Source organism: Carya illinoinensis, chromosome 6, assembly GCF_018687715.1.
Source record: "Carya illinoinensis cultivar Pawnee chromosome 6, C.illinoinensisPawnee_v1, whole genome shotgun sequence".
In the NCBI taxonomy this organism is placed as follows: Eukaryota; Viridiplantae; Streptophyta; class Magnoliopsida; order Fagales; family Juglandaceae; genus Carya; species Carya illinoinensis.
In genome coordinates, this window is record NC_056757.1 from 29,392,899 (window position 1) to 29,532,053 (window position 139,155).

Sequence of the window (139,155 nt, forward strand, 5' to 3'; positions counted from 1 at the left end):
ATAGATAGGGAAGATGTTTTCATAATGAAATACCCTTATAGTCTTGTATTGATGTGAGATTAATCTTTAGAGTACCTTGTGAAAAGACTATATTATGAAAATATAATATTCTTAAAAATTTAGACTAGGTAAAATATACAAAACTCAAAATAGTTCTCAAGGCTTGGCTCATCAAAGGGCAATCACTAGAAAATAAAGGAAAAGAGAATGTGTCAGATGTTAGGAGGAAAAGAGATGAGTGGATATAAAGGAAAGGTAATGTGATATAAAAAAAGAGTAATGCTACATACAGTCATTTTTGCGCACTCCCTGCGCACTCCACTGATATGATTGGTTAGATTAATTTTTTTTTAATACACAACCAATCATATCACTGGAGTGCGCAAAGGAGTCCGCGAAAATGACTGCACATAGAATTTTCCATAAAAAAAAAGATGAAGTAACCTAAAGCAAGAAGGGACAGAGGATAAAAGAAATGAGCTAAATTACTTAAACATGGGCTCTTTCCAGACTTCAACTTCTAGAGCTTCTTCAACCTCACTATAGGGGCTCGAGCAATAGGATCTCCACCAAAAGATAAAGCTCAAATCTCCATTGTACAGTAAAGATGAGATCATGAAAGATTGTAAACAAGTATATTATAGTGGAATATCCCCTCCCAACTCCTGTGGATGTACGCTTTATGCTTAATCAAGTAAAACCATGTTTCTGTCTCTTTATTTCTTCAGCATTTATTTATTATTCAATCATGTATATACACACTGACACCGAATAGCCGCACTGGACCACCACCAAGGGCTCCACACAACATCAATGGGTGGGAATGAATTCTTCTCCCCTTCCAGATTGTTGCCCTATTTTTAGACATTAACAAAAATATTTATACATTGACGTATTATATTAAGTTCCATCAATTTATATATTTTTATTTTATAATTTTCGAAACAATAATGATAAATCAAAGTGACATGGTAGAGATAAGAAGCACCCAGACTAATATAAGGAATAACATAACTGGAGGAGAAGGAGAATAGTAGTATGAAGTCTTTAAGAGTCAATATCAGTTAATAATTTATATATAAATAAAAGGATAAATAACATTTTTGTTTACAACATACAACCAACAAGGGAAAAAGATGGGAATAAAAGATTTTTGGGGTGGGGCTATTATTTGTGTATGAGTTCCATCCCAAAATTAAAGAATTTAAAAAGCAAATATATTCTTGTGAGAAAATGATATATGATGCTTTCATGCTATTATTTTTCGAGGGGCGAGGAATCCTTTAGAAGAGCTAATTAGGCCCACAGTTACAAATAATTTTTTGCATTCTTCCATTCAAATAGGGGTGGGCAGCGGGCCTGTACCCTGCTAACCCGTCCCGCCTCCACATGGGCGAGATGGACTCCTATCTACCACCCGCCCCGCATCTAGCTCCCTAGTGGTGGTGGGCAAGGCCCAACCCCGCTCCGCCCCCACAAATATTTTTAAGATGGAGATAAAACAGATTTTGCAGGGCCGGGTGCGGAGAATAGGTGACCCTGCCCCCGCATATGCAGGTATATCCCTAATTTCGAAAAACAAAAACAAAATAGAAAGAAAGAAGATAAATAGGGTATGATTATCAATAGGGTAGACTGAAAGAAGGCCGCAAAAAGAGAAGTTCCATAGCTTTTGGCATTGCAATATTATAAAATCATAAGACCGATAAATGTACCAGACAATTCGGACCTATATTCTCCAATCTGCAGCAGCCTGGCCTCAATTGGTGATCAATCGAGTTATTATTCTATTTTCTTAGTATCAAAACAGACGGCCCCTTTCCCATAAAACTAAATAGAGGAAAGGTGAAAGTTTCAAGTAACGAGTTGTATAACCAACAGCTTGAGATGCTCTGCTTAACCTGTGTTCCTCATCCCGGCTGCAATTCCATTGATAGTGATAAGCAATGCGTCTCTGAGTTTGTGGTTATCATCATCACATCGCAACCTCTTTAGTACCTCCACTTGCAACATGTGCATAGGATTCAGATAGGGGAGCCTGCTCTCTATCAGCCTCCTCAAGCTCCGATTGTTCTCAGAAAGTTTTTCATGACCGCTAACCACCAGTACGTACTTCTCAGCTGTCAAGAGCTCCCCCCTTAATTCGGAACCAAGCCCTCGTCTACTCTCTGAGACAAGGACTTCATCATAGTGCTTGGCTATGGGTATGTCCGCCTTCCCTAAAACCATCTCGATAAGGTCTATGGTGGATTGAAAGAAAGGCCACTCTTTGTACATTGCCTTTAGGTCATCAGTATGTCCCTTCTCACAAACACCCTGCAGACCTGCCCCAACTCCAAGCCAAGCTGGTAGAACGAATCTGGTTTGGGTCCAAGCAAAGACCCATGGTATGGCACGAAGGTGTCCAATTCCTGTTGAGTTCTTTCTTCTGGTAGGACGGCTTCCTATGTTGAGGAAGCCAAGCTCAGCTTGAGGTGTAGCCTCGTTGAAGTAAGCAAGGAATTCTGGATTTTCATAGACAATACTTCGATAATTCTGACAACTGATTTTTGAGATCTCCTCCATGAGATTTCTCCATTGTTCTTCTCGGGGAGGGTGTGGAGGACGTAGGGTTGCAAGCAGAACAGCTGTTGTGTATATTTCCAACTGTCTGACCGCTGTCTGTGGTAGCCCAAACTTTGCCTGTACCATTTCTCCTTGCTCAGTTGACCGAAGGGTACCCTGCAAATTCAATATGCCATTAGAAAGGCCAGGTCATATTCAATATAAATCCATGGATGAGATAAGTTCAATTTCAGAAAATTTTTCTATGATATTGATAACCATTGGGCACAAGGTTATAAACATTGAGTCAGATTAAGCACTCCATTTGAAGCAAAACTTACAAATGAAACTTAATGCAAAAAATCACCAAAAAAGAAAAGACAAATTCAAAGTGGTAGAAGTTCTCATTCAAGTACAACAAAAGTTTTAGGAGCTTTACAATTACATTTAGGCCCCGTTTGGATGCCCGTTTGGATGGTAAAATGTTTCATCTCATCTCATCATTATAACTTTATCAAATTTCCACACAAAATATAATAAACAATTCAACTTTTTCAAATTTCAAAACAATAATAATATTAAAAAATAATATTCTAACAATATTTTATTCAACTTTTAACTTTCATATAAAATCATCTCATCATATCTCATTATTCAAACTGCAACTTAGTTGCTGTTAGTTAATAATAGTTTATAGGAATTAAAATCTAAATGGCATTGACATTTATTCAAGTTCCAATTTATACAATTGAATGACGTACAACACTTCCGGGAATAAACAATTTTTGAGTTGGAAATAAAAGAATATGAAGAAACCAAGTGAACTGGACTATCATGGTTTTGTATTTCACAATGACTCATATATTTTAATTTGATTGGAGCATGTAAAGCCAAGATATACACCACTTTTCATTGGAGAAAATGGGATGCAAAAAACTATTGTGAGTGCCAAGATCTAAATTTAATAGATCACTCACCATTACAGAGCCGGGTGGTTGGGATTGGATGGCGAGATATGTTGGGCCACCACCACGACCAATACTCCCTCCACGCCCATGAAATAGAGTAACTTTAATACCATACTCATTGGAAGCTGCGACAACATCTTCTTGGGCTTTGTAAAGTTCCCAAGCAGCCGTGAAACGCCCAGCATCTTTACCAGAATCAGAGTATCCAACCATAACCTGTACGTAATAACATCCTATGCTCCTCAAATATTCATTGGAAGTTTACCCAAATTAATCCTAAAATTAGCAATGTGGAAAGAATACCTCTTGGTGGCCATTATGGTTTTTTATTATGTGCTCTCGATACCAATCAATTGATAATAGTCTCCTGATAACGGATCCAGCTTCTCTCAAGTCTTTCACAGTTTCAAACAAAGGAACCACCCGCAGCCTATTCCAAATTATATGCCGATCTTATGAGAAAAATTGTTGCAAATACAATATAAGCAGCACACGTGGTGACCTAGACACACAAATTCAGCTATTTTTCATAATGGAATGCAAAACAAAAAGATACATTTTGTTTCAATGTGCGTCCAACATTCCAATAAAAGATTTGACCAAAAAAAAATTAAAACTACAAATAAACTAAATTCTTTCAACTTTGAGGGGAGTGAACTTACGTTCCCCCAGGACATGGTCTTCCCAATTCCCCACTAACAGCAAGTCTTGCATCTTTCTGCAAAAGTTCTACCGCAAGGACGTCGCTTGCCTAGCAATTACCAAAAAGCACCAGGCCTTAACTTAAGTAAAGGAAGACCGCGTACTTATTGTTTGACTTTGTACATATGTAATAGTGGAAGGAGTCTTTTAATATTTTAAACAGCTCAGATATCAAATTATAAAATCAGAAATAATTAATCATACATTTGAAGCCATAGAAATCACATAAGCTCCAAGTGAATCACTCCCAAGCTCAGCAGCCACACGGAATGTATCAAGGACTTCTTTAACATCAGGAGCAACCTGAAAGACTCAAGTGAGAACAGGTACATAAATTCACCAAATGAAAGAGAAAAGTGCTTTGCATCAATCCTAAAAACTGCAAAACATTGGAGAAAATCGCATTAAATATTGCAAAAATTAGAGAGGGAAGCCAATGCACCAAAATGCTTTATTTATCGAGAGAGTTAATTTTGTACGAGTACATACAATCATTTAGGCCAAAGTAAGCGCATAAACAACACGAAAAGCTTTTCAACATTGTATGCCCCTAAAACATTACTTATGGCCCTGGTCATCTTTTGCAAATGACTCTGAAGTTCATAAAGATATTCAGGTTATCTTTTTTTTTTTTATATTCAGGTTATCCTCCAACTTACATCTCATTCTCTGTTTCTTTGAGGTTAAGTGGGTCACGCCAAGAATGGGAACAATTGGCATTTGGGGAAGGATAAGTGGTAGATCCTGCAAATTAAAATTTGTAATTGTATATGATGGGGTGTTTGATCAGATAAAGGGCTGCCTGCAGTTTAGAGAAGAGTGAGTCACCAGTAGTAATGGTGAAATTCTTGTAGATAAAGTCACTCTAAGATTGGATGGCAGCTACTAGTTCATTCTCTTTTTCGAGATTCTGGGAGTTCTTAGAGCTTTTCAACTTTATATGTTAAATATTTATTTTGGGTGATCTTTTTAGCATACACCATGTGTACCCGGGCAACGCACCTTATTGTGCTATTTTAATAAAATTTATAACCTACTAAAAAATTGGCTTCAAGGTCACTGGTTATGAGTTGCTCATTGAAGTTTTTTTATAGGTAATCAAGAAGTTTTATTCATACGGTAGCTCATATATCAACTAAAGTATCGTGCATGTAAATTCAACATTAAAACACACTGAACATAAAATGAAATATTTTACTCATCAAAAAGAGAAGAAACATACATTATGAACATCTAGTCACACATATTGGCCTCAGTGTTTTTCTTGAGCATCACCGGCGAGGTATATAAATTATAACCATGATTCTCAAGAAATTAACGTGTGGTTACAGATTCTAGGGACCACAGATAGAGATAATGGCAGCCTGTGTATGGATCAATTACATAGTAGTAAATTCACATAAACCAGCGAGATACTTTTCCTCTGTGATTTTTTGCCCTTGCATACCGGGTCAATTGAAGTTAACCAACTTTGATAAAAGAATAGTTTCAGTTGCTCGTAACCAGAACCTTACAGCTGGCTCATAGGATGTTAGAGCAAAAGGTTAGAAAGTTCAGAAGCTCTATTTGGCTGGAAGTTTCACGAATTACATAAACCATTGGATATCTTAGTTGAGGATTTCAATTAAAAAAAAAAAAAAGATTGGTATAAGATTTTCAAAATCTAATCACTAGGGGATCAAGACAAACCTTCCATACTATTCCTTTCTTTTTTCTCAAAATACAAGATGTTGAACATGATGCTTCTCACACAATGACAGACTAAGCATAAAACTTATGGAACAGAGGAAAGAAATCAGCTTTTAAACCATAATTCTGCTACAAATTATCCATTTTTCTTTTCTTTTTTATCAAAAGAGGAGCATTATTAGTTGTTTTTTTTTCCAATCCCATTCAATTTTATTCGTAGGTTTCATCCGTGAATACTGTCTAAACATCATACCTCAATACTTGGGGGAACTAGTGGCCTCTTCCCCTTCAGCTCTCTGGTTAAAAATTCTAGTTTCTTTCCTTCATCCCACTCACTGTATGTACCCATATCCAAATATTTGGTTATTGCATCTAGTGTATCAGCATGTCTACCAGATTCCTGGAAAATAACAAATTTCAGTTTGAACTTTTAACAAATTCCAGAGCTGATAGCAGCTAAAATAAAAAACACAAAAACACACCTGACGCAAGTCAAGCTTCATCAATACCATCCCAAAAGTAGCAACTCTTCGGATGAGGTCAGCAAGCCGACCATCAGCAAGCACCCCAGATCCACATGATTGCTGGACAATGGATTGTTTATTATCAATATTAAAGAACTAATAAGGCTACCATAAAAAGTATGTTCTTTGTTTAGAGAGAGAGATTACCAAAGATTCATAACACAGGACCAGTGGTTCCAGTAATTGATCTGACGATTCATAGTAGTCCCAAGGATCATATTCACAAGGAAGATCCTCAAGAAGAAGCTCCAGACGTTTTTGTGTCTTCATAAGCTGAAATACAGTGCATTATAATATACTTACATTTACTTTCTCGCTTGACAGTTAGCTAGGAGTTTCATCCACATGAATAAACAATACCTTATCTTTTACATTGCCGAGAACAATTCTGTAAGGAGCAATTCCAGGACTTTGAGAGACCCTTGGTTCTAGAAGCTTCTGGAAGGTGGACCTTCCTATCTGGCCTCTGAAGGAAATGAAAAGGTTAAGGAGGGTGTCTTTCACTTTTCAAAGGATGTGAAAATAAAATCACAGCCATTTTCCCTGATGACATGTGATGGACTTTTCGTGTGAGGTGATAACAAAATCAGTCTTGCACTCCAAAAAAAACTTCTTTTACTTAACAAAGAAAAAAAAAAAGACTAGTTTAGAGAAGCAGACCTTGGTGTCACAGGTGACTGTGCAGTGTTAGAATTAGCTGAACTTCCATTTTGTAAAGAGATGTGAAGTGAATGCTGAAATGAAGAATCTGAAGTAGAATCCTGACCATCCTAGAAATAGAGAGATAAACAATAGAGAGAATTTTGAGTAACTGCCGGCTATGATGCAGAGATTAGGGTAAAAAATCTGAGTAGCTAGGCGAATGCTGCACAAATGTGAGCATTCTTAAAACTTGCTTCACCTGACGATGCAGTGGCTTGTAATCAGCTCCGGGAAACTCTAGTCTGGGATACTGAGATTCGCCATCATGACATTCTATATGTGTAAGTTCAAGAAGGAAAATTAATAATGGAACTATATGAGTAACTCAAACGAACACTCAAGTAAAACATAGATTTAACATTTATCGATAGAGGAAAGCATCATAATTATGAAGAGTGAGTAAAGAGAAGACTTAGAGAATGGTACCAAATTAATCAAAATTATAACTGTTCAGGATTGAGGTGGCATTACTTGTATAGACTTGGCAACTTGTCATTAACCGGACCAGGGGAATTGAGCAAACGACAGAGGAATAACTCAAAAACAGACAACCTTGAGGATGGCCATTGAATTATAGACAAAAATAACCATATGATTAGTTTAAGTACATAATCAGTTATTTACCAGTGCAAGAGGGCAGATCTGCTCGAGCTGGAAGATGTGTTGGAATGGCTGGAGCTTGTTGGCCATGAAGCTTAATTTGACTTCTGCTCAAAGATTGATTCCAACTCTCATGTCGAACATCAGATGAAGTTTCTGAAGTAGAAATTTGAATTACAGTCAAGTCACTGATGTGATTCACAAGTGCCACGCATGGATCCTAAAGAAGAGCAAGAGAAGACGATCTGTATATACCCTAATTTAAAATACTGGATGTTTTAGGCCATGAAACATGGTATGAGAAAGAAAACCCTTTTTTCTCAGCCATAATATGAATATACTCTTTCATTATCCATGTGGTCAACCCCATTCTTGCTATACATTAAAATAGGCATCAGAAGTGCCAGTCATTGTGGGTACTTTAGGCATTTTCATCTCCATATGGTCATAAATTATCCAGATAAAAGTTAGAATTAGTTGATGAAGGAATAATACAACAAAACCTTTATTGACTCATAGACTGGTAGAACAATATTTTTTCTTTATTTTTAATTTTCCCTTCTTGGGCCAAACTCGTAATCATTAACATCAGACAAGGTCCAAAACTATAGATTGAAATTGGATTCCAAATGCACCATATTACAATCAAATAGAAAGTTCTTTTATAGTTTAAAATTTATCACTCCACAGAAATTCAGCAAGGTAAAAAGGCCACAACCAAGAGCTTAAATTCCCATAACTTTGAATACAGTTGAACCAAAAAGAAAACACCTTTAAGACAAGCAAAAAACACATAAATAAATACATAAATAACTAACTTACATAAAAATTTGCTAGTATAAAATTCTCAATATAATATTATTATCTTGATTTTTTTAATTAGTATATATGGTTATTATCTTGATGAACCTTCATAGTTACGCAGTAGATCTAACAAGTTATGTTTTTGACCCATTGTAACTCAAGAAATGATCTTCTGTTGACAGCTAGTCCCTTTGATTCTAATTTAAATTTATTTTCTGAAATATCCTTCACAAAATTTAAATGATTGCATCACTATCTTAGTCATTGAACTGAATGATTAAGGAAATTATTTTTTATATGAAAAGAAAATTGTTAGTGCCCAACTTATTTGGAACTGAATTTGATAGTTCTTCAGGTCCCAGAACATGACACATTTCCAAAGTTTGAACTGTATCTAGTGCACAATTTTTACATATAGATAAGGATGAAAGGACAAGTCACTATATCCATTACTTATCAAAAAAAACAAGTCACTATATCCATAAGTATAAAATCAGAAGTTTTAGAGAACTTAGACAGGCAAAACCTTCTTCTATAATCTCGTGTGCCAATTTTGACAATTTATCACTGCATCGATTCATGGATAGCTCAAATCTGATGCTATCAACTTCACGAATGTAGAGATCAATAGCCATCCACCTAGATAAGAGGGAGACATCCTTTGTGACCTGAAGCAACAGAAAGAAAAGCACTTGATGCCATCATATACTTCAGTGGCGAAAGCACAGTGAAATTGAAGCATAGGTTTGTAACGTAATCGGTACAAGCACATTTTAATAGGAGCAATTCTTTAGCAGAACACCACCAAAATAATACTCTTAAAAATAGAGTAATAAAGACAACTTCTGCTACCTTTTGTATTTTTCAAGATATCACAGACATTACATTAATGTAGAGAAATTGTTCTAACAGTGATGTCCACTTTAAGCAAATCAATATTCATAATAAAATTGATTTATTATGAGGAACAAAGCAAAAGGATATTTACACCACCTACATATTTTAAAGTGTGAAAAAAATATACAGGCTCTTCAATTTTAATAGAGGAAATGACTTGCAAGACCAGTTTGATATGAGAAAAAAACTAATGACAATAATCAGAACTGGAGTGAATCCCTCATGAAGAAGAAAATAAGAGCTAAAAAGTTCAGAGTTATACAAAATGATGACACAAAGTTATATGCCCAATGTTGATGAAAAGATTCTTTTCATTCTGACCCTCACAAAATTTGCTTGATATGTTACCAACTATTCCAAAAACTGCTCAGACCATTACTAATCAAAATAAGGAAGCAGAAAATACAATTTACTCAAACCTCTTCATTAATTTTGTGATAAGCAATAAGATTTTCCTTGTAAGCGCAAAAGGAAAATCCAGGTATCATGAGATGTGTAAAAGACAGTTGCCAAGCTAGAAATAGAAAAAGAAAAAGATACAAGAAAATCGTGGAAACTAAGCCCATTAAAATCTGCAGAAGCTGTCCAAAGGAGGAGAGTGTTGTGAAAGAAAGTATTCAACTCCTCCATCGTCCATTCACACTTCACAGTCCTCAAAATCTTTATCTTTCTTTTCTCAACAATTACACCAACTAGCATGTAGGAATCACTTTCCACAACTGAAATTTTTTGGCTATCACCTAATCCTCTTCAGGTGTGAAAAAGATCCACTGTGCCTCTTCAATAATGTCTGTGGAACAGTTCAGAAATTAATTGTGTGCCAACAGCTTTCTTTTTTAATATAATCTCGTTCAAAGGAAATGACACAGGCCTTCCCCAAAATGTTTCTCGTGTGTTTGCAAACCATGATCCTTCAAGACCATACACTACATCTACATTCAGACCGTAAATAATATACACTATAAAAGCTTAATCAACGAAAAAATATCATCTCATAGAAAGGAAATCATTTGAAAGATGAACAATTGTAAACATGTTGACGATACCATCACATACAAGCAGGAGAAATTAATTTCACAGATAAATAATTGTAGACACCTCACCTTTGCTGTTACATTCGGATTTCCATCTCTATCACCTCCCATCCAAGACCCGAACTTAATTGGTGTGCAAGTTAATGGAAGAGGCTTTCCAGTATGCTGTGGGGGGGAAAGTAGAGTAAGAAAGAAAATCTATTAGAAAGAAGGTACAAAGAAACCAATAGCTACCAAAAACGCAAACACGGTTTGTCTTCAAACCTTCTTTAAGGCATTGCTGACACGGCGTAAGTAATGAGGTACAGCTTTCCAAAGGGACTGCTCAACAATATTCAAGCCTGAGATAATACAATGAACAGGTGCAGCTATGTTTACACGATTTTACAGAGAAACAGAACATGCGGTATGTAACAATTCTTAGCTTCCCGTAGCTTACCAGCCCTGGCTTCTTCAACAGGCGTGGGTTTGTAGCGCCTAAGCTCGTCTGTCTGCCAGATTGAAGTTATCTCTCTCACCTAAAAAGGCAAGACTAAATCTATTATTCACATGTCGTATCAAAGTTTTGTCTCTTACCTACACAAGTCGTATAGAATCTGAGGATAAAATAAATGCAAGAATTCCACAAAATTTTTCCACATTATCTTATAGATACAAGCAGTACATCACCCACCACACACACACACACACACACAACAAGGAACTTTAGGAGGGATGTTATGCCATTAGGAAAACAATACCAGATCTTCGATCAGCATTTCTCGATCTTCAAGACCAAGGTCAGATCGGTCATTGTAGTCTAAGAGATGCTGAAAGGAAAGGCATTGTCAGAATAAGAGAGAACCTGAAACGATATTTCCAACATATTAAAATTGTGAAGGCCATTAAAACTTACGGCAATTCTAATGTGCTTGTATTGTAATGTGCGACGATTAATTTGTGTGGGATGTGCAGTAAGAACAATTTCAACCTCCTGCAGAAACAATCATTCCAACATTGAGAACAATAAACGGACAATAAAAGGATAAAAATCTATTCTAATCTTGCCACAATTTTTCTTAGCTGAGGTTAGTGGAGTAATGCAGTTTCCAGACTCCCAAATAACATTTTTTTTCTTGCCAAAAGAAAAGAAAATAAACATGTTGTAATTTTTTAAGAGTTCTTTCTTCTTTAGCGTTGCTTATCAAGAAAAATGAATCAAGAAAAAACAGAAGTAGCAGAACCAAAAAAGAGACCTGCTTGCAAACTGTTTCATAAAGCTCATCTGGGGAAACTCCACCGTGCACCAGCTGATTAAAAATGTCGTCACAAGATTTTGATAGAGGCGCCACACTCCGTACCTTACGAACCCTGCAGAAAGCAATATTCTCTCCAAGAATTAATTTTAAAAGTCTTTCAAATCCGAAGATCCAAAGTAGATCCTGCCACTCTTTCAGAATTAACTTGAGAAATTCAAGTTCTCAGTAAAATGAAAATGACGCATTAACCACCTCGTAAATACCTGTGATGTGTTTCGGCAATACCCATCAAATTGAGATAATGGCTGAATGCGCGAGCGAGGATCAAGGCTTCCTCCAACGTCATCTTCGATATCTCCGAAGCTAGCTGCTTCTCTAGCAGCTCCGCCATGTCCACTATCCCCGCCAACCTTAGGTTACAAGCACTCTAAACAAACACACCCGCAATCAAAGACAGTTTTCAATATCACTTCTTATTCCTCTATACGGTTGCTGAGAAAATGTATGGAAAGTATGGGGTACAAAAAAAAAAAAGATTTAAAGACCAGAATTATTTCAAAAATACTAACTTAACCCGGCTCACTACTGAGCTTAATGTAACAATTTCACTTGATTACTTTTATTGGAAGCTAAACGATCATAAAAACGCAAAAGCCATTTCCGGCAATTTTTTCTTTTCTTTTCCTCTGTTTTCTCAACAACCAAACAGAAAGTCGAGAAAAAAAAACGTCACAAGCAAGAAGATCAAAGATCCAGAGAAGAGACCAGAAGTTAGAGGCAAACACGATGAAATGGGCAAGGAAGGGAACCTGAGCGAGGGTACGGTTCCTCTCGACTTTCTCCATGAAGCTGCCTCCCACCTCACGCTGCAACACGTCGTTGAGAAGACTCCCGAGCAATTTGCAGTCGTCATCGAAGTTCTGGAACGAGATTTCCTCCGCTATGTCGTCCGTGGTGTCCGTCATTGTCTCGGTAAGAATCACAGAGAGCGAAGAGTGGTGGAAGAAGAAGAAGGTGAAGATGAAGTATGTACGTACGAAATTGGTGGTTTGGGGGTTGGGCCCACTAAATAGTTACTGACAAGTGGCGAGAGTTTAGTAGCAGTAAAAGTAGTGGTGACCGGGTGATTCCGGAAAGGAGATATTTTCATCTTAAGAACAAATAATATATATATATATAATATTTTAAATTTATTATCTCTAATTTAGTAGGTCCACGTTAGATAATTAGCGGGTACACATGAGAAAGTGTAATTTTATCATAAAATATATAAATATCGTATAATTGTTTTAAAAAATAAAATAAAATGTATTATTAAAAAATTATTTTTTTATATAAATATTATATTTTATTTATTTTTTTAAAATAATTTCATAATAATTACACAAGTCATAATTATAAATATCTCTTATATTAAATTATACATCTTTTATATATTGATTTTATTATTTAAGAAAAATTCATATATTAAATTATGCATCTTAGACTCAAAATAATAAAAAAATTTTATTTTTTATTAGTATTAATTTTTTCTTAAAATTAATTTTTTATATATATTTTGCAATTAATATCCATTTAGCATTAATAATACAAATAATAAAATAATAAAATATAATTTGTTTAATATATTATATTAAAAATATAATAAAATGATAAAAAAAATATTCTATATTATAATAATAAAATGAAGGTGAATGTGAAGGTTTGTTATGTTGTTCAGGGGAAGAAGAGGAAATGATTGTGAGAAAGTGGAAAGAAAGAGAAATAATTAGTAAAATAATATTTGATGAGTGAATAGTAGATATCTAAACTTGTATAAGTACTCTCCATAGCTATACAAAAATATGAAGATCCATAATTTAGTGTAGTAAAATATAGAATCATACTATACAAATATGTATTTGCATATACAGATGCATAAGCCAATGTCACTGCTTTTATTTGTTGTGAATGACAATGAAATGTGATGAAATATTTTTGAATAGTAATAAAATATTTTGTGAATAGTATTAAAATTATTTGAGTTATGATATTTTATAGAGTTTTGAAAAAAAATAGAGAAAAAGTTAAATTAAAATATTATTAAAAAAATATTTTTTAATGCTATATTTGTTTTAATATTTGAAAAAGTTGAATTATTTTTTGTATTTTATTTAAAAGTTTGAAAATTTTATAGGGTATAACTGGTTTGTTTCGGTTTAATTTTGTATAATTTTTTTAACTGAACCGGTTATACCAATTTTATATTTTTAAGAACTGAAAATATGTTGAGAATTTATTAGTTCTAAAATGTAATTAATATATATTTTATATTAATAACATATGATTAAACAAATATTCATGTTTAATATTATAATTTTATATTATAAATTATAATATAAGATTACTTCATATATAATTATATTTTATATATATAAATTATTCATATAAATACAAACCAATCTAATTCGGTCTCGAAAATTCTAGAACTTGAACTAGACCAATTTTATTCGATTTGTGGAATCATGAAACCAGTCCCAGACTGGGCGAGGCCTCTTTTTTGATTTTTCGGTTTAAACTTTTACCCTTTATAATGATTAATTTAAAAATATATATAATAATTAATTTAAAAGTATTTATATTTAATTGATGTTTGGAAAGAAAATAGAATAAGATGAGATAAAATAAAAAAAATTACCAAACATACCGTAAGTTTCCATATCGTATCAATGAGAAATTATTTAATTTATCTAAATATATGATATAAAATTAAAAGAATTAAAATAAAAATAAATTTTTTTCAAAATTTTTTAATTATTTCTTCTACTCCATAAATATACTTTTGTTGCCCGGATGACTAACACAAGAGGGTGGTGAATTGAGTTGTATTAAAAAAAAATAATTACAAATTAAATATATAATATAAAATATAAAGAAAATATGAAATAGCAATAAATATAAAGAGTAAGGGTAAGAGAGAAGCAAACTCAGTATGTTAACGAGGTTCAATTCCACTGTCTACGTCCTCGCCTCAAGCTATCCCTTGAGGATTCTCAAATTCACTATTCAACCTCCTTCAGGTGGAGATAGAAACCTATTACACCTTTGAACAACACCACTACAAAGGATCCGTGTAGAACACCCTCTACACTTGCAATCACCTTACACGTGGTGATTCAACTATTTCCCGTGTAGAACACTTTCTACACGTACAAGGGTTATACACACCCTTTTTCTGATACAGGAGCTGATGGTGGGTAGGTTATCAGAAAACACTCATCAATGAATGAAATAAGAACAATATAGCGCAAACTATATCTTTCAAAATGAACAAGGATTAAGGCTTAATGCTTAGAGAAGAGAGAATGAAAGTTTTGAATGAATGTTGTATGCTCTGGATGTTATTAATGTGAAGCTCTTAAATGATCTATTTATAGGCATATGAGACTTCATATTCAAATTTAAAAAGATTCACATGTCAAAGACAACATCATTCATTTTTTCAAAAAATTCAAATAAAATGTTCTTCTTTTTCAATTGTCAAAGACAACATCATTCATTTTTCAAAAATTTCAAACCTAATATTTTACTTTTGGCATATGACAAAATGAGCACATTTTACTTTTAAAAAAAAAAATCAAACCTAATATTTTACTTTTTGGATATGACAAAATGAGCATACTTTACTTTTCAAAAAATTCAAACTTAATCTTTTACTTTTTGCATATGACAAAAGGAGCAAATTTTACTTTTCAAATATTTCAAACAAAATTATCTACCTTTTGCATAAGTCAAAAAAAGCATCAATTACTTTTGAAATATTCAAATAAAGCATGCACATGTGAAAGATGACAATCAATCATCTTTAATATTTTCAAAGTCCAACCCTTTAATCAAGGTATGCACATGTGAAAGATGACAATCAATCATCTTTCAAAATTTTCAAATTTAATTTTCAAAATATTCATGCACATGTGGAAAATATATTTTAATGTTTTATGATAAAAAAATAATTTTGAACCTTAATCCTAATTTTGAATTTTTAAGAGATTTATAATATTACTATATGACTTTAATGTGAATTTGTTCCCTTCTTGCTCATACTTGTTTTCTTGATGTGCTTGACTCCATTGTGTAGACAACTTGAGGTTGAGACTTCTTTAATATTTAAATTCATTTATTATCATCAAAATCCATGTATATATATATATATATATATATATATAATTACACAAAATTTAAAACTTTAAGTTCAACAACTTTGCACCGTTAAATATTAGATACTACTACTATGTCGCTCAGGTTTCACTCTGGATGTGCTTTTAGTGTAAATTATACCTCTTTTTTCTTTCTAAGTATTTTTTAAATATCTTTAAACATTTAAAAAATATTAATAAAATAGGTAATACTTATTTTATTTTCCTTTGTTTTATTTTATTTTTATCATGCAAGTGCACAAAATAAAGAGGAATATACGTTATGAAAGGCAAAATTCAAGCATTTGTGTGGTCCAAACTTGTAATTGTGCCGTGCATTTATTAGTTATTTATGGTAATATAGGAGATAAATAGGTAATACATGGCAGATTGTTTCAATTTTAGAGTCTACATTTACGAAGGGACAGACACAATATGCATACCTTATAATATTTATTAAGCATTTATTTAAATTAATTTTTGGTAAACTATCAAATGTAAGATCTACACTTTGTATATATTTTTCAAATACATTTATTTTAAAAAAAAAAATACGTGACACTTACATATTCTATAATTACAAATATCATCTTTAATTTATAAGTACGTATAATTGTTAGAAAGAGTTAATAAAGAAAAAAAAAGTAGCTCTAGATGTGCCATCCAAACTTCTTCTGTCTCTTTGCCAAAACATATAATATCCATCTGGCAAAACGTTTTTTTTTTTTTTTTTTTTAGACCTTTTTGGTCTCAACCAAGACGGAAGAAAAAAGAAAGAAAGAAAGAGAGGATGTTGCCATCTTCCACTCAATTTGTTTTCTTATGTATTGAAAATATATGGTGACGGGTAATTGGACAGACAACATGAGGTATCCGTTGCCATCACATCAGCCAGCACTTATCCTTGACACTGAGCACATGTGTCCACATGACCTGCTTTATCATGCATCAAATCTATTCCTACTTAGCTTTCAATGAGGCATTGAAGCTTTTCAGGGTGCCTTTGGGACGAGCTTGACCATGTGAATCCAATAAATAAATATTGGGCAAATTGTCTTTTTGTTAATTGTCATTATTTGGACCATAAGATTCTTTTGCACAGAGGTCCATTGATTTTCATAATTAAATAGGGTTAAGATGTTTAACGTTATCTCACTTCTCTTCTATATCGGCTTAAATAGGTAGCAAACAAGCAAATGAGGAAATGGGTTGGATAATTGTTCCTGTTGAAATTAGTTTGGTCTGTAATCTCGTTCAACTTCATGATACTAATAGTGTGTTTACAAACCCAACCTAAGTTACAATATTAGGGGTATAAGTTTCTCGTATTCTCTTTGAAAAAATATGATCTACTACTAAAAATAATTTTTTTTATATAAGCTCAAGATTTATCCACTTTTCTCAAATGAAATATGCTAGAGTTGGATGCCCTAAGCTTTCAAATATCGTTTCTCATATGTCAATAACATGGGAGAGTGGAATCGGATTACTTAAGAGGCCATCTCTAATGTAAGTAGCATGCCCTGCAGATTTAAGGTATGATCTTATAGATTCAAGCTCTTCATATCCAAATATTGCAGAATCCAGGAGACTATTCTTCCATATTTGAATAAAAAAGAGTTCTAATATATTTTTGCAGCCAAAAATGGAGTAGAGATCTTCTTTGAGGGTGCTCTTGGAACTGCACAAATGACCTTGTCTTCAAAAGCAATCTTATTCTTGACAAGTAGGGCAACCTTTAGACCATGAAGTCATTGTTATACTCATATCAGCATATACATACCACGCATAGCTACAATAGGATGAGGTGGATCATGACTGTGAGCTGGTGAAGATGCTAACTTTTCTTCTTCATAGCAAAACTATGTCGATGGCTTACTAATTAGAGAGAAACAAAAATAAGTTCGAGCATGATGTGTTATGAACGCACTAAGCATAACTCATCCTTGAAAACCGGCTTTCAAGGGAAGGATGTCTAGGGGCTTATAAACCACCAACCAACCCCATACTTAGTTGATGTGGAATCGTAACATGATGCAAGTTTATTTTTCCTTTCCTAACATTTTCTTAATTTTTCTCTTGTTATCTGGCTGGCTTCTGATGCGATTGGATGAACAAGAAATACGAGAACCAAGCACACACACCCAATCAAAAATGAGAGAACTAGCAATAAAGATAAGGTTGAATTTCCAAGAAAATTGACAGTATTATTCAATCGTCAAGATCATGAATCAATGACCTGGCAACGTATAGTACAAGTAATTGTCTCATGTTCATTTAGAAAACAAGTCCTATGTCCATTCCAAATCAATCAATTAAGCAGACAAAAGTCATTTTCAAAAGTCCAATTTCTAGCAAGGTGGAAAGATCTCAGTATTTGATTCAGTTTGGATTTGAGAAGAACTTGTTGACGGACGGCATGATCTCAGGGGATTTGTTGCGGACAAACTTCCTGAGGCCATGTTCTTTATATTTCTCACCCTCTTCAAAGTTCTCGAGCACTCCTGCAGCTCTCCTCTCCTTGATAATCCTGATAGCATATCAAAATCTTGATTTGTTAAACCATTATAAGCTTCTTCTTTTTCTCTCTTAAAACTAAGGAAGAATATTTGGTGTAGTCTTCCATTAAATTACACAAATGCACATGGCAGCATTGTATCAATATTATAGAACCATAAGATGCTTATACATAGTTCTCTAATCAAATACTACCAATTCACGAAGACATGAGCACTAAGATTGAAGTGTATTGTGAGCCAAATATCAGAGAAGATCTTATTGCATGTTAGTCTGATTCCCTGGAACAGACATATAAGGATTGTATAATCAAAGCACTATAAGATGCTGAGCCTGAAGGGAGGGCTTGCAATCAGTTACAAATAATTCTCAAAAGCACTTGTATATTTAGATTGGCAGTTCGAGCTTAAATATCCGCAAAAATCAAATTAGACTGGTAATGTAGGAGTGCGTAAAACAGATATACCTCACTTCAGGGTTGGTGCAGATATTTCTTACAAGTTGCATGCCGCAAATACCAACAGCAACACCAACCGCTGCAAAGAGTGGATATACCTATATACCAATAGAAAAAGGAAATAGGAAGACATTAGCATTTAGTGAACCAGATTTAATTGAATACCAGGTTTGCATGCTATTGAAAATCTTAGCATATGGTGGTTAATCTTCCAGAATAAGCACGGACAGAAGAAAAATGGCCTAGTTAAGCCTTATGTTCTTCGATCTGAAGACCTTGGCAGGACAAGACTAAAATTTCTTTAAATAACTATCTCACACGGATGACAATAGAAGAAGTTGTGAGGCAGGGCCAGCTCAATGATAAGCCCATTGCCTAAGGCCCCTACCCTATATAAGGCTCCAAAAATTAAAAGTGAGGTGCTTTTTTTTTTTTTAAATTTTTTTTTGAAAAAAAATAAAAACCATTTCATTAAATAAAATTTTAATTTTTATATTTTTCAATGTATGCAAGGCCTCATAATACTAAATTTAATATTTAATACAATAATTTATTTATATTTTAAATAATTTTTTAAGATCTTGCTAAATTGATATATAAAATTTGCAATGACGCCACATTTTAAATTATAGCGTTCAATATAAATCTAAAAAAAAAATCAATTTAAAGATTTTAAATAAAATTTCATTTTATTGAAAATTTTGAAAATATTTCTTATAATAATTTATGTTTTATTATATTATAATTACAAATGGTTAACTTAAATTTTATTTTAGATATCAATTTGTATTGAGCCGCACTGTGAGGATAATGAAAAGGATACTGCTTTCAGGGTCTCAATCGTTCTGCAAATTGAATACATATGTTTGAGTCTAGCAAATGAATGATATCACTCAATAGTCATCGCAACAAAAACAGGGGATGAGTACAAAAAACAAAAACAGTTCCAAGCAGAAAAAGCAAGATGATTTCTTCACGCATGTCCTTTATGCCAAATGCACAGAATCAATGATCACCAAAGGATTTTTAGTAATTAAACAAACTAATTGTCCGCTCCATCATATCATTCTATTGCAAATGTCGGTCAAATTTCAGTTTGTGTAAAATATCGTGATATGAGCAATCAAGACACCAGCTGTCTGGTCCAATAGCCAATAGGCATCCATCAACAATATGACGACCAGTTTTGGGTAATGATGCTACTTTTAATTGTAATTTCACAGAATTAGGCCGAACCAGACATATCAAACAATAGGTAGCTTTCATCAAAATCTGTTACCATTGTACAATTGTTTCAACATCTAAAGGCTGACCAGAAATAAAGGTTTGTTAACCATAAGCCGTTTCTAGTCACCCCAATGGACCAAAAATCAGAGAGAAGATAACGAATCCTGTTTTTATCACAGTACATGCATCAAAGAAATCAAAAATTAAACAATCAGCCCAGATATCTGAAAAATTGAAAATATAGTGGCTAACCCAAAGATATATGTATGTATGTATGTATAACATGAGTTATGTTTCGTATGTAGCAACCAATGGTCCAAAATAACAGAAAATGCCTAGAAGCAAACGAAAATAACATAAAATGTAAATGAAAAAAACCTCTCCTTTTTTGCACCAATCAGACACAGAAGTCACGTACCTCAGGCCTCAACCATCTATTGACGGCGGAGGAAGCCATAGCGGAGAGACGCAGGAGAGAGCAGAGAAGAGACCAACCAAGAAAGAAGGACCCCTTCCCCAAGAAACTTTGAGACGAAACCTTCGAGAAACTTAACAAACAAAAGAAAATCAAAGCACTCAGAACAAAAGGAAAAGATATCGAAAACTATCTCTGGTCTATATAGGGAAAGCAACGGGTTTTTTGGGTGGTGGGTTTTAATGCAGACTCCGAAAATGCAGGAGGGTCGTGTGTGTACGGTAAGGAAAGGGTCAGCAATGACAGGAGCCGAAGTGGTTGGCAATCGAGCGGGTTGCCATTCCTATATTTTACGTGTTCAAACTCAAAGTCAAAGGTCCTCGTTTCAACTTTCGACAGAGATTTCCTCCCATTTTGTGCAATTTTCTGACTAAAAAACTTTCTAAAACTTGAAAAAAGATAAATAAATTATAGATCTTATTCTAATTCAGTGATCAGTTTTTTTGTTGGTGTTTATCTAAAAATTTACATAGAACACTGTCATTCTAAGCGCAATTTGTGCTTTCCTAAACAAATAGTTATCTTTATTCAGTTTGATGGTAACAATAGAATGGAGATTGAGATGAAAAAATTGGAAATTGTGGAAGAGATATCATGGGAAAAGGCATGAGAAGAGGTGTTACTGAAAGAAGAAGTGGTGAGGATAGACATAGGTCTTTATGATAGCCCAGGACACCAAGATAAGAGATAAGTTTTACACAAATTTGAATATATCTCCCATGGCAGATTTTTGTGGGACACTGTTGTATTTATAAACTGAATAAATACAATGAGATTAAGATACTTACAAAAGATAAATATAAATAACAGATTTTTCACAAATTATAATTTATCTTATCTTGATTTGCTTTAGCTTGATAAAATGGTATAGTTCATTAATTTTAAGTTTTTTTTTATTAAAAATAATTCAAGAATGATAAAAGTGTCATTTAGTATAATATAAATAGATACTTAGTATTAATAAATATTTTTGTTATAAAATAATTTTATAAAAATAAGTTTATTAAGCGTAATTTGATATAAAATATAATATATAAAGTTGATATGAATTTATGTTAATTTATAATTTTATTTATTTATTTGTAAGCTTTTAGCATTACAAGCATTGAGAATGATGAGTGTTTGGATTATAAAATTATAAAAAATCATAATGTCATATGAACCTAGAACATTCTGCCTTTGAATTTTTCCACGGCAATTATAGAGTTGCGTGCTGACATAGAATATGATGTTTGGAATCAAAAGCATCTCGAACAATATTATTCCTTCCAATGTGCTAAGGGCCGACGATGTGGAGTAATATGAGAATATTTTATTATTATTTATTTATATTTTATTATTTTATATTATTATTTAATATAATTTTTATTATTTTTTTATTACTATTAACAAAATATCTAAAATTATTTTATTACTCAAACGCAAACTTGAATTTTGGTGAGAGAGAATGTAAAAAAAATGGAAATAGGAAATCTACAAGACCACATATTTTAGAGGCTTTAACTCGATGATGATTTGTTATAGAGACGGAAGGAATGCAAGAACACAATGAACGTGTTTCTTTTGGCTGTGCAGTCCCTGATTCTTTGGATGGAATTTCGTTAGAAATGATATTTTAGACCATAAAAAAGTAGATGTATTCAACTTTCTTAGTTTTTCTTGTTGAATCAAATTGGTGTCGTGGTGTAGTTGGTTATCACGTCAGTCTAACACACTGAAGGTCTCCGGTTCGAACCCGGGCGACGCCATTGGTTGAGTTCCAGTTTATTTTTGCAACCCAAAGCGTAAGGATTAAAGAGTAAACCAATCCGATTTTGAACAAAATTTGAAATTAGATTGGTATATATTGATTTTATATTTTTAAAAACTGATTATCGTTTTAATAGTATTAGTATATATATTAATATTAGTTATAGTGATTTGAATAACTATATATTAGTATTTATTATAGTGATTTTAATTTATTATAGCTATATCATTGATAATGATAGTATTAGTATTACTATATCATTATTTTATATATAATTATTAATATAGTAATTTATATATAAACTTAAAATATATTACTAATAATAATATAATATTAGACTATTAGAGTATTGTAAATGACTTATGCATATGTAAATGATATTTTTTATGAATATAAGATAAATTTAAATTTTGATTATTTTACTTATATAAGTCTCAATATTAAAATAATTATTTTTTTATTATATAACAATAAAATAATATAAAATAGATTTGATTTGAATTATTCACATCAAATCTCCACAATAAAATAATACGAATAGATTGCTATAGTGATTTGAATTATAGATTTGAATTATAGTGATTGTGGGTTTAACGGCCTCCCTCTTTGCTTCTGCAGGTCAGAAATTTCACCAAAATAATAATAGCCTTAACACACTGTATTGCATCTCACAAAAGCAGAATATGCCCCTTCAGCAATTTCACTGAAGCTTTCCGTCGCCAATAGCCGCTTCAGCAGCATAAGAAATTTCCATCTCTTTCCACCACTGCACCACAACAGCGGAATTTCCAGAGATGAAATCGATTGTGCTGTAAATGTTGCATTCTTGGTAGAATTGTTGATTGACGTGTGCATAGAAGGTGTCGTGGACTGCATAAATGTGACATTGGTAGAAGATTGATAGGTTCGAGTTTGACATTAGAGTCATTGCCTGATGCTTGATTGTACCCGCATTGTTACGAAACCCCATATCTCGTGCAATGAAGCCCTTCTCTAGGGGTGGTAATATATTACATGATCCGTTAACTCAACACAAACACGACCCGATAATAGCGGGTTAGGATTTAGTCTTAATGGATTTGGGTCAAAACGGGTTGACCGGTTAAGACACGATTGCTTAACGGGTTGATAACGGGTTGATAACGGGTTAACCCGTTATGACACGACAATAAAGTTAAAATTACAATTATACCCTTATATCTAAAAGTAAAATTGTTAGAATTTCAATTTCGATATTTTTATTGTTGGATTGTAATTTTAAACTTGTAATTAGTTTTATAATTTTTATAAATATTGTGATTTTAAAATTTATATAAAATTATATTAAATTTAATAAGGTCAAACTGATTAATTTCATGTATATTCCACCCATTTACATAAATAGTTTAAAATGGGTCGTATTGTATCGTGTTAACCTATTTCATAATATTTATTAATGGGTCAAAACGGGTTGACACGACACGACCCGTTATGTTAATGGGTCGTGTTAGGGTTTGAGATTTTGACACGATAAACTTAACGGGTCGGGTTAGGGTTGAGCTATATAGTATAATATACATGCTTTGACACGACACGAATACGACCCGTTAACACGATTTGACACCCCTACCCTTGTCCTTGCCAAGCACAGCTCGTGCACGGAAAAAGAAAATATAATTCCTAATAAGTTTGTATTATATATCTCACATTTTAGCATGCATATATATATAAAGAATCACTCTAATTATTGTTTGAAAAAATCTAAATTTAAAAAGAGAAACACCGGGAAGTAAGCTCAACAAAAACTCGAAAATAAGCTTTGCTCCCATGTTCACATATCAGGCTAAATTTTCTGCATAAGATAATGATTGCTATGATCACAAGAAGTCTTACCAAATATTGTGGTTGAAAAAGTTGGCATCCTATCCACAAAGTTGAGATCCCCCTATACAATTGTTGCAGTCATTCCATCGCCAACCATCACCACATTCCACTTTTTTTCAGATAAATTTTGTTATTTTGTTGATTTCATCTTTAGAAATTTTGTTGTTGTCCATGGCTTCAAGAGAGACTGAAGTAGGTCTTGGGTTCAGGGGACTTTGAGAGAGATAGAGATGTCTATGTCGTAAGGTTTTAGATCTCGTCTAAAGAGAGGGTGGGCAGAGATGTCTGTGTCGCAAGTGGGTGCAAAGGGGGAACGAATGGGTAGTCGTAAATTCAGATTCGTGCATCTCTGTGAGAGGGAGGAAGATGAGTAAGTTTCAAAATCTCATGTTGTGCATCCACATGATAGTAAAGATGTGAAGCCTGCATGTTGCTTAAATATTGGCGGGCTGTTATTTGAGAGTGGTTGGACGGATCGGTTCTAAAATTTTCTCTTACAATATTAATCGGCTGAGAGAATAAGGCACCATTTGACAGTGAAGGAATATGTTTATGTTTAAGTAAGCATTTTAAAAATCTGTAATTAGAAGCTTTTGCTTTTGTTTAGATTCGGCTTGCAAAAGGTCATTGGTAGCTATACCATTTATCCATTTTCTAAAGATAAATTACCTTTTTCAAAGGTAATATATAGCATCACACGGTGTGACACGTTATTTATTAAAAAAAATTAAAAATACAAACATAAAAGGAATAGAGAAAAATTATTAGAGTTTCAATATTTCTCTTTTTGTGTTTTTTATTTTTTATGTTTTCAGACATTTTTTTTAATAATGGTACCATATCAACAGGATAACGTGAACAGTATAACTGGAGCGTCACAATAGCAATAATCTTTTTTATAAATGTAGGCAGACTATTTATTCAATTTAAACCAAATTGAGTTGTACAATTAATTAATTCAGCCTAAATGCTAAAACAATTGCATGAGACTGATCACATATGTAATGTTCCAACACTTGTTAGAATAAATCTATGTACAAGCTTGATTAATAACAAAAGGTTGAGGTGGAAGTGTAAACTTTTAATATATATATTGGGAGAGAAAATATTAATCTTTATAAAATTTATATATAAAAATAATTTTTAAAAAAAAATTATTATTTTTTTAAATTTTAAGGGCCATTTGATTTTGATTGTGCCTCCTACCAACCAAACTTTACCAAAACAAGCTTTATTATTAACTAGTTTGATTCCATGAAATTCAAATTAATCCTATTAATAAGGACCAAGTACTTCCAAGTTTGGTATTAGTGATATTGTCTCTCACTTTTAACCGATCAATCCAATTCAAAAGCTGATAACTTCCCGGCTAGGAAAACCAGCGAAGGAGGGATGGCTCAAAGCATCCTAGCTTCTCTACCCGCAGAGTGGAAGCCCAGCTTGCCTTTGGTGCCGCTTATTTTGCTTAAGTTTTATTCAACTATAAAAAGAAAAAGAGGGGGCCTAGCCTGTTGGTAAGTAACCCATGGCACCGACAGAGACATCTCTTACCCAACGCTCCCACCCCCGAGTGTGCAAAATATATATACAAAGTGCAAACAAAAAAGAGCAAAGTGAACCAGCTTAAAAATAGGCCGCCAAGGAGAGGCAAGTACTGTGTTCCCAGCTAGGGTTGAAAGTCGAACGGTCCGGACCGGAAAAACCGACCGGACCGGTCATTTTTGGACCGGACCAGACCGGACCAAATGAGTCCGGTCCGGTCCCAGTCCAATTTTTAAGGGACCGAAGGTATTCGGTCCGGTCCCAGTCCGGGAGTTTTTCACCCCGGACCGGACCGAATAGATTAAAAAAAAAAATTATTATTTATATAATAGTTGAATTACTAATAGTCTAATACTAATACAATTATATAGTTATACTAATTATAAATTCATAATAACTAAATCATTGTAAGTCTATAACTATATTATATATATTTAGTATCAATGTATTACTATATTCTTTAATATATAACTATTAACTATAATATATAGTACTAGTATAACCGATCAAAAAAAAATATAGTACTAGTATATATATTAATGTATTAACATATTATAAAAGTTATAGTATAAATTATAATATATCATATATTTATAAATTTATAATAGTATTAGTATAGTTAACTTAATATATAATATGTTAGCATTAAATCACTATAACTACATAGAATATTAGTAATAAGAGTATTACTATTATTTAATATAATATTATATTATCACTATCATTACATATATTTATTAGTTATAGTATTAGTACTAATAGACTAATAGTATTAGTTATTAATATTACATATAGTTACATATATTACTATTATTACTATTATTATTACATGATATAGTTACATATATAATTATCACTATTACTAATATATATAATAGTATAGTATATGTATATATATTAAATATGTCACAATATAATTACATAAGTATTAAACAAAATGTCATTGAAAAAAAAAAAAAAAAACTCATAGGGTGGACCGAACGGACCGGACCAGACCGAATTCACCCCTATTCCCAGCAGACTTGCCTTGACCCTTGTCCTCGCAAGCTAAGCAAACAAGGGGTCTGGGCCCCACTGACTCTTCAGATTGGCCAGCAAGAAACAAAGAGAGGACTATAAAGTAAAACACACAATAGAGTAGTGAAGAAAAATATTTGTTTATTGATGATTAAAGGCTTTACAAAGTGAACGAAGATTGCTGCTTTTTACAAGGAAAAAAAAGGGCAGACACAAACAACTAAAAAAGGAAAAACATATCGGCAGGGTCATCTAGAAGCGTGCGATCCCTCATCTATGCACGCTCCCTCATCTACTCTGAAGCACCTTCACAAACCAAACTAACAAGAGGTAGTGTCCCGTTGAGCACTGTAATTTCAACCCTTCAACACTAGCCAATCCACCTCCACCTACGCCTCCAAAAGCGGCTGATTATCCTATTAAGCATTCTCCGCCAATCCTTATTACCTCGACTTCTTCTCATTTGTCAAGCACGGCCCCACCACCAGACCCAATTGCGATCTTAGTGATTGCTCTGAGCAATAGAGTGAATGGGCGGCTGACATTGCTGGTTCAAACGTCATCCATTTCATCGAGGACGACATGTTGTCTGAAAAGGCTGGGGTACAGTACCATTAGCAGAAAAACCGTCATTCAAGCAAATCATTTTCTGGTAAAAGTGGCAGATAGGGGCCCCTACTATCACAACGTATCGATAACACCCAAGGAACTCATTGTCTACCTGACTAAAAGTGATGGCTGAGCTACCCCCGCCCGAACTAATGAGGAAAGAACGACAATTCAAGGTGACAATCAAGTTTTCTTCTAAAGCCTAGTCTTCACCATTTGCCATTTGCAGGAGTTTTTGAGGTATAAGTGCTGAGTCGGCCTTGACAGGAGCTCTCCCCCTTTGTCTATTCTCTTTCTCCTCCACGTGAGGACCTTCATCCAAGCCTGAATATTCTTAGCGCAGTTAGCCCCTTTAGGAGTCACCAGGGACCTGACTCCTCAGTCATCCTTCACAATGCCCTGAATAGCTTGAGCGGAGTATTCCAGCCTGTTGGCCTCCCCAGCAGGCAACTTTCACCCCTTGTCAAGCACAGTGGAGAAATGCCAACCCCATCCTTTCGCCCTATTGGATTGCGGCTCAAGGTGAGCCAATGTCTGGATAAAACATGAATTGCACATAAGAATGTGAGTAAGGAGAAACTTGTGAGTGATAAGGGCAAGGAGCCCGAACCTAACCTTCTCCTAAGCACGCCGCTGAATGACACGGTAGCACACCAAGACCTTGAGTGCATTTGGGTAGAATAAATCTATGTACAAGCTTGATTAATAACAAAAGGTTGAGGTGGAAGTGTAAACTTTTAAATTTATATACAAGGGGAGTAAATATTAATCTTTATAAAATATATATAACTAATTTTTTTAAATAATATTTTTTATCTTTTTTTTTTTTAATTTTAGGTGGCCATTTGATTCTAGCCGTCTCCTACCAACCAAACTTTACCAAAACAAACTTTATTATTAAGCAATTTGATTCCATGAAATTCAAATTAATCCTATTAACACGGACCACTTACTTCCAAGTTTGGTATTAGTGATGACGTCTCTCACTTTTAACCGATCAATCAAATTCAAAAGTTAACAGATGACATGATTTGATCAGTAAGATAAATTTTAAATTTAAATATTTTATAAATAAAATAATATTTTTTTGTGAAAAAATAATAATATTTTAATAGTTTAAAGAGTGTATATTTCATATCAACTTATAAATAGTATAGCTTTATTTATCTTTTGGAGACTGAATTTCAATTTGAATGGTTGCTAAAAATAGTCTAAATATTGAAACTCTAATTAAAACAAATAATAAAAAAAGGAAAATTCTTTTTGCAAGTAGATTTGGGTACTAAATCGTGCACCAATACTAATATGTAAAGCATCCATTTAATGAAATGGTAAGAATTGAAGATGCAAGTGATTTTTATGAGATAGATGATCTTTTATTTTCTCAATTTTATTTTTAAATTTTTTTAATAAAAGAATTGGTGATACGCGATTTAGTGTACCAAATTGCTGGTACCGAGTAAGGCTATAAAAAACCAGAAAATCTGCACAGCAGGCTTACATTTTTTCACACTATTGAAAAATGTGAATTTACTATTTTACCTTCTGTTATTTTACACTGGTATGTTAGGTATGAGGCTGCTGTGTAGCAGTGCTTATAAAAAAACTTACTTTTGCGCATGTACATTGGCAAGTGTGCAAAATTAGGGAGTTAGAATAAATTAATCTAACTTTAAAATGATAATGCTAAATATAATTATGACTTATGCAAACTCTATATAATCTTTTTTGAAAGATGATAATTTTATTTGAAATATTTGTATCACATTATTTATGTGTTATAATTTAATTTTTAAAATTTTAAATCTTAGTAAATTTTATGTATTATTTGTGGCTCACTCTAATACCTAAAGTAAATGATTAAAATAACACTCTAAACAAAGACACAAATATACAAATTAGATAAATGATTTATATAAATTTTAAATAGACAAATTTTATACAAGTTTTTATAAAAAAGTGAGCCAAACATAAAAAAAAAAAATTAAAAATTATTATTTATTAACAATATCAATTCTTTTATAAAGAGCTTATACGAAATTTATCTATCTGCAACTTCATCTAACGTTAGAGCATTAGTAGTGGCCTAGCCAAAGTCAAATTTTATCTGGCCAAACTATAGCTAAGTTACTTAAAAATCTCTTACACTAGCTCAACAATTTTACTTTAATTTTAGTCATCCTATTTCTAGCCTAATTGTTGGCCAAATAATATTTTGATCATAAAATAATTTTCCTATTTCTATTTTCATCACGCGTCACACTTAGAGAAACAAAATATCGATCACTGTTGTTGTAGTTTCCAAAAAATTTTTCGTTTTTTTTTTAATAAGCTTATGCTATTTGATGTTTATTACCACAACAAATTTCTCTAATTATATTATTTTTTTAAAAAATTTTAATAACTTAATGAACATTTTCTAATCTTTTTAAATCATGAAATTAGATCAAAAAGGTTTTATAGTTGTTATTTTCCTATTCTGTCTTCCATTTTTCAAGTTGATTTTGTATTGAAATTTTCTTAATTGAAATTTTAAAGTTCAGAGAATCATATTTGGTAGAAATAGATTAGATAATTAATATTTTAATAGAATATTGATAAATTTTAAAATTTATTATTTGATATTATTAAAAAATGATTAGTTAAATTTATAAAAAAATAAATTTTTAATTAAATTTGAGCTAAATTTTGATTAAGCCACTAATAATGCTGTTGCCCTGAAAAATTTCAGCGTCATTCCGAAGTAACCCCGTTGAGAATCCCGATTCCCCGTCTCAGCGCGTGACCCACCGTTTCTAATATCAGCGGCTACATACAACGCTGGAATTTTCAAAACCTTCAATGTGGGCGCGTGACAAGTTTACTGTTTCACTCTCTCTCTCCAACCTCTATTAAGGATATTATTATTTTTTTAAATAGAAATAATATTTATAATTATGATTGTATAAATAATATATAATTATTTTAAAAAAATAAATTAATATAAGATTCAGATAAAAATTTTTTAATTATAAATCTTATTTTTTTTAAAATAATTACGATGCTTTTGTAATTTTACGACCGTAGGTAACATTTCTATAAATAACCACACCAATCGCACACTCACCGTATCTGTGTTAAATCTCACTCTCTTCTCTCAGTTTCTACTTTTTCCCCATCTCAGCTCTCAATTCTGCGCCGTCTTCCCCCGATCGCCATGGGTAACTAGATCAAATACCGTTTTCTGTTCGTTCATTTATACGTGATTCGTTTCGTTTGCTGATTTGCTTTTCGTTTCCATCCTTTTATATTGCTTATTTTTTATTTTTTGGTATATTTACAGCCTCGGACAAGAAGATCAAGATCGGAATCAACGGTAAATTTTTCCGATCTCTCAAGTGATTGTGTAATTTTATTTTGTTACCCGTTCTGGTAGATGATTTTCCGATGAGTTCTGTTTGTTTGTTCGTATACTGTTCTGATCTGTAGGGTTCGGAAGGATTGGTCGATTGGTCGCGAGGGTTGTTCTTCAGAGAAACGATGTCGAACTTGTCGCCGTTAACGATCCCTTCATTAACACTGACTACATGGTAAAATTGGAAAAAAAAGAAAAAAACCAGTTTACAGACGTATTATTAGCGAGGAAACTTGGATCTGTGTGAGACGAGAGTCATACTAATAACTGAGTATTTGACAGACATATATGTTCAAGTACGACACCGTTCACGGTCACTGGAAGCACCACGACATCAAGGTGAAGGACTCTAACACCCTTCTCTTCGGCGAGAAGGCCGTCACTGTTTTCGGCGTCAGGTAACGGTTTCCATTTTCCATATTTCATCGCATAATCGGTGCATGTTTCTTTCTAGTGTGTGGTACTGTGAAGCATGGTCATCAGACTCAAAAGACGCTGTATTTTTGTGTGTGGATGGATTTCAGGAACCCAGAAGAGATCCCATGGGGACAGACTGGAGCCGAGTATATCGTTGAGTCTACTGGTGTTTTCACCGATAAGGAGAAGGCCGCTGCCCACTTGAAGGTTAGATCTTTTCGAATAAGTTAAGGTTTATTATGCGTCTTGTGGACGAAACTTTTTTTGATGAAAGGAAAAAAATCATCTCGCTCTCTCTCATTGAATTTTCTTGTATGATTCGATTGTTATACTTATATAGAATGAGAATTAAGAATGGGGTTTATCTGTTGGGTTTTTCATAGTGGGGGCTTTTTGTTTGATAATCAGGGTGGTGCCAAGAAGGTCATCATTTCTGCTCCAAGCAAAGATGCACCCATGTTTGTTGTCGGTGTGAACGAGAAAGAATACAAACCCGAGCTTGATATTATTTCCAACGCTAGTTGCACCACCAACTGCCTTGCTCCCCTTGCCAAGGTTTGTTTTGAAATTGATTTATATGGTTATGACTACTCTTCTTTTTTTTTTTTTTTTTTTCTTTTTTTGCGAATTATTGTGCTTAATTCTGTGGTGGTATGAAATTTGTGTACAGGTTATCAATGACAATTTTGGAATTGTTGAGGGTCTCATGACCACCGTCCACTCTATCACCGGTAAGTTGTTGGTAATATAACAATCCTTCTGTGAAGTAGTTTTGGCTGTATGAATTGATGGCTTTAGTGAATATTGGTCGCTGTGTTTTGTGATTCAGCCACACAGAAGACTGTTGATGGGCCTTCAAGCAAGGACTGGAGGGGTGGAAGAGCTGCATCCTTCAACATTATCCCCAGCAGCACCGGAGCTGCCAAGGTAGTTAACTACTTTTTATTGACATTGTTGTTTGCTGTTGAGCATGGGGCTTGCTTGATTGTATAAATGTTTGTAATTGGTGACTTACGACATGCTAGTTAGAAATCTTTGCCAAATGTGTGGATGCTTAATTTGGCATGTAAAAAGCATATGCGATTGCTTTTCTCTGTCCTTGAATATCTATTGCAATTGGATTCACTTTTAGGAGTTTACGGGGTTATTATCAGATAGGTATTTTATATTGCTGTATTTAGCAGCTTGACTAATTTGCTGTATATTTTGTGGTCAAATAGGCTGTGGGGAAAGTTCTTCCAGCACTTAATGGTAAATTGACTGGAATGGCATTCCGTGTACCCACCGTGAATGTTTCAGTCGTTGACCTCACTGTCAGGCTTGAGAAGAAGGCAACCTATGAGGAGATAAAAAATGCCATCAAGTAAGTGTTGGAATATTCATCTTGTATCCTTAGACTGTGCAGGTGTCATTGTCTATAGTGAATCCTTTCTAATCTTACTTGGCAAGACTAGTAGGATATCGTTTACTACCTTAGCAAATGTATATCTTTTCTAACTTTCTAACTTTTGTACTCGCTGTGGCAATGCTCAGGGAGGCATCTGAGGGCAAGCTTAAGGGGATTTTGGGTTACACTGAAGATGATGTGGTGTCTTCAGACTTTGTTGGTGACAACAGGTAGATTAATGCGAGGGGATCGTCTTCATATGCTACAATTGATCATATTCCTTGTATCTTTTCTTGAATTTAAATCCATTATTATACTCTTAAGCATGTGAAATGGTTATGTTATAAGAAAATAAGTTAAAGTTTTTGTTTTATTTTACTGTTAGTGAAGGTCTGATATACCATGGTTATTCTAAATTCTAATCATGGTTTATATACTTTTTGCAGATCTAGCATATTTGATGCCAAGGCTGGAATTGCATTGAATGACAATTTTGTGAAACTTGTCTCTTGGTATGACAACGAGTGGGGCTACAGGTAATTTATTTGCCCATTGCTTTTTAATGTAGTCCGAACTGTTGTTTTTAAATCTGTGGAACTTGTCTCTTCTTTTAACTTAAACAGTCTTTTGGCTTCCTCTCCTACTACCTAGACTTCCGAAACCAAAATAGGGTCTATAAAACATGTTATTAGATCCCTTCTCACTTGTTGATTGAGGATGAATTGTCAATATATGAATTGTTTTAGTAATCATTATTTCCTGGTATTTTTGTTGCATGCACTTTCAACACCGGCTTTTTAGCATGTTCTTCTTTCTTGGTCTTTTGTTTTGAAGCTATGTGACGGTTCTAATGCCCTTTTTCCTCTCTTGTATTGGCAGCACTCGTGTGGTTGACTTGATTGTCCACATCGCATCTGTACATGCTTGAAGCAAAACTTGAATATTCGAGTGATATTTTGGTTTATGGAGTTGAGGGTTTAGTTACTAGTGTGTCACTCCGTTTGGAGTTTGGAATAAAACCCTCCGAGTCTTATTGCTGTATTCTGTCAAACTTTTGCTCGTGGTAGGTCTCTGTTGGATGTTTTGACTACTAGTGTATCGGAAGCAGTAGACCTGTACAAGCTAATGTAAGGCATTTCATGGTTTTCATATGAATGTGTTTGCACTTTCCTTTGATGCTTGCTCCTACACTTTGCCAACATTCTTTTTGTGATACCAACTCTGTAATTCCCATTAGTAGCCAGCACCAAACATAACTGCTAGATTGGTAATTTCCAAATGATGCGTGAGAATGTTTGAATATGGAATTGAAGCAGAGCTTAGTTTATGGAACCATTAAAGGCTTGAACTGTGTTTCATGCATGTACTTAACTTGAAGAAAAAAGAAGTCGCTAATAATGCACTAGCTTGTGTTCTCGAGAGTATACTTTGCGGTGTGTTTGCAGCAGTCCATGTCTCTTGATTGAGCCAAGAAACATAGGCCTGAAAATATGGTCTATTGCCTCTTTTTTTTTTTTTGGTTTTATCCACCCGCTTTACACATAAGTGTGTTAATGCGTCATTTATAATGAGATAATTAAAATATTAATTACTTTTTAGTATAGCTAACGTGGAAATGACGTTCTCATTGGATTTAGAGAGTTTTATTTCATCGTTACAATTTTTTTTAAGTACTTACACAATATGGTAATCAATTCAATTTTTTTAAATTTTAATTTAATTTTTTTAAATCTTAAAATAATAATAATACTAAAAAATAATATCGGACAATATTCTATATAATTTTTAACTTCCATCTAAACCAATTCATCTCTTCTCTAAATCCATTTTAATTTATAAATAGATTTTTACATCTATTCCTATGTTAATGTGTTGTAATGTCAGAAATTTATTGAGGCCAAAAGAACAATTTGGTTTTGAATTCCCTCAAGAAATATTGCTATCTATATTGTGTTGTTAGAATTGAAGGATGTTAAATTAAAGGTTATTGAGAAGCTATAAATGTTTTTGAGTTGAGAGTGTTGGGAATATAGCTTACAAAGAAGAGAAGTTTTTAGTTTGGAGGAAAGAATATGGATGAATTGAATGTGGTAAGCAATGAGTTGCCGGTTCCACTCAATGAAAATTCCCTAGAAGCTGATCAAACTACCCACAAAAGAACAAAATCCACTACATTTCCCACGAACTGAAGTTTCTTATCGAGTCCGTCACCTTCGTTACATTATCCTTGTATGCTTTCTATCCGACTTTTTCACTTCCATACAAAAACGCACCCCAAAAATCTGCGATCAGGGTGGTCGTTCTTGTTTTGTTATCTTGTGCAGATACTTTGGCCTCCATGTGTACTGTTCACACATTCCTAAAGCTCGTTGTTTTTGTCTTTGTTTTCTTGGCTTCGTTTGGTTGGTAATGGCTATCTTTGCTTCCTCGTTATAACTCCCGATTCTCGTATCCATATTCTCGTTGCAAATATCTAGTGGGTTTTCTTTTTGTTCTCTCAATCAATATCAAACGGGTTTGTTATTCTGTGTTTCAGATAACCATCTTCTTCAAACTCTTTAATCTCTTTCTCTCTAATCTTGCTTTCTTTTTCTTTCTTTTCTAAAAGACTTCTTGTTCAGTTTTGTAAGTGTTCTCTATTCACTTTAGAGGTTCTGTTTGTTATAGTTTGATTCTTTTTCGGGATTCCTCAAGATTTTCGCTTTTCCAAGACTTTCCCATCTTAAAGACTTTGCCTCTCTGATCATTCTTTGGTCAATTCCAGTCTGTTATGCCGCCTTCTTACTTCCCTCTTAGGTGGGAGAGCACCGGAGACAAGTGGTGGTATGCTTCTCCCATTGATTGGGCAGCGGCCAATGGCCTCTATGAACTGGTCAGGGAGCTTCTCCACCTTGACTCCAATCTCCTCATTAAGCTCACATCCCTTCGTCGAATCCGCCGCCTCGAGACAGTCTGGGACGATGAAGCTCAGTTCGAAGATGTTGCCAAATGTCGCTCTCATGTTGCTAGAAAACTTCTCCTCGATTGTGAAACAAAGAGGGGTCATAACTCTCTCATTAGAGCTGGCTATGGCGGTTGGCTTCTGTACTCTGCTGCCTCGGCTGGGGATGTGGATTTTCTGAAGGAATTGCTAGAGAGAAACCCTCTGCTTGTCTTTGGAGAGGGAGAATATGGGGTTACTGAGATATTCTATGCTGCAGCGAAGAGCAAGAATTCTGAGGTTGTCAGACTGTTGCTTGATTTTGCATTTTCACCAAGGTGTTTACTTAACAGTGGAGGTGAATTTGAGGCGCAGTTGGGTAATATTGGCGCAGAATGTTGGGGGGAGATGATGAACCGGGCTGTTCATGCTGCGGCTAGAGGAGGGAATTTGGAGATGTTAAGGCTGCTTCTTGCTGATTGTTCTGATGTTTTAATGTACAGGGATGCTCAGGGATCTACAATCTTGAATACAGCCTCTGGCGGAGGGCAGGTTGAGGTAGGGCTTCCTATCTTTATATACTTGTCAGATGCTTTAGCCATTAATTCATGCATCCCAATGGTTTAGTACTTGTAATACAGCATCTACCCTACTTATTGACAAAAACACACCGGTCGTATGGAAACCTTGCATTGGCTACATAAAAAACTGTCGAGTGTTTTAACTTGAACCCATGAAACCTGTTACTCCTTTTGCTATACTGAAGATCAAAGTTCTAATGCAGGTAGTAAAGGATCTAGTAGCATCCTATGATATTATCACCTCTACAGATAATCAAGGGAATACAGCACTACACGTGGCTGCTTACAGGGGTTACTTACCCGTGGTAGAGGCCCTGATTCTTGCATCTCCATCACTAGCCTCCTTAAAAAACAACTATGGCGATACTTTTCTACACATGGCAGTGGATGGTTTTAGGACCCCGAGTTTCCGAAGACTGGACCGGCATATTGACCTCATGAAGCAGTTGTTATGTGGTAAGATCGTGAACATGGAGGACATCATCAATGTCAGAAACAATGGCGGAAGAACTGTGCTTCACATGGCAGTAACTGAAAACATTCACTCTAATCTGGTTAAGCTACTCATGAACGTCCCATCTATCGGGTTGAACATCCAGGATGCCAATGGGATGACCCCTCTGGATATTCTCAAGCAAAGGCCAAGATCAGCATCTTCTGATATTGTAATAAAGCAGTTGATTTCTGCTGGGGGAATCTCCAACTGTGAGGATCGTAGGGCAAGAAGCGCCCTTGTTTCCCAACTAAAAATGCAGAGTGTTGGGAACAGAACTCCTGGAACTTGTTTCAGAGTCCCTGATGCAGAGATATTATTGTGCGTTGATCAGTCGAGCAATAAGAAGGCAGGTTCTGTAAATTATGGTGCAGGGCGCCTGAAGCTCCTGCTCCAGTGGCCCAGCAGGAAAGAGAAGAATGCTGCAGGGAGCAGAGAGTTTAGAGATGATTATGATTCTCTGGAATCATCGTTCAGTATATCTAGAAACATGGAAGATAGTCTAATCCCACTTCGACAGAAGTACTCACAATCATCATCCTTTCCAAACAATCATACAAGGACATTTTCTCTTGGGGGTGATCATCCAAGCCCATCCTCCAAAAAAAACTACAGACTGAGTTCCTTCGATAAGGGGTTGATGAACCAGTACTTCTGTTTTGGTGCTCAAGGCCTTGCTGTGGAAGATTCAGTTCGCTGTGTGCAGCCGGATAAGTATCACAAGCGTCCAAGCTCTCTAGTAGCTTGATTTGACTGTACTAAAAGAGAACTTCGACAGATATAAAGAGATTATATAAAAGTAAATTTACAAACTAACGTAGTTTCATAAGATCCGTTAGTTCTACTTTACAATAAAAATAACTTTACAATTTGATGTATTACATCAAATCACATCAGTTTATGATTTACTTTTATATAATTCTTTTATGACTTAAGTATTTCTCGTACTAAAATAGTTGAAACTTCTTGCAAAGAGCTAGAGACTGAGTAATGTTGAATAACAAAGACGAAACTTATAAATTAATGGGTTTTGACATACAACAATAAGTTACAAGCATGTGTAAACATTGTTAGTAAACATTGGTGTATAACATTGTTGTACCTACCAGCCTGTCAGAAGTTTGTAACTGATTACAAGAAAAGAAAACAACTGTGATTTTATTGACAATATAGGCAGCATTCTCCTCAAATGACATCTATGTTGGGTCAATGAATGGAAAATACATGAGATTTTGTGGATCTGATAAATAACCTAATGACCACCAACAGATAACAATGGAAGAGAAACTAAAATGAGAGGAAAAGATGTAAAAATGTTTTCTGCTTAATTGAGTTCAAAGGAATTATTCCTTTCACAAATTTATAAATTAATTTGAATTTCTTGAAGCAACAATAAGAAAAAAGAGTCGAGACAAAGATAGAATAATAATACACGCATAATCCTTTTATAATTATATTTTAAAATGTATTTATTTATATAAAATGATGTTATTTTTATAAATTATTTTCTAAAAATATATTTATTTAAAATATACTTATATAATAAATTAGATGTATATCATTTTAGAGAAAAATATTTTAATAATAAAGAGATTCTGTTATTAAAAAAAATCTATAAAAATAAATTTATAAATTGATGTGATTTAATATTAAATATTTAAATTATAAATTTATCTAAAATATAAAACTATATCAATTTATAAATAACATCTCCCCAAGAACTTGTAAGCCATTTTTAAGACGAGTTTTGCTATATATAAACAAAATCTCGTACTAATCTGCGTACCAATACTGATTACTTTATATTTAAAATTTAAATTAGTATTATTTTTAATAAAATTTACTTTTTAACCAATCATATTAATTAATGCACGATTGTACTTGCAAGTAAATTTTTCCTAATTAAGACTTAACAGGCATTTTCATTACAAATTGTACATCTGTCAATACGACTTAAGAGTAGGGTTATAGTGGGAATGTAAAACAAAAATACCCGCCCTATCTTAATGGATTAATGGCGATGGCATCGAGATCAATATTCCCGCCATTTTCCTGCTACTCTTAAAAAGTGGGCAGCTTAAGAAAACCCTAGCGAGGGAGAGAAAGGAAAAGGCCATGGAAGAGGAAATCGTGGAGGAATTCAAGAAGGCTAACTTCTCTCTTGACGAAGAAGAAGAGATTGCCAAGAAATGTAAGTTTTTATTGCCCTTTCTTTCTTGCCCCCCTCCCTCCTCCCCCAATGAAATCCCCTTCCATTTGCTGGATCTTAAAGCAACTTCTCGATCAGGTCTTACATTCTGCATAAACTACAATCTCAAGCCCTCAGAACTTGTTTCAAGCTGGGAGGTTTACTATCTCAACAGGTAACTTTATTATTGTCATTGTTTTTCTTTTGTTAAAAACTGCTTATTAGATTGGCTTTCTCAGTTTGAATACACCCCAATGGTTGAAAAACTGAGGAAAATGGGAATTAAAAAAGAAAATGAAAGAAGATCCATTTTAATTATGCCGGGAAATTATGGAATTTCTAATGTAAGTAAGAACTATTAGACATTTTTAGCTGCTCTATAGTATAATTGGGATGTGAAATTTTCCAGGCTACTGAACGAGGCAATTGTGCAAGATGCAGAGATGGATGGGTTTTTACAGCACTTGCAAAATGCGCAGAAAGAGGCGGTTATTAAGGAGGAAACCGCTTTGCATTTTTACTCTAGTAAAGATGTGGACATGTATCAATCTAACATTTTTTTGTTCTCTTCTTTTAATTACGCATCTATATTTATGATTGCTTATCCGTTTGATGCTTCTTTGTATGTTGGGTCTCAAACGTGGGGCTGCATAATTAAGGTGGGTTTTAGTCATAAGTTAATAATCATTTGATGTATTGCAAAACGGTACTAAGGAACTCATTTTTGTCGGTCACACTGGCTATAATCTGTAAGGGAGGACCGATGGCCCACCTAAGAAGTATCTCTTACTCTCATGTCATGTCTCTATGTGTGTTTCTAGTTGTTACTTGATCGCTAGGATTGAAACATTGTAGTCAGTAGTTGTTTTATGTGATTTTATATATTGGTACTTTGTATTGTAGTGGGAATTATGAAAGGAAAAGGATGGAACTTGATGAGATATAATTAAGTCTCTTCTGTAATTATAATGGCACGACCAGTTTCAACTGTATTATTGATGATTAACGTACTAAATATGTAGATTTGATTGGCAATATCCTTTTCATTCTTACAATGTGAATTATTGGGGAGGTCTGTTGTGCAGGATTTTGAATGATGAAGTTGGAGATACAAAAGAAGATATTCTGGGATCTCCAACAGACAGATCCCAGGGACTTTATCCAGAGCCATTGGATGCAACACCTCAAACAAATGGGAATATCTTTTCTTCAGGAAAATCATCAAAACATTTGACTCCCTTTGGGCAACGAACAAATAAGTTCATGACAAAATTTAGCATGAATAATATGCCATGTACAGATGACAGAGAAAAGGCACGTGATCAGGAGAATAATGAGGATGATATTATCAAAAAGGTTCAGCCTCAAAAGAGGTGCTCTCTGATAGTTCATGAATCAAGGCCTGAACCAGGTTGTCGATTCATGTATGACCGGATTGAAGATAGGGTATGTGGTAGTTATGTACTGTGGGGTTATTCTTATTCTTCACCTCCATATAGGTACTCCCTAATATGCATTTTGGTGATTCAGTTTAATGCACTGGAAAACCGAATTAAGAGGTGTACGACTGCACTTGTTGCCTCAGGGCTCTATGAGGAGCCAGTGGACCCTACAGTGGCTTCCCAGGTAATTTAACTGCTCTCTCTCTCTCTCTCTCTCTCTCTCTCTCACACACACACACACACACACACAGAGGGAGACACGAATTTTGAGAATTGATGAAGAGGTGTTCTTCTATTGCTATTTTCTTACAGCAACTCTAACTGCTGGCTTCTGTCTCCAAATATTACCTGTTTACTTCACATTTTATTAGATTTAGGAGTCCGTATGGAAAAAATCTCTAAATCTAAGCGTCTGAAGGAATATTTTGTTTCAGAAAAGCATATTTACTGTTGGTATGATCTGTTGTGATGGAGAAGGCCATTTAAATGAGAAGTCCACCTTGCTGCAAAGCAGGTGAATATTACTGCTCTTTTCTGTTTAGTATTCCTATATATGAGTCCCTCCTCCCTGCTGCATCAATGACACGTTGAAATTATCAGCCACATTTTTTGACTTGTCATCCAAATCCTTAAATCTCTCGATAATTTGAATATGATCAATCTCATGATCCGTAGGACTTCTTGTTGCAAAGGATCTATCTTTGAATAGCTAGAGATAATGGTCTGGCATAAGAGGTTCTAGGACCTTTTTTTTATACAAGTAAACGAGAGTTTTGTTAATGAAACGAAAATCATAGCCCTTGTACACGGACGTATACAAGAAGAAGCTTTTATATTAAAAAGGTAACCTAACCAAGGTGGGTCCACAATGCTTGTTCCTGAGGCAAAGAGAGCTTAGATACATTGATCAGTGAAAACATCACATGTACAGGATTATCTTTTTTGTATCCACCATAAGAAAACCACTTCAAGGTAACCTGTCAAATGCAAGGCTGAACTAACTTTATTTGTCTGTACATTCCCAAGGGAGCACTACCATGCTGCAACCATGTCTTTAGTTTTTTTCCTCAGATATATGTTTTTTTTTTTTTTTTTTTTTTTCTTATAGTGTTGAGCATTCCGGAGGGCAACGTGTTCGTCTGGAACTGCAAAAATTGAGCCAGTTTTCAGTTTTCCCTGGCCAGGTATGAAATAGAACAAATATATTTTTTTCTCTGTTAAAATGGAACAAACCAAGTGTAGCTCTACACCATTCCAGTATAAAAAAATTAACCAGGAAGGCATTCTTACAGGTTGTTGGTATTGAAGGGCATAATCCTAGTGGACACTGCTTAATTGCATCGAAACTGGTGGATTCTATTCCTGTATCTGTTACTGCTGATGTGAATTTCCGTCCTACAAAGAAACAAGCTTTAGATCAGGAGATTCAATTTACTGATCTCTCCTGTATAAAGGCAGAGCTATCAGTGGTATGTAAGCTTTTATTTTACAATTCATGGATGAACTACAAATAAGTATCTTAAAGGGACATTGTGTCTTATTCTTTGGCTTCTATGTAAATGCTGTCTCTGTTTATCGACATTGTTTCTGTATGTGATATAGTTGATTTTCCATATAATATACCTTTTTTCATTCTTAAATATTCTTATCAGGAATTTTTTGGGGAACAACTAATATGAATGTGAACAATTGAAGGTAGTTGGTAGGCCCAAAAATAACGAATTTAGATTATTTAATAGGAAGGTTAATTAGAGAGATCCATTTTCAACTGAAGAGCATCATTTTTGCTGTCTGAAAAGACAGGAGAATTGGAATCCCAGCCAAAGTGGTTGAACGTTGAAACAAGGCACTTTTATTGTCAAGTTTTAATGATATAAAACTCTAATATTGACTTCATGTTCGGTCTATCATGTTAGACTTACACTCCTGTAAATATCTTATTATGTAACTCATTACTGACCTGATATCAATATATGGAATGACGATGCCTTTTAAAATTTCATGTTTTCTTTTAATCCCTCCTGATAATTTGAACATATCTGTGGTATTTAAATAGATTATTGCTTCGGGCCCTTTTACCACCTCGGACAACTTATTGTTTGAGCCTCTGACGGAACTGCTAACATATGCAACCAGAAAGCCACCTCAGGTGCTTATATTGGTAAGGTTCTATTGTTCTTTAATTCATTTATTCTTTGAACAATTTTTGTATCAAACGAGTCGGTACGTTTCTGTTATTCAATTATTCTTGAACTTTTTTAATTGTTTGGAATTAGCAGGCAAGTTTCTGGGGTTTGACATTATTGAAAAATTTCGCAGCTGGGGCCATTTCTAGATTGTGAACATATTGAGATTAAGAAAGGGACTACTGACAGGAGCTTTGATGAAATATTCCATCTGGAAATCCTCAGAAGGGTATCTTTCTTCCCCCTCCCCCCTCCCTGGGGCTAGGTCTCTAAAGGCGGCTGATTTATAATATAATTGTTTTAGAGAGAAGCAATTTCTGATTCTTTAACCTTTATCCTTTCTTCTCTTTTTCAGTTGCAAGATTATGCAGAATACATGGGTTCTGATGTACGTGTGATTCTCATGCCATCGACACGTGACGCAAACCATGACTTTGTTTTCCCCCAGGTCATGTCGTTGAAAGAAATGAAATAAATATGAGATAATATAAGATTACTAAGAGCCTAATGATGCTAATACTCCACTTTAACTTATTTGTTTGGTTTTGGCTTGCATGCTGATATTCCACTGAGATAGTGTATAATCACTGAGTATTGTATTGGTTTGGTTTTGTGCAGCCTCCTTTTGAGATCCATCCACCTGATCTCAAGCATCAGGTATACCATCTTCAGAAGTTTGTCTTTCAACTTATGATCCTTCTAAATATTTTCCATTACTTTCGGCCATGTTTACCGAATGTTTCCTTTTATACTCAGGTTATCAGTATCCCAAATCCGGGGGCTTTTGAGGCAAATCAGGTAAAACACGGGTGACATTTTGTCCTAAAGTCATGGTTGCCTCTTTCTGAATTTTCAAATACTATCTCACTTATGCCTTAAAAAAAGTATCACTTCTCTTAACTCATTTGTTTTCGGGTCAGAGAAACAGTAATGTGACCAAAGTAAAAAAAGGAATAACTTGAGAACTCCAAAAAGCTTAACTGAAACCAAGAGATCTATCAGAGTACTCTAAAAGTAGGAAATTGTTTAGTAGGCGGGGGTTTAATCCTTGACTATGTGTAGAGAGCCAATTTTTCTGGAGAAAAACTTTCCCGAGTGCAGCCAAAACTCAGTGAGCTACTCTATTGGCTGATCTTGCAGTGCTCATGAAGGAACTCACAGTTGACGAATTCTGTTGAGTTAACACACATTAGCCAAGCAAATTTAAAAGAAGTGTCTGTCTTGCAATTAAGATTTGTCATTCTGGCTGTTGTGAACTTTCAACCTGTCCTTTGGACTGTTTTGTTTCTTATGGGATGTAGACGTAATTTATAGGCCTTATGGAAGTCGGATCCTTTGACCATTAATAAAGCACATATGGAAAAGTTATTATTGCAATTTTAGAGCATGTGATGCAAATCACAACTTGATGTTTCAGGTCAAGATAGGTTGCTGCACTGTGGATATTCTGAAACACCTTAGCGGAGAGGAGATGTCTCGAAATCCATCAGATGGAACATCCAATGATCGCATGAGTAGACTTGCAAACCATATTCTTAGACAGCAGAGGCACGTTTTAGTAATTTGACTTAACAATAGCTTGCTTGCTTAATGCTATAGGTCCTAATGAGCATAGGTATATAACCACATGTTGTTTACTTTTTGCATTTTGAAACAGCTTTTATCCTCTATACCCACCAGCAGAAGGCATTCCATTGGACTTCTCACTTGCTCCAGAAGCTCTTCACATCTCTTCCATTCCAGATATTCTCATCCTACCTTCAGACATGAAGTATTTTGTAAAGGTAAACGAACATGCTAAGTACCTCTGACTAGACTTGTCAAAATGCTTGTATTACACTGATGAATGACTGAGTCTTAACTACTCACAACATAACATATTGAGTCTAATGGAAATGTATGTCAAAACTCACCAAAGGAAGTATGATTGAATCTGACATTTGGCACAGGTGCTGTCTCTTGGGGAAGGAGGTGAAGGAGACGAGCAAGTGAAGTGCATTTGTGTGAATCCCGGAAGGCTATCAAAGGGAGAAGGAGGGGGCACTTTTGCAGAGCTCAACTACTATGGAGGTCCTGACACGACCAATGCTTCCATTATCGGCATATAAATAAATCCAGGAGTGAATTATTCAAGGTACTTTATCCAGGAAAAGAAATATTTAAGACAGGAGATCCAAGATCTGGCCATCATCACTTTCAAGCCTCTCTCTGTCTGATTTGGAGTGGACTTGAGCTAGTGGAGTTGTCTACAGGAGGGCATTGAATTTGTTGGAATCGTGTTGATCAGAAGATTTGCACTTCCTACTCTTAGTGCTAGAGCCAATGAAACCGCCTTGATCAGTCATGTTTCTGTAAAAATTCGATTTTATTGTATCTTGTATCAATGCAATAACTTCGGAGAGAGTTGAACCGAAACTGATGGCAAAAATCAACTAGATTAGCCAATTCCTTATGATTTATCAGCCTATTTTTCACTAAATAGCGACATGAATGCTTGCAGATTATATTCTTTGTTACTCTGCAAACAGGCCCACGCATCAACCCATTTTTATTTTAATGTTATGCAGCTTATTGGGATTCATAAAAAATTAAAAAACACATTAATTATTCAACGAGTTATCAATTTCTAACCGTTCGAAACGCGTGGAGGCAGATTATTTCCTGCACATCGGATTGTTCTCCTATGATATAAATGCAGTACATACTCCCCAAAATCTACAATTTTCTATTTTAAAAATTAACATTTCTTGTGTTTTTGGGCTGGCAGGGAAATATCATTAAATTATAATAAATTCGTAAAAATAAATGCCAATCTGTTGTCACCAGAAGGCATAACTCAAAAGAAAATACAATTATCCCATATATCTGTGATCGATATTTATATATCATTTATCTAGTTTCATTAACAAGCTTAATTGAAATTCTATCAAAATAGCCGGAGGATTATTTTAAAACCTAACCATCTCAAGAAAAAAGCGCAAGTACATAAGCTTCCACATAGATTGTCACGCGAAGATGAACCTTGTGGCCAGTGCCATATGTCCGAACTGTGAAGCTGAAAAGCCCTGCTAGCGCATAATCAGACGGATGGGCAACTAACCTACATCACCATTCCTCCATCAATGGTGAACACCTGAAAGACAGCAATTTTAGCCATATCGAGCACCAAACGGGTGAAAAATAGACAGCAAGAAAACAAAAGGTGTAATGCAAACTTGTCTCATTAAATTGAGCCTTGATTCCCAAAGTTCACCAGGAAATTGGTTAAGAAGATAGCATCAGGTCCTTTCCGAGCCATGTCTCTTAACCAAAATGGCAGGCATAAGTGGGACTAACAGCTCGAGCAAGTATGTGAAACAGTATCAAAATAAACTGCAAAAATTAATCTCTGAACCTGTCCAGTGATGTAACTGGCCGCAGGGTTAAGGGCCAAGAATTCCACCAGTCCTGCAACTTCTTCTGGTTGGCCATACCTTCCTGAATATACAGTAAAAGTCAAAACAATCAGTTTGTAAGTAGACAATTTCTATCATTCTTGACAATCTCCTCAAAGATATTGCTCTTAGGTCCAATGAAATTGAGCTTTCTTACAGTCTCACCTAATGGGATGGTCTCCAAGATTTTCTTCTCAATATCTTCCCCTAGCTTGGCTGTCATGTCGGATGCAATAAACCCTGGGGCAACAGCATTAACCTGAAAGGAAATTTTTTAGTCATAACTGTTTTCTATCAACTCGGAATAGCTGAATCTTTTGATGTGTGATATATAACTAACACAAAAGAAACAAATTTCTAAGGACTCACATTGATGTTTCTGCTTGCATATTCCTTTGCAACAGTCTTTGTCAGGCCAATTACCCCTGCTTTTGCGGCACTGTAGTTGGCTTGACCAGCATTCCCAACCAGGCCAACAACTGATGCAATATTGATTATCCTTCCCTGCAAAAGACCACTTGACTGGGATGAGGAGGTAGCAACAAAAACATTGCAAGTTCTACAGAAGCCCACATCCATATAAAGTGTTGATTTGGAAATCTTATTAAATTTTATTTGTTGTAAGAGGCATTGTTAACTTTCAGACGGTTGAGAACCTCAGAAACTAACATTTACATTTCCTGTATCATCGGGAAATATGGCAATAATGCACAGGAAGTTTTCAATAATTCAAAAGTAAGTTTCTTTTCAATTTTAGTTCTTTGGTAATACACTCCACATTTAGATGGTAGAGATTATGGTAGTCAGTAGATCATAACAGTGTAATTGTTTTACAGAAAATTCCATTATGTCAATATTCAACATGCCATAATAATCAGAAAAAAGATGTTCCAGTTATGAAAGAGGAATGGATTACAAGAAAAGTTAACTTTGTAGTGACAGATTTGTCCAGCCCAAATGGCAGGGAAGCAAAAGTACAGGACCCGAGAGAGAGCAATGCCATGTTACCTTTTTCTTCTTCATCATAATTTTTGCTGCTGCCTACAAACAGTAAATTATCTCAGCCTCGAATATATAATTCAGCCAATGCACTTCAGTGTGTTTTGGGGGGGGAGGATATTTAACATACCTGTGTACAGAGATATACACCCGTAAGATTTAAATCAATAACCTCTTGCCACTGAGATTTCTTCATTCTCATCAATAAAGTATCCCGAGTAATTCCTGCAAGAATGGTGGATAAGTTTGGGGAGTGCTAATAATAAACAATGAAAGAGGAAGTGGACATCAATTGACCTGCATTGTTTATCAATATATCAACAGTTCCCCATGCATCAACTGCCTGCAGTAATGAAAAATTCATCAAGCATGCCACTAGTAGAAAATAGAATCAAATTAACTTCTTAGCTGAATTCACATTTGCATACAGTTTTAATCATTGATTCGACATCAGCTTCTTTTGAAACATCTCCTCCAAAAGTCAGGGCTTGTCCACCACTTGCCTCAATCTGCATGAAATAGACCAATAAACTATCACACGTGATTTCTGTAACACGATATCAACTTCACATGTGCTCAGACAAGATAGCACATCAAATTGGTGGAGAAATCATCTACCTCTTTAGTGACTTCCTCAGCTTCCTTGGATGACCTAGCATAATTAACCAGGACCTATATATCACGACAAAAGCCACAATCATCACCATCACCAGGGGATCAAAAAGCAAACTGGGAAAGATCCCAGGTCAATAATGCATCTTGTAATTGAAACTATGAATGCAGTCCTGCTCATTTTACATAAAATGAGTTCGATATAATATGCAAATCAAAACAATAAAGAGAAACCACTTGAGCTTCAGTGGTCCATTTTCACGGATCAATAACCATACAATTATCTGGCAGAAAAGAATCAAATCTTCCACAGAGCCAGATCAACCACTCAGATTAAGACCGCGTTATTTACCGAAAACAAATTGGTACAATTCTACTCTTAGGCAAATTACTTTGCGTTCTCTGAATCACAATCAAGTAAGACACTCGGGGGGGTCCCAATATCACTAACCTTGCAACCGGCTTGTCCCAATGACAACGCAATTGCTTTGCCAATACCCCTAGAACCTCCTGTAACAATCACCACAGGGGCTACCACGTCTTTGGCTGTTTTAGCGCTTGCTTGCTCGAGAGTGGTTACCTGGGCCCTCACCCCTGCGTGTACCATTCATTACAGCCGAATTATTAATAATATTAATATTAAATTCCTCATTAGACTTTTTTTGAAAATCCCTGATTAGTCGTAAAAAATTACAACATCTTGAAAATTCAAATGCAACGTATACTTTTCGTGCGCTCAAAAGCTTAAAATATATGCGATTTCAAACATACCGCATATAGGAGAAAAACAACCACGTGAAAAAGAACATTTTCGTTACCCGAAGAAGTAAACGAGCCCTTCGACCTGCACCGGAGGCCAACGCAAGGCCGGGCATGCGCCGATTTGATTCCACCCAGAGTCGGAGACCATTGGCGAAACTGACCAAATTTGCGGTCTCCGGGACATCCGAATCTCGCGGCGGATCTGAAGGCAACGACATCTGATACGGCAATGGAAGAAGCCATGGCAGCTCCGAAGAGTCTCCGAACAGTTAGGATTGAAGAAGAAGAAGAAGAAGAAAAATGGGAAGCGAGAAGTTTAGCCAGAAATGAAAGCCAAAAGTAACTCTACGATTTGGTCTTTATTAGTTTCGAGGCGAAAACCAATTTCCAGCTTTGGAAGCTCCGGAGGTTGTCGGAGTAGGCGAAGTCATGTCACCTTGCGCGTGACTTTTATAGTACCTGAGCCACGTGTCAGTCGTCGGGCCCTGTTGATGCTTTAATTACTATACAGGCCAATGAAATTTGCGCGTTATACTTAAGAATGTAGCGATTAAATAGGGGTAAGAGAGTAATAATGTTGGCATAGACACCTAGGTTCATCCGCCCAACTAAATCCAACCTACTTTCCTTTCGACGACGACGGAGTTACAATAAATTCTTTGACCTATACTTTTAAAGAAAAATGATAGAGTTATAACTATTCTATTATTTATTTACTATTTTTTATTTAATTTTTTATTTTACTTAATGATAAGATAGTAACCTTATCACTACTTTACTTTAAAATATATAATTAAAATCTATTTTTTTTTTATATAATAACTTTTACAATATATCATATATTATTTATCTATTTTTTCTTTATGTTATTTAAATATTATACTTTTTAATCTTTTTTATTCATTTTAAATATTTTCTCTAACTACTAATGATATTCTCATATCTTTTTATATTTGTAATATGTCTTCATATACAATGTCATATAATTATTTTATATTTTAAATTAATCCAAATTTATAAGCTAAACCAAAATATAAATTAATTCAAAAAATAAAAAGAATATAATAAAAATATTCTCAAAATATATTATGAGAATATCTATTTTCGATAATTGTAAAAGAATATTCTTAAAATATTCTTCGATATGTGAGATTAAATTTTATTAAAATATCATCACTCACCAAATAATTGATACACACAAAAAATGCCAAGATACTGTTAATAATCAAAGGTAAACAACTACATTTACTTATTAAATACATGTCTAGTTGTTCATAAGTCTTTTTTCTCAATTACTCCTATCCTTTTACTTTGCTTTCTCTTTGTCAATATTCTCCCCCTCATCTTTAATTGTTTCAACCTGTGAACTCTTTGCAGGAAGCATTTAAGAACATTATGGAAAGAAATTTTTTTACAGATCTTAAACTCCCATACCAGAAAATGATAGACATTGCTGTCCCTGCAGGAACAATAACTAATAACAATTTTTTACAGGTGTTTATCACCTAATGACAATGAGCAACAGGGTAGTCAGTGAGCAGGAAAAGAAGAAACATAGCCCTTAAAATAATGGAAAACTCTTGAGCAACTGTCCCTTTAAAGAAGGGTTCAAACTTGCAACTTTATTGAATTTTCAGCTTAGGAGATAACTAATACTATACATTCACAAGATTCAAAACAGGAAATTTTATATTCATTCCATGACATTTGCCTAGACGAGTAGAAACAGAAAAATGCTATACATTCATCAAGAAATCCGGGAAAGGAGAAGCCTGCATTTTACACCAAAATGCTATACATTATGACATTTCTATGCAGTAGAAATAGAACATATACTCCAACACTTGAGTATATGAAGAATTAAGTAAACTAAGACAAAGAATAAGCATGCAAGTTGACCCCATAGAGCCTCTCCATTTTCTACCAAGAAACTCACCAAGCAAATCATTCATCCAAACAGCATGGGAAATTACTTGCAGGACACCATCATTGCAGAGTGTGAAATGATCAACTCTTTGATTCCATCAATATATTATAATTGATCAGCTATCTATACCATCGAGAAGAAATTAGAATCTCCCAGCATCTATACCATCGAAAAGGATGAACATTCAGCCCAGTACCATCAAAGTCAACTATACATATATATATATTTATATATATATATATATATATATATGAAATGAAGTTGGGAGACAACAAGTAGAATCTCCTAGCTTTTCTTCCATTCTCAGATGGTAAATAATACAACAGACTAAACTGAAATGAAGTCAAATAAAACCCCTATATACTCAGAAATTAAATCAAGCCAAACAAAACACCAAATTTTAGAAAATAAATGAAGCCAAACAAAACACCAAGTTTAAGAAATACACATCCAAAAGAATAAGAATATGCAGAGACCCTTCAATGGATCACACTTTTAGAGCTTTTACAACATGTAAAAGGTCATCATTTGCAGCATACAAATAAGCATCAGTACAAAGTGGAAGAAAGAGAGAAAAATTCATATTTTGGACCTTGTGGACAAGGCTCTAGTGGATGGGGAAAGAACGATGGGTCTCGGACATCACAACAGTCAGGAGTATGCAAAAGAGGGGAGGTACAATGCCACACATTGAAATTGCATTTTGGAACACAAATACAACAGATAGACGTGGGTTTAACTGAATACAATAAGACCCAACAGTTCCTGCGAGATTAAAGAGGTAGAAGTTGTTGTCCCTCCTAGAATCTAACAATAAATATGTTAACATCCCCAAATTTGAAGAAGAAAAAACTTCAAAAAATGCCAACATGCTAGGAAATCCAAGATTTCATCTACTAAAAATTATCACATTACTTATTCAAAGGAGAATATAGAGATTGAGAGAGAAGAGGTTGAAACATACCGAAAACTAACTCGAAATAGGAGTTGTGACGAGGATAGATGGAAGACAAGTAGAAGGCATCTGTGAGGAAGGATGCTCGAACTGGGAATGTAGGGATTTGAAGCAGTTCTCTAGTTATCGATGGAAGACAAGCAAAAGGCATCTGTGAGGAAGGGAAGATGCGCGAAATAAACGGATGTGGCTGAAGTGAAAGAAACTAAATCATGGTGGGGGAGGGGAAAGTACACAAATAAGAGAGAAATGAGTAAAATATTATTTACTTGTGAACATTTAGCGCTAGATGTAGCGGTAACATTGTAGCGAAATGGAAATTACAGATGAAATAAAACACCCGTTGGACGCTACTTTTAGACGATTTTCTTTAAATTATACAGCTTTGAGGGTTTTACTTAACTCGTTGGAAGTGCTCTTAGATTATTTTCATTGAATTGACTAAATGTATATTCAAATTTTAGTTAATATCACATAAAATTATATTTATCCATTTCATTTAAATTCAATCTCTACATTAGATTATCCATTTATTCTCTATATAATAATAAAATATTATTAATTTAATAATTTTTTTTATTATATTTTGTAATTCTACCAATTAGATATTAATAAATACTATATTCTAATTAAATTAATATTAAAAAAGTGTTATTAAATGTTAATAATAATTATATTCTAAATGTTAAATGTTAATTATATTCTAATTAATATAATTTATTTTCTTGGAGTGACAAACTAGTATTTTAATGTTTGATAAAGCAACTGTAGTTATCTATATTTCATGAAGCACTGTAGCTGAAATCCAAATTATTTTAGAGATACCCAATTCAATGTGGGGTCTTTTTGGCACAGATTATCTCAATTTTGACTATTTTTTAACTTTGACCAAGCAAATAAGGATGCTCTTAAGTTTTGAAAGTCAGATGAAATAAATGAAATGAGAAATATGTCAATAATTATAAAATGATTTGTGAATAGTAATATAATAGTTTGAGTTAAGATTTTTATTAAATTTTGAGAAAAAAATGAGAGAAAAAGTTAAATGAAAATATTATAAAGTTCAAATATTGTTAGAATATAAATTTTTTTAATATTATTTTTATTTTAAGATTAAAAAAATTTGAATTATCTATTATATTTTATATGAAAATATGAGAAAGTTGTAATTGTTAAATGAAAAAGTATGAAAGATAAATTGAAATCTGCTTATGTTTAAGTAGTGTTTGAATATTAAAATGAGATAAGATAAAATGATACAAGACCAACTGCATATCCAAATGGGGCAAGCTTTTGCTCAAAATTATTATTTAGATAATTTATTTATTTTTTAATGATTAAAAAAGTGACTATTAGTAAAATTATATATATTTTTTAAATTAAAAAAACATTTGAAAGAATATTAAAAAGTAATTCAAATACATTAGGGGCACGATCAGCAGTACTGTACCCTACCATTGTCCTAAAAAATAAATTAATGACTCTTTTATCATGTAAATTAATGGGTTTTAATATTGTAGTACATAAATATATTCATCTTATTCGTTATTTCTAATACGAATCAATTAATTTTTATTTAAATCAACTATTTGTAAGCTTTTTCTTTAACATACAAGGACAATGGTTAAATGCTAAAATATATAGTCTGGTGGTTTGTCCTAATTAAACAGATTAGTCCATAAATTTTAATTTTGAACTTTTTGCTCTTTACCCTTTCAACTTTGATCAACTAATCATTTAATTATTATTCCGTACGTTAGACAACTGCTAAAAATTATCATAGGTCACACCAATAAATATTTTTTTAAAAAAAAGTCATTTAAAAACTATAAAAACATTCTTAAAAACAAGATCATTTAATCCAAAATGGATGTCATGATTTTTAGGTTTTTATTTCTATTTAAACTTCTACAAGTATTTAATCGGATTTTTAGGATTTAACTTGAATTTAAAAATTATTTTTCTTATATTATTTATGTGGACATCTTAATTTTTTAAAATTCTTTTTTCAGTAATAATTACACGACAGTTTTACTCCTTATACCTTCAATTAGTTTGAAGGTATAAGGAGTAAAAAGTTCAAAAATAAAATTTAGGGACTAATTAATTATCTATCTTAAAAGCAAATCACATGAACTATTTTAATATTTAACCAAAATAAAAATATTGGTATTATAACCTTTTATAGCTACCAAGGGTATCGCAATAAGTGGTACAATGATACACTAATGGTTTGTTTGGATATCAAGAATATTTTAGAATATTTGTGAATAATAGTGAATAGTTTGAAAATAATAATAAAACGGAAAAATTTAGTTGCAAGCACAACCACATACTAATATGTGAATCAATCTAATGTGATTGGTCAAAAAGTAGATTTTATTAAAAACAATTCTAATTTAAATTTTAAATATGAAGGAATTAGTATTGATATGTAAATTAGTACGCGACTTTGCTTGTACGTATCAAAACTCTACTGAATTTATGTCTAACTCATGTTTTGGTTGATAAAAAGGATATTGTTTTATCATGATAACCATCAATTAATATAACCAAAGATTAGCACAAAACGCATATATATACTACAACGTCTCAAGAAAAATACATAAGATTGAGATCTCCAATTATATTATTGAAGTGATGAAAGAAAATAACTGCACATAAAGTTATCATAACATTAATCTCCAATTCCATGCTGCATATAATAGAACCAAGTCACTTCACGATTGGATCTGCAAGTTTCACACAGAATATCGTCGTATTCATCCACTAACTCGTCAATGGATAACCATTCGTTCCTCTTGATCTGCAGTTTGCATGGTTCTTTACGTGAACACGACAGCTGCTGTTTCCCAAAACTGTTGTTCTTAAACCACCACATATATCGCCACAACATCGTCCTCACTTTGTCTCGACACTCTTTCATTCTCGAACGTCCCGATTTAGCTTTCAGAGAAGATAAAATCTTTATGCCTTGCTGCTGCTGTTTTGATTCATGATCTCCCGAGCAAAGTAGTATAATCCCATAGACATACGTTGCTTCCACGTGTTCTTTCTCTGCAGCTTTTTTCAAGGACTCGAACCCTACCTCTGTCATTCTGTAACTGAAGTAAGAAACCATTCCTTGTCTGTATAGGGACTCGGGATTGCCGCAGTCTTTGCAGCGTTCCAAGAATGACGATGCTTCACTGCTTGTATTCCATGGAATGACTGAGAATTTCTCTAGCGATACGTGTTGGAATATAGAATCCTCCTCTGCCAACTCTAGAAAATCTTTACAGCTTATTTTGGCGTTGAACAGATCGGTGAAAGAAGCAGAGGCGACCCGTACTAGGATTTCCATCAGCATGTCTCGGGGAAGAGATGCAAGTGTCGGGGAATTATAACATTGATCTTGATCAAGTCGTCGCGATCTCTTGTATTTCATTGTCTTCTTCGCCTCCAAAGTACCCATTATTGCTGCCGCTGGTATAGATACAAATGTGTTTATATATATATATATATAAACGATAGCTTGGCTCGGTGTAGATATATAATTAAGTCCGAGTCGAATACGGATTTGTATCCGAATCAAGAAACCAAAGCCTAGTCATGCAAGGATTCGATAAATCAAGGAAAAAGGTCATTAATTTCCGGTAGTATTAATGATGAAATCCGCGTTGATCGATTACGCACTCTCTTTTCTCCACCTCATGAGTGTGATCACCGCCTTTGTTTCATATAATAATAAGGGTTTTGCTACATATAATACTTTCTAAATTTGTTTCATATAATAATAAGGGTTTTGCTATATATAATACTTGCGTAATGTGATTGGATAAAATAGTTATTTTATATTAAAAAAAATGATTTAATCAATCATATTAATAGAATGCACAAAAAATATATAAAAATGACTGTACATAATATTTATTATTATAAAAATGAGAAATGATAATTATATTAATTATCCTCACACTACACACTAATACATGATTTGCTATTTTTGTTATTTTATTTAAATATACATATTTACACATCAATATGTGTATTTAAAACTTTAAATAGAAGAAAAAAAATGATAAATTATATATTGATATATGTGGTATAAAGAATAATAAGTAGGAATTTATAAGAATATCATCCTGCCTTAAAAAAAAACAGAGAGAACAAAGAAAAAGAAAAAAGAAGTCAACCAACCGTTGAATATTTTGGAGTTAATGAATTTATTTAGAGGCTTTAAATTTTTATATTTATCCTTCCATTTAATTAAAAGAGTTTGTAATTACGGGCCGGTTAAACTATTTCATTTCATCTCATATAATTATTATAATTTTTTTAAATTTTTACATAAAATATAATAAATAATTTAATTTTTTTTAAAATTAAAAACAAATATAATATTAAAAAATTATATTATAATAATATTTTATTTAATTTTCAGCAAAACATCAACTCATTTCATCTTATATGAACTGTATAATTAAATGAGAATAAAAAGCTTATAATATATTGAGCATATATATAAATAACCTAGTAATTATTATTATTATTATTTTTTTTTTTTGAGAATAAAAAATTCTCAAGTGTCAAGAACCGCCAAAGAAAGTGTCTATATCATTGTTCAAAGAAAAATGATAAATATACAATATTTTTTATAATATATTTTATAGTTATATTTTAAAATGAAGAGTATTATTATAAAATATCATATAAAAATAATATCAATTTATAAAAATATCCTCATTTAATTTATATCATATACTATAAAAAATATTGTTAAGAGTATGGTGTGTATTAACGGGATTGGCTAACGTCCCAATTGGATAAAATATTTTGTCATTCATTTATAATGATTAGATGAGCTTTGGTTGGCAATTCTTGTGCCTATCTGCAGTGCACGTAACGACGACGTAATTGTCTCTTTTGCAAGCAGGTGAATTTTTGTCTCGCGCGCTTAGCTACTACAAAACATTTAAAAGGAATCCAATCCAGAATATTATTAAAATTAATAATTAAACTTTTGTCACCTTTTCCAAAATCTAATTTATAAAATATTTTCAAAATTATCGAATAATATTAGATCGATACAGTTCCGGACTGTGCAAGCCAATCTTAAAAAAAAAAGAGACTAGAATCCACAATTAACAAATTAGTTTTTATCCCATATTTACTCATCGTTTTAAAAAAAAGTATACGGCACTTGCATATTTTATGATTGTAAATATCATTTCTCTTTATTCATTGAGATGCTTTATAATATAAAGAATCAAAACTAGCTACTAAGTACTGTATAGTTCCCTTAATTTAAAAATAAAAATAAATCTAATTAATTAATACTAAATATAAAGAATTCGTTGAAACCCAATGTCGAATAATTGTACTAAAATCAGCTCTCATCGTATCATTAATGATTATATATATAATATTCCCGAGCACAAAAAAGACAACTATAAATGTGTAAATTAATGAAGGGTATATTTTGGTATTGAAGAAGTCACATGAACTTATTATATTTGCTTATTGATGGGTTACAATGGGCAGAGATAACATTCAAAACTTTCCTCCATTTCCTTACGTACATAAGATATTGGTTTCATAAATCGAGCCAAAAAACATCAATCGCTTTCCTCGTATATATAAACTATGGTTTCAAGGTCTTATATGATCTTTTGAGAGATCATATCAAAACTTATAGATAAGATAAATACACGTATGATATCCTCCTTTCTTGTTCTATTCCGCCTAAACCAATCAATGGTAATGTCATTCATATTGGCATTATCAACTGTGATACAAACACCTTTTTGATCTCCTAATTCTTTATACAGTCATCCGTTTTCTTGCCAATGGATGAATCCTTGTAATCAATAATTTATTTGAAATCAATAATCTGCTTGTGCAACGTCCACTCACTGTTAATAAAGTGGACTGTAATATACATGTAGCCCATATTCTGTATGGAGGTCCATGTATCGGTTGTAAACGACACTTTCTGGCCAGTGGAAACAGATATTTCCTTTATTGCTAAATTCTCCTTAGCATGCATTTTCAAACAATCGCGCATTACCATATATTGTGAATGCATGGAAAATCGTGGCTCTAAAATGTGCACAGATTTAGAGAAGCCTGCATTGTCAACCATGGTAAAATGCATCTCATAAGTGATGATCATCTCCACAACAATATCGCTCAACATCTTCTCACTGTATTGAAGGATTGAAAGCTTTTTAATTTGCATGCCATCAGTGGCCATAGAAGTCTCGTAACTCATATTTGTCTGATCAATTGCCACCAACCCTTTGTGTATCTTATACCACTAGTAGTCCATAAGATATGTTATTAATACTGACGTGCCTTGATTTTTCTAATGACAATTGCATAATTGCTCACAATAGTGACATCGCTTCGGGTTCTTACGATCACTGGAAATTTTGATGAAATGTTCCCATATCCACAATCTTTTTTTTTACTAGGTCATGCTGGTCGATTGGCCTCAACATTCATCAACTCCTCCTTCTCATTAAGCATATCAACATCTTCTAGATCTATTGGAGTTTGACTACTTGCACAAGAAGTAACTGCTCTAGATGGGGGTCTACGACCCAACATACTTGTCGGTGACGCCAACGGTTGTACGTCATCCTCTTGTGAAGAATCGCAGTGAGATGGTGTAGCATCCACAATTTATTACGAAAATAATCTGAATCAATTAAAAAATAACCGTCATTTAACATGTTATGAAAATTATCTATACATTGAAAATGCATTGAAAAGGAAAAACATGTGTTTAGTCATGTTTGTGGTTTTACAAATAAATAAAATACAAAAATTGAATGTTCGCTCGAGTGAACAATTTGTGTGAAGATCGCTCAAGCCACACTTAAGCGAATGTTGTCTAAAGGGCACCATTCGATTTTTTCCAAACAAAATACCACAAATCTCATGACTAAAACCCTAAAAATAGAAATCCCCACATTCAAACAATAAATCAACAACTAAAACAACAAACTTTCCGAACAACTTCAACAATTTTTGAACCTTAAATAATTTAATTAACAAACAATTAAAACTTTTATAACAAAATATAAGATGAAAGGCTAACAAGAAAGAATGAGGATGGAGTTCCCTCTATGATGTCTTGCAATGGTGCAGGCGACGGGATAGAAGAGAGATGGGGAGAGAAAAGTTGCAGAAGGAGAACCAGAGAGGAGAGAGAGAGTTCCTGTGCAAGAAGAAGTGAGAACGAAACAAAGGGGGTCTTGCATTTTGGACCCCCTTGTGAATAGAATGACGTCAATGGAACAACGTCATTTTAGTTAGACCAATTTTTTTTTAAAATAATGTCAAAATTTGGTGTCTATATAGGATTTGAAATTTGACTCCAACTCTGACCAAAGGAGTCAGAGATTTTCGAAGTGGTCAGAGCTTTTGCCCACCCCTACTTTTGAGATGTGATCCGAAAAAAAAATTATTAAGATGTGTTTTGTTTAAATTTTTATGAAAAGAGTGGGCGGAAAGAAAATTTGTTTAGAATATTTTTTTTAGATGTATTTTGTATTGAAATTAACGATAGATTTTTTTGATAAAGAAAAATCTTGGTTTTTTTAAAATATATTTCACAAATATTCAAATAAATAGTCAGAGAAAGTATTTTCAAAATTTTTTTAAAATATTTAATATTAAAAAGATATTAAAAAAATTATCAAAATTTTAAACCAAGTATTATTCAATGAGTTGCGAGAAGGATTTTGAAAGAGGGAAGAAGTACAAAAAAAATGAAAAGAAAAGAAAAGAAATATCTAATAGCAGAGAGAGTGAGAAAGGAAATGAAGGGAAAAAAAAAAGGAAAAAGAAAAAAAAAATTCAAAACTTGCTGCGGAGGAAAGAAGCAAACCTAAACAACACCAAAAAGGGTTTTACTCTGAATCCTCATTTTCTCATAAGAGAGTGAAGTTGTTGGAAAATTTAGTCAGCATTTGTTGGCACCGATTAGTCCCTCTCTCTAAAGTTTTCTAATCCATACTTATAGACAAAATCAATAGATACTTCTAGATTTGAGTGTCCGATGCAACATTCTTCACATTTAAAACTAGCATTTCAGCCCTTCTTTCTTTTTTGATTTTGAGATCATAGTATCACTAAATGATTTCTTGCTCTTTCTTTGAAGAAATTTGACTCGGGGGAGTTTGGTAATTCTAGTTACGGTTAGTAGTTTTTAGTAGTGAATTTTGCTCTGCAATTTGAACTTTGAACTCCAAGGGGAGTTCAATCGTATATGGAAGTTGAATTAGGTTTTAGTGGAGTTATCACTGCAACGTTGGGTTTTTCAGCTGGATGGAAATCTAGGGTTTCGAACTCTCAAATTGGTTGTTTTTTTAATTTACTTATGGACGTTGAGCCTCTACTATCTTATTGGTACTGTTGTTGCAGTCTCAATGTTATTATATGCAATTATGTATTCAAGTAATAAGATTCTACGTTGAGTCAACATGATCAACAATGTATGGTTCTTGGTTGGTAATATGTTGTTGGAATCGGAATTATTTTAACTTGGTGAATTACATGAAGCTGGCTATTGAAAGCCGCACATGGATTTTTATGATTTGATTGTGGGTAGAACATGGGGAAGGACATCTCGTTTCTTAGTAAACTCTGTCGTTAGCTGAATGGATATCATGGGGTTTTTGTTTTGGTTCAACCATTGTATGATTTCGGGGGGTACAGAGAGGTTGGGGTGACACTTCCAAAAAGTTTAGTTTTAGGTGTCGAGATGCCTCCTTCTTCGATATTGAGATACTCTTTAGGGAGAGAGAGCCTAGAGGAACCAATCACAAGCGAGGACAGAGTTTTGAGAGTGGATTGTTGTTTAGTGAGAAAGATGACCATCTTGCTTTGTTCAACAAAATGCAGACCAAGGAAAGAGAGAATTCCTTTTGTCTGTTGATTGATGACATTGAAGACACGCTTTGTAATCTTCTATACCAATCTCGGTTCTGTAATTTGGAATTTGGATATATGTCATGTGAATTTTTTTGTTTGTTCTCTCTTGCTAATAGTGAATTTGCATGTTGAATTGTTGTTTGAAGCGATAAAATTGAGGCACTTTTCATATTATTAGTTTGGAATCTCCAATCTTGTTTGTGGAGAGAGTAGTGACTGGTGACCTACTTAATGCTGACGAGGAGAAGAATGACTATGACTAGTTGGTTATCTTTTTTCCTATTATGATGCTTTAAACTTTCCATCTTTGACTCACTATTTAAATTCTATGGTTTCACATATATCCAAATGATCCAACTTAACAGGGTCATAATTTATGTCTCTTTCCACAAAGACGGAAATATAATTGTCAAGGAAAAAGAAAAAGATTAACTTATGGCTTACAAGTAGGCAGAAATAAATTTAAATTACAACAAGTGTCTTCATTCCTAGTACATATTCATATTGAAATTTATCTTCTTGATGATCTAGTTTTTAATCATGAAGTTGAAAATTCTACTATAAAATTTTGTCAATTTTTTTCCCTAGTGTTCCCTTTGTGATAAACTTATTCTTGCATTTTTTTTACTATATGATAGTTTGTAGTTGGTATAAATGCATTTTACTTTTTTTGGTTTTAATGGGATTCTGGTATTACTAATTTCACGGGTTATTACCTCCTCCAAACACTCCTCTATTTCCTTCATTGGATAATGAGCTGCTGCCAGTTAATGATGCTCCCAGGGGCAGACCTTGGAGTCAACCTATTTCTATCTCAAGATCCTCCACGGTAACTGTTTTCATTTTAATGATCATAATCAGATTGTTTATTTATTTATTTATTATTGATTAACAAAACGTTATTGATCTTAATAATAGGCAAGAGCCCAAGTGTACAGGAATGTTCTGTAAATGTTTCCTTGGAAATGTACTCAAATATTTATGCTCTCTCAGTTTTGATAATAGGTACATACTTTTGCAGATGGAGAAGAGTTGCAAAAGTAGTAGGGGTAGTTCTAGTCCAAATCGCTTAAGCCCATCTCCTCAGTCTGGGAGTAGCACATTCCAATCAGGGGGAAGGCCTTTATTAGCGACTCATTCCAATCCACCTTTAGGATTACGACATGCTTCTCCATCACAGAGATCATCTACTATACTTATTAAACCTTTGATACCTACTCCAAGGTCTTCTACCCCAACTCTTTGGAGGATGAGCATTGGTCCAGTGGTACCATAGCCTTACCAAGGACAAGTGGAACTTCCCCTATAAAGACAAATTGAGAAAACTCTGTATCGCCAAAAATAAGGGCATGGCAAGTTAATATTCCTGGATTCTTCTCTGATGCACCTCCCAATCTCCGTACTTCTCTGGCTGATCGACCAACATCATATGTGAGGGGTTCCTCACTAGCATCTAGAAATGGTAGGGATTCTGCTTCCAAAGTCAGCAGGCAGTCAATGTCCCTGACAACTTCTAGAAGCATCAGTTCATCTCATGGTCATGATCGTGACAGTTTCAGCTATCACAACAAAGGCTTTGTAGGTGATGATGATATAGATTATCTGGTGATGATGATATAGATTCTCTACTGTCCATTCATGTCGGTAGTTTAGACTGAGCAACTTCAAGGAGAGTTGGGCCATTATCAAATAATCGAGCTCTGCTTTTTTCAAAGAAATCTGCTAGAATAGTATCATCAACATTTGCTCCAAAAGGATCATTTGACCTTGCCCTTCAATAGATGGTATTTTATCCTTTCACCTAAAATTTTATCCATCCTCAAACTTTTACAAGTGAAATCAATTGAGTTGCGAATAACAATACATCTCATATATCTTGTTGGAATTAAGTGACAATAATAGAGGTTTAATGACACCTCAGAATAGTTGGTCTGTATGCATATATTCTCATAGTCTACCTTTAAATTCTAAAGATTTTAGTATTAGTTTTTTGAAGTAATAAATTTCACCATTGATTGCGAGTATGATAGCTTTTCTAAGGACTCACACCTCCCCTTAGTTTTTGCAGTAATCTAACTTATGAAGATTTGTAGTTCATAGAAATTGTAATGACGTGTTATTCAATATTTGTGCAGGATAATCGGAAGAGTCCTCAGAATATGTTCAGGTCACTTTTATCTATTGTACCCAGCACCATCTTTTATGTCGGAAAAGCAAGTTCTGCACATCGTTCTCTGATATCTAGGAACTCAATCATAATAAGCAACAAAACATGTTTTAATTAGGGTATAAGTGTTGCAGTTGATAATGAAGGTGGGACATGGCAAATGAATGTGGGAAAGTTGCATATCCTGATGTTCATGAAGAAGTCTTTGCCTTTGATAAGATGGATGAAGTGAATGAAGACAGTGGCCATGAAATGCATGATGTATCTATTGACAATTATGCTCCTTTTTAGTCCTACACTGATGGGTAAGTAAATGAGGGGCAAATCTTAAGGCTATAAATAAGAAACTTAGCCTCTTATTTTAAGTACACCAGTTGAAAGCTTATTTAATAACTTTTGACTTTAGTTAAATTTCTCTGTTAGTCTTTTTGTAAAAAGAGGAAGAGGTGTAAAGTTAAAGTTTTACTAGTGGGGAAGCTTTGTGGGTGTGTTTGTGGTGAAGAGAAAAATTATGTGATTATAAAAATTTTTTATATAATGAATTTTCTTCTCTGTGTCTGGTGGTTTTTCTCTTGTTTTGGAGTTTTTACATAAATTTCTTGTATTGTTATTATTTATCTATTTTTCTTGTTATTCCTGCAAAAAGTAGATTCTAGGGGGTGAATTTGGGAGGTCCAAATTTTCAACAATTAGTATCAAAGCCACTAGGTTCCTTTTATGGGGTGGAGTTTTGGTGTGGTAGTGTGGATACGTACAGTCTAAAGAGGTTTTGTCTAGGAGATTAAAAATTTTAAGTATGTCCATTATGACCCTCCAATCTTTCCTGGAAACTGACTTAGTGAGGTACTATTTATTTCTACAGTAAAATTCATCAAAACAATGTCAGGAAGTAGGCATTCAAATCTTATCAAATTTGAGGTGGAGAAATTTGATGGGAGAATCAATTTTGACTTGTGACAAGTATAAGTTAAGGATATCTTGATTCAATTAGGATTACACAAATCATTGAAGGACAGACTAACACATGAAGTCAATAATGGTACTAGTGTGATTAATGAAATGGGCAGATCTAAAATAAGCGATGAAAATTAGGAGGATTTGGATTTTAGAACAACAAGTGCGATACGTTTGTGTCTGACTAAAAATATTCTTGCAAATATGTATGGAATATCTAAAGCAAAGGAACTCTGAGAAAAAGTTGAAGAGTTGTATTAGACGAAGGGCGAATCGTGTGTACCTGAAGGAGCAATTTCATACACTGCGGATGAGTGAAGATATAACTATTTCAGATCATTTAAGCGTTCTCAATGGCATTGTCGCTAAGGTAGAAGCTATTGAAGTTAAAATTGATGATGAGGATCAAGCATTGAGACTCATCTGGTCTCTTCCACCTTCCTATGATCACATAAAAACTATTTTGATACATGAGAAGGAGAATAATTTTTTCAGAAGTTACTAGTAAAATATTTTGTGAAAAAAAAAGACTAAGTAGTGGAAATAATATTCCACTTGAGAACTTAGTAATGGTAGCAGCTGGAAATGGGAAGATGAATAACTCCATGAAGAATAAAGTAATCTACTGGGAGTGTGGACAATCTGGGCACGTCAAGAAAAATTATCCAAGAGCTGGAGCAGGTTAGGCAAGTGGCTCCAAGTCAGTAAATGGAGATATTGGAAATGATGCTAATGTTGTATCTCTCTCCATAGAAGATTTTGATCTTTAAAAAGAGACATGTACATCCTTATGTCATGCTGCTAATTTTCAAAGTTGTCATGATAGAGGATGTGTTAATATTAACGGGTCTACAAGTTTGCACACAGACATTAATTTGACATTAATGCAGGGTATGTGGTGGAAATTCATGTCGATTACTGATGAACTTTCAGGAGAGCCAAACATGGAAGTTACACCATAATTTTCAGCAAAGTTGTTTTCGACATAGGCTAAAGTGAAATTCTTGGAAATGGTTTATTCCGAGTGAGTATACTTTTATGGTGAAGCATGATAGCGGAAACTATGAAAATCTTCATTGAGGTGGAGCTTGGCTGTGGAACCAGTTAAAGTCGCAAGGTGGAGATTATTGACAATTGTTCTCCTTTTTAGTCCCACACCGGTGGGTAAATAAATAAAGGGCAAATCTTAGGGCTATAAATAAGAGGCTTAACCTCTTAGTTTAAGTGCACCAGTTGAAAACTTATCTAATAACTTTTGACTTTAATTAAATTCCTCTGTTAGTTTTTTTGTAAAAAGGGAAAGAGGTGTAAAGTTAAAGTTTTACTAGTGGGAAAGATTTATGAGTGTATTTGTGGTGAGGAGAAAAATTGTGTGATTGTAATAATTTTTCACATAGTAAATTTTCTTATCTGGGTCTGGTGATTTTTCTCATGTTTTGAAGTTTTCACATAAATTTCTTATGTTGTTATTATTTCTCTATTTTTCTTATTATTCCTGCAAATGGTAGATCCTGAGGAGGTGAATTTGGAAGGTCCAAATTTTCAACAGTATCATTTCTCATTCAACACAGTGAATTTGTTAAAAGTCCTACAATTGATTATGGTTATATTGTCTTTGAAAACTTTGGTCACCATGGTATTGCCTTAGAAACCAGTGCAACTTATGAAGCTTCTCAAGTGAAGGCTGATTCTCAAGGAGTTGATATTCTTGAAAATATGACAATTTGTTCAAGGTGTGGTTCAGCATACTAAACTTTGTCCAGAAAGTGGTTCAGCATACAATGTTGAACCATGCAATGTTGTTGATGAAGTGGTTCAGCATACAATGTTGTTGATGAAGCGGAACAGGGTATTAAACTTTGTCCAGAATGCCGTCGAAAAGATGACATTTTGAGTGTTATAATTTCATACCCTAGAAGTGTAGTTGCTGTAAACTCCCTAGTGACATCTATGATTTCTAAATAAGAAAAAACTTTTGATGGGATGGAGTGTAATTGTTGCACCAAAATTTGTACCCATTACGTGTGTGGATGAACAAAGGGAAGGGTGCAGAGACTGCTGAGCAAGGCCCAACTGCCCAGAGTGAGCAACAATAAAACTGTTCTCCAGAATATGCAAGGTCGTTGGTGGAGGAAGCTGAGCTTAAGGATGTCAATTAGCAAGATGTGGGCCAACCAATTGTTGGTTCCAATATAAATGATGATGACACTAGGGGTCAGTAATTGCATCGCTATAATGACTATCCAAATTTGAAGGTTGATTTTTCAGAAGGCACATGCATATCCATATTGCTGAAGAGGCCAAGTAGTAATAAGGGACCTATTTTCCAAGGCAAGACATTTGCCACTACTACAATACTTTATGATGATCTGTCTCATGCAAGAGACAGTACAAGCAGTATGAGAAGCTCCATTGGGCATGTCAGTTTCTCAGCATCATCCTCTGCTAATTTCAGCTTAGCTAGACAATTGGATACTCATATACAGCGACAATTAAGTGGCAGAAAAGCATACATGGAGAATTGTAGATCTGACGTAAACTTGAAGTCTTAAAGCACTGATTTGCCTTTGTCTGGAATTTCAAACTAGGTCACCGAGGGTTAGAAAACCTTGTGGTTTCTTATGGCAATGTGGAACATGCTGTAGTGGAAAACAACGAGCTTCTAAAGAGCAAGCACTTGTGTCAGAGTATGCACTAGCATATGCTACCAGTACATATTTTACTAGGATAGCTGTTGTTGAGATTGATAATTCTGAATGTAATGATCGTAGAACAGTTGATGGTTCCAACTTGGGATTGTATATTTAAATAGTATTCTATTAGAGAACAATTAGGTAGCATCATTTCCAAATTATGAAAACAATTACATTGCTTATGGAAATGGTGAGTATATCCTATAAAACACAAGGAGTGTCATGGATGTGGAAGCAACTATTAGAACTCCAGAGTCCAGAGTCCTCTTCTAGAGAGGAACTTGCTATGATGAACAGTACCACTGATGAAGTGGATGATGCACAGGTTTTTTCATAAAGCTTTGCAGTTACTTTTTCACAATTGGAAGTTGAAAAGTGCTGTTAGGGTAGCCCTGGTTCACAGATTGATGAGGTCTATCTTGTATCAATGAGCACAAAGGGTGAATTGCAGGAGTCTTCAGTTTCAAACCCCAACACCTCTGATCATGCATATGGCATCCTTGGTATGCTTGTTAGCCTTGTTTTTGTGTTCTTCCATTTCATATTTTCACTATCATTGCACATCTCATTTTTGTTAACCATTTGTTGATTGAGAGAATATAATCGAAATCAATTTTTTCACCTCTGTTATGAGCTCTTACTCCATTATTGACTTCACTCCTGATTACATCATATTTATGATGTTCTTAACCCATGTTTTGAGATAATATTAGCAAGTCTTAGCTAATTCCCTGATAAATTCTTAAATTCTCTGACAAAGGATAAATTCTTAATTCTCTGATAAATTCTTAATGGTAGATTGTTTGGGTGGAAGTAAGTCAAAGAGTGTAATACAGGAAGAGGCCACATAAGCAATACTTTTATGTAGCTCCATTGTGAACGATCTGGCCTACCAAGCTGCAAACCTGGCAATTGAGAAGGAAAACTAAATCCCATTAGAAGGTTCATGGCCAATAGTTACAATATTGGGAAAATCGAATTCTGATAGAAAAATTGCACGCGACAAAACCGCTGGCAAACCACGTGCTTGGAAAACCCGCAAAGCCAAGCAAAGGCAAGCGAAAATAGATGCAAAGCCTGCATCCAATAAGATTGAGAATAATGAGAACGTCGACAATTCTTTAAACTGCAATGTTGGGGTTCCTAACAAGGAGGACAATATGAAGCCTCCAAAGCTGGAATCCAAGTGAAACTGCACAATAATGTGAAGTCTCTCCATTTGTACTTAGGTCATGCTTATGCTGCCCTTATAATCCATGCTATCCCCTAAGTGGCCTCATTTGTTTACCCAAATTTAAATTATTTCATTATTACAATTTTTTTAAATTTCTATATAGAATATAATAAATAATTCAATTTTTTCAAATTTTAAAATAAAATTAATATTAAAAATCATCTTATAATAATATTTTATTTAACTTTTAATAAAATATTTCATTTCATCTTATCTCATCTTATCTAAATTGTGTAACTAAATAATGCCTAATGTTTAGTGCTTAATGGGCTGTCTGACTTATTGCCGATTGGGAATGGTGAAGTAATTATTATTATTTTTTCTTTCTTTTTAAGCTGGCATCAGTGAGAGCCGAGAGGGCACTGAAGTTTGTGTTTGCTCCAATAGCCACATATTCTTGTTCTATTTGCCTCAACCCCACTCAATCTTAATCGTTATGATTGTGCAGGAAGTGGTATTACCTTTGGTTACATGGGAAATTAATAACAAAAAATCGTTATTTATTATATTTATTACAAAAACTAAAATCTTCTATGTCAGAAAATAAAAAAAGAAATATCTTTTAAGAATTGATATTTGTATGTTGGATAATGCTCTTCATTCTTGGAGAGCGACCTTGGTCCAGCTGGTCATGATACGATGCTTGAGATCCGTGCCACTACTGGAGTAGCAGAGATCCAAGCAGGTTTACTTCTCTGAGGTCATAACACAAGATGAAAACCATATATGATATATGACATATTCTCTTGCTTGGAGTGCTCTGTGCCAAATGGGATAAGCCTTGCCATTAAAAAAACAGGGTTCGGTAGGAAACAATGGCTGATCGAAGTTTGCATCCATTCGTTAGACGTGAGACAGATGCTTGTATATGATTTCGTGAACGGCTGTCCCTCGCGGTCCAAAAAAGGTTTATGAGTACGGCTTTTGCAACTATTTCTTCTTTTTTAAATTTTTATATAAAATATAATAAATAATTTAATTTTTTTTATTTTCTTAAATTTTAAAATAATAATAATATTAAAATATAATATTTTAATATTTAATCTTAAAATTCAAAATTCTCATTCAAGAATTCTTAATGGCCAAGCAAGTATTAATTGACGTTATTTAATAAAATAAGTCAAATTATAAAATTATTTTTATTATAAAATAAATTTAATAAATCTCATAAAATTACATAGTTAAATTTTTTACCAATCAAATTGAAGAGTAATATTAAATGCAATTTCTTTAAATAAAAGATATTTATAATCCTAAATTGTATAACTTAACTATATCGAGACTCGCAAAAATCATTTTTTAAAAAAATTAATGTCAACACACAATCCAACTTCATACATTGTACATTCTAAGCTAATAAATTTTCATGGCTATCCATAAATTTGTCACTAATCTAATAAAAATATAAAAACAATAGGATTAAGAGATTAATTAAAAATTAATGGAACTAAGAGTTAATCATACCGTCTGAATCTCACTTGATATGATACGAATCGGACACGAAATCTTAAAGAGAACAGAAGGCAAAAGAGGGAGAGGAGTTGGGAGGTATATTTTAGCCGTGATTTGAAGAAGCTAAGAAGCATATTCAATTGAGAGAGGAGTTCGTTAAATAAGAAGGAACCTTGACGAGACAGAAGCTTGCTTCCTCCCTCCTCCTCTCCCCAAACGAATCGAAAGTCGCCATTTGAACAGCGCTTTTTCCTTGGCTTTCCTCCATTCACACCGAGGGCCTCGTAGTTTTCTCTCTAGACGAAAGGAACGAGGAACAGGTAATAGCATCGCAACGTAGTAATATTGTAGAAAAATCAAGACTTGGGAATCCGATTATTGTAGCTAAAGAGGAAGAGAGAGATGGATGAGACCGCGGATACATCTGTTTCGTCGTCCCTGTCATCCACAATCTTTACGAATTACCCTCTCCTTTCTGCTTTCGCCGCCTTCGCTCTTGCCCAATCCATCAAGTTCTTCATCGCCTGGTATCTCTCTCTTATTGTGTTAATGGGTTTTGGTTGTCTTAAGAAACTCACTCAAAGAATTGGATCTTGCATGGCTCTCGTTTGAGTTTCTATGTGTGATGTAACAAGATTCGGAATTTGATGAGTTCGTTTTGCTATTTTCCTTGGATCATATCTAAGGCTTCTGCTATGTATCATAAAGACAATTCTGATTTTGCTTTGTGATTATATCTTAAAGAAAAATGTAGCTTTACCCAGATCCTGAAATGAATTTGACAAAAAGCCTTAAAACTCATCTTGGGTTCAACTTGATTTGTTTGTTCTTTTCAAATTCAGCCATATACAATCTAAGTCCAATTGGATGCTACTAATTTCCTGCGTCTTCTCTGAATGCCTACTAATTTGTTTCTTATATTTGGTGTCATTGAATGGAATCTCATATGCCGCCTGGCAAAGGCTCAAAGCGCCCTGCTCTCCAAACTATAGGGGCGAGGGAACCAGCGCGAGATACAATACTAAGTAGGAGTGTATGAATTGATTGAATTTCTGATTAGCCAATGGATTCATCTCTTCCGTAAATGATATGAAAAAGTGAATATTTTTAGAGTAATAAATTAATTTTTCTGCAAACGGGTTTGCAATTTTTCTGAAATGGGTTCATGAATCTGTTTTCTTTTTTTAAGGGCTAAAATCATATATTGTGGCCTTTTGACCCTATATTGTAGGATGGAATCGAAAGATATGCTAGATATATTGGTGATTTTGAGTTGGAAGCTTATCTAAATGTTTTTGTACCTTGCTAAAAGACATTCTAGCTATTTGTAGTTTTTATGCTTCTGCTTAGATAGGCGCAGGTCCTGTTTAGATTTAGTTTTTTTCCCGAGTCTTAATCTATAGATTTTCAGGTATACTGAAAGAAAATGGGATTTCAAGCAACTCATTGGATCTGGTGGAATGCCATCATCTCATTCTGCAACTGTAACTGCTCTAGCTGCGGCTGTTGGGTTCCAGGAAGGCTTTGGAGGATCCATATTTGCAATTGCATTGGTCTTAGCATGTGTTGTATGATTCCCTCTCTTTGTATAGTTATGATTCGCATAACATAAATAAAACCCCCTTAGAACTCACCATAAAATGTTTTAGTTATTATTTATTTGCATTCTTTAACTATTTTCAAACAATGTGATACAATGATCGTTAGAATAAGTGTTTTCCATAATGGATATGTCTGATGTAAATAATTTGGTCGCAGGTGATGTATGATGCCACGGGTGTGAGATTACATGCTGGACGCCAAGCAGAGGTTTGGTGCTCTTGTTGATCTTAGTTCTCTCCCCCTCCTTCCTTCTGATGCCTCAGTTATTTTCCCGCATGATTTCTCCCATTCCTCTCTACAGCAGTTTTGTTGTTTGAATGCATTTGATTTACGGCTTTGTTTATAACATTGAGAAGCATGAGCATCTTGCTTACATTATAGTTTATTCATTTAGTGTAATTAATCTGAATATTATTCAGGTTTTAAATCGAATTGTATATGAACTTCCTGCTGAGCATCCTCTGGCTGAGAGTAGACCACTGCGTGAACTTCTTGGTCACACCCCATTTCAGGTATGCTTTTATTATATAAGACTGTCTTAATGATTAATTAGTGGAGCCACATGACATATCTTTTAGGGTTGACTTGTCTAACCTGCCATGTTTATATTGAAATTGTTGATGGATAGTGTTTTAATATTACTATTGGTCATCATGACATCTCTAAATTTAGTTGCTCTGTGGATTGGTGGAAATGGTGAAACTGATATATGGTGTCCACTTAAGTTTTAAGGACTCATGCTAAGTTCCTAGCTTAAAATTGTTCAAGATTTAAGTGAATTTAAATGCCTATTTTACTAAAAGTTCTGCCTTCCACGGATGTGATGCCATATTGGAAATTAAAACTCGTTTAGCTGTGCCTATGATGTTTGTGTTGCTGGTTGCTAGAGGATTTTTATCCGTGGTTACCTTCCTCTACTTTGTGTTCATCTCATCTCTCTCAATAAAGACTGGTGCAAGTTGTGAGTTGAGGCTCCAAATTTAAAATATACATGCTTTTGTTTGTTCTTGGCTAAGATTTATGTGCATTTGACAGAAGCTGTGAAATTCATTGTATTTTGTTGGTTATTGCCATCTTTCATCTTATTGTGTTTTACAGGTTATTGCTGGTGGAGTGCTCGGGATTGTCACGGCAGCTGTTGGCCATTTGATACCTTGACTAGCAGCTGTGTTTGATGCTCATGTAGATCACGGATATCGTCAGGCAGCATCTTTGATTACCACATGTATTTGATGAAGCAAGAGTACAGAATTGCAACTCAGAAGATCCATCACCCAATTTGGTTCCTTCGAAATTTGAATACGTAGCTGTTGTCTGCAAATTCTTGTATTGAATTGCTTTCTTTTAATAGAAGTCTACTAGCATTCAGAAGATGGAATTTGATTGATTGCATAGTTTTTGATGTAACAAAACTCTATAAACCTAACAAAAAAGAAGATTCTTGATTGTACCATGCTCAATTTGATCAGAATACAAAAGTTCCCTTGTGATGTTGCTCAACTTGGGCTAAACGTTGGTCTCTGTAACTCAATTCAAAATAAAACCTCATTATTAGTTCGGCCGAAAAGAAAGATACCTTTGGGTCGGTTTTCTATTTGGCCATTCATTGTAATATTGTTTTATGATTAACCTGATAGTTGATACTGATATTGGGTCTTCATGTGAGGATTTCTTTCTTTTCCCTTCACCCTGCTCTGCGTGTGTGTGTATTTTACAGTGCGTATTTTACATACGAAAAATAATAATGAATGTCTAATGGAAACTGAATAAATGCTGTATTTACACACCAAGAAATTTAATAGGCCATGTCATATATTCCATAAACGATCATATATCCTATGAATCGTCTCTAAATAATTGATGAATCAGGTAGAGGTGGCAATATGTGATACTATTCTTTAACTTAATACGAACACGACATGAAATTAACGAGTTTAGATTTGATGTTAACGGGTTAAAGTCACAACAGGTTGACCCATTAAGACATGATTTATAAACGGGTCAATAATAGGTCAACCTGCTTAATACAAAATCAATTCGTTTTGACCCGTTTATAATTTATTTTAAAATTAAAATTTTATTATTATTAAGTTATAATATTTGTATTTCTCAATATGGTTATGTTTTTATTGTTGAGATTGTATTTTTAGACCTATTCTTATATTTGTTAATATATGGTTTATAATATTGGTTTTATTATATGTTAAAATTTGAGAAATATTGATATATATATTTTTTAATATATTGTGATTATTAATAAATATAGATTTTAACTTTTATATAAAATTATGTCAATCAAGTTAAATGAGTTATGCGTTTTAATTCAACACATTTACATGAAACAAATAGATTTAAATGAGTTTTGTTGTGTTAATATATTTTTAATTAATTATTAAACGGGTCAAAATGAATGACACGACATGATCCATTATTTAAATGGATTGGGTTAGAGTTTGGAAGTTTGACATGTTTAACTTAACAGATTGGGTTCGGATTGATCTATATAATCAAATGTTTATAACTTGACAAGACATGAACACGACCCGAAAACATGATTTACCACCCCTTCTAGAATCAGGTATGTTGCAACATCCCATAGATTGCAAGAGATCGGTGGCACCTGTTCTTAGATGGAGAATTCAACTAATGGCCATAGCATTAGCTCGTGGGTTCATAGATTTGTTTTGGCTTTACAGCCAAAATCGTAGGAAAAAAAAAAAAAAAAAAAGCCTTTTCTGGCTTTATATCCCACCGTGATGGTGAAGTAGGCGAGCTCTTCACTTCCACGACATTTATGTAATTCTCCAGTGATCAATGCCACCTTACTTCCTCTAACGGTACCATCAGGCCATGAACACATACCTAAGCAGAAAATCTGAATCCCTTGCCACCTTGAGTGCAGCATTAGAACATGACATGGCTATCAACTGGTTCCAAAATCAGAAAGGAACTCAACTTTCTCACCACATACAAGATCCAGCGTTGAAATGATCTGGCTACAAAAACGCTTCCTCGTGTTAAAATTACAAGTGAAAAACATTACATGCTACCATTTAAAAGCACTTGAAACACTGGCAAGCTTGACAATTCCCATTAAAATATGGTTTCTTTTAGCCTTTAGGTAACAAATTGCTGGATGAGTTAGAGACCCTGGTTTCTAAAACAGATATCCAAGGACATTATCACACAAATATCTATCAATCTAGTACGATGAAAGGACCCTTGGAGGTAATTCCAAGATTTAATTCTTGAGAGCTGCAGAAGGAACATAGTCCCTTCAACCAACAGTGGTCGGTTCTGGAGCACCCAGTTCCTCTTTTAGTTGACATTTTTAGTTAGATCCACACAACACAGGGTGGGAGCCATCTTTAAGAATTTTGAATGAAACAGCACCACCAAGTATTGAGTATTTGAGTTGGATGCAGGTCATGATACCTGAAACCAAGATCCTCAGCAAGGAACTGGAGTTGAAGGCTCTTTCCTTCTTCAGATATACTTCTTAATTTAGCAAGTCGGAAAGAACCAAGCGGGTTGCTTTCATTCAGAAGATATTTAGAGAGCTGTGCAAGATATATTGTAAAAACTCCATCCAGAATTGCTCTCTTTTGTCCCAACACCACCATTAATGACTAGATATACTGCATATCCAGCAAAAGGTTTAACACTTAAGACATGCCGTGAATGACCTTGAACTTGAAGTGAAAACATCTCAGGGTCCAAAAGGCCCGAATATGTAATTATTAATACAAGAACAAGATGTGTTGGTTTACCATAGTCTGCAACAGCTGCATCTAGGCCAAGTGCAGCAGGAACTCCCCTGGCTGCTCTGAAGTTGTTAATGGCAATCTGGTGACGATAAATAGTTGAATTCGTAATGAAATTTAATAGGAACCAAGATTAAAATCTAGAAAAAAACAATACTGAATGCCAGGTTGTGAGCATCTTGAATGCCAGTATTCATTGCTGCACAAGTTATTTTAAGTTTTTTCAAATGATTATTTTTCTAACATTGACCAAAACAATTAGAAATATTCCTCCTCCAATCAACATAAATAGATCTCATCAAGCAGGACATGGTTTCCCCTAATCCTGCCTAAAAGGCCACCGGTCCACCTGGTTTCAGTAGTTTGCAGTATCAATTCCAAAATTATATCTGTTAAGTTTAACGCTGATTCTCGGTACTTTTGTTACTTTTAATTACCGAGAAGCATGGGAAGTGATGACGTACATAGAAAACTTCTCATTATCAGAACTTTTGCACTTCTGCTGGTTTTTGACATGATTCCCACACCCATGAATGTTCAACATATTATTCATGCTTGCATATTTTCAGAAAAAGTATGACTATTTGTTAACTGTCTAACATTCACATACAATAAAACAGATTCATATGTTTCAGAAAACAAGATGCTCATGCGGATATAGCCTTTCCCCTCTTTTTATCTTGTTGGCACCTTAAGTATAGCACCCAATCTAAGTCACAAGAGAGTGTTCAACTCCACAAAAGAATAGCTTAAAGGTCGTAATTTCTGAGCATCCTCCTCAGCACGCCACGCGGCACAAAACAGATTCTACCCAACTATTTTATTGCATGAGGAACATATTAAATGTACTGTAGAGTTGCGAGAAGCTTCGTGGAAGAAAGAAAAAACTTGTATCAGATATACCAGAGGACTAGGTACTGTCCGCACAAAAGAGGGCTATTAACCAAGACCACTAGCAATTGGGAATCCATGAGCAACAGTAAACATGCTGCATCTATCTCTTTCAAACAAAGAATTAGAGACAATTTCAATCCTAAAAAAGCACAGGAAGTTAAGTACAAGAGTACAAGCAAGTTTTGAGTGTTAAAAGGAGCTCGAAGGGCGCTTTCCCCATTGGTCAGTGGAATTGTAAAACTTCAAAATGGTTAAAAAAATAAACTCTCGGAAAGTAGATGAATCGCAAGGGGAAATACCCAAATGGTCCTAGCACGTGGGCAGAAACTCAAAACTGACACAATGGACAGATACATGTAAACATAGCTCAAACAGATAAAAACCCACGTACAGGTAATAAAAAATTATATGTCGGTGGTCACTTTTGCATAAATCAAGGAATTTAAAAGGATCGATGACTTCTCACAAAACTGAAAGATCCTTTTACTCGTAATGTTCATACCAGATGGGGAAAATCATATAATTGAGAATGGAGTTTTGAACTTTTGGCTCTTATTACACTGCAATTTCCAAAACAAGTTGCAAAGAAGCAAGAAGGTACACCAAATGGAATTAAACATGTTAACTGTTAAGCCTTAAAAGGGAGGGGATATTGTCATGGATGTGTGATCTTTTAGGGGCCTCTGGCTCTGCTCACTGCTGTTAAAGATGACGACCACTGTATTTACCAGTCGCTCCACAGTCCAGGCTCAGCACAGTAAAGTGGCTCCAAAAACTTGGTCAAGATGGGACAACTTTGCAATCATATAATAAGCCTTTTTTTTTTTTTTTTTTTTATAGTAATGCTACACAACATCCTACACCATACATTTTATATATTAAAATATTATTTTTTATTTTTTTATTTTTTATTTCATTTTATTCTTATTAAATTAATTAAATTATTCTATTTATCATCCATACATTATATATTTATTATAGAAAAAATAAAAAAAAATTAAAATAAATATGATGTATAAAATGTAAGGATGACAAAATTTTTTATTTTTTTTTTTTTTTTTTTACGGTTCAGACCCACATCTGCTGCTCCTCATGGACATGTGAAGAGGGTCAGAATTCAGAAACCCAGACGGTTCAGACCCACATCTGCTGCCCCTCATGGACATGTGAAAAGGGTCAGAACTCAGAAACCCAGAGGCCAATCTTTTTTCTTTTACAAATCCCTCCTCCAGAGGGGAAAAAACATATTCTCAGCCATAGCGCGACAGTCCATCAGATAATCTGACACTTAGCTAATCCTCCACCGTTCACGTGTCACCCATCGAATCCACTTTCAGCTAGTAGCCGTTAAAAAGGGACAACCGTATTCCAAAACAACTCTCTCTGTAGGAAGGGAAGGGAAGGGAATATAAGGTTTTTTTTTTTTTTTTTCTCAGGGCATTATTATTATTTATTGATTTGTATTTTTTTTTTCCACTGCATTAATTATTTAATGCCTCGGAAACTCTTCCCTAGATTCCGCTTATGAGTGAAGGTAAAATTGCGGGTTGCACACTTCCACTTGCACCCCACCATGCATTAGTCGGATTTGCGACTGAGAAAGTTCACCAATACATATTTATTTACCCCTAAAGAAAAGGATCATCAATTCCCATGCAAATAGTTATTCTATTGCTTATGTCTTTTTTTAAAGATGCTGGCTGGTTCGAGTTTAACCACGTAACTTTTTGTTAGTAGTTTAGTATTATAATATCTGATGGATCTGGACTTCATCTCAATCTCTGCAACTCTCAAAATTCCATGTTTTTAAGGTACTATTCTCTGCAGATTTACGTTCCCTTCTGCAAAACCCATCTGGCAATTGTCCCGTTGAGCTGTTGCATTATGAGGCCTTAATGCTTTTCCTACTCTTAAGTTCAACAACCCAAAACCATATTATATGGATAGATTTCAGATGGGTCCTTGCTACAGTGAAGGAAGTTACGGATATGTTGGGAGTTCCTGCAGGGTATAATGGTTTTTGTTTGATGCTATCCACTGGCCATTGTGTTTTAATTGTTAGCAAATTTACCCCATGTTTCCCGTCGGGTGGGTTGGAAAAAAAAAAAATTACTTTAGGCATCTCGTGTATTCATTCATAGGCGATAGAAATTCTACTTCATTTTTGTGGTTAGCTGACCAGGCCAGCCATATCTTCTCAGTTTCTTACATTTGTAGAAGCTAGAGTTTGAGGGAGTTAATCCAAGACTTATTTCAGATGCCCAGGTTTTCGTACAACATTAGAGATCAAAGGAGGTTGAACACTACGATTTAAAAATCGGACCTGAATCATTTTGATTTGCCTCTAGCATCTGTTCTGCTCAATTGCAGGTTGCAAGGCTTTTAACTTCCATTCACAATGACTTGAATGGAGTTTGGTCTGATTTGTGGTCATCTTTAACTGATCTTGTGGGGGAGACATCTTTGTTGAGTTTGAAAATGAGATCTGTAGAGGATAAGGGGTGTTACAACCATGGGTCAACGGCTGAGATTTCAACTAGCAGTGCCACTAGTTTTGAGTTTCACAAAGGTAATGGAGCTAATACCCGCAATCATAGGACCGCCTTGGGTAAACCGACACCCTCAAAATGGGACGATGCACAAAAATGGCTGGTTGGATTGTCAAGAGTGGGAGAAAAAAGCCAGTCGAAAACCAAGCCACGGAATTCAAATGCCGATGACCTGAGACTAATAGCTCCTGTTCCACAAAAGGAGCAGGATTACTCCAGCGGTGAGGAGGACGAAGGTGAAGAAGATCAAAATGGATGTGCTGTTTCTGCAATGACAGATCAATATGGAGTGGAAACAAAGAAGGTGGACGAGTCAGTTTGGCGTAGCGGTAAGCCTTCAGAGAGTTCAACACCGGCTGTGCGATCAATATGTGTGAGGGACATGGGAACTGAGATGACCCCAGCTGTAAGCCTTGAGCCTTCAAGAACAGCCACCCCGATTAGAGCCACAACTCCTGCAACAAGGAGCCCTGTAGCTTCGGGATCCTCCACCCCAGTCAGGTGTCAAAATGGAAAGCAAAACGAGGGGTATCAGACTGATGGCAGAGGAGAAACCATTCCTATTGGCAGGGGGAGTGGCGCGAGCAGACAGTGCGGAGGGGACTCAAATGATTGCAAGAGGCCTGAGAACAAGAATTCAGATCAAGGTAGAGCGACGAGTCCTTTAGAAAGCAGAGCAATGGCTTGGGATGAGGCAGAACGTGCCAAATACATGGCAAGGTAACCATAGAATGCTCTTTCCTAGCATGTAATCAAACGTAGTACAATATAGTAAGTTCCCCACATTTTCATAGGTCACCAAAGGCCTCAGAGAATGTATTATCAAGTATGATTTTATCTGCTGTGAATCTGCAGGTATAAGCGTGAAGAGGTGAAGATACAAGCCTGGGAAAATCATGAGAAGAGGAAGGCTGAGATGGCAATGAGGAAAATGGAGGTACTTCTTTTTTATTCAGGATTTCATACTTTCCGAAATATATAATTGCCGTATCTTGGAGATCTTGCACCAAAATCCTTGCTTAGCCACTAACTTGCCAGTAACACAACCTTCGGTCCTTCCCCCAAACCCTCCATCTCCGCAATGCAGGAAAAGTGTTTTAATTTGTACACAAACAAACGTGTATTTTTTTTGTTTACTAGGAAAATGATATTGATCTAATCTAACAACATGCAATCCTCATCTAAATTTGTTCTTCATCAGAAGAAAAAAAGAACTGGAAAACCATGTATCTTCATTTATATTCATGGTCTCGGTTAGCCAAGCCATGAAAAGATTAGAAAAGAAGAAAAATTAAGAATGGCGTGGACATGACAAGGAAATGTGAATTGCTTTGAAACTTAAAAGCTAGAAGCGTATGAGTCAATTTATTCCTGGGAATGCAGATCAATAAGTTTGCTGCAAACGTCTCTCTCATATCATGCTTCATGAAAATTGCAACATCCATTGCTTAGGGTGCCTCGGTAACCATATGGAAGAATTAAGACTTGCAAATATATAGCTGTAACAGTTCACCATATGGTCTGCTCAAAATACCACCATGGGGATTTACCATTTAATTTTACTATGATATGAAATTAGCTTTTCTTACCACTAATATTCTATTACTAGGTGAAAGCTGAGAGATTGAAAGCAAGGGCACAAGAGAGATTGACAAACAAACTTGCTGCAACTAGAAGAATAGCTGAAGAAAAGCGCGCAAATGCGGAGGCCGAACTGAATGAGAAAGCAGCAAAGACTTCTGAGACAGCAGATTATATAAGAAGGACGGGTCACTTGCCCTATACATTCTCATTCAAGTTGCCTTCTCTTTGCTGGTAGCAACTCTTCATTACATTTACATGTAACTTTTGCCAGTTATTTGAATTATATGTAAACATGTTGATTCATTGCGGAGCTTTTGCATATGCTACTTATGTTCCAAAAAAATGCTTTCACATGTGGTTCCTTAAATAAATTTTGGACACCCTTTTCTGGGGAAGTCTTCTTTCTTCTTTTGCCTTGTACATTGAGAGGGGAAAGCACAAGACCATTCAAAGTCGTATATTGGCCATTTGCTGTTATTCCGAGTAATGTGCTGCATGAGTTAAAAATATTCTGCCTTTTCTTCCTTTTTGAGAAAGAACATTGATTTTCAGTCAATCCCCATTAGAATACAAACAACATGCACATCCAGAGCAAAGTTTTCAATCATAAATACACTGAAGTGGCTGTATATATCTTCATAGCCTGAGCCTAATCTTTTTGGATTAAAGCTCAGTTGACTTAATGGTTTGAGGCTCCAAAATGGTAGCAAGTGGCAGCAATGCCTTGCTCGGTTAAGCAAATCCCGACATTAGAGTAGTGTGACTGCTGATCAAGTAGGGAGAACCTTTATAAGCCGGACTGGAAGATAGGGTGGGTCAAAGACTCAAAGAGGCGGGGAGTGGTGTAGAGATGCTGAGGAATGCTCGTAATGTGTATGTCTTCTATCATATCTTGGGAAGCAGCCCAACTGTCGAGGTTGTAGGTAGGGTAATGCTACTTATCAATCTAATTTTCATCGTCCTTTCATCATCTCATGATGTGGTATTTAATGTTTGGAGACTATTTATTATATTTCATTTGGAAACCAATCATCTAATGTCATATCATGCATGTAATGATGAGAGAATATTGAGAAAATGAATGATGAATAGAATTTTACTATTTTGTATTACTATTCACTATTATTTAATACTTTTTTATTACTTTTTTACTATTATTCACAGAGTATCTGCTGAGATCACCTTACTATTCAAACACAACGTAAACATGAACATCTATGCAACTTTTTGAAAAAAAAAAAAAAAAAAAGAGTCGACCACACCATAACAGGTTTTCCAGGACAACAATGTGCAAGTCAAACACACCCTGGAAATCCAACCCATTAACTGGCCAGAATACAAAATGAATGACACCAACCACCTATACTAAGATACAATTAATCCTGATGGTATGCCTCTTGGGCGTGTATAATCCATAAAGCTTGTTCGTGACGTCAATACTTCGTTTCATGTTTGTTAGCATTAAAATTTTCGCTTTTACATTCGGCAACCAACACAGAAAAAATTGGGAAATACATGATTGTGCTGAAGACTGAAACAACATTATTGGGTCCCTCGTTTAAACAACATCCAGACACTGACAAAAAGAGGATAAGAAAATTTAGTGGAAAATATATTTTGTGCTTAATATGGCCGCGGGCCTCGCCTGTCTGCCTCAAGCCTTTACTACAAACTCTAGAAAAATGGTTTAGCTTTATAAATCTCAAACTTGTTATTTGGATTATCTACATATCCCTACCTCTTGCCGCAACAGCACAGTCAAGCCATTTCCTGCCGAGTTCAACCACACTCGAGCATTTGGGTTAGTCCCTCAGCACGGTAGAGCATATCTCTTTTCAAGTTATTAAAGTTGAGCTCCGCGCTCACACCTGGATGGCAATACCGACACAACATTTTCTCCAACAAATGCTTAGTATTTACACTCATACCACAACCATTGCCAATAGGTTACTTCTGTCATAAGTCATCGGATTGTAATATTTGAATTCATTCAAATATTTGTACAGGATGTAACAGCTCCTTAGTTTTCTCTAGTTTAAATTCAAAATATTTGCTCCTTAGACTTAGGAAGCAGTTTCAAACTGCTTTGTATTTTAGGATTTCAAAACAAAGGTTGTTATCCTGTATGTGTATTTAAATACTGCAAAAATGTATATGAAAAGAAGAGTGAATTCCTTAATCTGATATGGTATCAGTAGTCTAAGCCGATCCGTTTCCTTCTCCCTTTTCTGATTTTTTTTTTCTGTTCTTTAGCACTCATGGCTACTGAGTCTGAATCTACCACCATTCTTAACACCAATGCACCCCTACAAACTCTCATCAGCATCAACGTTGCTGCTCAAGCCCCTCTCAAACTCACTTCTACCAATTATCTTTCCTGGAAACTGCAGTTCCAGACCCTCTTCATTGGCTATGACCTTCTTGGCTATATTGATGGCTCCAAACCATGTCCACCAGCCACCTTGTCCCAAACCACTCCCAATCCCAATTACATTCTCTGGATTCGACAGGATCAACTTATCCTCAATGCTATTATTGGCTCCATTTCACCTACCATTATACCCTTTATAGCTCAAGCCACCACCTCCAGACATGCCTGGACAATTCTAGCCAACACCTATGCTAAACCCTCCCGTGGTCGCATCAAACAAATCAAAAACCAACTCAAAAACACCACCAAAGGCTCCCTTGGTGTCACTGAGTTTATGCAACACATCAAAACTCGAGCAGATGATCTTGCTCTTCTTGGAGCCTCCCTTGATGAAGAAGAAATCACAGATAAAATCCTTGATGGTCTCGGTGATGATTACAAAGAGTTGGTTCGTGCTGTCCAAGCAAGAGATACCTCCATCTCCTTTGAAGAACTTCATGAAAAACTCCTCAACTTTGAAGCCTCCCTTCAAAGCATTCAAACTGAACCACACCATTTTCCAGCTACTGCCAATCCCACATACAGAAACACCAACAAAAACTGGCGTACTTCTCAAACCCAAGGCAGCACCATTACAAATTGGCGCCCATCATTTCACTCAGCCAACCAACCACCTGCTGTACCCAATTCATCACACAGCTCTCGTCCTCCTCCTAGGCCATACCTTGGTCATTGCCAAATTTGCAGAATGCAGGGACACACTGCCAAACGATGTCCTTCATTTCGACTTGTTCCCATTCACAGCTCTTCCCAACCGTCCAGCTCTTCCCAACAATCCAGCTCTTCCCAACAAGGCACACCATGGCAACCACAAGCTCACCTTGCCACCCATCCTTCAACCACTCCATCTTGGCTCTTGGACAGTGGTGCATCACACCATGTCACCTCTGACCTAAGCAACCTCTCCCTGCATGCTCCATATATTGGCACCGATGACATCATGATTGGAGATGGCTCTAATCTTCCAATCACTCACACTGGTTCCACTTCTCTCAAAACTCATCTACATACCTTTACATTAAACAATGTTCTTTGTGTTCCATCTATGAAAAAGAACCTCATCTCTATTTCACAATTTTGCACTTCTAACAATGTTTCCATAGAATTCTTACCATCCACTTTTCTTGTGAAGGAACTGCAGACCGGGGCAACACTACTGCAGGGACAAACTAAAGATGGTGTATATGAGTGGCCTACCTCCTCCCCTTTGATTACCTTCTCTGCAATAAAGACCACGTCCTTCGATTGGCACCATCGCTTAGGACATCCTGCTTTTCCGATTCTCAAGCATATTGTATCTAGCAATCATCTCAGTTTATCTACCTCTTTATCTTCAGATTTCTCATGTAATGCTTGTCTTTGCAATAAAAGCCACAAATTATCATTCTCCAACTCAACAATTGTCTCTACTAAACCTCTTGAAATAATATTTTCCGATGTCTGGACCTCTCCAATTTTCTCACAAAATGGCTTTAAATATTATGTCATCTTCGTTGATCATTTCACTAAATATGTCTGGTTTTACCCACTCAAGAACAAGTCTGATGTCAAAACAGTTTTTATAAAATTCAAAGCCATTGTGGAAAAACATTTCAATTCCACCATCAAAACCATCTACTCTGACAATGGTGGTGAGTACATCGCCCTAGCTGATTTTCTTTCCACCAATGGTATCTCTCATCTCACCACTCCCCCTCACACACCTGAACACAATGGTTACTCTGAAAGAAGGCACCTTCACATCGTCGAAACCGGCCTTGCCCTCCTCACACACGCTTCTTTACCCCTCTCCTACTGGACTTATGCCTTTGCCACAGCCGTCTACCTCATAAATAGAATGCCCACTACCACTTTAAACCTCTCCTCACCCTATCAGAAAATCTTTCAGACAGCCCCAAACTACTCAAAATTAAGGGTCTTTGGTTGCTTATGCTACCCTTGGCTCCGACCTTACACCTCACACAAACTTGAATCACGGTCCAAGCCATGTGTTTTCCTTGGATACTCTCTCACTCAAAGTGCATACTACTGCCTTGACCCTTCAACCTCAAAAATCTATGTCACACGACATGTCAAATTTGTTGAATCTCAGTTTCCCTACTCTTGCCTATCTGGTTCAGCATCTAGTCCTCCTCTCAACCCCATCAACACTTGGATTCCTGCACCAATTAAAGTTACCTCACCCTCATCCCAGCCGCCACTCAATATGTCCTCTGAAGTCATTGTTCCTCAGCAGCCTCTAAGTGCAGCTCCAGCAAACACTCACATGCAAGTGCCATCCTCCAATCTAACCCCACCACCATTATCACCTCCTAACCCACCCGAAACACATCCCATTCCCACTCACTCAATGACAACCCGAGCCAAGAACAACATTCATAAACCTATCACTAAACTGAACCTCCACACTCAACTCTCAAAATCTAATGACCTTGAACCAACCACCGTGACTAAAGCCCTTCTAGATCCCAAGTGGCGTAAAGCCATGTCTGATGAGTGTGATGCTTTAGTGAGAAATGGCACATGGGAGCTTGTTCCACCTGATTCTACACAAAATATAGTTGGGTGCAAATGGATTTTTAGAATTAAACATAACTCTGATGGCTCTATTGACAGGTTTAAAGCACGTTTGGTGGCAAAAGGATTTCATCAAAGACCAGGTATCGATTATTTAGACACTTTCAGCCCAGTTGTCAAACCAACTACAGTTCGTGTTGTCCTCAGCCTTGCTGTATCTCGGGGTTGGTCCTTACGCCAACTTGATGTCAACAACGCCTTTCTCCAAGGTCACCTCTCTGAGACTGTCCACATGCAACAACCACCAGGTTTTGTTGATCAAGATCATCCATCCTATGTTTGCAAACTTAGAAAGGCAATATATGGCCTCAAACAAGCACCAAGAGCATGGTATCATGAACTTCGCACTTTTCTTCTTCACTCTGGCTTCAAAAACTCTCATGCAGATACCTCACTGTTTGTTCTCACTACTGCTGGACAGAAAATGTATATCCTTGTATATGTGGATGACTTAATCATTACAGGTGACAACACTAAGATGATCGACTCTTTTGTTGATGTTCTTGCTCGTCGCTTTTCAATTAAGGATCTTGGTCAGTTATCATATTTCTTAGGTGTGGAAGTAGTCCCCAATCAGCAAGGTATTTTACTATCTCAAAGGCGTTACATTTTGGATATTCTAGCTCGAACTCAAATGACAGACGCCAAACCTGTGCTCACTCCCATTCCAACCAGCCCACCTTTGCTAAAAACAGGATCTGCCTTGTCTGATCCCAATGAGTACAGAACAGTTGTTGGCAGCCTTCAGTATCTATTGATTACAAGACCTGACATTGCCTTTGCAGTTAACAAGCTATCTCAGTACATGCACACTCCAACAACAGACCATTGGAGCTTTGTTAAACGTCTCCTACGCTATCTGTGTGGCACTATAAATGAAGGCATCCAAATACATCATCAGTCCCCATTGAATCTACACGCCTATTCAGATGCAGATTGGGCAGGTAACAAGGATGATTTTTCTTCTACCAGTGCCTATGTCATCTATCTTGGTCGCAATCCAGTCTCTTGGAGTTCTAAGAAGCAGAAAACCATTGCAAGGTCTTCCACTGAAGCTGAATATAGGTCAGTAGCTAATGCAGCAGCTGAGCTCAACTGGCTTTGCTATCTCCTAACAGATCTGGGTGTTCAACTCCCTTGCTGTCCAGTCTTATATTGTGACAATGTTGGTGCTACCCAGCTATGCTCCAATCCCGTATTCCACTCTAGAATGAAACATGTTGCCATAGACTATCACTTCATTAGGGACCAGGTACAAAATGGTGTCCTTCGAGTTGCTCATGTAGCCTCAGCAGATCAACTTGCAGATGCACTCACTAAGCCTCTTCACCGTGTTCGTTTTATTGATCTTAAATCCAAGATTGGACTTCTATCTCGAGCTCCATCTTGAGGGGGCATGTCATAAGTCATCGGATTGTAATATTTGAATTCATTCAAATATTTGTACAGGATGTAACAGCTCCTTAGTTTTCTCTAGTTTAAATTCAAAATATTTGCTCCTTAGACTTAGGAAGCAGTTTCAAACTGCTTTGTATTTTAGGATTTCAAAACAAAGGTTGTTATCCTGTATGTGTATTTAAATACTCCAAAAATGTATATGAAAAGAAGAGTGAATTCCTTAATCTGATAACTTCTTGGAACAAGCCTCTGGGCACAAAACACCTCCTATGGGTTTCCTTTGGGAACAAGTCGACAGGCTCGACAATTGCCTGAGATGGATGAGGAGATCAATGGGCTTTTGACCACTTAACACAAGTTACTATCAATAAACTCTAACATCAATAATGAAATTGAAACATCAACAACAACTTGCATTAAGGGGCAAACAATACACCACTACCAACAATAGCAAAAACGATAAAAAAAAATACACACTATTTACTAACAACAAATAGTCACGTGCAGTCTTCTGAATGTTTGATTATTAAGCAGGCGTCCGCACTTAAACTAAGCTTCACACTCGCACTTATCCCAATCAAGTCATCTCCTGCATAGTTATCCAAGTTGAACTCCGTGCTTGTCGCTAATGCGGTCGAGCCACCTCCTGCCTAGCTCTCCAAGCCGAGTTCCGCTAGCATTGTCGAGCCTAAGCTTCGCATACTTATATGATAGGACAAATTCTAACGTGTATGTTAGTTTGGATGGAAAATTAACAATTTCAAAGTAGAGGTGGGCGGCAAGGCACCGCCACTCTCCACCTTTCTTCCACCACTTTTGCCACACCTGAGTAGCGTAGGCGACCCCGCCCACCCCTTCCACACCCCACACCATGGACAACCCAATTATATATACACTTGATTAGACTTGATGCGATATGCTAGATTTGTAAAAATTTTATTAAAAAATACATTTGACCTATGCTCTCAAGTTTTATGATTATGAACTTATAAATGAATCCTATCTAGCACTTCAGAGTTAGATAAATGATTATGATTTTTTGTAGTGAAGAAGAAACTTTTAAGTGTGTTAAGAGAGTATTGGATTAAGATGATTTTTTTTCTTTTATAAAGATTGAAGGCCACCTTTGATTTTACAGATGAGATGAGATGAAAAATATGTGAATAGTAATGAGATAGTTTGTGAATAGTAATAAAATTATTTGAGTTAAGATATTTCATGAGATTTTGAAAAATAAAAGAGAAAAAATTGAATAAAAATATTATAATGTTAAAATATTATTTGAATATAATTTTTTAATATGATTTTTATTTTCGAATTTGAATAAGTTGAATTATTTTTTATATTTTATTTAACAGTTTGAAAAACTTGTAATGATTAAATAAAAAAATAAAATTTGAAGTTAAAAAAATTTTATATTTAAATATTAAGATAATTAAATAATATGAAATAAATTGAGACGAAAATTATGTGCGAAACCAAACGAAGCCAATGAAATCATAAAAATTTCTTGTAACAAACGTGGGTCGGGTAATGGGCTGCCTAAACATGGGGAGCCCAATGAGTTTTGGGTAAACCAGGAAGGACGGGGCCGCCAAGATGCTTCACCATTATATGAATATAATCCGAGAGCCACCCTTTCGCAAAACCGAAGGCAAATCACGCCTAGGCTGTCTCTCTCTCTCTAGGCAGTGCTCGCCGACTTCTCTCTCTCTCTCATCGGTAAGCCGTATCTACTATCTATCTCACGAAACCCTTATATCGCCGCAGGTGAGATCGAAGATGCTCCCTCAATTTTTCTAATTTCTAGTGTTTCCTTTCGTTTGGTGCTTCCATTTATGGGGTTTGATTCGCTACCCTAAACAATTTTTTCAATCTCCAATAATCCGAGAGAAACTAGAGCTGAATAACACGACAATTAAGGTTCTCAAAGTAATTCTTTTTACTACTGTACTGTATCGTTTTAGACCAAGTTTTGTTTTTATATGAGTTTCTGTGTTGTATCGTTTGAATATGGCGGCTGGAAGGCATGGGGGTTATCGCGAAAACGAGTTCAGGGACCGCGAGTCCAACATTCAATTGTCAAGGAGGGATTTTGCTAAAGCCAAGGAAGGGTATGATCGAATTAGGAGTAGTAATGCTAATCTTGGCCTGGAAAGGGGCCGAGTTCAGGATATAAGAGATAGGGGTAGGGTTAGGCAGAAGGATGTTAAAGAAAGGGAGGTGATGAATGGCGGGTATCGTTCAGCTTCGAGTAGGAGTGATTCGGGCAGTAGTGGCGGTGGCGTTGGTGGGCCAAAGCGACGTGGGTTTATGGCTAGGGCCATTGATAAGGAACCGGGTGAGTTGTCGAGTGAGTCTGATGATGCTGTTGACTCTGAATCGCAGATGAAGGATCCCAATGATTTGCAGGTGATCGATAATGGGGTCCGGTTGCCGCCTCTAGAAAGGAAGAGGAAGTTTTCCCCTATAATTTGGGATATAGATGACAAAGAAGTCAATAACTCGTCGAGAAGTAGGGTGTCTGTGAAAGTTAAGGCTCCTTCTCCCCCTTTTAAACCGGAGGCATACCATCAGTCACCAAATGTTGCTCCAGATGGGGGGGGTGCACAGATATCTCCTAGTAAGAATAGTAAAGACAAGAATTTGCTGCAATCTTCATCACCAATAAACCCTCCTGTGGCACCTGGGTCTGCGGGTCATGCAGTGTCCAAGTCTCCTGTAGGTTTTTCTTTTGTGTTGCCAAGCCAGCAGTGGGGTAATAATCTGGAAGGAGAGCAGCTGGAAGATGATTATGTTCCAGCCCGGAACATATCATCTTCAAGATGGGCAGATGCAAATAGCTCTCCCGTTGATGAAGGTGAAATTATATATGATGAAGAAATTCATAAAAGGAGAAAGAAAATGCCTCTTTCTGAGTCATTGGAGGTCAGAGTTCACAACAAGTCGTTGAGTCCAGAACTGGGGGAGATCAGGAGAGAAGGCTCGGAAAGATCTAGAGTTAAATCATTTGAATCTGATGAACTTGTCACCCATGGAAGGTCTTTGAATCGGGATGATTACGCAGGCAGTGATCCAGAGAATGATGACTTCATGGAAATTGCAGATGAACATGAAAAAACTTATAGTAGCGCTAGCCAGTTAAGTACAGATTCAGGAGATGAAGATGATTCTCATGGGACACCAGAACCTACACCTGCAGCTCCTCCACAAAGAAGTGTAAACATGCTTCAAGGGTGTAGAAGTGTTGATGAGTTTGAGAGACTTAATAGAATTGATGAGGGCACTTATGGTGTTGTATATAGAGCTAGGGATAAGAAGAGTGGGGACATTGTTGCATTGAAGAAGGTGAAAATGGAAAAGGAAAAAGAAGGTTTTCCATTGACTTCTCTGAGGGAAATAAACATTCTTCTTTCTCTCCATCACCCATCAATTATAGATGTTAAAGAAGTAGTGGTGGGGAGTAGCCTCGATAGTATATTTATGGTGATGGAGTACATGGAGCATGATCTCAAAGGACTTATGGAGACAATGAAACAGCCATTTAGTCAGAGTGAAGTTAAATGCCTAATGCTCCAGCTTTTGGAGGGTGTTAAGTATCTTCATGATAACTGGGTGCTTCATCGGGATTTGAAGGCTTCGAACCTTCTTTTGAATAACCAGGGTGAGTTGAAGGTTTGTGACTTTGGGTTGGCTCGTCAATATGGGAGTCCATTGAAACCGTATACTCATTTGGTGGTTACCCTTTGGTACAGGTGAGCTGCACTTGCATATATGCTTCGCATTTTCTTTTGCATGGAGAAGGCATATGGATATGTTGTTCATCACACGCACACCATCATATACCCCTTCCGTCTTATATTAATTACACCCCCTCCCCCCCCCTCCAAAAAAAAAAAAAAAAACAAAACCCAACCCAACAATAAAACAAAATAAGAAAATAAAACTGCACAGTTCCTTTGAACCAAATGTTAGTTGAACTCAATTTTGGTTATTCCTGGTTCTTCTAGGTAATTGCATACCGTCACTTTTGTGGTCAATTTTATATTCAAAACATTATTCTTTTCATAAACTTTATGGGCGCAAAAATTGGTCCCTTCTCAGATTATTGTGTTTTCCCCCTAAAGGGAAGCCAGATATTAATCATGTTAGGCTTATATTGGTAAATACTGGTTACCAGTTTTGTCTGTATTGGTTCAGTATTTTCGTTGCTCGAGACATTTCATGTCATGCCCTTTTCCCCTTAAAAAGTAAATGGATGTTAATCATCTAGGTGTCCCTCTTGTATACGTCTTTGTTAAAAATCCTTCATCTCCTGTTACAAAAAATTCATTTTAGGTTTAAATTTTATGTTCTGTTTCAGATGGCTCTGCTTTGCTTATTTTTCATTCTTATTATTTTTCTCTCAATTGACTTCTCTGCCCCCTCCCCCCCTCTTTTCTCTATAAATATAGTTGCATAAATATCATGTAGTGAATTTTCTTGATGGACCTGTTTTGCAGGGCACCTGAACTTCTGTTGGGAGCAAAACAGTATTCCACAGCAATTGACATGTGGTCGTTGGGTTGCATCATGGCTGAATTCTTATCTAAGGAGCCATTGTTCAATGGGAAAACTGAGTTCGATCAACTTGACAAGGTAGATTAGACTTGGTGACTTCTGATTGTCATTGATCAATTTGATTCCTATGTTAGGGTTTTTTCATTACTTCATCACTGTTATATTTTAATTGTTTGCAGATTTTTAGGATTCTTGGGACACCAAATGAGACGATTTGGCCTGGATTTTCCAAGCTCCCAGGGGTCAAGGTCAACTTTGTCAAGCATCAGTAAGTATCAATGATGATCTGTCTTTTTTTTTTTTTTATTTATCATTTACTGTGTTTATGGTGTTCTTATTTTTGTCGCTGTTTTCCCAGGCTTCCAGCTTTAGGTGGTTCTGGTCTGACCAACTGGCCTCCTATGGTGACTCTTTCAGTTTACAGTTTTACATGTTTGTATAACTATCTATATGTTCCTTTCAGGTATAATCTATTGCGGAAGAAATTCCCCGCCACATCATTCACTGGATCTCCGGTGCTCTCTGATTCTGGATTTGACTTGTTGAACAAACTTCTAACTTATGACCCTCAGAGGGTAAATTACTAAAATGTTATTAAGTTCCTTCCCTAAGTTCTTTTTTTCTCCTGGTATGGTGACTAAGTCCGCTTGTGATGTGTGCAGCGAATTACAGCTGAGGCTGCTCTTAATCATGAATGGTTCCATGAGGTTCCTCTTCCCAAATCCAAAGAGTTCATGCCTACTTTTCCTGCTCAGCATGCTCAAGACAGGTACTTGGCCCTAAATAAACTAGAAATAGCCAGTGGTGTGAATTCTGATGGCATTGTTCTTGATCATGCAATAATCATGATATTTTTTGTTTCTTTCATGTTATGCTAGGCGTACGCGGAGGATGGTGAAGAGTCCCAATCCTTTGGAACAGCAGCGTAGAAAGGAGTTGCAGCAGGGTCATTTAGGGACCGGAGGTGTGCTTGGCTAAGTCAATGAATATGCAGTGTGGCCTTGATCTCCCTCCTTTTGCCTTACACAACACCAACTAGTAAATGAGGTTGAGGTGAGAGATGCATTGAAACGAAGTTAGTGTTTCTCGGAAGATCATTCATGCTGTTTTTTAGCAGGCACTATCAGTGGTTTGGGGAGACACTTGTATTGCTCTTTCTGCCAACCAGATTCATTGCAGGTTATCCTTGTTGTTCAGCTTTGGTCATCATTGCTTACATTGAAAGGTGTGGCGTAACTGCCTTTCTTATTAAAAAAAGGTTTCAGCTGAAACTTGTGTATGTAACATATTATTTTTTTTTATCATTGTAAACTCTTTTAAATTTGTTTTTGTATAATAGTATCGAATTCTCCAGCTGTCAGTTCTATCATTCTTTCATTCTTTTATCTTTTTTTAATCATCACATTGTGTTTGCAAGAGACGGTTTGGTTGGTGTGAAGTGGAGGGGATGCTCTTTGCTTTCAATTGACGAAGAAACTGACAGTAATCATAATTTTTCAGAGGTAATTTATCCATTCGATGTCTTGTAATGTTTCCAGGGATCAGGATTATGCTCTCCATTCATGAGGCTAATGTTCTGGTGTGAAAATAGTAGCATCCACTGATATTGGTGTATGTCAGTTTAGTTGCCACGGTGGCATTACTTGGCTACTTGCATAAATTGGTGGTGTGTGGTGGAATAGATGAATACTTGTATGTAGAAATCTTAAAAGGCGGTGCAGAATATTTTCCTGGATTAGCAATCGTGTTAGACATTTCAAATGCTGTTATTGGTTTTGTTCTCAATGTGCTGTTGCATTCATTGAAGGATTGAATCCACAGTGTTTCGTGCCCTTTATAATGGATTAGGTTTTAGTTGATCCACCCATGGCATTTTGATAGAGTGTCTTTATACATTCATTTTCTTCTTACACGCTTATTTTAAGAGGAGTAACCATTGAAGAATTGGAACATGATAAGGCAAGGTGCTACTGGTTCAAGTGGAGAGATGTGCCTCTTTTATTTTTTGCTATATGCGCTAATACTAATTCAGATAGCTGCAGTCCCCTTTTCCCCCTCCAATATGTAACTGATTTTTCAAACTATGCATATTTGAAGGGGCTCTACATTCCTAAATAGGCTCTGATTATTTAGGTTGAAGCCATTGAGTGAAAGGCAATGAAATAATGGATACCATGTTAGTGTACTCTGGAGAGCTGGAAAAGGGCCCGTAGCGCTCTCTACCCTAGCCATTGACCAAGTTTGCTCAACAATTTCCACTGTTTGATTTAGTATTACTACTGATGCCTTGTCGCTGGCATGCAATTTATGATTAGCCCTACAATCCTGTTTTGTTCCACTTGTGATGGGGAACGCAAGCGTCATCATGCAAGAATTGGTGGAATTGTTGTATGATTAGCTACCAAATTGCTTATTTATGATATTTAGTTGTCCCTTACTGCTATGATGTCACGGATTGTAACTGGTTTGCTTCATGTTTACTAACCATAGTACTGTTGTGCTTAGTAGTACTCACACCTCCTTAAGAAACATGGAACTGAACAAATTCTTGGCTGCCCCTTGGTATTCCATTTGTACTGATGATGTTATAAAAGATTCAAACTTCAACTAGTCCTATGATTGTTATGAACATTTGTCTGCAAATGTCACTGCAGTATCAAAGCAAGCAGGTTGAGGAGGTTTCCTGTGTACTCTGGAATCTATAGAACTTCAATTAGGTGTTCTTCTGGCTTAATGGAGGTACAACACAAACCTTCGTTTCTTTCAATGTGTTGTACTAGTGCCGTAATTTGCTTATGTTAAGCCTTTTTTAGTTAATATTTTGCCTTTTTCTTGGGAATCTTCAATAGTGCCGTAATTTGCTTCTGTACACACTGGAATTATATCTGGGGTTGAATGCACGCACATCCGAAAGTGCCACATTGAACGTCAAAATATGGAGAGAGAATATTCTGTTCAGATTTCGATGATGCAAAGTATGACATTCCCTTTTAATTACTACATTTTTTATTTTTTAGTAAATGAAACATAACGTGAAGTGACCAATACTGCATTCCTCAAGTGGACTGATGAAGTTCCATCTGAGTAGCTTTTTGCACCAACGACTGAGGAGGGGTGTGTTATTTATTGAAATGTCACACCTGAGGAATAAATGGTAAAGTGTTTGTTTTGTTCATATGTAAAAAATGAGATGATTTTTTTTTTTTTTTGGGCATTGGGTGTCTAGGAACAATATTTCGACTAATCCTAGGAGTGCAAAGGCCTCGGTAAGAAGTTATCTACAAGTATATCTTGGATAATTGAAAAAGAAAATCTTCCAATCTGATGGTTTCTAGAGATTATGTGCACTTAAGGGGATTTCAATCTTAGACTTGGGAAGTAAATATCCAAGTTCAAGCCTTTACCATTTAGGCCGGGTTTGAAAATGAGATGAATTGTATAAGCTACATCCGCATTCACAAAGATTCTGAAACTAATCGAACACTGACTGCAAGGGATTTCAACTTTTAAAATAATATTTGATAGTGCATTTTCTCTTTTAGAAGAATGAATTTTTCGTTATCCCCTCCCTTGATAAATGAATAAATGAAAAGAATGTGAAAAATTAGTGGAAGAATAACTAACCAACGTAATGACTTAATAAGAGCATGAGAATCTATTAGGCTTTGTTTGGTTAACCAAAATCAAAAATTTCATCTCAATTCATCATTACAACTTTTTTAAATCCCAATGCAAAATATAATAAACAATCTAACTTTTTCAAATATCAATACAAAATTAATATTTAAAAATTATATTATAATAATATTTTATTTATTACTATTTAAAACATCTCATCTCATTTCATCTGTGTAATCAAATGGGACCTTAGACTCATTTTTCTATTTATTTTTCAGAAATTTCTCTTACTTTTTCCTTTTTGTTAGATTCACGTGAATTATTTATTTCTACAAATAAATAAATAAACAATCATTCTCGTTTTGTTATTTTTGATATTTATTTTGCATTCATTATCTTGAGGCTATTGGGTTGAGAAAATTTATCTTTGAATTATTCGAGATGAATTTGCCTGAAATTTCGTCTATTAGTGTTCAAAATAATTTAAATTATTTTGGGCATGCTACTCGCCATATTATAGAGCATTGTAAAAATCCTGGCTTTGAAAGTCAACATATTCTTTTAGAATTAATTACATGTAAATTTTTTTATTTAATTATTTTAAATAGAATATAAGATTAGCATGGTAAACCCTTCTATTTACATAAAAGAGAGATATTTTAACGGTAAAGAAATTATATAAAAGTAATTTTATAAATTAATATTTTTTGATGTGATTTGTTAGATTATAAAATTATTTTTATTAAAATAAATCTAAAAAATTATATGAAGTCACTTTAATTTATAATATGTAATTCTTTTGTGGTTATAGCAATCTTTTTAGATAAAATAATAATGCTTGACACGAGTGATTATTTTTCTTCTTTTCTATTATTATTTTGTTTTAAAAGACTGTACGGCCCAGACTTGGACAAATGGAAAATGCAACAAATCCCAATCACGAAGCCCAAAATCCAAGTCAGAGCCCGAACAAAACAGTAGAGCTACGTGTAATCTTTTGTCATCACAGAAACCCCCACAACCTCGGCCATTGGATGGGCGACACCTATCTCCACCATCAATTTCTCCGCTCTACGTCCCCTCCAGGGAGGGTAGTGAATGTGAATCTTCGTTCCTGTTGAGTTCCTTTTCTGAAATCGTTTTGTCAATCGCACGACTATCCCTCGCCGACGCATCGGAGCTCATCTCACGTAAACTGATGGTACGCATTTTGCATCTCTCGGCCCGCTTTCACCTTCTGCACTTTTTTTTTTTTTTTTAATTTTTTCTCTTCCTTTGAGGCCAACTCTTTTGCATTGGGATTTCAGTTGGGTTCACACGCATTTTGGCGTTTCTACCAATCTCTTTTGTGAAGTATAGTCTTCTCAGTTGAACGTGGATAATTAGTTTTCGTGTAAGTTATAGTTCAGGTTTGATGGTACTGGTTGAAATTAATGATGGAGATTTTTGCGAGCTAAGCTAAAAATAGTTTTAGTTTATTTTTATTTACCAACAATTTTTCAGCTGTAACAACGAGGAATCAACATTTGTTTTCTTGCTTAGTTTACTTCAATCGTACAGTTCAATCTTCTGGGCAGTGTATAGGCACTAAAATTTTATCTAAAGATTTTCGTCGCGTGCGATTACAGAATAGATAGACCTCCATTCAGGCATGTTAATTTCATGGTCGGTAGTCATTGAAATTTGCGTTTTTGACATGAGTCTTTGCTCCGCTTGGGAGTTTAGTTTGGTCAGGATCCAATTGGTTAGTTTTTCTGGGTGTTGTTTCGATCACCTATCACAGAATCCCTAAAAATTCCGGGTATGGTAATCCTGCCAGCCGATGTGATGTCCGGATATCATTATCTTGCAGTCTGCACTTTTGATTGGACATCATATGTTATGTCTTAGGATTCTACTTACCTGTCAAAAAAATCCGTGAGTATTCTAGTGGATCTGCTTGATAGTCTTTCCTGTCCTTTTTTTCTTTTTCAAAGAGATTTTCCTTGAAGAATATATCTACTAGCAAATAAATAACCATAAGCATTTTTCCAGTTATGGAAATATATTCTTTTCCATGTCAGCGATGTCACTAATATCAATATAAACAAATGAAGCCTAGGGCTAATGCTGGGATGATATTAAACCCCACCCTCTAGTAGTAAAAAAGGACAGGATTTATTCGCAATAGAAAAATATTTCTGCCTTCTCAGATCAATTTTTGCTGTTGCTATTATTTTCACCCTTGGCTAGTGGTTTTCCAATTATACTTGCATGTGTATCAGGTTTTTTGTTTTTTCTTTTATTCGACGCATCTGGCTGTTTTGTCCTATTATAATTTAGATAGGATTGGTTTTTTATACATGTAATCGACTTAAATTGTACATAAGGAACTCAACTGATCTGACTTCTCTCTTTTTACTGAAATATTCTTATTTACTATTTGATAGGCACCCATCAAGAGCATTCTTTCTCTGCGAAGGACAGCTTTGGCTTGGCATCAGAGCAATGCGAGGAGCCTAGGCTTTAGGACATTCAGCACTCAGGGTGCAACAACTGCTAATACTCCACAGCCTCCCCCACCTCCCCCACCTCCAGAGAAAACCCATTTTGGTGGTTTGAAGGATGAAGACCGGATTTTTACTAACTTATATGGGTTGCATGACCCTTTTCTAAAAGGTGCCATGAAACGAGGTGACTGGTACAGAACCAAAGACTTAGTTCTCAAGGGTGCTGATTGGATTGTTAATGAGATGAAGAAGTCTGGTCTCCGTGGACGTGGTGGTGCTGGTTTTCCATCTGGCCTTAAGTGGTCTTTCATGCCAAAAGTATCTGACGGCCGACCTTCCTATTTAGTTGTCAATGCCGATGAAAGTGAACCTGGTACCTGTAAAGACAGGGAAATCATGCGTCATGATCCACACAAACTATTGGAGGGTTGCCTTATTGCTGGGGTAGGGATGAGGGCTAGTGCTGCTTATATCTATATCAGAGGTGAATATGTGAATGAACGAATAAACCTTGAAAGGGCCAGAAAGGAAGCCTATGAAGCTGGATTATTGGGCAAGAATGCATGTGGATCTGGTTATGATTTTGATCTTCATATCCACTATGGGGCCGGTGCTTATATTTGTGGTGAAGAAACGGCACTTTTGGAGAGTCTTGAAGGAAAACAAGGGAAGCCAAGATTGAAGCCACCTTTCCCTGCTAATGCTGGGTTATATGGCTGCCCTACCACTGTGACAAATGTGGAAACAGTGGCGGTTTCTCCTACCATTTTAAGGCGTGGCCCTGAGTGGTTTGCCAGTTTTGGTAGGAAGAATAATTCGGGGACAAAATTGTATTGCATATCTGGACACGTGAACAAGCCTTGCACTGTTGAAGAGGAGATGAGTATACCATTGAAAGAGTTGATAGAAAGGCACTGTGGAGGTGTTAGAGGTGGATGGGACAATTTACTTGCTGTAATTCCAGGTGGTTCATCTGTGCCACTGATTCCCAAGCACATATGTGATGACGTGCTGATGGATTATGATGCACTCAAGGCTGTCCAGTCGGGACTTGGGACTGCAGCTGTGATTGTGATGGATAAATCAACTGATGTTGTGGATGCAATTGCAAGGCTTTCTTATTTCTACAAGCATGAGAGTTGTGGGCAATGCACACCTTGCAGGGAGGGGACAGGATGGCTTTGGATGATTATGGAAAGATTGAAGGTTGGGAATGCCAAACTGGAAGAAATTGACATGCTTCAGGAGGTGACCAAACAGATTGAAGGGCACACTATCTGTGCATTGGGAGATGCTGCTGCTTGGCCTGTGCAGGGTCTAATTAGGCATTTTAGGCCAGAGCTTGAGAGAAGGATCAGGGAGCATGCAGATAGGGAGCTGCTGGAGGCTGCTGCTTAAGCTTTCTACTCAGGTTGCTATTCTTTCCTCCTTTTGTATTTCATATATGGAAAAATAAAAAAAACCTAATTACTTAACTTGGTCGGTTTGGTGTGACTACTTTAATGTTGAAATCTGTTAATGTTAACTTGTATTGTGATGCAACCTACACGTTGGATCACTAATTGGTGGCCTGATCTGGAAGATATATTATTATTATTGTTCTCGGCCCATCAGAGCAGAAAAAATAAACATTTGAAGTTTGTAAAAGGTAGACAGATGGATGTTCTCAGCTAGCCCTATATGTTCAAGTGAGACACTACCATCAGCAAACGTGTAGAGAGGACTGAAGGAAAGATGTAGAATCTTACTATATTTTTCTGCTTTTTGGAGGAATATAAGTTTGTCCAGTGGGGCAGTATCTTCTTTCATGTTGATATCATAAGAACTGTGGTTCTTGACCTATCAAAAAAAAGAACTGTGGTTCTTTACTCTACTGGGGAATCATGAGAGAATACACTGGAAGAGATGATTGCTCAAATGATTACCTGAGCATATATCATGTTTAGTCATTCTATTGCAACTGAGGAAGAACCATCTGGATTGGATATGTAAGATCTAGATGTTGGATGTGATTAGACGGTTCAATACATCTCTTCACGAGATTAGACTGCTCAAGTAATTATATGTAGACCCTAATAAATAGGAAAATCATTCTTATCCGTGCTCTTCCTGAATATCGGAGAAGAGAAGAAATATACTCCAAAATAGCCTTGTCATTGCAGTGTAGTTCGCGGGAAAGAATGTTCAAGATGTTCATCATAAGTAGATTAAGGGAAAAATGTTTTCATGTAGTTCATGGTTGCACTATTGGTGATTGATGTCTGAAGAAGCTTTGCTTTGGGCTAATGATGAATTTGTTTTCCTTGTGTAGGCGAAGTGCTTTACTGCTTGCTATCATCCAATAAAATGAAGAGTGTCCCTAGATTTTCAAATTTTGTGAAGATAGGTTATTCAGGCATCTGGCTGCCCTTTTGGTATTATATTTATTCCTAAGCTATACAAAATGTGACTTCATTCACTGTCACCGAGGAAACCATGATTCTTTCTGGATGTGTTGGGAAGGCATCAAGTGATGCTATTATTTTCATCCCCTTTATGTTCAGGAATTTTGTCCATAATTACTTTGTTTTGTCTTGTCTATTATGTGATATAGAACGATCATATCTATGGGTTCTTGAACAAAGAATGAATACTCTAATAAAACTTCAAGACTATTTTGACGTAAGTACAAACAAATGCAAAAGGCAGTAGGTTGTGACCCCAAATTTGATGTATTGCTTGGTCTAAATGGAGGTAAAACTCAATCTGAACTTGCGCCGGTAAAGCATGCCGACTCATGTTCACGAGATTAGCGATCGGCGTAAGGGTTCCTTTGGAGCAACTTGAAACATATGCAGCTCCCCACATCTTGTTGCCGTCAAAAGCGTACAGAACTTGAAAATCATAAGTGGTTCACAGATGATATAAAGCATATTTACCTACGCAGGTTGTTAGGTTATAATCTTTGATGTAGAACAACGACGATTCAAGATCTTTTTTAAATATATTACTTCATATAACCATCAAACTTTACGGTCTAAGCTGCTGTAGAACATGGGAAAATGAATGCAGTTTGAATCTATCTCAAGGCCACCTACCATATCATGCAGAAACACACACACGCACATATATATATATATTATATATATCCGAGTAATGCTATTTACAGTTGTAGAGCTTGTATGTATTGCAAAATTATTTTTTAAAAAAGTGAGATCTATTATTAAAAAATTAATTTTTTTTATGTGAATCTTAAATTTAAAGCAAAATCAAAAAGCTTTATTATTATTATTATTATTATTTTGAAAAATTAAAATAGAGTAATAATACACGTATAATTTTTTATATAACTATATTTTAAATTGAAGAATTTATAATATTTCTATAAAACGATGTCATTTGATAAGTTATTTCCTTTAAAATAGGATTGTGAAAATGGGTGTATGCCTCTCACTTGCCATTCATAGAACTCTTTCAAACTATCACACCAGTTGTAATCACTCCTAAATTATCAAAACATTGCAAAATAATCCATTTCTCTTTCAAAAACTCTGAGTAATGCTACATACAGTTATTTTTGTGCACTCCCTGCGCACTCCACTGATATGATTGGCTGGATTAATTTCTTTTTAATACATAACCAATCATATCACTGGAGTGCACAAAGGAGTCCGCAAAAATGACTGCACATAGAATTTTTCTTTTAAAATATACGGCAAATATAACAGACTCCAGCTTTTACCCAGTTGCTTCACCTTTGTGTACTCAAGTGATTGATGAAGATATAAGTGTCTTTTAAAAAGGAATTTATTATATACAAGCATAGTCGCATACTAATCTGTGTATTAATATTGATTTATTCATATTTAAAATTTAAATTAATATTATTTTCGATAAAATTTACTTTTTAATTAATTATATCACATCGATATACAAATTAATACACAATTATATTTGTAATTATATTTTTCTTTAAAATAAAAAAGGAAAGTATGCAGTTTGGTAGCGGGAACAGGGACACAGGGAATGGATGGAGGGGTCGGGTGTCGTTCCCAAAGTGGGGCAGACGGTAAACAGTTTTTTGGATGTATTAAAAAAAAAAAAATTTTTTATATAAAATTAAATTTACGTACTAATTTATATATTAATATTAATTTTTTTATATTTAAAATTTTAATTAATATTATTTTCAATAAAATTTATTTTTTAATCAATCAAAATAGATTAATATATATATTAGTACATAATTATATTTATAACTAAATTTTTTCTATAAAATAAAGGGCCGGCTATCTGCACCTGAGTAGTTTGACCGTTAGTTATTTTTCAGTTTTTTTCAATAAATATATTTTTATGTATTTTTAAAAAATAAAAAAAATACACAAATATACATAAATCGCTTTTTTAATTATTAAATAAAAAAACATTTTCATAGCTGTCAATGTTGGGCGACATGGTAACTTTCTTCGAAATAGGATGTGAATCTAAAAACTGTCAATCCCGTGAACATTAGCGTCTCTACGCCGTTGTTTTTCTAGTTGACTCCGTGTGAGATTGTGAATGTGTATAATAAATTTTTTTTGTTAATATTTATAAAATTTTTCGATTAGAGATGTTAATTGTATATACTTTTTAGATTATAAAAATGAAAATAAATATAATTATTAGAGATTATCAAAGATTATTAAAATACAAACTAAAAATAATTAAAAAATATAAATAATAAAAAAATAATATTTTATTATTATAAAGAGTTTGATTGTTAATCTAATGTAAATTTTAAATTTTGAGTGGTTAATTAAAAGTTAAAAAATTACATATTAATCAAATTTTAAAGATTGGAATGGTTATTCAATACAAATGCTCTAAACAAACTTCTAATAAATTTAAAAAAGAAAATATACTGATAAGTTCTGTTACATATATTCAGTTATTTTTATATATTTTTTTATACATTATTCTGATGGTGCAATTGAAATCAAATGAAGCAAGAAAAATGTGAAATTAAATACAGTTGAAAAATATTGTTGACAGTGAGCTCATTGCTCACCGGCTTGGGAAACCTTCAACGGTGAGAACAAGACGGAGAGCTTGGAATTTTTTCACTACGTTCAAAGGTTTCACTCACTCATAGTGGTCTGAATGGTTTCTCGGTTTCCTATAAAATCTGAAATTTCAATTTGCTATAAATTTTTCTCCATGTTTCCGTTTGTACGTTCTTTTTTTTTTTTTTTGGAACTTTTTCATTTCTTTTATTTTCTATTACTTTTACTTTTCCTTTTTTACTTTTCCGTTTGTTTTGACTTCACTCCGTCAATTGCTCTCATGTGTTGTACGTTTTTCTTTAAATATTCTTTGAGGGAAAAATAATAATTACAAGTATAATTATATATTAATTTGTGTATTAATATAATGTAATTGATTAAAAAGTAAATTTTATTAAAAATAGTGTTAATTTAAATTTTAAATATGAATAAATCAGTATTAATATACATATTAATACGTAATTATATTTATACGTAGCAAAACTCTTCTTTAAATATATGTAGTAGGACCCAATTTTTATATACTAAGATAGCTTATTAAATTTAAAAATATATATTATAAAAAATTATCCAAAAACAAAAAGAAAAAAAAGGCCAACATCTATTCGTAACGTCTCGTGTTTGCTTCGGTCTCTCTCTCTCTCTCTCTCTCTCTCCCCGTAATTAGCATTCCCATTGGCCATGCTCCATTTATATACCATTACGCTTTCGTCCGGCTTTCGATTCTCTTCCAGTCTTCCTATCCGACCTTTTTCCAGGCCTTTCACTGCATTAAATTTCACACTTCGACCTCGGAAAAAAAAAAAACACGAAAGCTCAACTCTGACAATCACTGTACAAACCAACCAAAGAATCCCTCTGGGCCGCAGCATCTCTTCATTCTCTTCTTCTGCATTCATTACCCTGAATTTCTGTCCTGTTTCTCGCTCCGGTTACTGTACGTTCATTCCCCCACAGCAGTTTGCCCTTACCTTTTCATTTTCGAAGTTTTTACCTCTCGGATTTTAGCCTTTTTGGTAATCTTGTTGCTCGTGTTTGATTCTTTTATCTAGATCTGATGCTTTTTTTTTTTTTTAAATTATATCTTACAGTGCATAACTGTTTGTCTTTTTATTCATTCTTCTTTGATCGCTTGCTCTGAATGTAGTGCTGATCATCTTCTTCTTTTTTTATTACATACAGTGGTTTGACCATGATCGAAACTTATTTAAATACAAATTATTTTACATATTGCTCTCAACCCAACAGTTACATTTTCAAATATTTAACTGAGTCTTAGAGTTGGAATTATCAATTATACTCTTTTTACTCTCTCTCTCTCTCTCTCTCTCTCTCTCTCTCTCTCTCTCTCTCTCTCTCTCTCTCTCTCTCTATATATATATATATATATATACGGCTAATTATGGGTTTGGAAATCATCGTTTACGCTGATTTAGTTTTGTACATTGCTGAGCATTCGTGCGGCTTCCCTTGCATATAAAATAATGTTTTTTATGGCGGAATGACTGTGGTGGGTCATATATATGATGAATCGGTGGGCTTTTCCACCGTTTTTATGTTTTTTTATAGTTCTTGATTCTGATATTCCTTAATTGTAGTATTTAATCGTGTTACGTTTCATAAACATAGATGCATTGTGATTGATCGAACCGCTTAGGGCTGCACCGGCATAATTCAATCATAATGGTGCTCGGGCTAAGATCAAAGAGTCGAAAAAGTGTTTCAGTTCAGGTTCATTACCTTATCCATGTACAGGAGGTAAAGCCATGGCCCCCAACAGAGTCTTTGAAATCTTCTCGGTCATTGTTTATTCAGTGGGAAAATGGTGATCAGAATTCTGGGTCCCTTACTTGTGGTGTTAGGGACGGAATAATTGGAATCGGCGAGTCCTTTAGGCTTCCGGTTACTTTATGTAGGGAAGCATCCAGAAAAGGCACAACCCATGAAAGGTTTCAGAAGAACAGCTTAGATTTTTACTTGTATGAACCTCGAAAGGACAAGGCAGTCAAAGGTCAAGTCTTGGGGACGGCTGCCATAAATCTTGCGGATTTTGGAGTTATCAGAGAAACCATAACCGTACGTGCTCAATTGAACTGCAAAAGGAGTTTCAAGAACTCGATGCAACCAATTCTCTATGTGAACATTCAACCTCTTGACAGAGATAGTTCCAGCTCCTCACCGAAGGACAGCTTGTCGAAGGAAGTCTCGCTGGAAAAAAGCAAATCGTATTCGCAATTGACCAATGACGGGAATGATGAGGAAACTGAGATTGCGGCATTTACCGATGACGACGACGACGATCTTTCATCACATTCATCACAGCACATTACCTCTTCTACTTTTGAGACTGGAGGATATTCACCACAGCGAAGAGATCAGGTGTTCAATACCATTCCTTTCTTATCATCTTCACTGAATGCATATTAGAATTTCCCCCCTTTTATGTATGCATTGGTTTCCTCTCCTTGTATCACTAAACTAGCCTTCCTAGGGATTGCTCTTTGTATATGTCCCGTGTACTGGAGCTTTTGCCTACACTTGTTTACCGATAAAAAAATTTAAAAAAAAAAAAAAAATGTATGCATTGGTTTCCTCTGTTGCATTAAGCGTTTTTCTTGGTGTCATCCACAGAATATTTTAGCTTTCTATCTCTGCTCGGAGTTGACTTGGAAGTATTAGCTTCATTTCTACATGATTGAGCTTTCTGGTGTTGTATTATTCGCGGATTTAATATTTTTGCAATTTTAAATCCATTTCAAGATAACCAAACTTTCAAACTGAAATTTTTTAATTAATCAAATCCAATTTATGGCTAGTTTTGGGTTAGTTGGATGCATTTGCTCATATACAAATGTATATTTGTTCCAACTTGATGAATTTCTTGAAGTTGTACTGTCTCTAAGGTCTTCATAAGATGAATAAGCATAATGTATGTTTTATGGTAGGTTTTTAGGCTATTTTAGCCCTATGTTTCGAAACTGTCTATTGATTTAGTTCACCCATTTGATAAATCCAACCGAATGTATCATTTCTTCTTTGGAATGGATAATGGATACAAAAATTGCAGAGCAAATCAGAATCGGCCAAGGATAGCACAGAAAGTGTTATTGTTGGGATTTTGGAAGACGAAAAGAAAAAGGAGCTACAGGAAAATGGACAGGAAGAAGAAGAACAGACCTTAGAGCTGGAGACATGTCATGTAGAAGAAAAATTAGTTGGTAAACTTTCAAATGATGCTGCCCTAAAGCAAGTCAAATTTAGGCACAACACTCTTTCATTCAGCGGGTATTCACTTGGAGTTCAGGGACTTGTTCATAGAACTAATGAAATAAAACATGTAAAGTCTGTTCAGTTCCCTCTCAACTCTAACAATAGCAGTGCTACGTTCAAAACTAGCCGGTTCATGGAACAGGAAGACAATATTAACGTTCCAGAAGCTGCTAGTGCCATCACAAATGCAACTAGTGAAAGCAAAGCAACAATAAATGACTTTTCCAAGGAAAAATCCGAATTAGAATGTAAAGTCAAAATGCTTGAGGAAGAGTTGCGGGAAGCTGCTGCTGTTGAGGTTGCGCTATATTCAGTGGTTGCTGAGCATGGGAGTTCTGCTACCAAGATCCATGCTCCAGCTCGGCGCCTTTCCAGGTTCTATCTTCATGCTTGTAAAGCAAGGTCCCCTGCTAATAGGGCAAGTGCAGCTAGAACTGCTGTTTCAGGATTAGTTCTAGTCGTTAAAGCATGTGGAAATGATGTTCCAAGGTATAAACAACCTCCATTTCCTAGAAATTTTTAAATCATGCACAAATGTTGCATTATAAAAGTTTGGCAGATTTTAATTATTTTAAATTAGGATATTTTCGTCATAAACAAAGTTGATCTTGTTTTGCAAATTTTCAAAACTGGAAGCCCCAGTAAGCTGAAGGTAAGAATGCTTGACTGTCCTTTTAGTGATAAAATATCGGTCATGCCAGGTACCTAATTCACCACAGAAACAGTCAGAGAAAATCTTCATCTTCCAGGGCTTCAAAAGTTCTACATTTGTTTTGACTTTTAATTTAATGTTTCACCATCTTTAAACAGGTTGACTTTCTGGTTGTCAAACTCAATTTTGTTGAGGGCAATAATCAGCCAGGCTATTGAGAAATTACAACTTTCTGCTGGACGAAACACCTGCAGTAATGAAGAGTCATCTCTGCACGTGGAACAGAATAATAATGCTGTGGAATATTTTGAAGACTGGGAGGACCCACAAACACTTATAGTTGCATTGGAAAATATTGAAGCTTGGATCTTTTGCCGGATTATTGAGTCTGTGTGGTGGCAGGTCAAATTCTCTCTCTCTTTCTGCTGCTGCTATGCTGAGTTATCACACCGAAAATCTTGGTCTGCATATGATGGCTAAATTGGTTTTCTGTTTGGTTGTATTCAGACTCTGACTCCACACATGCAGCCTGCCATTGCTAAGGGCTCGGGCTCAAGGAAAACCCATGGAAGGAGATATGGTTTAGGTGATCGGGAGCAGGGGAACTTCTCAATAGATCTATGGAAGAAGGCTTTCAAGGATTCTTGTGAAAGACTCTGTCCTCTTCGAGCTGGAGGGCATCAGTGTGGCTGCTTGCGTATGCTGGCTAGATTGGTATGTAATGCATTCAAACTTCCTTCCATAAACTTGTATTAGAAGAATGAGATTCTTAGTTGAGAATCCAATGCCTTCCTAGAAATCTTAAGTTGATGTAATATCTGTTGTCGTGCCTTTGGTTGTTTGTTAGTGCTGTGGTATCAATATGCTTACTGCTGTTGGTGATCTATCGTAATGAAGTGCAAATGTAATATTTGGCCTGAATGACGCCAACACTCAGTTCGGTGGATTTTTTTTTCCCTTTTTTCAAAGCTCCCATGAATAGATTTCTTTTCGCAATTCTGGCCATCCAAATGGATTTCTTTCTATTCTAGAGATGCAGTCTGGCAGAAATTTGTGCTCTTCTGTTGTGTTTGCAGGTAATGGAGCAATTAGTGGATAGATTAGACGTGGCAATGTTTAATGCTATTCTTCGCGAATCAGCTGAAGAGATGCCGACAGATCCCGTTTCTGATCCCATTAGCGACTGTAAGGTTCTGCCAGTTCCTGCAGGGAAATCAAGCTTTGGTTCTGGAGCCCAGCTAAAAAATGCTGTGAGTTCTTTCCTTTTTTCAGTGGGCTAATTTTATATAATCATTTATCACCCATTTTCATTATTTTGTCAAATTTTCATCCTTCTCCTGTTCTTGTTTGTACAACACAAAATTGAAACTCATTTGATTGTTAGGCAATAATTTCAAGCTAAAACAACCACCTTGGAGATATTTTTGAGGGCCTGAGTTTTCAGAATACGGTCGCGAAGACTTGTCTGAGCTCTTTGGCAAAAAAATAAAAATAAAATCAAAGTAAAAATATTAATTGATTTATATACGATTTTATGAGTATAGCTTTTGGATGCTTTACACCCTCTTCCTGAATTTGTGACCATGTTACATTGTGATTAAACTTTAGGTGTCAGAAATGAATAGATCATGATTTAGTACATCACTACGGTCGGTCTACACAGAAACTTTTCAGTTGTAAATTACAAACTTGATTGAATTGCTGGTCCTTGCAGGTTTGCTTCTCAAGCATGCAAGATGAATCCACTTCGATAACGCTTTTTTGTCACCCTAGTTTAAGACTTGCAGGCTAACAAGAAAATTTCCCCTGTAAAGTTTGCTCTTCTCAACATCAGTTGGGAGTCACTTTAAAATGGATCCTAATGAGTTATAATTGATTTGGATTTTTATGAAGTTTCTTTTTTGTGAATATGATGGATCTTTTAAATGTGTATTCTGGATTTCTTTGAAAGTATGAAAACAAACAAAAGGTCTCATATCAGTATGAAGGAAGTAGTAGTTCTGCATGCTCTTGAATATGCCTAATAAAAACAGTTTTTTTCCCAGTTGGCGCTGGTTCTGTTCAAAGTTGAAGCCACTAATCGAAAATATAGTATCTTGGAGCCTTGTCTTACTGAAATGCAAGGTCGTGAAAAATAAGGAGTTATGAATTTAGTGGTGACACGCACTTGGTGAAGAGTTGCCTTGTCCAATTCTTATTTATAGGTGTCCTCCTTTGGACATGGCTCTTTTTGGGTTCTGGTTGGTGCATGTTTTTTAAAACCATCTGTAAGAAGTTCTTTGCTCTCTTTTCCTTGTGCTTTCAGATTGGGAACTGGTCAAGATGGCTCACAGATTTATTTGGAATTGATGATAGCGATCTGTATGAAGATGGGATTGAAACTGATGACAAGAAACTGAAATGTGAAAAGTCCTTCAAGGCTTTCCATCTCCTTAATGCATTGAGCGATCTCATGATGCTTCCTTTTGAAATGATTGCTGATAGGTCCATAAGAAAAGAGGTCAAATCCTGTAATTTCAACGCTTTCAGATTATTTATGTTCTTTAGCCTCGCATCACTGTTTAAATTTTTATATTTGTAGGTATGCCCCAAATTTAGTGGGTCATTGATCAAGAGGATTCTTAACAATTTTGTCCCAGATGAGTTTTGCTCAGACCCAATTCCAGAGGCTGTTTTCAAGGCCATAGATTCTGAGGTTTAGTCCATCTTGCAAATTTTTGCTTCCCTCGTAATTTCATGTGATTTGCAACTACTGAATGTAACAGCCAGCAACATTTTGCATAAAACTCACCATATTAGCCTTGGCTTCCTATTTCTGTTTGGTTTAGGACTTTCTTGAGGATGAGGACTATTCCATCTCAAGCTTTCCATGCACTGCTGCTTCTACAGTCTATCAACCACCTCCAGCAGCTTCACTAACAAGCATCATAGGAGAGGTTGGAAGTCAAGCTATGAGGAGCGGGTCATCGGTGCTTCGAAAATCGCACACTAGTGATGATGAGCTCGATGAGTTGGTTTCCCCCACAACTTCAATTGGCATAGAAAACTTCCGGGGTTCTCCTACTTCGGTAAAACCCAACTTGATGCTGAAGAAAGGCAAAGGTCGAAAGATCGTCAGATATCAACTTCTCCGGGAAGTATGGAGAGATGATGAATAGTCATGCTTCTTTCATTTATTTTCACAGACTGATGTATATATAGAAAGAGATCAGGGTAATTTGACTAATAGAATAGACAATCTGCAACATCAAGATCATACGCAGACATGCAGTGGAAAGGGTGGTGTTAACATTATGCAATATTGCTGCTGTAATCTTATCCTTGAAAGCTTAATTTCTCCGGTAATTACGTCGACATATTTGGTCTTTGACTACTTAGGAAAATACTTTAGTCCAAGCGATTATACAAAAGTAAACTTATAAATTGATGTGACTTAATATGATACGTCATATTGTAAAATTACTTTTATTTATTATAAAGTAGATTTAACAGATTCTATAGAGCTACGTCAATTTGTGAATTTATTTTGTATAGTATCTATGTGTCTATAGCAGATCTCGTAAAGGAAAACCAGTCCAAGTTCGGAGTGGCAAATAAAATCTATCAAGTTGAACTTGACTGTTTTAACGTCGAGTTAGTGAGGATTGTCTTCTTAGAAATCACGGAATTACTTATATGAAATCATGCCATGATGAGAAATGATAGTGATAGTATAAAGCTATATATAATAATTAAGTTAAATTTATTAAATTTAAAATAATATATCTAATAAAATGATTGATTTATTTAAAATTAAATTTTTTATCACATTGTACTATATAGTATTGCCCATCAACCATGAGATTTAACTCATGTTTTTTCTTAAAAAATGTGGGAATTGGGATCATTATCAGAGACTCGAAGGGGGAGATTCTTGTCTGTCTGTACTCAATGATGTCTACACTCTTGAAGTCTGTTATGGCTGAGGCACATGCCTTGAGAAGAGCAATGACTCTTTTGTTTGGAGCTAGATTTTGTTTGGAGAAGAGAAATGTAATATTCGAAGGCGATTCTCTGGTTATTGTTAAAGATACAAATGGTAAAGATTATATATGGGCAGATATGGCATCATAATTGAGGATATTATAAGACTGCTTGAGAACAACTTGAATTGGTTTGTAAACTTTACTCATAGGGAAGCTAACAATGTAGCTCATTTACTGGTTAAATTGGCTCTTACTTGTAATGAATAACATGTGTGGATAGAGGAGGGCCCTCCACAGATCATGAATTCTGTGTTGAGGGAGAAGTATTGTAATGACTGATTTGTTGATAATGAAATATACCACTTATACTTTCAAATAAAAAATAAAAAAAAACACTTGTTTTTTTAAGTTGTAGAACAGTCACAAACATTGGAATATGAGAGGAGGAGGTTTCAAAATCATAAATAATGATATAATTCCCAACACCAAGTATAAAAAACCAATAATTCCTAACATGTTGCAGGCACCAGAGGGTACACTTCTTCATTCTAAAGATGAGGACTACTTCTACCGCAAACAGTCCATTCACCTTTTCTTGTACCTTGCCAATACCTTGAGGAACCTCATAAGACACTACAACTAAATAAACAATCATTTTCTGTCTGCACTACAAATTGTTGCATACATTTTGACACATGTATACGTCAATCAACCGGCGATGGAGGATACCTAGATGATCTATGAACATTAATTCATGATATCAAGGCAACTTTAACAGCGACCTTGAAGTTCACTGTATTCATGAATTAGATATGAGTTTTCTAAACCATTTCTGATGTATTCAGTTATGCTGTAAAGCATAAATAACTGGCAAGAGATGTTACTACAGCTTGGATTCTGCACCACCGATTGGGTTCCGCAATGCATCGTAGTGTCCATAACTATGGTAGAGGACACGGATGGGGTTATGTTTGCCATACTCCTGACCATATTCAGCTATAGTTTTGAGGCTACCAGAATTCTTGCCCTTCATGTAAACAGTGATTGGCATCCTAGAAATGAAGAAATGTCCATCAATCTCTTGCAGATCATTTGCTACAAAACTCTATGAGAAATCCATGCCATACTCTAGTCATTGGAATTCAAGTAGCAATGAAGGATGAGCGAACGACAGTAGGGCAAGCTTTAGAGAGAAAGAAAATGACTTACTGTAGGACATGGGAGGCCATCAGCAACTCAGGCTCTCCTCCCCAAATGTGAGGCTGTCGCATATGTACAACATACCTGTCAAAATCTCCTTCGAGATACCTGCCAAGTGAATAGAATACTTGATGACTTTCATAAATAAATATGGAAGTTTATTTCAATTGCATTGCCAAAGTAGGAACTCATCAGGATTGGTGAATTCTGTAATATAGAAGTCATAATTGCGTGATACCAACAGGGCAGTCCTCTTCAACCACGCCAAACAGTCAAACCTCCCTACAGTATTGTGGAAATTATAAATGCAGCATCAGTAATCTCTCAAGAGAATTTTCGAGGAAATTACCATTCAGTGTCTGCTCGCCTCTTAACGAATTCATCTGCTACCTATACAAACCATTTAATGTTCTCTGTAAGAAAGGTTGACCAGAATGAACTGAAATAATTGACCAAAACAAAAGGATAAGTCACATAAAAGTTTAATTTGGGTGTATGAGCACCTCAAAGAAAGTGATTAGGCAGGAAAGATAACACAAGTAACACAAATCAGAGTATTAAAAACCGAGAAAAAAGAAAAGGGATCTAATTTCAACTTTTTCTCCGTTCAAAACCGAGCAAGCTGGTAAGCAAGTAATGTCAAAATTATGCTTGGTGATCAGTACAAGTCAAACAGCTTTCCGATATTTTTTCATGTAAACTAGATAGTTCTTCAGAAACTATTTTAAACAGACATGAATGGCAGTTAAAAGTTGAACATGTATACAAAGAATTAGTTTCTGAAAAATTGGTTTAGTTTGTACTTTAGCTCTGAGGTCATCTGCAAGTTCTTTCTGATGGCTCTCACTTGGGGATGAATTCCCTGATCTCAGGCATGCACCATGAACTACAGACCGGAACAAACACCTTCCATCTCCAGGTATGCCTTTACCGACCAAATATATATAGCATGTCAATAAACTCATTAAGTCAAGTAGTAAATAGCACGGTTAGCTAGATAACTTCAGTATCGTTAAAAAAGAAAAGGCACTTCTCTTTGCAACTAAAAGGTGAAAGGGAAAAAAGAAAAAAGAAAAATAGAGAAAGAAACAAACCTAGCTAGGCCATAATCCATAGCAGGAAAACAAGTTCATAACTAAATAACGAAATATAAACTGCAAGAAAGGCATCTGAACAAAGTCAAGCGTTAAAAGTGAAGACAAACAGCAATCTAATTGTCCACCGAGTAATTTTAAGGTTTTGTCTTGTCTCATTCTTGCTTAAACGAACGAATTAACGTTAAAAAGAACATGAATATATAGAAGGGATGAGACAACATACAGATTTTCCGGAATTGAGCTGGGTCTTTACCAAGCGAAGTTTCTCGTTTCGGCATCATTCAAATTAAACCTCCACGTCCAATTAGAAGCATAAGAAGCACTACTCCAGCTTGTTCAAATTAAAAGATATGAAACTGGAAAGTTACCTGTGAAGGAAGCCGACCATGATCATTCCAGAGGTTGCAGAACTCGTCCATATCTTTCCGAATTGTGGTCCAAAAGCTACCATCCTAGAATCGAATTCCATTCTATTGATAGAGAAGCAATGGTTGGACATTGCTAGGAATGGTTTGTTTTCATTTGGAAGAGTATTAGATTATAATTTCATCAATTTTTTCACCATCATCTCGTTATTTTATCATGACATTAGATAATAAATTTATAAATAATATATAATAAATAATTTTCAATCATCTAATTTCATATTATATAATAATGAGATGATGATAAAATTAAGATTAAGAGTAAACATTAATAATCTTATAAAAAATATATAATTATAATAATAATAATAATAATAATATTTAATTATTCAAAATGTTTTTCATCTTTTAATTAATAAGTGTTTTTAATGTCTAAATTTTTAAAAATTCCACATTTACAAGATTCCACGATCAAATTATAAATAAAATTGTCACTCTCTTGGATAAGGCTGGCTATTACTATTTTTTGAAGCTTCCCTTTTCAATTAGACATGGAACAAAGTACACGGAATTTAGATTTGTGTAAATATTTAGGTACGGAGAAGAAATTTTATAACATCAAATTCATAAATTAATGCTGCTTCATATAATTTCATAAATCTATTTTATAATCTAATATATCACATTAAATCACGTACGATTGATTCAGAATGTCATATGTTAAAAATCCATAATTCGAAAATTATAAATAGCATAAATATAAATCGGTGTCTAATTAAAAGAGTGAAAATGAAATACTTGCTTCTAGGAAAAAAATCCGTTTAAATAAATATATAAATAGCATAAATAAACATCTTTTAGTTTGGTTAATGGTCAAATAACTTAGTTTGTTATTTTAATTGAATCTGAACGATAAAGGACTGGTAAATAGAGTATTAATGCATACGCAAAATTAGGATATCTTTTTTTAAAAATAATGACAATAATAATAATATTTTTAAAAAAAATTGATGTGAAGTCACTTTTACGTGCACTCCACTAATATGATTAATTGCGTTACTTTTTTTAATATAAATTAACTGATTTGACTAATTATATTAATAGAATATGAAAAAATAATTATATATAATATAACTTAATTTTTTTTTCCTTTCTATTTCTTCGAGCATTAGATATCTTAAATTGTAAATGAATTTTTATTAATACTGATGAAAATAAATGAATGACTTAAAATTGGTAGGTACATCCTCCCAATATTTTCCCTTTTTTTAACTTTCAACGGGAATCTCCCGCTAAAAAATCTAAACCAAGAGTTAATGATTTTTCACCGTTACGGTCGGTTGTTGAATCTCCACCTCTAAATGGAGCTTTTGAGATTTTCTTTATATTTACGATGAAAAAGGTGATAGATGCTTATTATCAGCCTTTTGTAGAGTGAAGGCTTTTTGGATTCTCGCACGTCTTTTTCACCAAAGGTATGAATTTTCTTTCTTCCTTTGAAAAGTTGGCCGATTCCCAAATTCAATGACATTTTTCTGTGTTATTGGAATTCTTTCTCCCATTTTTTCGTTATGTTTTTGCAAAGATTTCATCTCTTTTATTTATTTGTTGTAATTATAAACTTTTGATTCTGCCTTAATGCCAAGTTAAAAGCCTCTAATCTATTTCTGTTCTAAAGCAAAAGTCATCCATTCGAGTCTTTTTCTTTTTTATCTTATATTTATAATTTGGGACCAATCTTTCTCACCGAAAGTACAAGAAAAAAGGGAAATGATTGAGACGAGGTCATTTTCTGCATACCCAGAAAAAATTAAAAATTAAAAAAAATCAGCAACCAGACATTTTTTTTAATAAATATAGGATCATGTTATGATATCATAAATTTACATTAGATCTATAAAATTATGTTAAATGATTTACTATTGTGTCTGTCTATATTAAGTCATAGTGATAATGATTTACATCTAGCATGAAAGGGAATCTACTGATAATCATAAAATAACCCAAAAAAGACATCTGTAAAACCCCAGACATCTGTAAAAAAGACATCTATTGTTTGTAGCACTTGGTTGATCCTATTATCTTGCAATCTCTTCCTCACATATGGCTTGAATTGCTCAGGAACCAAAAGCAACCATCAGAATGAGTTCTCGGCATCGTCCATTGCAAACATGTGGAGTTTCAATCTTGGCAACTGCTCGTATTGCTTACAATAAAGCTCAAGATTTTAATGGACCAATAGGCACAACAACAAGAAGGATAGCCAAATTAGTCTCATTCACAAGTCCTCTAGTGTATGCTCTGTTATATCCATGGTTAGCAATCCTCTCCTTTGTCGATGATCAAATCCTATCGGTTGAAAATGTGGTCGAGAACATCTTTCCGCCATCAAAATATGTATTCAACAAGATTGACTATCTTGTTCAAATTATAGAAATTTTCCCAGAAAAATTTGATTATGCAATGGGGAGATATGCCATGATTGCCCGCCAAGTTCATTTCGATTGCACACTGGTTCACATTGTCTGCTGGTTGAACTTTTTTATCACTACATTGACTCACTTGGGATCAGAAAGTACAAGGGAAAAGGAGATTTTGGTCGACATAAATTTCCAGGATAAACCAGCCTTGGTTGATGAAGCAAAACATTCCGATGTTGGCGATAAGATGGGGAACTTATCTCTCATACCAGAAACCCCACAAGCTGAAACTGAGACAGTCAATGAAGGCATTGCGAAAACCACATACAAGCAGGTACTAGAGAAAGGGACAAAAGGAAACATGGAAAAAAAATCAGGTAGAGAGAACCTTCAAGTTATGAAGCCTAAAATAACCAGTGTTGGCCAGGAAGTAGCTTGGAAAATAGAGGAAGAAATTGCAGAAGAAAAGAGAGATGGAAGCGTCTGCCTTGAACCGGCTGTGGTTGATGTAGCATACCAGCCCCTAGAGTTCCAAGCCAATGATAACAGTGAGAAAAAGGAAGAGTCACCTCCCATACAAGCTGAAACTGAGACAGTCGGTAAGACAGTTGATGCAGGCATTGCGAAAGGCACGTACAAGGAGGTACTAAAGAGAGGGACAAAAGAAGACATGCAAAGCGAAACAATTAAAGAGAGAGTTGAAAATGCGGAGGATGAGAAAGCCACTGTTGGGAATGGAGAGGAGGAAATTGCAGATGAAGTTGGGAAAGGAGAGGAAGGAATTACAGATGAAAGCGAAGTGAAAGATGATCCTATTTTAGAATTGTTTGAGGCAGGATGGCTCTCATGAACAGCCACCCAGGAAGAAGGGGGTAAAAGGGAGCTCAATTCCCAGTTCCGGTTCATACACGGTGACATGAGAATAACATTGGTTAGAAACTTTCTTGTAGATTTTTGAGCCATTTTGCTGCATCAAACACAGAAGGGTAATTTTGGTGGTCACTATTGCTCACAAGTTTGTCATGCTAAATGCTCACTAATTGACGCTCGCGCTCACTAATTTCAGCAATGTTGAAAGAATAATATCTTCCCTCCGTTTTTTTTTTTTTTTTTTGGCGCTAACGTTTCAATGCAAATTGTGATGATAGAAACAGATGCAATCTTATTTTGCAGTAAATTGATAGATACCGTAAAGTGTAGACACACAAGTCCTTGAGAAAACAGGATTGGAAGTTTGCTTTTTCAGAAGAATCTCCTCATCCACTACCATTTTGTACAGTATTTTGTTGATTATCCTGGGGGTAATCTAGAATTTTATGCATCTGAATTTGTCCCTTGTATGTTTCTTGTCTAAAAATAAAATAAAAAGTTAAAAAGCACCGATATATGGGGTTGCAGATTCATAAAACTATTATTATGCTAGTTTGTATGGTGGAGATCTGGTCGAGCTGCGGAGATGAGAGAGTAATTGCTTCTACAAAGACAGAAAATGCCCTACATACTAAGATCCACATGTCCTATCGCATGCACAATCCATTCGGGTTAAACATCCTTGGTTCCAATTACCTCGGAAATCAAAGTCAGTTCACTGAAATAGGACCCATGGTTGCAGAAGTGATGAAAAGTGAAGACTAATGTTTCTCTGACAGCACTGGTTGCATTCTTCGTACAGAAGAAGAAGCAGATGAAACATTACCGAGGAACCTAAATCCAATGGAGAAAAATCAATTACGAGACAAAACCTGAAAATGTAGGAGGAAAGAAGAAGGAAAGCAAGCGATGGAAGGTCCTCTTACATTTGAAAGATTGCCCACATGATTTAAACCTCCTCTCACTAGGTCTTTGTTTCTTTCTTGCATTTTAGTGAACGAAAGAGATGTTTTTGTAACTCCAAATTTTAGTTTTCGTTGTTCCAACTTGAACAAATCCCTTGCACCAGCCCCCAAAGTGGGAAACACCCATATTCTCGAGGAAGAGGCTCTCCTTCTCCCGAAACTAGATCTCGTATATCGCACGTAGTCCGTCGAGGCCAGGTGGATGAAAAAGATCAGCTTGATCCACACTACTAGCAACAATCGCCTTGAACCAACAGCAGCCGTCATGGCATTTTGGCAAGCAGCTTACCAGCGAGCATAACCCAAGCGACGCACACAAGACGTTGGTTTGATAATTCGGAAGGAGAAAAAATTGAAACTAGAATTGGAACAGGGGCCGCGCGGACGCAGGCCCCCACTACCACAAATTATGACGTAGGCTCTGCCACATTGGACAGACCTTAGGGCAGCACCCCTCCTAATGTGCAATGGAGGTCACTGACCTAGGCCATGGGCCTTGTTGATCACCCATCGACCCCGTCCAGGTAAGTATGTTTCAACGTGCCCCTTCCCTCGCTTTATAGAGTAGAGCCTCCGCCATACTGCCCTCACTCACCTTCCATGTGGGACTACAACACGCGAGAAAGAAACAAGGATGTGACTTCCTCTTTTCAGCTGAATCCAAAAAGCCAGGAGTGGTCACCAAATTGGCTCTTTTTATTGGAACTGGTCTAGAAATAATTGCAGAGAAAACAGAGGAGGTAGAGTCTGATTGTGAAGGCAATATCAACGTCTTGTACTTTCCATTATCTTGTAAGATATATACATATACAACGAAAATGAATTAAAAAATAAAAATAAAATAAAGAATACAATGTGGCAGACACAAATAACATAAGCATATTCTATCGAATTCTATTATTTTGGTGGTGGCTCCCCTTAACCAATTTTTCAAAGTGAACGGGAGATGGAACGTGAGGGGCTGCATGAGATAATTTCAATACCTTCCCGCAAGATGGAGAGTAAACATTGATCACTCCCATCTTGGACAGGAGTCGAGTAAACGCAAGGGATTGCAACGGCTTAGTGAGTAGGTTTGCAACTTGAGAATGTGAAGGCACATGAACTGTTCGGATCTGTCCCTCAGTCACTTTGTCTCGGACTAGATGGTAATCTAGTTCAATGTGTTTCGTTCGTTCATGAAAAATGGGATTCGCAACTATGTGAATGGTTACTAAATTGTCACGGAACAGTGTGGCAGGTCCAAAAATATTAACATGCAAATCGGCAAGAAGGTAATGTAGCCAAGTTAGCTCGCATACCACAAATGCTATCGATTTGTACTCAGATTCCGCAGACGATCTGGAGATGGTAGTTTTTTTTTTCCATGAAACTAGGGATTTTCCTATGAATACACAGAATCCGGTAGTAGACCATCTTGTATTTGGGCAATCCGCCCAACTTGCATCTGAATAAGCTGTGAGATTTAGTTGTGAATCAACGGGAAAAAATAATCCCTGACCTGGTATCCCTTTCAGATATCGTAGAACCTTGAGAATTGCATTGTAGTGAGGAATCCTCGATGTCTCCATAAACTGACTTAATAAGTGCACACTATGAGTGAGATCTGGTCTTGTGTGCGTGACATATAGAAGTTTGCCGACAAGTTGACGATACAGTGCATGATCATTTAAGATGTCACCCTCGTCTCTGCTGAGTTTGAGATTTGGCTCCATGGGCAACAGAGATGGCTTGGAGGCTAGCATACCTGTTTCGGCCAGTATGTTAAGCGCGTATTTGTGCTGGCATAGTTGAATTCCTTTCTTTGTATGACCAACTTCCATCCCAATGAAGTATTTAAGACTCTCAAGGTCTTTGATTCTAAATTTAGACTCCAAAAACTGCTTCACCGTGGCATTTGATGATGCATCAAAACTCAATAAGACGATATCATCTACGTAGACCAATAATGTCGTAAATGAGATGGAGGTTGTCTTGGTGAATAGGCTGTAATCGGCCTTGGATTGTACAAAGCCAAATTCAACGAGAGAGGCAGTAAGCTTCGCATTCCATTGTCGTGAAGCTTGTCGTAAACCATAGATAGTTTTCTTCAATTGGCAGACTTTGTTTGTCTTGGCAGCAGGATGTCCAGGGGGGGTCGCAAGTAGATTTCTTCGTCGAGCTTGCCGTAGAGGAAAGCGTCGTTTACGTCGAGTTATTGGAGTTCCCATCCTTTGATGGCTGCGATGGCAAGGAGACACCGAATGGAGACAATCTTTGCTACTGGCAAAAAGTATCATGGAAATCGATACCCTCGCGCTGTGTGAAGCCCTTCGCGCCCAATCGAGCTTTGGCTCTTTCAATGGTTCCATCAGCCCGAAACTCGTATTTGTATATCCACTTACAATCAATTGCTTTCTTGGCAGGAAGTAATTCCACAATAGATCATGTCTCATTGAGTTCAAGTGCAGTAAGTTCTAGCTTCATTGCCTCGCACCAAACAGGTTCTTTGATGGCTTGGGTATAAGAGGTTGGTTTGGTTTGGGAGGAAATAGAGGCAATGAAAGCTTTGAATTGAGAGGAAAGTAAATGATAAGAAATAAAGTTAGACAGAGGAAAACGAACCTGTGAATGTTGAAAGGAGCCGGTCAACTTAGATGAGGACTGAGTCAATTGGATGTAGTGATGTGAGGGCAATGAAAATCACGTAGGTAAGTTGGTGCATGTCTTGTTCGAGTTGAGCGTCGTGGAGTTGGGTTGGTGGGGTTTGGGTTAGCAGGTGGGCTTGGGTTATTGGGTGAGTTGAGTTATTGGATATATGTACATCTGAGTGAAAAGGCTGTATAGAGGCAGGAAGTGGTGTAGTATGAGAAGGAGAGGGCTGGACGTAACGGAGAACAGGTTGGGTGGAATCTATATCTATGTGGAGGGGTTATGAATCGAGAAGAATGGGTTGAGTGGGATTGGATGTGGTAAGAATGGTTTTGAGGGGAAAGGTATCCTCATGAAAAATGACATCACGATAAGTGAAAATCTAATGGGTGTTTAAATCAAGGAGTTTGTAGCCTTTTATGTCATGTGGTTAGCCTAAGAATAAACATCGGTGGGCACGAGGATCAAACTTAGACAGAGTTTGGGAAAGAGTTGAAGCAAAACATAGGGACTCGAAAACACGTAGGTGAAAGTATGAGGGTTTTTTGTTGCATAAAACCTCAAAAGGTGATTTGTAGTTGAGAATGGGAGTTGGGATTTGGTTAATAAAATAAGTTGTTGTTAAGACAAAATCATTCCAATATTTTGTAGGAAGACCGGACTAAAATTTTAGTGCTCTTACGACATTTAAAATATGTTGATGTTTTCTTTCGACTAAAGCGTTTTGTTGGGATGTGGCTACACAAGTGAGTTGATGAATGATGCCTCTTGGGTGATAAAAATCTGGCATAGAAAACTCGGGGCTATTATCACTTCGGATTACCTTAATTTTGGAAGCAAATTGGTTGTTAATGAGGGAACAAAAATGTTTGAGACAAGGGCATGCTTCAGCTTTGGATTTTAAAAGATAAAGCCAAGTACATCTAGCAAATTGATCGACTATAGTTAAAAAGTACTTGCAACCATCATATGCTTGAATTGAATTGGGACCCCATATATCAACTAAGATAAGATCAAAATAGTTCATGACATTGTTTTCTGATTGTGGAAATGGTAGTTTATGCTGTTTGGCAAGTAGACATATATTACATGGACTAGCTTTAGTCGAAAAATGAAAATCACTTTTACCAATATCATTTAAAACAGTTTGTGTCATGGAGCTGTGTCCAAGCCGAAAATACCACAAAGTAAATTCATCATGTTTTGTAGTAACAACAGTGTAGACACTTTTGGAATTAATGAAATAAAGTAGAAAAAAAATTGTGAAGAGCAGTGGGAGGAGGTGGTTCGGCTGTAAGTAGTATAATCCATCATGCATCTCACCCTTCCCAGTCGTCATCAAAGTTGAAAGGTCCTGTATATAGCATGAATTGGAGAAGAAAAATAAACAACAATTGAAATTTGTAGTTAAAGACTTGGCAGAAACAAGGTTAAAGGAAAATGCTAGAACACATAATACATGTTTGAAAATCAAATGAGGAGAAAAATGTATGTCACCGAGATGAGTGGCAATCATGGTTGTACCATTGGGAAGTTTAACTGAGTGACTAACACGAGTGATATTGTCTGTAAAAAAATTGGGACTGCAGACCATGTGGTCTGTTACCCCAATGTCAAGAATCCACTATGGGGATGAGGTGCTTGTGCTGTTGTGTGTTAAGAAACAGGAACTATTACCAAACATGGTGGGGGAGTGGAGAAGCTACGCCTAGTTTACAGCTAAAGGTGTGTTGTCAATGGTGGAGGATGAAGATGGTTGGAGTAAGGTAAGAAGCTTGCTATATTGTTCTTAAGTAATAGGCGAGCCATTATGATTTTGCTCCTGCTCAAGAGAAACAATATTAGCAATGGATTTGGATTTGGGGCCATTTTTGTGGCCTGAAGGATAACCATTCAACCAATAACATTTATCTTTGGTATGACCTGGTATACGGCAGTGGGAGCAAATTGGAAGGTTGGGATTAGCTTTGAAACATTGCTCAAGGGAATGTCCTGAAATGTTGCAGTGAGAGCAATATAAATGTTTCTTGCGTGAGGATGATGAAAGCCTTGGATCTGATCCTCGTGTGACCATTGCAACTGGTGCTAGCGTTGGTGCATAATGGAGTTGCCGACGTCTCTTTTCTTGTTGAATGAGAGAGAAAACACGATTTAATGATGGAAGTGGATCAAACAAAAGTATTTGAGCATAGATAGCATCATAGGAATCCTGCAGTCCCATTAAGAACTACATGTCCTTATGACAGTGATGATATTCCATGAGAGTCTTGACAGATCCATAGGTACACAAAGGGATGGGCTTGTATACCTCGAGTTCATCCTAATACCCTTTGAGCTTATTGTAGTAAATGCTCACATAATTAGTATCTTGAGTTAAGGAAGACACGACCTTCGTGAGTTGGAAAATGCGAGGAGAGTTCTGTATAGAGAAGCGCTCATGGAGATCACTCCATACCTCTGCTGCTGTCTCGGCATGGGCAATCGTAGGTCAAAGGTCTGGACCGACAAAATTTGGGAGCCATGCAATGATCATGTCATTGCATCTTTCCCATGGGAGGAACAAAGGATCTGAATCCAAAGGCTTGGAAATCTTACTCTCGAATAAACAAAGTTTATTTTTTATGTTTAGAGCTCTGCACATGGAGTGAGACCAAGTAACATAGTTTTCGGTAGTGAGTAACTCGGGGACCAATGGAGATGAGGTGTTCTCACCAGCTAAATGAAATACAGACTGGCTGGGTGATGAGGATTGTCCTCGGGTTTGGGGTTCTCAGGAATAGACATGGCAGAATGAGTTGGGGAACTTGGAAGACTTGAAGATGATTGGCTCATGATACCATATTGGAGTAATGCTACGTACAGTCACTTTTGCGTACTCCCTGCGCACTCCACTGATATGATTGGCTGGATTAATTTTTTTTTTAATACACAACCAATCATATCACTGGAGTGCACAAAGGAATCCACAAAAATGACTGTATATAGAATTTTTGTATTGAAAATGGTTTAGAGATAATTGCAGAGAAAATAGAGGAGGTAGAGTCTGTTTGTGAAGGCAATAGCAACGTATTGTACCTTCCATTATCTTGTAAGATGTGTATATACAACGAAAATGAATTAAAAAATAAAAATAAAATAAAGAATACAAGGTGGCAGACACAAATAACATATGCATATTCCATCGCATTCCATTATTTTGGTGGTGGCTCTCCTGTAACCAATTTGTCAAAGTGAACGGGAAGTGGAACGTGAGGAGCTGCATGAGATAATTCCAATACTTTTTCTCCCACAACTTGTGCTTCCGTTCTGAATTCTTGAGAATTATCCAGTCTCTACTCTGCTAGTTTGTATGAAATTCTTCAAAATGAAGCACACAACGAAAAATAACATGAGACACAAGAAGTTGACAAATCGATTATATACCTTTGCGTATCAGTGATTTGGCGCTGATAGTCCTACGTTTCAGCTCTCACACGAAATTTCATATCGAGGCACAGGCACCACTAGTTTCTTCTCAACCGGGAATCCAGTGCTTGAATTCACATATATAATATACATCTTCCTTCCCAAGAGTGGCAAACGAGAAGAAAAAAGAAATTCATAAATTACAAGTGCCCCGTACATATTTTCTCAAAAAAAAAAAAAAAATTTACAACACCGAGCCTAACATACCCAAGAGAATTTACATTGCGGCTTTGATTCTAAAGCAAGCATCGGACTATCCCACTTCAGGCAGCCTATGTCATCTAAGCAGGTGGTGGTTGGTCTCGTTGTCGCTGCTTCCTAAACACTGAACAGCATCAGAAGTTTCTGAGCCTTATATTTTCCCCTGTAAGTCCCGTTCACTGACATGGACACCAGTGCAGGTATTACCCCTTCTTGTAGAACAATTTGACTGCATTTTTCATTTCCCTTGCACAAAATCAAGAGACATGAGGCAGCTTGCTCCTGCTCAATAGGCTCGCCAATGTCTAGCATTGTTGCTAGTCCACCAATAACGCCAGGTGCTGATATAATCTCATCCTTTCCTGACTGACATGATGCCAGGTTTATAAGGACGGCAATGACTTTTTCTGCCCACCTGTGATCACCAGAAGCTGCAAGAAGGGATTGGAGGCCACTGACAATGCCAGCTGAAATGAGGTTTAGAATATTGGATGGAAGAGTGGAGATATTATAGAGGGCATGGAGGGCATCAAGCTTGCGCTGGGGTTCAGTATTAGCTCGAAGGATCTGGGTTAAGAAAGGAACTGCTGGACTTGAGCCAATGACAGGCTTGGCTTCGTCGAGGAAGGACAGATTCAGATAGAGTGCTGCAGCAGATCCATGGGAATTGGGGTTGGAAATCATCTCCTCCAACAAGGAAACTACTCCTGCTGCAAACATCATTTCCTTGTTTCTGAAAAAGAAAGTAAAATAGCAGTTGCAGAATCTTTGGTTTATCTTCATGGTTAAGAAATTTGTTATAAAAAAATAAACAATTTTAACATGTGACAGAAGCTATTGGACCACATCCATATGAAGGTTTTAAATTAAAGAAAGGTAAAAAAAAAAAAAAAAAAAATTAGTCCCGACTTTCACGTTTTTACGAGCAAAAGATCCGAATGTGCAAGTCTGTGCGTGACACATTCTTTAAAGAGGAATCTGAAAAGAATTAAATCAACAAAGAGTATATTCCATTAATGGTATGACCCAAAATATAGAGAATAGCGATGCATAGCTCATATAGTTAAAATTCTGAAAGCACTCTGAATCTATATATAGTGCATGAAAATCTGCTTTTTTATTTTTATTTTTATTTTTATTTTTTATAAGCAAGAGAAAATATGAATTTTTTATGGGTAATATATATATATTAAATATATTGATAAAAATGTAGTTGCTGAAATCGGCTCCATAGACCAATGGTCCAATGGTATCAGATCCACAGATTCCTATCAGCATACAAAATACGGAATCACTATCGGTCCATTCATATACGAGAAAATATGAATTAATGTCAGCTTTTAAAGATTAAAACTTTCATCTTCTTTCCTGTAAGAATTGCCACTACAATCAAGAAAAGAATCCTTAGCCTTTGTGTACAAAATGTCATCATAAAAAGATCAGCATAACAATGACCAATTTATGATGCTATGGATATAATAAATAAATAAATAAAGCAGGGAAGCATGTAAAAATTTATTATTAAACAATATTCGACCATTCATCCCTGAAACTGTTGTCTTAGTTCTTCATATTATTGCAGGACCATCTTAATGTTATGGTACAGTAAAATTTTGACAATGGACAACTTAAGGAAATGGGGGGTGATCATAGCAGACTGGTGCTGCATGTGTAAGAAAAGTGGTGAGACTGTGAATCATCTTCTACTGCATTGCGAGGTTGCTAGAGAGCTATGGGATGATGTGTTCTGCTGGTTAGAGTTAGCTAATGCCTGCCACAGTGATTAAGTTCTTGGCCAGCTGGACATATCTAAGAGGAGCCCCCTAAATCACAGCTGTGGAAAGTGCTGCCTAGTTGCATCTTGTAGTGCCTATGGAAGACGCGTAATGACCAGACATTTGAAGATAAAGAACGCTCTATAGAGGAACTTAGATCATTTTTTGTAAGAACATTATTTCTATGGGCCATAGCTGTAGATTTTAATGGCCTTGGCATTCATGACTATACCTTCTTGTGTACTTGGGCTAAGCCTATTATTATTAATACAATTGTTTACTTATAAAAAAAAAATGTTATGGTACTGTCATCACTCCCATTAGGACGCCAATACTGTTGTAAAATATAAGGCCAAAGGTCCTGTATGATATCATGAAACTCCAGGAACAAGTGTACTTGCCTGCTATTGTTGACAGCTAGGTTGAAGAGAGCCATGGCACCACTTTCCTGAGCCATTACATTCCCTTCATGCAAAGCTGAATCTAGAAATCGCAAAAGAGCTTCCACAAACCCATTGCCTCCCATAAAAATCCTAGCCTCCTCGTCATCCTTCAGCAACAACCTTATTTGCTCCACCACTATACACTTTTCCCTCAAATCTTCCTCCTCATCCAAGACAGACAGAAAATGCCGGTAACTTTCCAACAAACCAAGCTCACACTCTTCCAGCTTAGGACACAAATTTTCCATTTCATTTCCTTCAGCCCCCTCTAAAGGAATAGCCTTAGCCCCCTTTGGATTGCAAGAGCCAACACTATCCATAGCTCTTGAAATTGCAGATTCAGACTCGGATAATGCCAGCCTCACATTGTTGTGGTCAAGAGACTCGGGGGGCCCATCAGGAACATAAACTCCATTCTGTTCACACCAACTAGCAATGAGACCTTTAACACAGTAATTAGGAGTCAATGAGAGATGTGAGAGCTTCTGTTGAGTCTTTGGGCAGGTGTTATGCCCATCCCCAATCCATTTCTCAATGCAAATCCTCTCATATGTTTGCCCAGAAGCAATGACCACCGGATCATACATAAGCTGCAATGATATTGGACACCTCAATTCTTCAGGAGGCATCTGCCCTGATCCTCTGTTGTTTGGCTTCAACCTTTCAAAGGAATGACCATTGTCACCAGGTTCACCATCATCAAGAGAGCTATGAACAGTGGGAGAACATGGAGTAGAACCCTGTGAATCATTGTCAACAGAGATCTCACTTCTAAATAATTTGGAGTACTTTCTCATGAGATGTAAGAGATGAACCACGATTGATTCCTTCCTTTTGTCTTCTTCCACACGAGCTCTTTCTATGAGTTTCTTGAGAGCTCTTCTCTCTGTAAGAGCTGCTTTGGAAGAGGTTATTCCAAGTTTAACATCAGCCAAGTAAAAACATTCTAGCTCGTTATTATCATTACTGTCACTGATTTTTTTCCCTTTCTGGAGCAATGCAATAATTTCATCACCAACTGCTTCTCTAATGGATCAAGCGTGAAGACAGTATCGTCAAGTTCACTCACAATCTTGTGAATCTACACAGAAATTCAATTCTAAATAAGGTCAAAAAAATATTTATCCAAAAAGTGTAAAAAGTACTCGAAAATGGTATAGACAATAGAAATAGCAACAAAAAGACCGAACAAAATGTGATCAAGAAGGAAAATTTGTAGTGTATTTATATATACTTTCTAATCAGAATACAAACATTTTATAAGAAATATGACCCTTTAGAAAAAGAGCTATGTCTGGTTAGTATAAAGCCAAACCCAAAAAGGAAGTGTAAATATGCACCAGGATCATTTAGATGGCCATCCAGCATGTGAGCAACATCTGAAATATTTGAAACAGGCTTACAAAATCTTTCACATCACAATTATAACTCTCATTTCTTAAGTTCCATACAGGCATCTGTTTTGACTACCAAATAAAGACAAGTATATTATCCAAAGCCAGGTCATGGAATGCTGAATAAAATATAATCAGCAAAATCTTTCTTCCCCTCTTTCTTCGGCAAGGAAAAGCAGGTTAACCCCTTACCAGCCAAAATGGCAAAAAGGGAAACAAATCCTCTGGCTTTTAACAATCACGAGCTCTCCTTATATTCAAGTTATAATGGATGCCCTCCCATGGACCCACAACACATCATCATAGAAGGGCCTACATATTGGCCTCAAAACAAAAATCCCAGCTTAAACTCGCTACATCATGTACAATTGGCTATCAAAGTTTCATACCATGTCTTCAAGTTTCATACTTAAAAAAAAAAAAAAAAGTTTAGTTACCTCAAGTCAACCAATCATTTTTTACCCATACATTAAAGCCCAATTGTCAAAAATATTAGAGCTCAGATTTTTGTGAAGCCCGGAGATAGCGGATGCGATAGCATGGCGCATGAATCTTGCATGTCAACATTGCCCATAATGGAGGGAAACGTATCTAGCAAGACTGCAGAAGCCATACATACAAGCATGGATAAAACTTCCCAAAGCAATTGGAACTGAGTAAATAGATTCAGTAATCTGATTTGGCAGTCCAAAGGAACGACGAGAGAATACATCAATTTAACAATCAAGTGAAAACTCAGGTTACCTGAGAACATAACATCTTAGACTTATACAATAGGGAAATAAAAAGACTAAAGAACTTGAGTAATGCTTACCTGAGAACCAATTGATTGTGGAACAATATCGTCGATATGCCTGAGACTGTCTTGAAGAAAGTAGAGATGGAAATCAGAATAGCGTCAAGTCTTTTTCGATAGATCATACGGAGCAAAAACTGCTCTTACATACTGGTGCCTCAACTGGGCCTGACTATATAACAGAAACACTAATAACTCCAGATTACGGGCGGAGGCCCAATGTCTATTGCAGACCGTAAACCCAAGCAAGATAAATGAAAAGGACACTAACTATAGCGAAATTGAGGCCCGCTGGCTACTGGCCCATGCCCAGCCCGAAACTCCCTCGACGGAAGTACTTCACTGCAGGGTTAACTGCCTTCCCTTCGCACGAAACCCTTCCTTCAGATCAACCTTCGTCTCCTTCGGGCCCGTCCTTTTGTTTCCTTTCTCGTCTTTCCGTGTAAGGTAAAGTTTTTCCCCTTTCGCTTGTGTTATTAATTTTGTTTGTGATAATGAGGTGTTGTGTGACTGACACTAAGAAATTCAAATCAGGGTTTGGTTTTGAATCGTCCTGTTTGGTTCCTAAATTTTGTATTACTTATATAGGATAAGATGCGGTATGAGAAAGTATTTTTGTTATGATTTTTAGTTGTTTTTCTGGTTTAATAAGTCACGGTTTTTAGTTTTTACCCTCTATTGGGGTCGTGGGAAAACTGGAGCTTAGTATTGATTAGTAAACCTTTTAATAAATGAAGAAAAGAACGTTAATTGAAGCTTAATACTTAAAATCATATCACTATTTGGACATGGCATTAGAGGTAAAAGCTACTCTCTCTGTTTCCAATCGGAAAAGAAATCAAAAGGAATAAAAGATACTTAGTCTGCCTAAATTCAAGGCATAGATTTGGTTAACGGTTAGTAAATTCATGAATTACTTGATATCGTGTCATGGACGTTAGTTATTTAATTAGCACTATAAGGCTCCTGAGACATCACTTCTGCTGCTCGGTATTCTTGTGTTTGCTCATGTGTGTCAACTTGTGTGACCTCTGGCACTCATTATATCTTATTATTATTTTTGTAGTGTGGCGGAAGGAAATAATTTTTCGACTTTAAGGACTGCCTGAGATGGTAAAGCCATTTTTAGTTTAGTTCTTGAATTGTTCCTCCGATTTATTTTTGAAATTGATGCAGTATTGACGTTGTTATTGCTTGTTTCCAGTCAGCACTCTTCAACTTCCATGCCTTTTTAACAGTAGTACTGCTGGGAATCTGCGCCTGTACTTATTTGAAGATGCATTTTCCAGCGATCCTGGAACAGAGAACGGGGTATGTTCTCTCTGTTTTTCTTACTGAGATTTTGTTTCCCTGATTGTTGTGTTTGATCAATAGATCATTATTATAGTTTCTTTTTTTTGTTTTGAGATTGTGCACTGATTCATACTCTACCATTCTTCTTCTTCTCTTGCAAGATTCGTAATGTCACAGAAATTCATGTGAAAGTGATAATGTCATGGAAATTCATGGGAGAGTGATTTGATTGCATTTGAAGCTTTTGCAGTAAACATGGTTTCTATCCTAGGCTTCTAGTAGTTTGCCTGTTATGTAGTTAAGGAGTTAACTTCCCAATTAAGCTCAACATTCAACTAAAAGAATAGTCAGAGAGCATACTTTGAATGGCAAAGTGGGTGTACCTCACGTCACACTGAAGAATTTTGTGTACCATAACACGATCCAGGGCCCCACAATGGAAACCAACTCCGTATTCCAACTACTAAGAAGATATTCTTAGAGCCAGGCTACCCTAGGCTGAGTTCTTTTAGCTCCACACATAGTACCTTGATGGATGAGGTCCTTTTGACTCTTGTGGATAACATTTTAGACCGTGGTTGTGGATGATATGACAATGTCAATCTGTACCATCTTCTATTGTTCTCTGAATGGCTTATTAACACATTTTCTGAAGATGACAAATATGTTCTTTTATAGAGTGACATTTTATCGGAGTTGTCTGTTGTGATGGTCACTAGACAACCTGCAGAGATGTTTCGTAGACAGATTAGACGTTGTCTCCCTCCACCCCCCCATTCTAGCTCTAATTAAGGCAGGTTACTTCAAATTGTCTGAGCTCAATTAGTAGTTCTATTTTTAATGTCAATTTTCATTGTTTTTTCTTTCCAAACGTTCTTATGTCGAGCCTATTATCTATTTGATTTAAGCACAGTTGTGTATTATTAAAAGATTGATTGGCACAGTTATCCCTTTTTTTTTTGGGTTGACAGTTGATTGTCTTTAGTGATTACAATTGGTCCTAATGACTAAATTATGCTTATCTGACAGGTTTCGTGGTTTCTTTTGGAAGGCAGCCAGAATAGGTAGGCCTTTATTTATCGATGTTTACCATCATCTATCCACAGTAGTCCATGTTTCCTGTTTCACTTCATTCTTTTGATTTCTCTTCTTGGGGACTTCATGCTTTTCATTTTTTTTTTCTTTTGGATGGTGTGGTTGATAATTTATAAATTATGATCATTGACTTTGGAGACCTGGGAAGCTACCCTTGGGTTGCTATCAAGGTAAACGTAGATAAAAAAATTTCAAAAGCAATGTTTCTTCTAGTGATGCCCCCAGATGTAATCCCCACCAAAGAAAAGCCACACAAACCCTTGATATGACATCACTTGGTCTACTACCCATTTATTTTGAATTACTTGAATTTTAAGCATGGAGGTAAAAGAGAGATGTGGATTTGGCTAATCAGTCTAGACAATTATCCATTTATTTACAAAGGGAAGTGATTGATTTAGACCTTTGCAAGACAACCTGTAGTATAATTATCAAAGGGTCTGCGGAACTTCAGATTGCCCATTGATTGATGTCCATCTCTGACATTTGAACTTTTAGACATGCAATCAGAGGAATTGCAAGTGAAGTAGCGCATGCATTTAGAACGCCATGAACTTCTAATTCCTTGCTCTTCTCGCTTTGGAATCCGAGAGGCTAATCATTCTTGTCTGGTTTTCTGAATTAGGTGAGCGCTTGAGCCCATGGGTGGCTGTTGGATGCTTCACCATGGGTGTGTCAATCATCTTCTTCTGAGCCACAACTTGTTGTATTCAGATGCAAGCTTCATCTGTGTTTTCTTTTACTTTTTTCATATGGAAAATCTATCCAAATTTGATATCAAAGGATTTGTGGTGAGAATACTGTTTCACCTAGTTGACATTTTTTTTCATCATTCTCTGGATTTTTTTTATTTTTTTATTGATGATGTAACAATTCATTGCCTATACTCGATCATTAGTTGTAAAAATTGCTGTCATAGTAATGGTTATGATAGAACAAGTATCACGTGCCAAGGAAGAGCCCTTTGTTGCATTATCATATTTTATTGAAACAGGCCTGTGAGGTCGGAAATCCAACTTGAATACTACATGAAACATTTATTGGCAGTGCCTTTTTGTACGATAACAACCCACATATGTTGGAAGAAGATGGGATGAAAAAGGAGGAGATCAAGCTTGGGGGTCTTAAGGCCAGCAGGGACACATGCAATGGTATAAAGTGATAGCTTATGTTTGAATCTCCTAAAGAACCAAACGTTGTCTCCACCCCAGTGCAAAACAGTGAGGATAATCTTCTTCACGGGTCTCCTTTGATTCCGCCCATCAGCGACCTTCCCCACATCTTTGTTGTATCTGTCATCTTGGATAATCTTCTTCATGGGTCTCCTTTGATTCCGCCCACTGACAACCTTCCCCCGACCCTCTTTGTTATATTTGTCATCTTGGATAATCTTCTTCACCAGTCTCCTTTGATTGCGCCCATGTATTGACAACCTTCCCCACATCCTCTTCGTTATATTTGTCATCTAGGATAATCTTTTTCACTGGTCTCCTTTGATTGCGCCCGTTGACAACCTTCCGCCCATCTTCTTTCTTGTACTTGTCGTCTTGGATAATTTTCTTCATTAGTGTCAGTACGGTAGAAACCTTTTCATTTGGGACTCTTTGTTGATTGGAAATCATTTGAAACTGTTGTCTTAAATTTAAATGCTAAGTTTAAATGTGTAGCTAGTCGAGCTCTCACTGGAGAGGAATCCAAGCTACAGCCAATAGCCACGAGACTAACCAGAACAAAAGTTCATTGAACCTTGGATGACACCATGACCTGAGTTATGGGACACATACATAGTTTATTCCAATGTTTTGAATACCGTACCGGATGGCGTACTGGTCAAAGTACTAAAACGAAATATTTCGATACTGGTACCGTTTCGTGTACCATTTCGGGATAGTCGATATATAAATAAATTATATATATAAATATATATATAAATTATATTTCAAAATAATAATCTATATATGAATAAATTATACATGAATACATATGTATATATAAATTATAAATAGTTTGATATGAATTGGGGTCAAAAAATGAGATTATAACTTTAAAAAATGAAAAAAATAAAAAATAAAAAAATAAAGACTGAAATACTGAAATACCGGCCAGTATGCAGGTCGGTACGGCCGGTATTTCAGCCAATACGAAACAGGTACCTTACCTGTACCGGTCTGGTGACCGTACGGAATGTACCGGCCGGTACGGTACGGGACCAAAAACACTGATTTATTCCTTCGAAACATTGTAACATTAACTATATATAAAAATAAGTACTCTTTACCCCCTCATCTAATTATAACCATTAAGAGCATTGTTAATGGATTATGCATATGTAAAGGATAATTTTGATGAATGTAAGATGAATTTAGATTTTGACTATTCTATTTATATAAGTCTCCTCATTTGAAATAATTATTTTTTTATTATATAATAATAAAACAATATAAAATGAATTTGACTTTAGTTATTCACATCAAATCTCCACATTGGATATTCATTTATTTATTATATGGTAATAAGTAATTAATAATTTAAAAAATATTTAATTTTTTTAATTATTAATTTAATTTATTTTATCATATTTTAATTATTAATTATTATTTTATTTTATTTTATCACATTTTACTATTTAATTTAAAGAAATTTATGGAAATTTGTGGATGTAGATGGAGAGAAGAGAGAGTGTTATAAAAAAATAAGAAAATAAGTATTTTGTATATGTACAGTAGATATCAAATTTGATATTTTCTTTAGGATTAATGTAGCTAAAAGTTACAAAATTTGCTAATAGCTAATCCATTACAAGTGAATTTTGTATCCTATAGTTAAAAAGTACACTTATTTTTGTATATAGATAATCCAATGAGACTGCTATAAAAAGATTGAGGTTCGGTCTTGATTTGTCAAATTATAATGGAAGATGTAAAGTATCAATTTTTTTTTCAAATTTTCACACAAAATAAAATAAACAATTTAATTTTTTTAAATTTTAAAACAATAATAATATTAAAAAAATATATTCTAACAATATTTTATTTAACTTTTAAGTTTTATCTCAACTCATCTTATCTCATTTACGAAAACAAACTAAACAAGTTACAATTAAAAAGAAAACCATTTTTTAACATTGCTGAATTTATTTAATAACCACTAATCAAACACATACAGATATAAGACTTGATTTAAAAAAACAAAACAAAAATCATACATGTCTTCCAATGTTGGATTGTTATACACTGGCAAAGATGAAGTCATGAGCCTGACGATGATGCCACGACAACTCGAGTATGGAAGATCTACCAATCATGAAGTAATCGGATCCGTTAGAATACATAAACCATGCTCAGTCCATCCATTTGCTAATATCTACGTTAGTTCATTATCAAATAAAGCATATCCATTTGGATCGGAAAGCCAATTACTAGAGTCTTACCAAACTTCTAGCTCCTCACGCTTCAGCACTCAGCTCTCACCTATCGTTATATACAAACCCCACCACCATTGTTCAGCATTCAGCCATTATGATCTCCGGCCATTGCCCCGATATCTCGCTTCAAAACATTGCCAAACCTAGCAATGGCCTCCGTCTGCTGTTGTAAGACCTGACCCACAAAAATGAGAATAAAGACGTGAACACCGTGCATGCACCATATGTTTTCAGAAATGAAGTCAAAAGAAAGAAAGAATAAAAAAAGAGTTCCAAATTTGGTCTACTCTCACCTCCTGCATATCAGCATATGACTGTTAAATCTATTTTGGTCGATCCTGGAAGATAAACAGAACTGCCAGCCCCAATGCCATTTGCTTGAACACGAGACAAAGTGAGCAGGTTTTGTATCCTCCTAGAAAGTTCTTCTCCAGATCCTTTCAACTGAAAAATTGTCTACTGACAGTAGACTTAGTACCATCTTCTGTTAACAGCATAAGATTAGCAAGCTTCAGAATGAAACGTCTACCTCTCTAGTTATTGCAGCTAAACTTCTCGGCCAATGAAACGTTTTTCAAATTTTGTTCTCTTCTCGTTGAGGAAAAAGATTCGTGCAGTCCCTATTTGGCGCGCGAGATCTTTCATATTAGGGTACTGCTAGGGTGCCTGCCCCTACATTAATTAAATCTCACTTTTTTTTTTCTTTTGTCATTTTCATATTTTTTAAACATCTTTAAATATTTTTTAAAAAATAAAAAAATATATAAATAAATACATAAACAATCAAAATGAAGAGTAATAACAATGACAAAGAAGGCTTTCAAATTCTATAAAATGGAATGCTAATTATTGGGAACCATATTTAAATGCATTCGGTTTTTACACTTATCTCCTTTCTCTATATAATCAGCCCTGAAGTTTCTATCTGGATTCTGGACTCCTACTTAAAGACTGAACACCAAGGGATGCTTAAATAAAGGGTGTCAAAATCAATATAGGTCAAACGTTATATATTCTTGCAAAAATACTCGGCCTTCCCTCGTAGCATCACTCTCAGTAACTTTAGACCTGGAAGAAGTCTCCCCAAAAGCTAAACGTCTAAGATTTCTCTGACCGTGTAGTCAAGCATCTTTTGCCACTCGAGCCAATATCAAATTACGAGTGATTTGGCGCTGATACTGACAGTCATGCGCTTTGGCTTTCACACGGAATCAGGCACCATAGGGCTTCCAATGCTACCCAGGGCTTGAATTGACATATACAATACAATACACGTAGTCCTGACTCCTACCTAAAAGTGCAGGACCCATAAATTACAAGGAGCCTATACATATTTTCTCTATCAAAACGAAAAATTTTACTACTCTGAACCTAACATTGATAAACTGAATAGCTCTTGCTTCTCCAAAAGCTAAATGCTTTACCCATCTTTCTTCTAGAGATTGATTTACATAGCGGCTTCGATTCTAATGCAGGCATAGGATTCTCCCTCTTTTCAGCAAGCCGATGCATCACAGTAGGTGGTGGTTGGTCTCGTTGTCGATGCTCCCTAAACAGCATCAGAAGTTTCCGAGCCTTATCTTTCCCCCTGGAAGTCCCGTTCACTGACATTGACACCAGTGCAGGTATTACCCCTTCTTGTAGAACAATTTGACTGCATTTCTCATTTCCCTTGCACAAAATCAAGAGACATGAGACAGCTTGCTCCTGCTCAATAGGCTCGCCAATGTCTAGCATTGTTGCTAGTCCACCAATAAGGCCAGGTGCTGATATAATCTCATCCTTTCCTGACTGACATGAAGCCAGGTTTATAAGGACAGCAATGACTTTTTCTGCCCACCTATGATCACCAGAAGCTGCAAGAAGGGATTGGAGGCCACTGACGATACCAGCTGAAATGAGGTTTAGAATATTGGATGGAAGAGTGGAGACATTATAGAGGGCATGGAGGGCATCAAGCTTGCACTGGGGTTCAGTATTAGCTCGAAGGATCTGGGTTAAGAAAGGAACTGCCGGACTTGAGCCAATGACAGGCTTGGCTTCTTCAAGGAAGGACAGGTTCAGATAGAGAGCTGTGGCAGATCCATGGGAATTGGGGTTGGAGATCATCTCCTCCAACAAGGAAATTACTCCTGCAGCAAACATCATTTCCTTGTTTCTGAAAAAGAAATTAAAATAGCAGTTTCTTCAGAATCTTTGGTTTATCTTCATGGTTAAAAAATTAAACAACTTTAACATGTGACACAAGCAATTGGACCACACCCATATGAAAGTTATAAATTATCGAAATGTCAAAAACAAAATTAGTCCTGACTTTCATGTTTTTATGAGCAAAAGATCCAAATGTGCGAGTCTGTGCTTGACACATTCTTTAAAGAGGTCTCTGAAAAGAATTAAATAAACAAAGAGTATATTCCATTAATGGTATGAACCAAATTACTAAGACTAGCAATGCATAGCTCATATAGTTAAAATTCTGAAAGCACTTTGAATATATATATAGTGCATGAAAATCTGTTTTTTCTATAAGCAAGTGAGAATATGAATTTTTTTATAGGTAATATATATATATATATAAATATATTGATGAAAATGTAGTTGCTGAAATTGGCTCTATAGACCAATGGCCCAATGGTATCAGATCCACAGATTCCTATCAGCATACAAAATATGGAATCACTCTAGGTCCATTCATATACGAGAAAATATGAATTAATGCCAGCTTTTAAAGATTATAACCTTCATCTTCTTTCCCGTAAGAATTGCCACTAAACCAATCAGGAAAAGAATCCTTACCCTTTGTGTACAAAATGTCATCATAAACAGATCAGTATAACAATGATCAATTTATGACGCTAAAGATACAATAAAAAAATAAAGAGGGAAGCATGTAAAAATTTATTATTAAACAATATTCGACCATTCATCCCTGTAACTGTTGTCTCAGTTCTTCATATTATCGCAGGACCATCTTAATTTTATGGTACTGTCATCACTCCCATTAAGACGCCAATACTGTTGAAAATTTAAGCCCAAAGGTCCTGTATGATATCATGAAACTCCAGGAACAAGTGTACATACCTGCTATTGTTGACAGCTAGGTTGAAGAGAGCCATGGCACCACTTTCCTGAGCCATTACATTCCCTTCATGCAAAGCTGAATCTAGAAATCGCAAAAGAGCTTCCACAAACCCATTGCCCCCCATAAAAATCCTAGCCTCCTCGTCATCCTTCAGCAACAACCTTATTTGCTCCACCACTATACACTTTTTCCTCAAATCTTCCTCCTCATCCAAGACAGACAGAAAATGCTGGTAACTTTCCAACAAACCAAGCTCACACTCTTCCAGCTTAGGAGACAAATTTTCCATTTCATTTCCTTCAACCTCCTCTGTGGTACCACACTCCTCTAAAGGAATAGCCTTAACCCCCTTTGGATTGCAAGAGCCAACACTGTCCATAGCTCTTGAAATTGCAGATTCAGACTCGGATAATGCCAGCCTCACATTGTTGTGGTCAAGAGACTCAGGAGGCCCATCAGGAATATAAACTCCATTCTGTTCACACCAACTAGCAATGAGACCTTTAACACAGTAATTAGGAGTCAATGAGAGATGTGAGAGCTTCTGTTGAGTCTTTGGGCAGGTATTATGCCCATCACCAATCCATTTCTCAATGCAGATCCTCTCATATGTTTGCCCAGAAGCAATGACCACCGGATCATACATAAGCTGCAATGATATTGGACACCTCAATTCTTCAGGAGGCATCTGCCCTGATCTTCTGTTGTTTGGCTTCAACCCTTCAAAGGGATGACCATTGCCACTAGGTTCACAATCATCAAGAGAGCCCTGAACAGTGGGAGAACAAGGAGTAGAACCCTGTGAATCATTGTCATCAGAGATCTCACTTCTAAATAATTTGGAGTACTTTCTCATGAGATGTAAGAGATGAACCACAATTGATTCCTTCCTCTTGTCTTCTTCCACACGAGCTCTTTCTATGAGTTTCTTGAGAGCTCTTCTCTCTGTAAGAGCTGCTCTCGAAGAGGTTATTCCAAGTTTAGTAGCAGCCTGGTGAAAACATTCTAGCTCGTTATTAACATTACTGTTATTGATTTTTTCCCCCTTCTGGAGCAATGCAATAATTTCATCACCAACATGCTTCTCTAATGGATCAAGCGTGAAGACAGTATCGTCAAGTTCATTCACAATCTTCTGAATCTACACAGAAATTCAGTTCTAAATGAGGTCAAAAAAATATTTATCCAGAAAAAGTGTAAAAAATACTTGAAAGTGGTAAAGACAATAGAAATAGCAACAAAAAAGCCAGATAAAATACGATCAAGAAGGACAATACATAGTGTATTTATATATACTTTCAAATCAGAATACAACAATTTTATAAGAAATATGACCCTTTAGAAAAAGAGCTATGTCTGGTTAGTATAAAGCCAAACCCAAGAAGGAAGTGTAAATATGCACCAGGATCATTTAGATGGCCGTCCAGCATGTGAGCAACATCTGAAATATTTGAAACAGGCTTGCAAAATCTTTCACATCTCAATTATAACTCTGTTTTGAATACCAAATAAAAGCAAGCAAATTATCCAAAGCCAGGTCATGGAAGGCTGAATCAAATATAATCAGCAAAATCTTTTCTTCCCCTCTTTCTTTGACAAGGAAAAGCAGGTTAACACCTTACCAGCCAAAATGGTAAAAAGGGAAAGAAATCCTCTGGCTTTTAAACAATCACGAGCTCTCCTTATATGCAAGTTAACGGATGCCCTCCCATGGACCCACAACACATCATCAGACAAGGGCCTACATAGTGGCCTCAAACAAAAAATCCCAGCTTAAACTCACTATATCATGTACACTTGGCTGTCAAAGTTTCATACTATGTCTTCAAGTTTTTTTTTTAAGTTTAGTTAACTCAAGTCAACCCATCGTTTTTTACCCATACATTAAAGCCCAATTGTCACAAATATTAGAGCTCATATTTTTGTAAAGCCCGTGATAGCAGATGCGATAGCATGGCACATGAATAAAGATGCATGTCAACGTTGCCCATAATGGAGGGAAACGTATCTTGCAAGACTGCTGAAGCCATACAAGCATGGATAAAACTTCCCAAAGCAGTTGGAACTCAGCGAATAGATTCACTAATCCGGTTTGGCAGTCCAAAGGAATGACGAGATTACATCAATTTAACAATCAAGTAAAAACTCATTCAATGGATAGAAGAAGGTTATTATGCGCGCACCTGAGCACAAAGCATAAAACACAACATCTTAGACTTCTCATACAATAGGGAAATAAAAAGACTGAAGAACTTGACTAATACTTACCTGAGAACCAATTGATTGTGGGACAATATCGTCGATGTGCCTGAGACTGTCTTGAAGTGCACATCTTGCCTTCTCGAACTTTAGAATAACAGAATCCCCAGTTATAGCCTGCATGATAAGAAAGTTTTTATTAATTGAACATTCCCGGACATACAACCCAACACCCCACCCCCCCAAGAAAAAAAAAAGCAGGAGAAAAAAAGACAAAGAACAAAATTACATATAGGAGTACCAAGTTAAGATCACATGATGGATAACTTATTCCTCTACCTAATAAATTGAATATCGAAGTGAAATTATCTCACTATATAAAATTTGAACTCATAGTCTCATTAAAAGAAGCATACCAAGTAGAGTTTACTACATTCTGAGCAGTGTTGAAGAACATTCTTTGCCTTCTCAAGTGCTACATGCAATGAGCACAATGCCTGAATGCCAGATTTGCTCCTTGGGCGTGCTGCTTCTAAGGTAGGGAAGACTGATATTACCTTGCAATATATCGCAGAGAGTATCTTGCACATTTCTCCATGTAACTGCAAAAGAAAAATGTTGTGAGGTAGTAACCCAACGTTAAGGAACTATATTGAAACAGTTAATACTGGATTCAACAATTCTATATAACTACAGTCAAAAATAAGAAAAGCCTTGTGGATGAAAAACCAACTTATAATAAACTAGATGGTCAAATTCTTCCCAAACTCATAGACATAATCAGCTTGCAAGTCGTTTTGTTTACCAATGTAGAATTCACTATCTACCAAGGAAACCCAGTACAATTTGTAGAAATAATTGGCACCAGCAAGAAAGAGAAGACATTCTAAAATGCCTTATACGTTACTTCATCTGGAACCCAACTCCAAATACTAATCACCATGGGCAATTGACAAATGGCGTAGATGGGACTCTGTCTACGCTCATTAAAAATCTAAAAAAGTAAATAAATACATTTAATGATCGATGACCAAAAGGCTTAATACAAGTAATTTGAATTCAATCCAAACATTACACACCAATACCTTGGCATCAGTTGCTGCAAACAAATTTTCTTCTACCTCTGTAATGTCCATTATCAAGCTCACGGCGTGAAATTAGAAACAAGCTTAGTTATTCTGCGTTAGAAAAAGAACAAAATGAAATCAACAAGTGCATAAGACGCAATTAGCTTAACAAGAAAGGCAGCGACCGGGTTAAACTGCTACAGCTAAAGACCTTTCGTTGCATCAGCTACTTTACGTGCTAATAAATCCACAACCAAACTATTTTGGTAGAAGAAACCGAAATCAAAAATACATGGCGAACCAATAAAAGTACTAGTCTACAACACTGTTTGGTTGCTTTGGAGACAAATAAAACGAGATTTAACATTATAATTCCTTTTGGATTTTTTAACTAAGGTGAAGAGCACACCGCAAGCCAATATCTGTAAAGCTCTGATGGTGAAAAACAAAATCCAAAAAGCAAAATATTTCTTCCTATATTTTTTTAAGCAACCAAACAAAGCCATGACAAAAACGAGAAAATATTGACACTTCAAAAACACC

General features: G+C 35.6%; 16 protein-coding genes, 1 long non-coding RNA gene, 4 other non-coding genes and 1 pseudogene across 34 annotated transcripts in view; 11 read left to right on the forward strand and 11 right to left on the reverse strand.

Moving 5' to 3' along the window:
• Nucleotides 1–1,651: 1,651 nt before the first annotated feature.
• LOC122313529 (phosphoenolpyruvate carboxylase 4-like) lies at nt 1,652–12,743 on the reverse strand. The gene is made up of 21 exons (XM_043128617.1): nt 12,512–12,743; nt 11,966–12,129; nt 11,700–11,814; nt 11,360–11,437; nt 11,205–11,273; nt 10,904–10,982; nt 10,729–10,805; nt 10,534–10,629; nt 9,060–9,201; nt 7,754–7,885; nt 7,329–7,402; nt 7,088–7,197; nt 6,788–6,893; nt 6,575–6,700; nt 6,386–6,487; nt 6,157–6,303; nt 4,419–4,517; nt 4,175–4,263; nt 3,816–3,942; nt 3,522–3,728; nt 1,652–2,721 (listed from the first exon to the last, which is right to left on the reverse strand). Exons 1-21 carry the CDS (start codon nt 12,665–12,667, stop codon nt 1,897–1,899), a joined length of 3,120 nt encoding a protein of 1,039 aa, XP_042984551.1. The 5' UTR covers nt 12,668–12,743; the 3' UTR covers nt 1,652–1,896.
• A 5,320-nt stretch (nt 12,744–18,063) lies between these two features.
• Nucleotides 18,064–21,171, reverse strand: LOC122312968. The gene is made up of 3 exons (XM_043127654.1): nt 20,497–21,171; nt 18,861–18,949; nt 18,064–18,407 (listed from the first exon to the last, which is right to left on the reverse strand). Exons 1-3 carry the CDS (start codon nt 20,533–20,535, stop codon nt 18,260–18,262), a joined length of 276 nt encoding a protein of 91 aa, XP_042983588.1. The 5' UTR covers nt 20,536–21,171; the 3' UTR covers nt 18,064–18,259.
• A 1,056-nt stretch (nt 21,172–22,227) lies between these two features.
• TRNAV-AAC lies at nt 22,228–22,301 on the forward strand. The gene has a single exon. It is a non-coding gene; the product is annotated as a tRNA-Val (tRNA).
• An 8,103-nt stretch (nt 22,302–30,404) lies between these two features.
• Nucleotides 30,405–33,708, forward strand: LOC122313318 (glyceraldehyde-3-phosphate dehydrogenase, cytosolic-like). The gene is made up of 12 exons (XM_043128199.1): nt 30,405–30,534; nt 30,657–30,689; nt 30,803–30,903; nt 31,011–31,126; nt 31,253–31,352; nt 31,554–31,700; nt 31,816–31,876; nt 31,975–32,072; nt 32,366–32,508; nt 32,679–32,762; nt 32,979–33,068; nt 33,412–33,708. Exons 1-12 carry the CDS (start codon nt 30,531–30,533, stop codon nt 33,458–33,460), a joined length of 1,026 nt encoding a protein of 341 aa, XP_042984133.1. The 5' UTR covers nt 30,405–30,530; the 3' UTR covers nt 33,461–33,708.
• A 547-nt stretch (nt 33,709–34,255) lies between these two features.
• On the forward strand, nt 34,256–37,422 carry LOC122313317 (serine/threonine-protein phosphatase 6 regulatory ankyrin repeat subunit B-like). Its single transcript, XM_043128198.1, has 2 exons — nt 34,256–36,010; nt 36,237–37,422. Exons 1-2 carry the CDS (start codon nt 35,303–35,305, stop codon nt 37,272–37,274), a joined length of 1,746 nt encoding a protein of 581 aa, XP_042984132.1. The 5' UTR covers nt 34,256–35,302; the 3' UTR covers nt 37,275–37,422.
• A 1,132-nt stretch (nt 37,423–38,554) lies between these two features.
• LOC122313331 (DNA polymerase alpha subunit B) lies at nt 38,555–44,821 on the forward strand. The gene is made up of 16 exons (XM_043128224.1): nt 38,555–38,717; nt 38,814–38,889; nt 39,124–39,255; nt 39,800–40,160; nt 40,245–40,340; nt 40,591–40,670; nt 41,265–41,340; nt 41,449–41,625; nt 42,213–42,317; nt 42,476–42,571; nt 42,698–42,790; nt 42,961–42,999; nt 43,099–43,140; nt 43,760–43,890; nt 44,000–44,126; nt 44,292–44,821. Exons 1-16 carry the CDS (start codon nt 38,642–38,644, stop codon nt 44,448–44,450), a joined length of 1,866 nt encoding a protein of 621 aa, XP_042984158.1. The 5' UTR covers nt 38,555–38,641; the 3' UTR covers nt 44,451–44,821.
• Nucleotides 44,822–45,194: 373 nt separating this feature from the next.
• On the reverse strand, nt 45,195–51,223 carry LOC122313332 (3-oxoacyl-[acyl-carrier-protein] reductase 4-like). The gene is made up of 13 exons (XM_043128225.1): nt 51,041–51,223; nt 50,086–50,235; nt 48,206–48,634; nt 47,839–47,981; nt 47,394–47,447; nt 47,204–47,284; nt 47,073–47,118; nt 46,906–47,000; nt 46,785–46,817; nt 46,146–46,280; nt 45,942–46,035; nt 45,737–45,819; nt 45,195–45,475 (listed from the first exon to the last, which is right to left on the reverse strand). Exons 3-13 carry the CDS (start codon nt 48,390–48,392, stop codon nt 45,443–45,445), a joined length of 984 nt encoding a protein of 327 aa, XP_042984159.1. The 5' UTR covers nt 48,393–48,634; nt 50,086–50,235; nt 51,041–51,223; the 3' UTR covers nt 45,195–45,442.
• A 2,485-nt stretch (nt 51,224–53,708) lies between these two features.
• LOC122312739 (putative F-box protein At1g67623) lies at nt 53,709–54,485 on the reverse strand. The gene has a single exon (XM_043127403.1). The coding sequence runs from the start codon at nt 54,483–54,485 to the stop codon at nt 53,709–53,711; it is 777 nt and encodes a 258-aa protein (XP_042983337.1).
• Nucleotides 54,486–68,505: 14,020 nt separating this feature from the next.
• LOC122312352 (uncharacterized membrane protein YuiD-like) lies at nt 68,506–71,649 on the forward strand. The gene is made up of 5 exons (XM_043126927.1): nt 68,506–68,980; nt 69,865–70,021; nt 70,212–70,262; nt 70,475–70,567; nt 71,154–71,649. Exons 1-5 carry the CDS (start codon nt 68,856–68,858, stop codon nt 71,211–71,213), a joined length of 486 nt encoding a protein of 161 aa, XP_042982861.1. The 5' UTR covers nt 68,506–68,855; the 3' UTR covers nt 71,214–71,649.
• A 4,542-nt stretch (nt 71,650–76,191) lies between these two features.
• Nucleotides 76,192–79,323, forward strand: LOC122312422 (uncharacterized protein At3g61260-like). The gene is made up of 3 exons (XM_043127020.1): nt 76,192–77,982; nt 78,118–78,199; nt 78,872–79,323. Exons 1-3 carry the CDS (start codon nt 77,192–77,194, stop codon nt 79,079–79,081), a joined length of 1,083 nt encoding a protein of 360 aa, XP_042982954.1. The 5' UTR covers nt 76,192–77,191; the 3' UTR covers nt 79,082–79,323.
• Nucleotides 79,324–86,880: 7,557 nt separating this feature from the next.
• Nucleotides 86,881–91,165, forward strand: LOC122313851 (cyclin-dependent kinase G-2-like). 4 transcript variants are annotated; one of them, XR_006243520.1, is made up of 7 exons: nt 86,882–89,007; nt 89,755–89,890; nt 89,992–90,080; nt 90,276–90,387; nt 90,475–90,581; nt 90,691–90,865; nt 90,930–91,165. XR_006243520.1 is itself a non-coding variant. In XM_043129127.1 (6 exons), the coding sequence occupies exons 1-5, from the start codon at nt 87,266–87,268 to the stop codon at nt 90,356–90,358; spliced, it is 2,073 nt and encodes a 690-aa protein (XP_042985061.1). In that variant the 5' UTR covers nt 86,881–87,265; the 3' UTR covers nt 90,359–90,387; nt 90,475–90,587. The 4 variants fall into 4 exon arrangements, 3 of the variants coding, with proteins under 3 accessions (XP_042985061.1, XP_042985062.1, XP_042985060.1); XM_043129127.1 differs by lacking the exons at nt 90,691–90,865; nt 90,930–91,165 and adding an exon at nt 90,171–90,193 and having other exon boundaries at nt 86,881–89,007; nt 90,475–90,587; XM_043129128.1 differs by lacking the exons at nt 90,691–90,865; nt 90,930–91,165 and adding an exon at nt 90,171–90,184 and having other exon boundaries at nt 86,881–89,007; nt 90,475–90,587.
• Nucleotides 91,166–91,168: 3 nt separating this feature from the next.
• On the forward strand, nt 91,169–98,584 carry LOC122313852 (NADH dehydrogenase [ubiquinone] flavoprotein 1, mitochondrial). 4 transcript variants are annotated; one of them, XM_043129132.1, is made up of 6 exons: nt 91,169–91,314; nt 92,467–92,551; nt 92,593–92,787; nt 94,321–94,631; nt 95,860–97,330; nt 98,231–98,584. In XM_043129132.1, exons 3-5 carry the CDS (start codon nt 92,748–92,750, stop codon nt 97,315–97,317), a joined length of 1,809 nt encoding a protein of 602 aa, XP_042985066.1. In that variant the 5' UTR covers nt 91,169–91,314; nt 92,467–92,551; nt 92,593–92,747; the 3' UTR covers nt 97,318–97,330; nt 98,231–98,584. The 4 variants fall into 4 exon arrangements, with proteins under 4 accessions (XP_042985066.1, XP_042985064.1, XP_042985063.1 ...); XM_043129130.1 differs by having other exon boundaries at nt 92,662–92,787; XM_043129129.1 differs by having other exon boundaries at nt 92,718–92,787.
• A 3,009-nt stretch (nt 98,585–101,593) lies between these two features.
• On the forward strand, nt 101,594–108,178 carry LOC122313593. Of its 5 annotated transcripts, none has more exons than XM_043128736.1 (9): nt 101,598–101,959; nt 102,573–103,322; nt 104,011–104,702; nt 105,024–105,267; nt 105,373–105,579; nt 105,942–106,115; nt 107,171–107,365; nt 107,447–107,560; nt 107,694–108,178. In XM_043128736.1, exons 2-9 carry the CDS (start codon nt 102,627–102,629, stop codon nt 108,021–108,023), a joined length of 2,652 nt encoding a protein of 883 aa, XP_042984670.1. In that variant the 5' UTR covers nt 101,598–101,959; nt 102,573–102,626; the 3' UTR covers nt 108,024–108,178. The 5 variants fall into 5 exon arrangements, with proteins under 5 accessions (XP_042984673.1, XP_042984670.1, XP_042984669.1 ...); XM_043128735.1 differs by having other exon boundaries at nt 101,598–101,880; XM_043128737.1 differs by lacking the exon at nt 101,598–101,959 and adding an exon at nt 102,297–102,453.
• A 1,087-nt stretch (nt 108,179–109,265) lies between these two features.
• Nucleotides 109,266–111,652, reverse strand: LOC122312513 (OVARIAN TUMOR DOMAIN-containing deubiquitinating enzyme 4-like). 2 transcript variants are annotated; one of them, XM_043127149.1, is made up of 6 exons: nt 111,496–111,652; nt 111,351–111,419; nt 110,834–110,955; nt 110,380–110,420; nt 110,040–110,138; nt 109,266–109,882 (listed from the first exon to the last, which is right to left on the reverse strand). In XM_043127149.1, exons 2-6 carry the CDS (start codon nt 111,406–111,408, stop codon nt 109,714–109,716), a joined length of 489 nt encoding a protein of 162 aa, XP_042983083.1. In that variant the 5' UTR covers nt 111,409–111,419; nt 111,496–111,652; the 3' UTR covers nt 109,266–109,713. The 2 variants fall into 2 exon arrangements, with proteins under 2 accessions (XP_042983083.1, XP_042983084.1); XM_043127150.1 differs by having other exon boundaries at nt 111,351–111,646.
• A 1,198-nt stretch (nt 111,653–112,850) lies between these two features.
• On the forward strand, nt 112,851–115,252 carry LOC122312902. Its single transcript, XM_043127572.1, has 2 exons — nt 112,851–112,967; nt 113,614–115,252. Exon 2 carries the CDS (start codon nt 113,635–113,637, stop codon nt 114,760–114,762), a length of 1,128 nt encoding a protein of 375 aa, XP_042983506.1. The 5' UTR covers nt 112,851–112,967; nt 113,614–113,634; the 3' UTR covers nt 114,763–115,252.
• Nucleotides 115,253–115,430: 178 nt separating this feature from the next.
• LOC122312904 lies at nt 115,431–116,505 on the reverse strand. Its single transcript, XR_006243226.1, has 2 exons — nt 115,709–116,505; nt 115,431–115,616 (listed from the first exon to the last, which is right to left on the reverse strand). It is a non-coding gene; the product is annotated as an uncharacterized LOC122312904 (long non-coding RNA).
• Nucleotides 116,117–116,279, reverse strand: LOC122314607. Its single transcript, XR_006243821.1, has one exon. It is a non-coding gene; the product is annotated as a U1 spliceosomal RNA (small nuclear RNA).
• A 5,403-nt stretch (nt 116,506–121,908) lies between the features above and the next one.
• Nucleotides 121,909–126,527, reverse strand: LOC122312740 (annotated as a pseudogene).
• On the reverse strand, nt 123,250–123,359 carry LOC122314603. Its single transcript, XR_006243818.1, has one exon. It is a non-coding gene; the product is annotated as a small nucleolar RNA snoR2/U65 (small nucleolar RNA).
• Nucleotides 126,528–126,753: 226 nt separating the features above from the next.
• Nucleotides 126,754–129,797, forward strand: LOC122312388 (protein kish-like). Its single transcript, XM_043126973.1, has 5 exons — nt 126,754–126,899; nt 127,519–127,565; nt 127,657–127,763; nt 128,775–128,809; nt 129,466–129,797. Exons 2-5 carry the CDS (start codon nt 127,563–127,565, stop codon nt 129,531–129,533), a joined length of 213 nt encoding a protein of 70 aa, XP_042982907.1. The 5' UTR covers nt 126,754–126,899; nt 127,519–127,562; the 3' UTR covers nt 129,534–129,797.
• A 3,280-nt stretch (nt 129,798–133,077) lies between these two features.
• Nucleotides 133,078–139,155, reverse strand: part of LOC122312387 (U-box domain-containing protein 6-like) — a 7,013-nt gene continuing 935 nt past the window's right edge. For 2 of the 3 annotated variants that reach the window (XM_043126969.1, XM_043126970.1), the window contains exons 2-6: nt 138,631–138,723; nt 137,962–138,147; nt 137,615–137,722; nt 135,346–136,487; nt 133,078–134,422 (exon numbers count right to left, since the gene is read on the reverse strand). In XM_043126969.1, the coding sequence (XP_042982903.1) occupies nt 133,636–134,422; nt 135,346–136,487; nt 137,615–137,722; nt 137,962–138,147; nt 138,631–138,681 (2,274 nt within the window). In that variant the 5' untranslated portion in view covers nt 138,682–138,723 and the 3' untranslated portion in view covers nt 133,078–133,635. Of the gene's footprint in view, nt 134,423–135,345; nt 136,488–136,748; nt 137,530–137,614; nt 137,723–137,961; nt 138,148–138,630; nt 138,724–139,155 lie in introns of those variants that run through there. The other variant, XM_043126971.1, reaches the window with a different exon arrangement.
• Nucleotides 134,855–135,039, reverse strand: LOC122314602. The gene has a single exon (XR_006243817.1). It is a non-coding gene; the product is annotated as a small nucleolar RNA snoR2/U65 (small nucleolar RNA).

Excerpts from the sequence above, each read along its gene's own strand:
- LOC122312739 (XM_043127403.1), bottom strand. The coding sequence starts at position 54,485 with ATGGGTACTTTGGAGGCGAAGAAGACAATGAAATACAAGAGATCGCGA.
- LOC122312968 (XM_043127654.1), bottom strand. The coding sequence starts at position 20,535 with ATGGCTTCCTCCGCCGTCAATAGATGGTTGAGGCCTGAG. Across the intron at positions 18,950-20,496 it reads ATAGATGGTTGAGGCCTGAG|GTATATCCACTCTTTGCAGC; the intron begins GTACGTGACTTC and ends ATTGGTATATAG. Across the intron at positions 18,408-18,860 it reads TGCACCAACCCTGAAGTGAG|GATTATCAAGGAGAGGAGAG; the intron begins GTATATCTGTTT and ends ATATGCTATCAG.
- LOC122312902 (XM_043127572.1), top strand. The coding sequence starts at position 113,635 with ATGAGTTCTCGGCATCGTCCATTGCAAACATGTGGAGTTTCAATCTTG.
- LOC122313317 (XM_043128198.1), top strand. The coding sequence starts at position 35,303 with ATGCCGCCTTCTTACTTCCCTCTTAGGTGGGAGAGCACCGGAGACAAG. Across the intron at positions 36,011-36,236 it reads CTGGCGGAGGGCAGGTTGAG|GTAGTAAAGGATCTAGTAGC; the intron begins GTAGGGCTTCCT and ends GTTCTAATGCAG.
- LOC122313318 (XM_043128199.1), top strand. Across the intron at positions 30,690-30,802 it reads GATCAAGATCGGAATCAACG|GGTTCGGAAGGATTGGTCGA; the intron begins GTAAATTTTTCC and ends TCTGATCTGTAG. Across the intron at positions 33,069-33,411 it reads GACAACGAGTGGGGCTACAG|CACTCGTGTGGTTGACTTGA; the intron begins GTAATTTATTTG and ends TTGTATTGGCAG.
- LOC122312422 (XM_043127020.1), top strand. The coding sequence starts at position 77,192 with ATGAGATCTGTAGAGGATAAGGGGTGTTACAACCATGGGTCAACGGCT. Across the intron at positions 77,983-78,117 it reads CGTGCCAAATACATGGCAAG|GTATAAGCGTGAAGAGGTGA; the intron begins GTAACCATAGAA and ends GTGAATCTGCAG. Across the intron at positions 78,200-78,871 it reads TGGCAATGAGGAAAATGGAG|GTGAAAGCTGAGAGATTGAA; the intron begins GTACTTCTTTTT and ends TTCTATTACTAG.
- LOC122313332 (XM_043128225.1), bottom strand. The coding sequence starts at position 48,392 with ATGGCTTCTTCCATTGCCGTATCAGATGTCGTTGCCTTCAGATCCGCC. Across the intron at positions 46,818-46,905 it reads GTGTATATCTCTGTACACAG|GCAGCAGCAAAAATTATGAT; the intron begins GTATGTTAAATA and ends TACTGTTTGTAG. Across the intron at positions 46,281-46,784 it reads TTATGATGAAGAAGAAAAAG|GGAAGGATAATCAATATTGC; the intron begins GTAACATGGCAT and ends GGTCTTTTGCAG.
- LOC122313331 (XM_043128224.1), top strand. The coding sequence starts at position 38,642 with ATGGAAGAGGAAATCGTGGAGGAATTCAAGAAGGCTAACTTCTCTCTT. Across the intron at positions 40,671-41,264 it reads TCCACCTTGCTGCAAAGCAG|TGTTGAGCATTCCGGAGGGC; the intron begins GTGAATATTACT and ends TTTTTCTTATAG. Across the intron at positions 42,791-42,960 it reads ATGACTTTGTTTTCCCCCAG|CCTCCTTTTGAGATCCATCC; the intron begins GTCATGTCGTTG and ends GGTTTTGTGCAG.
- LOC122313852 (XM_043129129.1), top strand. Across the intron at positions 92,788-94,320 it reads TCAGATTTCGATGATGCAAA|ACTGTACGGCCCAGACTTGG; the intron begins GTATGACATTCC and ends TTGTTTTAAAAG. Across the intron at positions 94,632-95,859 it reads TCATCTCACGTAAACTGATG|GCACCCATCAAGAGCATTCT; the intron begins GTACGCATTTTG and ends ACTATTTGATAG.
- LOC122313851 (XM_043129126.1), top strand. The coding sequence starts at position 87,266 with ATGGCGGCTGGAAGGCATGGGGGTTATCGCGAAAACGAGTTCAGGGAC. Across the intron at positions 89,891-89,991 it reads AGTTCGATCAACTTGACAAG|ATTTTTAGGATTCTTGGGAC; the intron begins GTAGATTAGACT and ends AATTGTTTGCAG. Across the intron at positions 90,388-90,474 it reads TAACTTATGACCCTCAGAGG|CGAATTACAGCTGAGGCTGC; the intron begins GTAAATTACTAA and ends TGATGTGTGCAG.
- LOC122313593 (XM_043128736.1), top strand. The coding sequence starts at position 102,627 with ATGGTGCTCGGGCTAAGATCAAAGAGTCGAAAAAGTGTTTCAGTTCAG. Across the intron at positions 105,580-105,941 it reads TGCGTATGCTGGCTAGATTG|GTAATGGAGCAATTAGTGGA; the intron begins GTATGTAATGCA and ends TTGTGTTTGCAG. Across the intron at positions 107,561-107,693 it reads TCAAGGCCATAGATTCTGAG|GACTTTCTTGAGGATGAGGA; the intron begins GTTTAGTCCATC and ends TGTTTGGTTTAG.
- LOC122312352 (XM_043126927.1), top strand. The coding sequence starts at position 68,856 with ATGGATGAGACCGCGGATACATCTGTTTCGTCGTCCCTGTCATCCACA. Across the intron at positions 68,981-69,864 it reads ATCAAGTTCTTCATCGCCTG|GTATACTGAAAGAAAATGGG; the intron begins GTATCTCTCTCT and ends ATAGATTTTCAG. Across the intron at positions 70,022-70,211 it reads CATTGGTCTTAGCATGTGTT|GTGATGTATGATGCCACGGG; the intron begins GTATGATTCCCT and ends ATTTGGTCGCAG.
- LOC122312388 (XM_043126973.1), top strand. Across the intron at positions 127,764-128,774 it reads ATCCTGGAACAGAGAACGGG|GTTTCGTGGTTTCTTTTGGA; the intron begins GTATGTTCTCTC and ends CTTATCTGACAG. Across the intron at positions 128,810-129,465 it reads TTGGAAGGCAGCCAGAATAG|GTGAGCGCTTGAGCCCATGG; the intron begins GTAGGCCTTTAT and ends TTTCTGAATTAG.
- LOC122312513 (XM_043127149.1), bottom strand. The coding sequence starts at position 111,408 with ATGATGCCGAAACGAGAAACTTCGCTTGGTAAAGACCCAGCTCAATTC. Across the intron at positions 110,139-110,379 it reads AGGCGAGCAGACACTGAATG|GTATCTCGAAGGAGATTTTG; the intron begins GTAATTTCCTCG and ends TTCACTTGGCAG. Across the intron at positions 109,883-110,039 it reads ATGGCCTCCCATGTCCTACA|GATGCCAATCACTGTTTACA; the intron begins GTAAGTCATTTT and ends CTTCATTTCTAG.
- LOC122313529 (XM_043128617.1), bottom strand. The coding sequence starts at position 12,667 with ATGACGGACACCACGGACGACATAGCGGAGGAAATCTCGTTCCAGAAC. Across the intron at positions 12,130-12,511 it reads GGAACCGTACCCTCGCTCAG|AGTGCTTGTAACCTAAGGTT; the intron begins GTTCCCTTCCTT and ends GTGTTTGTTTAG. Across the intron at positions 3,943-4,174 it reads AGACCATGTCCTGGGGGAAC|GCTGCGGGTGGTTCCTTTGT; the intron begins GTAAGTTCACTC and ends AATTTGGAATAG.